Consider the following 138,762-nt stretch of genomic DNA (forward strand, 5'->3'; position numbering starts at 1 on the left):
TGGGAGGTTGAGGTGGCAGTATCACTTGAGCCCGGGAGTTCAAGGCTAAAGTGAGCTGATTGAGCCATTGCACTCCAGCCTGAGCGACAGAGAGATACGCTGTCTCAAAGGAAATACAAATTAAAAAACCAGCCGGGCATGCTGGCGTGTGCCTGTAGTCTCAGCTACTTGGGACACTGAAGTGGGAGGATCGCTTGAGCCCAGGAGTTCAAGGCTGCTGTGAACTATGATTGTGCCTCTGCAGTCCAGCCTGGGCGACAGAGAAAGACCCTGTCTCTTAAAAAAAAACAAAAAAAACTTAGATAAGAGGATGCTGTGCCTCCCTGGGGGTCTTCAGTCACCCATGGTCCTGGCAAGAGAGGAGGGCCAGGAGAGAGCTTCACCCACCTGCTGTCCTGCCCATGTGACATCCGCAGGTGCTGCCATGGCCACGACTGTTGTTACACTCGAGCTGAGGAGGCCGGCTGCAGCCCCAAGACAGAGCGCTACTCCTGGCAGTGCGTCAATCAGAGCGTCCTGTGCGGTGAGTCCCCAGCACCACTATGCCATCCACCCCGAGTATCCCCTGGGCATCCTGGCATAGCCAGATGACTTCCGTGCCCCTGTTGCAATAACCACTGCTTCCAACTCTCTATAGAACACCCCTTGGGTATATCTAATGTAAGTGATATTTATTTTATTTATTTTTTGAGTCAGAGTCTCGCTCTGTCACCCAGGCTAGAGTGTGCTGATGTGATCTTGGCTCACTACAACCTCTGCCTCCTGGGTTCAAGCGATTCTCATGCCTCAGCCTCCCAAGTGGCTGGGATACAGGCATGCACCATCACGCCCAGCTAATTTTTGTATGTTTTTCAGTAGAGGTGGGGTTTCACCAAGTTGGCCGGGCTGGTCTCAAACTCCCCACCTCAAGTGCTCTGCCCGCCTTGGCCTCCCAAAGTGCTGGGATTACAGGCATGAGTCGTGGTGTCTGGCCCTAATGTGAGTGATCTTTAACAATGAGGACTTGAAAAAGAAAACCCTGAAGAAACCTAATTCTTTGATGTCTGGATGACAAGGAAGAAGATAGAAATGGCATCAGATAATAAACAGTGTAAATGTTTATCAGAAAGAGGCTGGTGGTCGGGACCAGTAGGAGGATCGCTTGAGTCCAGGAGTGCATCTCTACAAAAAAGTTAAAGGATTTTTTAACATTGGCCAGGTGTGGTGGCACACATCTGTGATCCCAGCTACTTGGGAGGCTGAGGCAGGAGGATTGCTTGAAGCCCAGGAGGTTGAGGCTGCAGTGAGCTGTGATCGAGCCACTGCACTCCTGCCTGGGTGACAGAGCAAAACCCAGTCTCAAATAATAATAATAATAATAATAATAATATTTTACATAACCAACCACTTCTAAAGATTAAAAAAAAAAACCCACAATTAAAAACCTCAGGTCCCTCAGGCAATCATACCAGATATTGAAACAAAGCAATAACATAAGGACTGCAGTATTTATTTTATTTTTATATTATTTATTTATTCTTTGTTAGTTTGTATTTGGAGTGTGGGTTTTGTTTTATTTTTTGATTTTTTTCTTTTTTTCGACCCACGGATTTATTCTTATTGCCCAGGCTTGAGTGCAATGGCGTGTTCTCAGCTTACTCAACCTCCGCCTCTTGGGTTTGGGTAATCGTGTCTCGGCCTCCCTCTGCCTCTTGAGCTTGGGCGATTGTTCCACCTCATCCGCCCTCCGCCTCTTGGGTTTGGGTAATTGTGTCTCGGCCTCCCTCTGCCTCTTGGGCTTGGGCGATTGTTCCACCTCATCCGCCCTCCGCCTCTTGGGTTTTGGTGATTGTTCCACCTCATCCACCCTCCACCTCTTGGGTTTGGGTGGTTTTTCCGCCTCAGCCTCCTGAGTAGCTAAGGGAGGAGTCTTCAGATTATCATCCACTGAGGGTGGAAGAGGAGAGGGTGGAAGAGGAGCAAGGAGACACTCCTTCAGATTATCATCCACTGAGGGTGGAAGAGGAGCAAGGAGACACTCCTTCAGATTATCATCCACTGAGGGTGGAAGAGGAGAGGGTGGAAGAGGAGCAAGGAGACATTCCTTCAGATTATCATCCACTGAGGGTGGAAGACGAGCAAGGAGACACTCCTTCAGATTATCATCCACTGAGGGTGGAAGAGGAGAGGGTGGAAGAGGAGCAAGGAGACACTCCTTCAGATTATCATCCACTGAGGGTGGAAGAGGAGCAAGGAGACACTCCTTCAGATTATCATCCACTGAGGGTGGAAGAGGAGAGGGTGGAAGAGGAGCAAGGAGACACTCCTTCAGATTATCATCCACTGAGGGTGGAAGAGGAGAGGGTGGAAGAGGAGCAAGGAGACACTCCTTCAGATTATCATCCACTGAGGGTGGAAGAGGAGAGGGTGGAAGAGGGATAAGGAGACACTCCTTCAGATTATCATCCACTGAGGGTGGAAGAGGAGAGGGTGGAAGAGGGATAAGGAGACACTCGTTCAGATTATCATCCACTGAGGGTGGAAGAGGAGAGTGTGGAAGAGGAGCAAGAGGACACTCCTTGATATTATCATCCACTGAGGGTGGAAGGGGACGATGGAGACATTCGGGAGGTGTCTTGAGGCTCAGGGAGTTATCCGTTATAGAAGGTTGTTGAGTTGGAGGAGGTGGCTGGCGGCCCATCCTGTTTTTTAAAGTTTCAGCTGTGAGGTAGGGCCAGTAGGGCAATCCTGAAGAATGACGATGCTCCGCTGCCGCCATTCTGACCTGTAGGGCCGAAGAAGGGAATGTTTTCACACATATTCATTTGATGGACAAAATTACTGCCACCAACACGGTCTGCACCTTCTGTTGCTGGTGATAGATTTTTGCACCTTTCCATCCTCCAGGTTTCAAAATAGCAGTATCACTGTCATAATATCACCCTTCCACTGAGTACTGCTGACAGCTGGGGGGTAAAGAAAAGTCATTGGGACACACTGTTGTCTCCACATGCCACTGTGTCTGTCTGCAAATGTAGGCAGGCTGGGGTCCTGCCCCAGGGAAGACAGAGTCATAACAGAGTAATAAAGAAGCATGTTTGAGACACAGGAGTGTCTATGTCTATCCTCATTCCTCCCTCACAGCCATCACCAGAGCATGTTTCTTGCACCAGGTCAACAGACAGTAAGAGAGGCATGAAAAGCCCATTGTCCACACATGTTGCAGCTTCTTTTTGGAGAATGTTTTCCAGGCCTTTTATGTTCTGTCTCTGATTCTCAGAACTCTGCAAGGTCAGTGTGACCACCCTGCTCCAAATCTAAGAAAACAGAGGTTTCCAGAGGAAGGAGAAATTGTGTCCAGGGTCACACAGCTTGCAAGAGGCAGAGTGGAAGTTGATTCCAGCTCTGCCTGCAGGCCCCTCTCATTTCCCCTCTGTTTCCCTTCTTGACAAAGGATCTTCTTCACTCTGGAGGTGCCACCCATGAGAACAAAGAGCTCTGGAGAGATGTGGATTCCTGAAGAGCTGCAGGGGAACTGGGAGAGGGTTTTCTGACAGAACAATCTTACCTCAAGAAGTCAGTTAGGCATGGCTGTAATATTTCTTTTCACTCCCAGGTAATACCAAATTGTAAGTGCACTAGGACATAAAGAATACTTTTGTCCATGGAAAAATGAGGTGGGAATTCTAAACAAAGCAAGTTTTAAAACTGTGTTTCACTTCAAGTGTACAAGTCCCATCACGTGTAATCATAGGACTCGGCAGCTTTTGAAGGTACAGAGGCCACACAAGAACCAGCTTAGCTGAGCATCATTTAAGGCCTTCATTTGGAATTGTCCCTGTGGGTAATAAGTTACATTCACTCTTCACTAATTTACAGTCAGGGCCCATTTGCTATTACAAATATGGAACCTTTGACACTTTGAATATTAGATCAGGGGCCCCACTGGGTGGGGATGAAGGTGTTTTTGCACAACACGGTTACCAACAGGGATGGGACTGTGATGCTTGTAGGCAGCCTTTCTCTCTGCCATCTCCCTCTGCAGGGCTTGAGCACAGAGCTGTAGGGAGAAAAATGTATCCATGTCCTGACCTGGCAGACTATGTTCAAAAGCAAGGAAAACAAACAAACTTACCCGGTTGCAAAGAGGCTTTCTTGCAGGAGGGGGGATCTGAAAAAGCCAACACATGAGAAATTGAATGTTGAGAGAGTCTAAGAGCCGTGGCATCATCTGCATCAGCACTGAACTATCCTGCAACTGCGGGGAGGAAGCTCCTTACTTTGCATTTGTGGTAGTCCTCTGCCCGCCGCCGCAACTCTTGCGCACGTTGAAACATTTTCCTATGGATTACAATCACTTTCATCAGATAAAGCACCACTTTCAGGATGATTTTAAATAATCTGCCATGTTTCTGTTATCCTCACAACTGTACCCTTACACAATCTATCTCTACCTAGAAAACGTATTTCAGATGGCTATAAGAGTACAATCTGAGCCGGTCGCGGTGGCTGACGCCTGTAGTCCCAGCACTCTGGGAGGGCGAGGTGGATGGATCACGAGGTCAGGAGATTGAGACCATCCTGGCTAATAAGGTGAAACCCCATCTCTACTAAAAATACAAAAGATTAGCCGGGCGTGGTGGCAGGCACCTGTAATCCCAGCTACTCGGGAGGCTGAGGCAGGGGAATCACTTGAACCTGGGAGGCGGAGGTTGCAGTGAGCCAAGATCACGTCATTGCACTCCAGCCTGGGTGACACAGCGAGACTCCATCTCAGAAAAACAAAAACAAAAACAAAAACAAAAAAACTGTATGGTCTGATCCAAACTATTGCTATATTGATTCCTCCTCTTGCTTACTGCCTGCTGACTTCTGAGATGATAGTTTCCTTCCCCATTCTCAGTATATCCCTAATTCATCCTTCATTGAGCATCTTTTATCATAAAGCTGTATTCTCTTTGTATTAATATCCTTACCGTGTTTCACAGGGCAGAAACAGCTGGGCTTATAAACAGGCATAGTCCTTTTGAAGGATGTGGTTGATCCTACAACAACACACTTTCCTAAGGATGACAACAACTCACCCCACCCCTAGAATGGCTGGTATGAACCGAGTTTCCACACAGTCTAGCTGGCAATGGGGTCAGGAGACGTTTTGCTGCTTCACATCTTTTGGTCACTGGTAAATATTAAGGTACTTTGTTTTCTGTTTTGTGAACTCTCTCTCTCTCTCACGATATGTCTTCTGACCATTTGTTTCTATTTCTGCATTTACTGGGTCTAAGCATTGTACAGAGGTTAAAAACAACACTCCAATGGGCGTTTCCCAGGAGGGTGGGGTTCAGTTTCTGAACTCACTTCTAGGTGTGTATTTCTTTCATATCCAATTTCCCATTTTCCTCTGCCTCTGATACCTACCTCTCCTTTTCTGCATGCTCACATTCTTTCATGCTTAGTTTCCCCAGATTAGAAGGGAGAGAAATGCACACACATGATCCACCAGCCCGTGTGGGATTCCCTCTGCCCTTCTGGCATCTGAAGGCTGTGATTCAAAGATCCCCCCTGCAACCTTTCCACAAATGAACCAACTGATTCTCACAACCAAAGGGAGAATGGACACCTCCCATTGAGGGACAAAAAAAAGTCACACTCTGGCCTGCTGGCAAGTCACCTGTCATTTCCAGCTCATCTTCATAGTTCCATAGTTAGTCCTATTCTTTAGTAAATATAAAGACTATTAAAAGCTTCTATGAGGTGCACTATGTGTGTTTCTGGGGTCAGTCTTGTGCTTGACACAGCGAAAGCTCATTTTAGTTCAGTGTGAAAAACCAGACCTCACCAATTCATCACAACTAACTCCATCGGAAGCAGAGGATTGCTCCTCATCTGACTCCTCCTGTGTGAGACCTGATTCTCAGTCAGAGGCTGATGCCGGAACTGAGACCATCAGCCATAGAGAGATCGTTCCAGAATATGGTGTCATTAACCCCGCAGTTCACTACTGCACTTTGCCATGATTCAGGACTGGAACTCTTGTCATCGACTTTAAAGATCCTGGTTGACAGAAAAGGCAATCTGAATGCTGGGCGCATCTATTGAATTACACATGATCGGAATGGCTCCTAAGTCAGGGTGTTATGTCCTGAAAATAGGTGACAACGGCAAACCATCCACCCTGGTGTTGACTGACTTTAACAAGGTTAAGTTCACAGAGATTGAGGTCAGAAAAAGGAAACGGCCTAAAAAGGGTAAGTTTGCTGTGTTGCCCTCACACCACTTGATTCATGGTCCTGATCCTAAGGATCTCACCTGATACTTGGTTTTATAGGAAGGATGTGTAAAATTCCCAGAACGCTAGGAAACAGGGACGAAAACACTTCAAAGAGAAAGTTAATGAACTTGTTTCTGACCACAGGGCATCCTTCAGCACATGCTGTCTGGAGTGGCCTCAAACAAGGAGTGTGTGGTGAGGTGCTGAGAATGCAATGGGAGCAGGGTCCTGTCCCCACGCTACAGAAGCTCACAGTTTAATGCAAATGAGAAGCCAGTGAGGACATCACTACTCCTGCTGTGCACTTGGGAACTAGAAACACAAAACCTGACTCTGGAGGGAAGCTAAGGAAGCATTCTACTCTTGAGTTGACATAAGTGCATCTGAAGCTTCTGATCTCTGATGAGAACAATGGGGGACACCAAACAGAATATAAAACCCATGATTGAATACATCCAATTGCTAACATGGCAGTAAACAGACATGAGGTGAAGATGGAGGAGAAGGAAACCCAGGACAAAAGTCAGCCTCGCATTTGGAACCCATTTCCCTGAGTTTCACTGCTGAATTCCAGAAGGAACTACTGAGATGCAAAGAAGCACAGCAGCTTTTGCACACATGCGTGGGATTAGATGGAAAACAAGTGGATTGAGGGTCTGCCAATGAAAGCGACCCATACTGAAGTCCACTGGCTCTGGTTGAGACCCAGAAGAGTCATGCATCAGAATAGAGGTGGACAGGAAATACCCTGGCCTTTGTAGGGACTGAGCCTGCACCGACGACCTCAATTGCAGCCTGTATGGAGGACCCCTGACCATCCCCCAGAAGTAGACTCCCATCTCTTCTGCAGCAAGATAACATGCTACTAGGCCTCAATTCATTGCTAAATATTTTTTAACAAGTATCTCACATTTAACAAAAAAAGATCAGTCATATGGCAGCAAAATACAATGTAATATGACCAAAACATGAAAGACTGTGAAAATGAATCTGGAGGTGACCCAAGCATTGAATTCAACAATCCAGGCTGGGTGTGGTGGCTCACACTGGGAGGCTGAGGTAGGCAGATCACCTGAGGTCAGGAGTTCAAGACTAGCCTGGCCAACATGGTGAACCCCTGTCTCTACTAAAATTACAAAAATTGGGCTGGGCACGGTGGCTCATGCCTGTAATCCCAGCACATTGGGAGGCCGAGGTGTGCGGATCATGATGTCAGGAGTTCTAGACCAGCTTGGCCAATATGGTGAAACCCCGCCTCTACTAAAAATACAAAAATTATCCGGGCATGGTGGCATATGCCTGTAGTCCCAGCTACTCAAGAGGCTGAGGGATAAGAATCGCTTGAACCTTGGAGGTGGAGGTTGCAGCGAGCCAAGATCATGCCACTGCACTCTAGCCTGGGTGACAGAGTGAGACTCTGTCTCAAAAAAAAAAAAAAAAAAAAAAAATTTGGCCAAATGTGGTGGCACACACCTGTAATCCAAGCTACTCGGGAAGCTGAGGCAGAATTGCTTCAAACTGGGAGGCAGAGGTTGCAGTGAGCCAAGATTGCACCATAGCACTCCAGCCTGGGCGACAGAGCGAGACTCTATCTCAAAATTTAAAAAAAAAAAAAAGGCTGGCTGTGGTGGCTCATGCCTCTAATCCCAGAACTTTGGGAGGCTGAGGCAGGTAGATTACCTGAGGTCAGAAGTTCGAGACCAGCCTGGACAACATGGTGAAACCCCATCTCTAGGAAAAATACAAAAATTAGCTGGGCGTGGTGGTGGGCACCTGTAATCCCAGCTACTTGGGAGGCTGAGGCAGGAGAATCACTTGAACCCAAAAGGCAGTGAGCTGAGATTGTGCCATTGCACTACAGCCTGGGCAACAACAGCAAAGCTCCATCTCAGGAAAAAAAAAAAAAAAAAGAGAGAGAGAAAGGAAAACCAATGCCAGTACTAGCAACTCCTCTTCCCCCGAAAAAATGACAAACAAGAATGTAGGAAGGGAAAGGAATTATACAGCTTAAACTAATGAAGCAGAAAGGACAAACTCAATTTTGAACCCACTGAATGTGCCACAAATATTGTAGAAAATATTCTCAAGGACTTTACAGTTGTCTACTTTGATTGACACATGGTTCATACAACAGTATTTGTGTCAAGGCACATCTTACTGTTTTCTGGCGGTCTTCCTCTTTCCATTGATTTTGTCATGATGGTTGATTTTCGTTGTCACCTTCCTCTTATGGATTTTAGCTCTAAATTTTCTTTTCACATGTCTCCGTAGAGTAATGACGTCTTTCAGGCCAATTTTATTTCCTGGAAAGGAAGAAACTCTTTTCTTTGTGTGCATACAAATGGACCTCAGCCCTTGGTGAGAGTGAGGAGAGGAGAAGGTGAGAAACCTGAGGGCAAGAAGCTGTTCTTTCCCTTTCCAGGGCAAACTCATTTCCACACTATGGGGACTCCAAGAGAGCCATACCTTCCTGTCTACGTCGGTTGGACCTCCAGGCTCTCTGCTGTACATCCGTGGATCCATCATGTCCATTTTCAGACTGGAAGATAGTCTTCAGGAAAGACAACTAGGAAATAATAATATAAGAATGACGGCTGGGCACGGTGGCTCATGCGTATAATCCCAGTACTTTGGGAGGCCGAGGCAGGTGGATCACGGGGTCAGGAGTTCAACACCAGCCTGGCCAAGATGGTGAAACCCCGTCTCTACTAAAAATACAAAAATTAGCCGGGCATGGCAGCGGGCGCCTGTAATCCGAGCTACTCGGGAGGCTGAGGCAGAGAACCGTTTGAAGCTGGGAGGCGGAGGTTGCAGTGAGCCGAGATCACACCACTGCACTCCAGCCTGAGCGACAGAATGAGACTCTGTCACACACACACACAAAGAATGACATGAGGCTGGCACGGTGGCTCACTCCTGTAATCCCAGCACTTTGGGAGGCCGAGGCAGGCTGATCACCTGAGGTCGGGAGTTTGAGACCAGCCTCACCAACATGGAGAAACGCTGCCTCTGCTAAAAATACAAAATTAGCCAGGCATGGTGGTGCATGCCTGTAATCCCAGCTAGTCGGGAGGCTGAGGCAGGAGAATCACTTGAACCCAGCAGGAAAAGATTGTGGTGAGCTGAGATTGTGCCATTGCACTCCAACCTGGGCAACAAAATTGAAACGCTGTCTCAAAAAAAAAAAAAAAAAAATAGGCCAGGTGCAGTAGCACATGCCTGTAATCCCAGCACTTTGGGAGGCTGAGGCGGGTGAATCAGAAGGTCAAGAGATGGAGACCATCCTGGGCAACATGGTGAAACCCCGTCTCTACTAAAAATACAAAAATTAGCTGAGCATGGTGATGCACGCCTGTAGTCCCAGCTACTCGGGAGACTGAGGCAAGAGAACTGCTTGAACTCAGGAGGCAGAGGTTGCAGTGAGCCAAGATCCCACCACTGCACTCCAGCCTGGTGACAGAGTGAGACTCCATCTCAAAAAAAAAAAAAAAAAAAATGACATGTATATACTTCACACAACGGAACTGTACACTTCAACACGGTTAGATGGTAATTATCATCTTCTAAGTATTTTACCACAGGTTAACATGTTTCACAACTTGAAAAGGAAGTAATTACCTTCAGCTCTCTGAGTTCTAGAATTTGTAACATTTCACCCCCTGCTCCTTCCTGATCTGCACTGGAGCATCTTCCTTCTGTCCCTGCTCTACTCAGAGTTCACTTTCCCTTCCCTCACATCAGCTTCGTTGAGGCTGGTTTGAACTTAACGCAAAACATTCTCACTAATGACTGAATTCCCACCAAGATTTCCATATTATCACAGTATGCTTTTAATCTTCTAAGATATTAAATATTTGTTCTCATCATAGCGAAAATGCAATGCAAATCCCATCTCAGATGTGGGTCAGATACCTATGAATCTCCTGAGGTAGTCATTGAAATGACTTTTTTCTTGAGATGGAGTGTCACTCTCAACCATGCTGAAGTGCAGTGGCGCTACCTTGGCTCACGGCAACCTCCACCTCCCAGACTCAAGCGATTCTTGTGCCTCGGCCTCCCAAGTAGCTGGGATTACAGGTGCCTGCTACCATGCCTGGCTAATTTTTGTCTTTTCAGTAGAGATGGGGTTTCACCATGTTGGCCCATCTGGTCTTGAACTCCTGACCTCAAGTGATCCACCTGCCTCAGCCTCCCAAAGTGCTGGGATTACAGGCATGAGCCACCACACCTGGCCTGAAATAATATCTTTCAAATTCTTTGCAGAATTTGATTTTTCCTGGTTTCTGCACATAGGATAAAAAAAAAAAAATCATGTACTAGGATTTCGAGAGAAGCAATGGGTAATCTAAAAAGATGAAAAGAGAAACCACATCAATCCCACAACTACTGCTAGATTTCATAGGAAAGGTAGCTGGCCCAGTTTGGAGCTAGGAGAAATGTTAAACACATGAAGAAATGACAAGCAAAGAAATGCCATCACACATGAATGCTTCATGGCACCCATGATGTCCCTGCTTAGGAGGTAATGGTATAGATGACTAGATGACAAGGACAAAGATGAGAGGTGCGAAGTTGTCCAAGTCCAACAGCTCAACTGAACTTTCCTAAATGGAACTGTTAAAAAGTGGTAAATTTAACAACTTCCCCTGGCTCACGTGGTGGCTCACGCTTGTAATCCCAGCACTTTGGGAGGCTGAGGCGGGTGGATTATTTGAGGTCGGGTTTTGAGACTAGCCTGGCCAACATGGGAAAACCCCGACTCTACTAAAAATACAAAAATTTGCTGGGCATGGTGGTGGGCACCTGTAATCCCAGCTACTTGAGAGGCTGAGGCAGGGGAATCGCTTGAAGCCAGGAGGTGGAAGTTGCAGTGAGCCGAGATCACACCATTATACTCCAGCCTGGGCAACAGAGGGAGACTCGTCTCGGGGGTGAGAAAAAAAAAAAAAAAAAAGCTTCCTCCAATTTATACCGAAAATTCTCTGTTCAGGACTAAGTGGCATAGAGAATGTTAAATGTGCCTAGATATCTTCATAACTCATATATTTTCTGTTTTCTACATATCTTGAAAGGCAGTGCCAAATGATGTGTAATTATCTAGGTGGTTAAACTGAAACGTACTTCCTCTTCCCTTGAATATAAAAAAGCATTGTGGTATTAGTACTTTTATCTTGGATCATTGTTCAGAAGGAGTTTCAGCCCCCAGACAACCACATTTTTACTGTCATGAATGGCAAGACAAAATGTAGAGCTCAACTTCCCCAAAGGAAAAAAGGCTCAAAAGACAAATTATGGCACAACTCAGCAGCCAAATTCTTACCAAGTACAGACTTTTGACATACTGATCTCTCTCCAGTTGCAAGTGGGAACATGCACTTTGAATGATGTCATTCAAAATTACCCTGCCCAGACACACTTTTCATCGATTCTCTTGGAGGGCAGTTCTAAGAGATTCTCTGGGGCTTTCTCTGCATCATGAGACGCAGTGCAGTTCTGCCCTTCACCTTCCGGCAGTTTGTCACCTCGTCCCTATGACCTCAGAGGAACTTTGTCTCAGGCCAATTGTTTGTTCCTTGGCCTCTTTCATTTCCCCTAAAAATCATTTGCTGCCCCTCTAAATGGCCTACATCTCCATCTATCTCCCTCTCCCCTCACAAGAGGGTGCTCTTTAAGCATCAACCATCCGGCCCTTCTAGCAGTCTCATTTTTCAGCTGGTTCCCATGTTTATGCCTGTTCTATGTTTTTCTTTTCCTGTTAAGCTGTCTGTTGTCAGCTCATTTCTGCAGTGAATCTTCAGAGAGGAGATTGGAAGCTTTCCTTCCACCCATACGATAGAACTATAAAGCAGAAGAGTTTAGAAAGAATTTCCTATTTAAGTGATGAAACCTCATACTCCATTTGTGATAAATAGCACAAAGGTTAAAAAAACTTATTTTTGACCAAAAGCTCTGTTGACATTCTATTAAACAAACACCGACCTATTTAATTTTCATAATGTAAATGGCAGACATTTTCATAATTCTTATGCTAATAAATCATTTCCCTGATTGTTTGGGTAAAACCACATATTCATAATGAAGTCCAGAAATGTGAATTGTTTTATATAATTTATTCTTATTTGTGATTACAAGTATACCTCTACAGAAAGTTAGTATACTCACACAAAGGTAATTTGTGCAGAAGAGAATGGTAAATGTGTAAGGTCTCAGAAACTCAATAATGATAATTATCAAATTATCCAATTTTTGTGGAGATGGGGTTTTGCCATGTTGGCCAGGGTGGTCTCGAACTCCTCCACAAAAGTCAGTCTCACGATGACGATAGACAGCCAGAGTATTGATAACCTGGAATAATAATAGTTGAAATAATGAAAAGGTCAATGACACTGACAATATTTCACTCAGAAAGAATCATCCTTAGAAACCGTCAACCTCCTCCAAAAGGTAACCACATCCCTCAGATATCACCGTGGGATTCCACTGCTACAAAAAAGAACAGAAGTTACAAGTCTCATCTTTTTCAGATGGCTGGTAGTGTTTTTAGGCATTGCAAATGTGGGGTGCTGTCTTTCTTGGTATAAAGCAGGGATATCCAATCTTTTGACTTCCCTGCCAATATTAAAAGAAGCAAAGTTGTCTTGAGCCACACATAACATACACTACCACTAACAATAGCTGATGATCTAAAAAAAAAATTTTTTTTTTTTTTTTTGGAGACAGAGTTCCGCTCCACTCAGTCGCCCAGGCTGGAGTGCAGTGGTGCAATCTCGGCTCACTGCAACCTCCAGCTCCTGGGCTCAAGCCATTCTCCTCCCTCAGCCTCCCGAGTAGCTGAGATTACAGGTCTCTGCCACCATGCCCGACTAATTTTTGTATTTTTAGTACAGATGAGGTTTCACCATGTTGGCCAGTCTGGCCTTGAACTCCTGATAGGCGATCTGCCTGCCTCGGCCTCCCAAAGTGCTGGGATTACAGGTGTGAGCCACCGTGCCCAGCCATTTGTTTTTGTTTTTGCTTTTGTTTGGTGTTTTGTTTTTGAGATGGGATCTCACTCTGTCACCCAGGCTGGAGTGCAGTGGCGTGCTCTCGGCTCACTGCAACCTCTGCCTCTCAGGTTCAAGTGATTCTCCTGCCTCAGCCTCCTGAGTAGCTGGGAGTACAGGTGCCTGACAATGCACTCAGCAAATTTTTGTCTTTTTTGTGGAGATGGGGTTTTGCCATGTTGGCCAGGGTGGTCTCGAACTCCTGACCTCAGGTAATCTGCCCGCCTCAGCCTCCCAAAGTGCTGGGATTACCGGCATGAGCCACTGTACCTGGCCAAAATCTCCTAATGTTTTAAGAAAGTTTACAAATTTGTGTTGAACTGCATTCAAAACTGTCCTGGGCCACATGCAGCCCGTCACTCATGGCTAAGACAAGCTAAGTATAAAGTAATTATCTTTTCTTTTTGTTTGGAGACAAAGTCTTGCTCTGTCACCCAGGCTAGATTGCAGTGGCATGATCTCAGCTCACAGCAACCTCCGCCTCCCGGGTTCAAGCGATTCTCCTGCCTCAGCTACTGAGTAAGTGGGATTACAGGCGCCTGCCACCGCACTCGGCTAATTTTTGTATTTTTAGTAGAAACAGGGTTTCACCATCTTGCCCAGGCTGGTCTCCAACTCCTGACCTCATGATCCACCTGCCTCGGCCTCCCAAAGTGCTGGGAATACAGGTGTGAGCCACTGCACCTGGCCAGTAGTTATCTTTTCTTTAAAGTTATTTACTTGTTTTTTAAATTGATGTATAACATTGGATGCATTTATTATATATCACATGGTAAAAGAATCCCTCTAAATAATACTTCTCTCTTGGATTATATGAATCTTTGTCATTTAAAGCTCAGCATAAGTAAAAAAAAAAAAAAAAAAAAAAATACAATGAAGAGATTACTTCATTCACAAATAAGTATCAAATTTTAGTGCTTAAAAATTAACAAGGTGGGCCGGGCATGGTGGCTCACGCCTGCAATCCCAGCACTTTGGGAAGCCGAGGTGGGTGGACCATGAGATCAGGAGATTGAGACCATCCTAGCTAACACGGTGAAACCCATCTCTACTAAAATTACAAAAAATTAGCAGGGCATGGTGGCACGCGCCTATAGTTCCAGCTACTTGGGAGGCTGCGGCAGAAGAATCACTTGAACCCGGGAGGCAGGGGTTGCAGTGAGCCGAGATCGCACCACTGCACTTCAGCCTGGGTGACAGAGCGAGACTCTGTCTCAAAAAAAATTACCAAGGCGGAGATCATGAAAATGGCATGAATAGTGTGGGATTTCTCTAAGATTGTTGGTATTAATTCCATTAGACTCTTATGTGAGTGAAGACGAAGACTTCCCCTGAGTAAGTTCAGACAGCTTGTGATAACATTTCTACATCGATTCCTCAGGATTTAACTACATATTCTTGAAAACATCTCAATTTTAAATGTTTCTTTCAAGATGGTGAATTAAACAGAGATAGCCCTTCATCAGGTTGAACTCAGCATATGCTGAGTCTGAAATGGAAATGATGGAGTTAGAGAACCATACAACAATGGTAATGATTTCAGAAACATAGTGTTGAGCAGAACAAAGCAGACACAAAAGAGTACCTATGGCATGGCATGCATCTGTATACGCGAAATTCCAGAATAAGCAAGCTAACCTATGATAAAGAGACTGGCTGGGAAGAGTGAGAGTTCACTTTCTGGGGTGACATAATAGTGTAGATCTTGGCTGGGCACGGTGGTTCATGCCTGTAATCCCAACGCTTTGTGAGGCCGAGGCGGGCGGATCACCTGAGGTCGGGAGTTCAAAACCAGCCTGACCAACATGGAGAAACCCTATCTCTACTAAAAATACAAAATTAGCTGGGAGTGGTGGCACATATCTGTAATCCCAGCCACTCGGGAGGCTGAGGCAGGAGAATCGCTCGAACCTGGGAAGCAGAGGTTGTGGTGAGCTGATATTGCCCCATTTCACTCCAGCCTGGGCAACAAGGGAGAAACTGTCTCAAATAAATAAATTAATAAATAAAATAATGTAGATCTTGAAAGGGGGTTGGTTTATGCTGGTGTATGTACTTTCCAAAGTTAGTAAACTTACACTTAAGGTTATATATTTTGGCCAGGCGCGGTGGCTCACGCCTGTAATCCCAGCACTGGGAGGCCGAGGCAGGCAGATCACGAGGTCAAGAGATGGAGACCATCCTGGCGAACATGGTGAAACCCCGTCTCTACTAAAAATACAAAAATTAGCCAGGCGTGGTGGTCTACTAAAAATACAAAAATTAGCCAGGCGTTGTAATCTGAGCTACTCAGGAGGCTGAGGCAGGACAATTGCTTGAACCCCGGAAGCAGAGGTTGCAGTGAGCCGAGATCTTGCCACTGCACTCCAGCCTGGGCGACAGAGTGAGACTCTGTCTAAAAAAAAAAAAAAAAAAAAAAAAATCATCAAACCAGATGACACAAATCAAATGACATTTCACTTTGTTTTGGTCCATTTTGTTTGTTAGAGACAAGAGTGCAGCGGGGCCATCTCGGCTCACTGCAACGTCCAGCTCCTGGGCCCAAGCGATCCTCCCACCTCAGCCTCTCCAGTAACTGGGATAACAGGTACGCACCACCAGGCCCAACTAATCTTTTTTGGAATTTTTTGTAGAGATGGGGTTTCGCTATGATGCCCTGGCTACTCTTCAACTCCTGGACTCGAGTGATCTGCCCACCTCGGCCCCCTAAAGTGCTGGGATTACAGGCCTGAGCTGTGTAATTTCATGCCGCGTGACACAGCCCAGTAAAAAGGAAGAAACCCCGCGGGTCCAGCGTCTACTCACAGGGGTGGGATGATGGCTGATAAATCCCAGCAGGAGCCAAAAGAGGAGCCACCACCGCAGCCGCAGCCGCATGTCCTGGTCCTTTCAGGGCGCCCTGAGGCGGCCAGGACAGAGGTGGAGGTGGCTCAGGGCACGGGGGAAGGAAGGGGACGGGGACCGGGGCCGGATCTGAGTTGGGGAGGGGGAGGGGAGGGGGAGGGGAAGGGGAGGGGAAGGGGGGAAGTAAGGGAAGGGAAAGGAGAAGGGGGCTGTTGGGCACCTGGAGGAGGTGGAGGAGGAGGAGGAGAAGAAAGGGGTCTGGGAAAGGATCCGGGTCAAATTAAGTTCTCAAGCGCTGGTGGAAGGTTTAGCTACAGGTCACGGAGAAGATCAGGGAAGCAACAGGACACGCGGGGCAAGGGAGCGTGAGGCTTAGGAGCAATTAGAGGGAGACAAAAAGGTTCTGCTATCCACCAAACCTTCTTCGGTCTGGGCCCTCCCTTGGCAACCCTGGGGCTTTATACTCCCTCTCCACCAATCCCTGATGACCCCGGTGGTGCCTCACAATGGACAATGCCAAGTAGCGCCCGCATCATTCCAATGACCCCTCCCCCATCTCAGTCTCCCACACTCCTCGCAAGGACGGGTCCTCTCTGGAACCTTCACTAACCTGATTTCTGGTCCTCCCCAACCAGCTCCCTGTCCCTGCTTCTGGGCGCTCCTTCCTTCCTGAGCTCCCAGGGTTCCTCAAGGTCACTTTTGGCGACAAAACATAAAAAACAAATGATGGCAGGATGGCAGGAAGAACCTCATACCCAAGCAGGGTGCCAGGTTTTACAGCCTCCGCTCAGCCATTCATATCCTAAGCAACAAAACATCAGCAGGATGCGGAAGGTCCCGATAGTAAACCATCTCCATCACATCCATGTAGCCATCCGTCCATCAACCTGTATCTCAGGAACAAATGTAGATACATTCATTTTAAGCATGCATGGTACATTTACAAAAATTAACCTGACTTATTTTGTTCCAACAAATCTCAATATATTTGAGAGCAATCAAATCACACAGCATGTTTCTGATCATATAACTGTGCTAGAAGTCAATGATTAAAAGCTAATTCAAAATTATTATTTGCTTGGAAATTCAAAGTGCCCTTAGAAGACATAAACATATGAAAGAATCCAAAATGAAACAAGATTGCCTTTCAACTCAATGATAAGATCGTAACATGGCAATAAAATGTCTCCCTCTGGCCTGGGAATTCCTCTTTGTGCCACAAGGTTGTGTGATTGCAAATCACCCCTAACCCACCTAGACATTTTAACATCCGAAACCGAGTGATGATGTCCTTATCTATATCATCTTACTGCCTGTGTGTGTGGACTTTAAATTCTGAACCCAAATGAGGGGGAGAAAACCAAGTTGACTTTCATGATTGACCTCTCAGGGATGTCCAAGGAATTTGTGCATTTCAAGAAACAAAGTTCATCAGCTTCTCTCCTAAGGTATTTGCCCACAATACCCAGAGGGCTTGGCAGCATCATGTGTGATGGGTGGGGAGCTCCAAGCAGGTGGGCAGGACCCAGGGGCCTGGTGACCAGGACAGACCCCCACTGTCCATCACCTTTCCTGGCCCTGTCCTCTGCTAAACTTCCCACAGGCCTTCTGCCCGATCACACAGAGTGTGCCCAAACTCTCTCAGGCCTCTGGCAGCTGAAAACCACTGCTTTAAATCCCTTTACCATTTACTATGACATAAGGTTATTGTAAACAGGAAATATTCTATTGATGCTACAAATGGAAAGCCAATGCCTTTACCATAAATAGAAAAACAACCCTAAGAAGCAAGCAAAACAAAAACAAAACAGGGGCTGGGTGTGGTGGCTCACGCCTGTAATCCCAGCACTTTGGGAGGCTGAGGTGGGCGGATCACAAGGTCAGGAGTTCCAGACCAGCCTGGCCAATATGGTGAAACCCTGTCTCTAATAAAATACAAAAATTAGCCGGGTGCGGTGGTGGGCGCCTGTAGTCCCACCTACTTGGGAGGCTGAGGCAGGAGAATAGTTTGAACCCGGGAGGCAGAGTCTGCAGTGAGCCGAGATTCCACCACTGCACTCCAGCCTAGGCGACAGAGCGAGACTCTGTCTCAAAAACAGCAACAACTACAAACAAACAAAAAACAGGGTTAACGAAAGTATGGAATTCAATTCTTTTTATATGCTGCAGCCATGTTCCGGCCCTAGATTTGGCTGGGCATGGTGGCTCACGCCTGTAATGCCAGCACTTTGGGAGGCTGAGGCAGGCAGATCACGAGGTTAGGAGTTCGAGACCAGCCTGACCAACATGGTGAAACCCCGTCTCTACTAAAAATACAAAAATTAACCAGGCATGGTGGCACACGCCTGTAATCCCAGCTACTCAGGAGGCTGAGGCAGGACAATCCCTTGGACCCGGGAGGCGGAGGTTGCAGTGAGCCGAGATCGTACCATTGCACTCCAGCCTGGGTGACAGAATGGAATGAGAGTCTGTCTCAAAAAAAAAAAAAAAAAAAAAAAAAAAGCCCTAGATTTCGGTTGTGTTGGTTGTAAAAGGAGAGACCAAGTAAGTGGGGGTTGAAGTCAGATTAGAGCAAAAGTGAATGGCAGAGAGTAGTATAATGTCCATGAAGGGCTGCTAGAGTCACCGTGATCATAGCCCAAGCAGAGACAGGGAAAGGAAGATGTGAGCAGAGTTTGGGGTCTCGAACAATGGAGGTTATTCATGCAGCCCAGGAAAGGCTCCCCAAAGCCAGGATCAACCTCCCTTGCAGGCGGTCCCTCATGGAGGCATGGCCAGGCACCTTAGATTTGAGACCAGCTATTTTGCTGCTGACCAGCTGTGTGACCCTGGGCTGGTTTCCTTCCATACAATGGGAGTGCCAATGGCTGCAAGCATGCAAAGACCGTCTGAGGATAGGAGGAAGCAATCTGTTGAGCACCCGTGTACCTGAGTGTCATCACCTCCCAAGGGCATCCTTCGTTCCAGAGCTGGCACCTTGGAAGGCCCTTGGTCACTGAAGGCAGTGATGATGGTAACAGCAGTAAATCATCATTTACGGCTGATGAGGGAAGGCCAGGGGTAGGGCTCCTAGGTCCTGGATAACAATGAGGGTCTGGGCACTCCTGGGGACAGCTGAGTGGTAGGCCTCCTGGGTCCCCAGGGGGCAGGTCCATCTTCAGTGGCATTGGGCCTAGGCTGGGATGCTGAGTTATCCACTGGAGCATCAGCAGTACAGGCAGGCACAGACGCAGTGGATCCATCGGAGGTGGCAGGTGTAGGATCATCTGGTGAGCAAGTAGAGTCACCAAGCCTGGCTGACCACTACCCCCACTATCCCCACAGACGATGCCCTGTCCCTTGCCTCATGCTCCGGCAGGGTACAGGCTCGCACATGGGGCCTCATGGAGCATCTCTCTAAGACCTCTGTGTCCTGGTCATTGAATGGGCACTTGAGTCACCCAGGGCCATTGGAACAAAGAGGAAGAATCAGGCCCCACCATGTTTTGGGAGAGTGTTTAGCACAGGAAAATGCACAGAATACATGCACGACACGGGGGCACTGTCAGTGTGGGAGCAATAGTTTACAACCTCCAGCCCTAATCTGAGCACTCTCACCTGTGCAATCTGAAAGGAACAGGAGACTTGCAGGAAAAATAGTGCCTGGATTTAACTTAAAGGAACTAAAATGTTGGAATTTTTACTCTTGATATCCTTCCAAACCAACTCTCTCAATGTTCCCATCCTCAAAACTATCACATGGGGTAACTGAGGCAGTCAGAGATTTACTGACTCAATGTCACTCAGTTGATTCTCAGTTCACTGCTGATTACATCTGACCAAACTGCTTTTTCTGAAGTCTACTCCGTTTCATCATGCTGGTGATGATTTTGTGCAGCTCTGGGACAAACTCCACCTGGCTGAGGATAAAGCAAATCTGCGGTGACTTAGTCCTCCTGTCATTTCCCATCAGTTCCCCACTCTCCTCCTCTGCCCCTCCACAGTCTCCCATGCAGGCTGACACCATATGACGGCCTTAATGGAGTCCACCGAGTATTTCAGGTTCTCTCCTGGGCCACTTGAAAGTGGATGTACACATGGGATTTGCTTTGACCCAAGAGATGTGAGTGGAAGTGAAGCGTGTCACCTCGAGGCAAAAGAGTTGGGAGCCATTGAGACTGGCCACCCTCTCCTTCATCTCTTAGAGCAGCTGACAGCTCCCATATGGAGGCTGCTCCTTTATTCTCGTGGCAGGATGAGGGCATGTGGGGCACAGGGCACAGGAGAGCCATGGAGGATGTGCAGCATGGGCAGGAAAAGAGCCTTCAGTGGTGTACATTTCCATCGTTTGGGGCTGTTTCTTACCTACAGTGATACCTAGCCCATCCTAGCAGGCATGCACCATCTACCCCACGCTCTGTGATGCAGACTAGCCTGCCGTCAGAACATGAACTGGTGGTCAGACACACGTAGGTTTCAGTTCCAGCTCTGCCTCTTATTGACTGTAACCTCAGGCTTAACTTTCAGTCTCTGAGCCTCAGTTTCAACTCTGTAAAATGAGGTGGCTATACCATCTCAGGTTGCAGAGAGAATTAAATGAAATATAAGTGCATGTAGAGCATTGAACCCAGGGCCTGGCACACACAGTGAGTACTCAATGTTAGCCATGTAGCTTCATGATGCATACTGATTGTCAATATTCAGACAATCCAGTAAAGTATTACCAAAAATAAAAGTAAACTTATTTGCATATGTATTCTTTCAAGCTTTATTTTTAAACAGGGTAAAACTATGCATATTCTTTCATAGCCAGTGTTTTTCTCTTCATAGTATATTGTTAAAATAATTTTATCTTGGACCGGGTGCAGTGGCTCACACCTATAGTCCCAGCACTTTGGGAGGCCACGGTGGGCAGATTACGAGGTCAGGAGTTGACACGAGCCTGGCCAATATGGTGAAACCCCATCTCTACTAAGAATACAAAAATTAGCTGGGCATGATGGTGCACACCTGTAGTCCCAGCTACTCAGAGGCTGAGGCAGAGGAATTGCTTGAACCCGGGAGACGGAGGTTGCAGTGAGCCAAGATTGTGCCACTGCACTCCAGCCTGGGCAACAGAGTGAAACTCTGTCTCTCTCTCTCTCTCTATGTGTGTGTGTGTGTGTGTGTGTGTGTGTGTGTGTGTGTGTGTATCTATATAAATCTCAAAAATAAAAGATCATTTTTGAGATTATCATTTTAAAAGACAAGATAATGTTCAACTTAATGACTAATTTAATTATTACTATTGGACTTTTTGTAGACTGCACAGAGCATTCAAAACAAATGAAGGAGAATAAAAAATATGTATTACAAGTTGTAAAATAAATGTGATGTGGTTAATTCTTTTATTCAAAATTATAGAACATATATATGTACTATAGAATGTATTTCTTATTATGAGTCATGTTAAAAAGTAGTTTAGAAGCTGTTGATTTGAATTTCCTTTTCAAATTTTGCAGGATAATTTTTTTTTTTTTTTTTTTGACAGAGTCTCGCTCTTTCGCACAGTCTGGAGTGCAATGGCGTGATCTCGGCCCACTAAAACCTCCACCTCCTGAATCTAAGCAATTCTCCTGTCTCAGCCTCCTGAGTAGCTGGGACTACAGGCTCACACCATCATGCCCGGCTAATTTTTGTATTTTTAGTAGGGACGAGGTTTTGCCATATTGGTCAGGCTGGTCTTGAAGTCCTGGCCTCAGGTGATCCACCAGCCTCAGCCTCCCAAAATGCTGGGATTACAGGCATGAGTCACCATGCCCAGCCTAAACTTGGCAAGATAATAAATAACCTTTTTAAGTGTCGTTGGGCCCTTGTCTGGTTGTTTTTCTTTAGGTTACCATGCCAGCAATGATTCCTTTTGAGTTTCTGACAGAAGATAGTGGTTTTCATCCAAATAAGTCAACTACTCTACCCCATCCCTAAGCCACTTGTATGGAAAGAAAAAGAGGAAGAAGCCAGTACTGTGACTGCGTAAGCCTCCCCCAGCATCACCCGCTATGAGATGTGTGGCAGCTGAGACCCGGGAACTGCTCAAGGGCACCAGGCCCCATCTGTGTGCACTCACTCACCTTCCTCAGGTACTCGCATGGGCATGTCACTGACTTTACGTGCTGCTGCAGCTCCTTGGTGAGCTGGCCCTGCTCATGGAACAGGAACTGTGGGGTCAGGACAATAGAGAGCTTCACCATTTGCAGAATGAGAACAGGGGCTCATGATGATTGCCAACCTATTAGATAATTTTTTAAAAAAGTGTTGAATGAGTGGAAAAACAAGGTGATGTTTGAGTCTATAGTGGTCAAGGGCTTCAGAAAAGGACAGAACCAAGTTCAAATTCCTGTACTTTGAATTTCTACTTCATGCCATGCAAAATTACTTTACCCCTTTTAACCTCAGTTTTCTTCTGTGTGAAACAGGAACAATAGTTTCATTCGTCATTCACTTTCTCTCAAGGTTTCACGAGATCATACCTATAAAACATCCAAGTCATTTAAATGTATCATCATTTCTGTCATAATTAGTGGGATCCATTTCACTATTATTGGATATACAGTTCTGTGCCTGAAACCTACAAAAAAAGAAAATGTTAAGTCTAAAAAGCATTAGTGATTTCTCATTTTTATATTATTAATTATAACCCTATTTAATCACACAAGGCCTTGTCCGTGGCAGGTGCTCAATAAACACTTGTTGAATCAATGCATGTGGGCTCCGGAGCCACACTGTTTAGATTCTATTCTGCCTCCACCACTTATCAGCTGTGTGATCTGGGTAAGATAATTCACCTCTTTATGTCTGCACTTCCCTCTCCATAAACTATATATAATGAGAATCCTTAGCTCATTCAGTTGTGGTGAGGGGTGAATGATTTGGCACACAATCCCAGCTACTCGGGAGGCTGAGGCATGAGAATCGCTTGAACCTGGGAGGCAGAGGTTGCAGTGAGCCAAAATTGTGCCACTGCACTCCAGCCTGGGCGACAGACTGAGACTGTGTCTCAGAAATAAAAATAAAAATAAACAAAAATCAATGAACTAAAAACCAATTTCTAGTGGTTTCTAATAAGGAAAAAATGGTTCAAAAAACTGCTAAGCGAGATCAAGCAAAACAAAAAAATCTATTAAGATAATGTTTTTATAACTCGTATTTAAAACATTGTTGATTCATTCTTTATTTTTATTTTTATTTTGAGACGGAGTCTCACTCTGTCACCCAGGCCGGAGTGCAGTGGCAGGATCTCCGCTCAGTTCAAGCGATTCTCCTGCCTCACCCTCCTGAGTAGCTGGGATTACAGGCGCCCGCCACCACGCCCAGCTAGTTTTTGTATTTGTAGCAGAGACCGGGGTTTCACCATGTTGGCCAGGCTGGTCTCCAACTCTCGATTTCAGGTGATCACCCCCTGCCTGGGCCTCCCAAAGTGCTGGGATTACAGGCTTTAGCCGCCGCGCCCGGCCCTTGTTTTGTTTTCTAGATTGAAGAAAGGTTTTTCTCAGAAGTCATCTAGAATTTATACCGATTTGGTAAAGCACACTTTTGTGAACAAAGGTGGGTGGAAGCGTTTGTTTTTCCTCCCTATTTGATCCTTCTAAAGTTTGGAAACTATTCATAAATATTCTTATTTTCATGTACATATGTTCTCTTTATAAGCAGGTTACAATCAGAAAGATTGGTTATATTATCAAGGCTTTGACTGAAACATCCTATTTAAGAATATGCAGAAAATTTCTGGCTTCGAGTCTGTAGCCTTACGTTACAGTCAGGGGGAAACTGTCACTCCCCGCAGGCCTGAGAACCTTAGAGCTTTTCGGGGAGCAACTTGGCAAGGGGGGTCCCAGCAGCTGCTCGCGGGCAGGAACCATGGGGCACAGCCCCGGGCGACCCTCGGGACAGCGGGAGCTTCCGCTTCCTGGCGTCTTTCTTCCCCGCCCCGCCGGCTGCTGGGGAAGCGGCGGGCGCCCAGTGCCTGGAGGTCGCTCCCTCCCCTCCTCTGGCTGCGGGAAAGGAGAGGCGGCGGCGGCCGGAGCAGGGTGGGCGGCCTGAGCCGAGAGCCCGGCCGGCCCCCGCGAGGAATATGGCGACCTGCAGCGACCAGAGCAGCAGCGGCGTCAGTTGCTGCACCGCCGACTTCTCGGAGCAGCGAAAGCGACTCGCGAGAAGACGCCGCCAAGTGGAACCTGGGCCCTGCGGCCCTGGGAGGGGGCAGCAGCGACACAGCCATGAAGCCCCGGGCGGGGCGCTGGGCGCCAACGAGCGCCACGGCAACCTCCAGACGGCGCCACAGCAACCTCTAGGCAGTGCCCACACCAGCCTACAGGTGGCGCCCCTCGCACTGCACCTGCCGCGGCCGCCCCGGGGCGTGAACTGCGCTGTCAGCAGGGTCGCGCTGACCCGGGCGGCCCAGGCCCGCAGCAGCCGAGGAGCCCAGGGGCACTGCCCGGGGTGACGAGAAGGAGAAGACGGTGCCCCAGAAAAAGGCAAGAGCTCAGAGTTCGGGTCCCCGTGCCAGGAATGGCCAGGAGCAGAAGATAGAGAGGTGGAGATGGAGATGGAGAAGCAGCAGGTGGGAAGGAGCGGCGCTCCACCGGTGGGGTCAACATGCGCTGGCTGAGCTTAGAGTATGAAGAGGATGAAGCAAGGCAGAAAGAGCGGAAATGAGAAGGTGCAATGACACAACGGAGCACAATGCAGAATCCAGCCCTAGGACTCCAATAAAGGCTGCGTTTAATTCCAACTCACACCCTCCCACCCCTAATCAGAGAGGATCACGGGAGAGAGAGGACCCAAGGAACACTGGAACCTGAAGGACAGGAATCTGAGGCCAAGACTGATTGCTGGAAATTGTGGGAATCAGGAAAGGAGAAACTGAGGCAGAATGGGGGGATGGAGGGTGGTGGTGGGGGGCAGTGAGCTGGGTTAGGAAGGATTAGAAATCAGAACCTTAGGAAGGATCCAGAAAGGAACTGTCCTTAAGAAGGTGCATGCTGTGGCTGGGTACTGTGGCTCACGCCTGTAATCCCAGCACCTTGGGAGGCCGAGGCGGGCAGATCACCTGAGGTCAGGAGTTCGAGACCAGCCTGGCCAACATGGCGAAACCCCATCTCTACTAAAAATACAAAAATTAGCCAGGAGTGGTGGTGTGCACCCGTAATCCCAGCTACTTGGGAGGCTGAGGCAGGGAGAATTGCTTGAACCTGGGAGGTGGGAGTTGCAGTGAGCTGAGATCGTGCCACTCCATTGCAGCCTGGGCAACAAGAATGAGATTCTGTTTCAAAAAAAAAAGAAGGTGCATGCTGGGGATGATGGAATGGGTTCTAAGACTCAGGGAGTGAGGGAAGGGGAGGGACAGGGGTTGGGGGTGCAGTGGGGTGCTAATGCAGCACCCAAACAGAAGAAGACTGGAGGAAAGCAGGGCCCTTCTCCTCCAACTCCAGCTGCTCCTCTGAGTCCCAGGCCACCTGCTCCTGTGTCTGCCGACCTACTGGCCTGTCTCTGAATCCTGCTGGAATGCCATTCCTCCTGATGTCTGCCCTGCCTCAGACCTTTCACTAACACCACCACCCCTACTGCCCAGGGCCCACCACCCCCACTGCCCCCGACCATAGCCTGCCCCTATCCCAGAAGCCCCTGCTTCCAGCCACATGCCCTAGGTGACCTAAAGGGGACCTGGACATGCAGGGGAAGAGGGTGCTCTTCTGGTTCCTCCTGCTTAGGTATCCCAGTCTCGCAATCATGAGTGTAAATGTTGGATATGACACAGATTCTATTTCTCAAGCTGTTTCACACTGTGGTTTACCTAACAGTGTTTTGTGGGGTCATCGATGGGGATTTGGTTCTCCCTGCAGACCAAGGACCTCAGCGCAGATTTCTTGAGCAGCCTAGAGAGGCTCTGGCCTCACCTGGCCACATCAAGTTCTGGGTCCTGCCTGCCCTGCTTGGCCCAAACACAGCAAGGGTGACAGGAGGGAAACGGGAAAATGGTGACTTTATAATATTGGAAAGGAAGGATTTCATGGCCCAGTGGAACACAACAGAGAACCCAGAAATAAATCCATGCATTTACAGCCAGCTCATTTTGCACCGAGGCACCAAAAACATACCATGGGGAAACAGATGGTGTCTTCAATAAGTGGTGCTGAGAAAATGAGATATATCTATGTGTGAAGAATAAAACTAGACACCTGTGCTTCACCACATATAAAAATCAAATCAAAATTAATTAAAAACTTATATGTAAGAAACTACAGGCTGGGCACTGTGGCTCACACCTATAATCCCAGCCCAGGCCCAGGCGGGAGGATTGCCCGAGCTCAGGCGTTCGAGACCAGCCTGGCCAACATGGCGAAACCCCGTCTCTACTAAAAATACAAAAATTAGCCAGGCGTGGTAGCGCACACCTGTAATCCCAGCTACTAGGGAGGGAGGCGGAAGAATTGCTTGAACCCAAGGGGTGGAGGTTGCAGTGAGCTGAGATTGCACCACTGCACTCCAGCCTGGGTGACAGAGTGAGACTCCATCTCAAAAAAAAAAAAAAAGAAAAGAAAAGAAAAGAAAAGAAACTACGAAAATATTAGTAGAAAACATTGGGGAAATGCTTTATAACACTTGTCTAGGCAAAGATTTCTTGAGTAAGACTTCAAAAACACAGACAACCAAAGCAAAAATTGATAAATAGAATTACATCCAGCTAAAAAGCTTCTGCACATAAAAAAAATTTGTTTAATGAAAATTAAAAATAAAGTAGACCAGGCACGGTAGCTCATGCCTGTAATCCCAGCACTTTGGGAGGCCAAGGCGGGCAGATCACTTGAAGTCAGGAGTTCTAGACCAGCCTGGCCAACATAGTGAAACCCTGTCTCTACTAAAATACAAATAATTAGCTGGGGATGGTGGTGGGTGCCTGTAATCCCCAGCTACTAGGGAGGCTGAGGCAGGAGAACTGCTTGAACCCGGGAAGCGAAGGTTGCAGTGAGCCGAGATTGTGCCACTGCACTCCAACCTGGGCCACAGAGTGAGACTCCGTCTAAAATAAATAAAAAAACAAAGTGAAGAGACAACCCACAGAATGGGAGAAAATTTTTGCAAACTATTCATCCATCAAAGGATTAATACCCAGAACATATAAGAACTCAAAAACAAAAATCCCAAATAATCCCATTAAAAAATGGACAACAGCCACGGCGGGCCGGGCCAGCAGGTCCATGCCTCGCCTGGGGCCCAGGCCCGCTGCCCCGAGCGCGGCGCCCAGCCCGGACCGCATGGACTCGGCCTCGCCCGGTGCCGCCCGCGGCTTGGACCCACAGGACTCTCCGCGCTCGCGCTTCTCGTCCAACTTGTGACCCTCACCAACCGCCCTGCGGGGCCCAGGCTGGCCCGGGGCGGGGTGTCATCCAGACCAAAGCGCTGTCATTGCGCTGCCCCGGCCGCCAGCCCCTCAAGAAGCTATAGACGAGACGTAGGTAGCCGTAGTCGGACTGACTACACTGGCCGGGGAGCAGTCCCCTCCGAGTCCCCGGCCGTCCCCCCTCATCGCCCTGCGCCCACCCCCATCGCCCCTGCCCCCGGCGGCGGCCTCGCGTGCGAGGGGGCTCCCTTCACCTCGGTGCCTCAGTTTCCCCAGCTGTAAGATAGGGACAGGGCGACCCAGTGGCGGAGAGGAGCCGGCTGTGGAGCCCTGCCCACCCCCTGCCCTCTAGGTAGCCCGCCGTCTGATGAGGATTGTTATTCTAAGTGCAATACTTGGCCCTCCGGCTTCCCGCTGCTCCCACCGCGCTCACGCAATAACCTGCCCAGCCGCCGTCCACGCGTGTCCCGCGGTGACCTCCCGGAGCAGTGCCCCGGCTCCCTCCAGCACCTGCGCCGAGGGGCGGGCCGTCCTGGCTGCGCAGGGCGCGTGGGTGAGGCTGCAAAGGCTGGAGTCCCGCCGCCGTGATTAATGTACTGACGAACCGAGGCAGCAGTGCCCCCATCACGACCCCCACGCCCCACTAACCCCCACGCCCCCACTCCGCACAATAAACGACAGCATTGGCAAAAAAAAAAAAAAAAAAAAAAAGGCAAAAGATCTCAATGGCTATTTTCCAACAGAAGACATACAAGTGGCCAACGGGTATATGCAAACTTAACATCACTAATCATCACAGAAGTGCACATCAAAACCCAGTAAAATTTCATCTAACCTCAACTAAAATGGCGACTATCAAAAAGTCAGAAAACAACAAATGCTGACAAGGACGCAGAGAAACAGGAGCACTCAAACACTTGGTGGGAATGTTTTTTGTTTGTTTGTTTTGAGACAGAGTCTCTCTCTCTGTCGCCCAGGCTGGAGTACTGCAACGGCACGGATCTCGGCTCACTGCAACCTCCGCCTCCCGGGTTCCAGCATTCTCCTGCCTCAGCCTCCCGAGTAGCTGGGACTACAGGCGTTTGCCACCATGCCCAGCTGTTTTTTGTGCTTTTAGTAGAGATGGGGTTTCACCATTTTGGCCAGGATGTTTTTGATATCTTGACCTCGTTATTCTCCCGCCTCAGCCTCCCAAAGAGCTGGGATTACCAGCGTGAGCCACCACGCCTGGCCGGTGGGAATGTAAAATAGCTTATCCACTACGGAAAACTGCATGGAGGGTCCTCAATAAGCTAAAAATAGAACTACCGTATAATTCGGCAATCACACTGCTGGGTATAAGTCCACAAGACAGAAACTCAGTATCTCAAAGACACATCTGCACTCCTATGTTTATTGCAGCACTATTCAAAACAGCCAAAATACAAAATCAACCTAAGTATCCATCAACAGATGAATGGACAAAGAAAATGTGGTACATACACACAAAAAGAAAGGATTTGTGAATATACTAAAAGCCATTGAATTGTATGCCTTAAATGGGGACGTTGTATGCTACGTGAATTCTATTGCAATAAAGTTGTTTTTAAAAAACGTAAGGGGTCAGACACAATGGCTCATGCCTGTAATCACAGCACTTTGAGAGGCCTAGGCGGGTGGATTACGAGGTCAGGAGTTCAAGACCAGCCTGGCCAAGATGATGAAACCCCGTCTCTACTAAAAATGCAAAAATTAGCCAGCGTAGTGGCGGACGCCTGTAATTCCAGCTACTCGGGAGGCCGAGACAGAGAATTGCTTGAACCCAGGAGGCGAAGGTTTCAGTGAGCTGAGATCGTGCCACTACAATCCAGCCTGGGTGACAGAGCAAAACTCAAAAAAATAAATAAATAAAATAAGGGGCCGGGCACCATGGCTCATGCCTATAATCCCAGCAATTTGGGAAGCTGTAGTAGGTGGATCTTCTGAGGTCAGGAGTTCGAGACCAGCCTGAGCAACAGGGTGAAAGCCTGTCTCTACTAAAAAGACAAAAAATAAGGCAGGCATGGTGGTGCACACCTGTAATCCCAGCTACTCGTGAGGCTGAGGCAGGAGAAGCACTTGAACCTGGGAGGCGGAGGTTGCAGTGAGCTGAGATCGCACCATTGCACTTCAGCCTGGGCAACAAGAACGATCACTTTGGGACTGTGATTTTTGAGATTTTAGATGTGAGGGATTTTGATCTTTCAGGATTTAACCTATTTTACAGTTGAGCAGACTGAGCCACAGAGAGGGGATGTGAACTGCCCAAGGTCTCACAGGTGGTAAGTGTTTGTAGCTGGAACCTGAACTAAGGAAGGAGACCACTACTACTCCGGCTGCCCTCCTCCCACCATCTTGCCTAGTTCACAAGACAGGAGGAAAGAGAGAAAGCAAAAATTTAGAAACAAAAGTAAGATAAGTAGCCAGACACCTTGGCACCACCACCTGCCACAGGAGTTAAAAATAATAATAATGATGATGATATCAACCCCTGACCTAAACTACTTGTGTTATCTGTAAATTCCAGACATTGTATGAAAAAGCATTGCAAAACTTTCTGTTCTGTTAGCTGATGCATGTAGCCCCCACTCACCTTCCCCATGCTTGCTCGATTTATCACGACACTTTCACGTGGACCCTTTAAAGTTGTAAGCCTTTAAAAAGGCCAAGAATTTCTTTTTCGGGGAGCTCGGGTCTTAAGACACAAATCTGCTGACGCTCCTGGCCAAATAAACCTTTTCCTTCTTTAATCCGGTGTCTGAGGAGATTTGTCTGCGGCTCGTCCTGCTACAGAACCAGGGTCTACCTTGGCAAGGGATTCCACACTGAGTCTCCTCCTGAGAAGCCTGCTCTCAGGGGTTTTGAGGAAATTCATGGTCAGTAAACTGTGTCTCAGGAAATTGTTCCTCTCATGCCATTAGTACCTCTAATGCATCAGTCAGCATAAACAAGATTATGATGCAGTCACAGGCAACCTCCATTCTCTCTCCCTTTGTTTTGCTTTGTTTCGTTTTATGGAGATAAGAATCTCGCTCTGTTGCCCAGGCAGGAGGGCAGTGGCGTGACCTTGGCTCACTACAACCTCCACCTCCTGGTTCAAGCAATTTTCCTGCCTCAGCCTCCTGAGTAGCTGGCATTACAGGCATGCCCCACCACACCTGGCTAATTTTTGTATTTTTAGTAGAGACGGGGTTTCACTGTGTTAGCCAGGCTGGTCTTGAACTCCTGGCCTGAAGTGATCCACCAGCCTTGGGCTCCCAAAGTGCTGGAATTACAGGCATGAGTCATCCTGCCTGGTGCACCCCCCATTCTCCATAGAGAAATCGACAAAGTCGATTTCTCTCCCACAGGACACATCCACAGCAGCCTTGGATTAGTCTGCATTGGAAACATCCAGAGTCCTGTGGCACAAAAAAAAGAGACATGCCTGGCCACTTACTGACTCTGAAAGTTTCTGCTAAAAAATGACAGGGGTTCAGGCCGGGCGTGGTGGCTCACGCCTGTAATCCCAGCACTTTGGGAGGCCGAGGCGGGCGGATCACAAGGTCAGGAGATCAAGATCATCCTGGCTAACACAGTGAAACCCCGTCTCTACTAAAAACACAAAAATTAGCCAGGCGTTGTGGCGGGCGCCTGTAGTCCCAGCTACTCAGGAGGCTGAGGCAGGAGAATGGTGAGAATCCAGGAGGCGGAGCTTGCAGTGAGCCAAGATTGCGCCACAGCTGGAAGTTTTTGTTTCCTTTTGCTTTCCTTCTTTTTCCTACCAAGATTCACGCTCTACCTTTCTTCCTTCTTTCAACAACCCATGGTTTCACTTTCTTTACTATAAGAAAATGATGGCCGGGTGCAGTGGCTCAGGCCTGTAATCCTAACACTTTGGGAGGCCGAGGTGAGTGGATCACTTGAGGTCAAGAGTTCAAGACCAGCCTGACCAACATGGTGGAACCCCATCTCTAGTTAAAAAAAAAAAAAAACCAAACAAAATTAGCCAGGTGTGGTGGGGCATGCCTGTAATCCTAGCTACTTGGGAGGCTGAGGCAGGAGAATTGCTTGAAGCCAGGAGGCGGACGTTGCAGTGAGCTGAGATCACGCCATTGCACTCCAGCCTGGGCAACAAGAGCGAAACTGCATCTCAAAAAAAAGGGGGGCCGGGTGTGGTGGCTCATGCTTGTAATCCCAACACTTTGGGAGGCCAATGCAGGCAGATCATGAGGTCAAGAGATGGAGACCATCCTGGCCAACATGGTGAAACCGTGTCTCTACTAAAAGTACAAAAATTAAGCCGGGCACAGTGGCTCAAGCCTGTAACCCCAGCAGTTTGGGAGGCCAAGGTGGGTGGATCACGAGGTCAGGAGATCGAGACCATGGTGAAACCCCATCTGTACTAAAAATACAAAAAATTAGCCAGGCGTGGTGGCTCATGCCTGTAATCCCAGCTACTCGGGAGGCTGAGGCAGGAGAGTCGCTTGAACCCAGGAGGCAGAGGTTGCGGTAAGCCGAGATAGCACCATTGCACTCCAACCTGGGCAACAAGAATGAAACTCTGTCTAAAAACAAAAAATAAAAGGCTCTGCATTCCATGACTCATCATGGAAAAGATAAAATGATCCAAATTAAATATGTATTTCTATGCTGACTTATAAATTGCTAAAATAGTTCATAACCAATGTTTCGTTTGTCAAATCCATGTTCCTGGGAAGACAATCAAAGCTTCAGGTGCATTTGGCTACCTCATGGGCAATTTGAACATTTCAATTGTCAATTGTCATTTTCAATGCATGTTTTCTGGTTGCCTTCCCATGCAAGAGGGCTGACATTATAACAGTAGATCTATGGTACGGTGTATTTTCACCAGATACTGAAAGCTTTTTATGGCTCACTGACTGGGGACAATCAATTCCTTCACAATCTAGAACCTGAAGATTGGATCTTCTGAGAACATCAGAGAAAGAATGTCCTTGCCATCCACACTACAGCAAAACTTCAGGACCTTGAACTTTGGGTTCATAATCTCACAAGAGGGAAGTTTTTCGCTGGAAGAAGATGGCATCCTTGATGTGAACAGCTTTTCCCAAGATCACAGATCAAGACTTCTGGTTTTTATTGTTTTTTTTTTTTGAGACAGAGACTTTTTTTTTTTTTTTTTTTTTTTTGATATGGAGTCTCGGTCTTCTCGCTCCAGCTGGAGTGGAATAGCGCAATCTTGGATCACTGCAACCTTCACCTCCCAAATTCAAGCAATTCTTGTACCTCAGCCTCCTGAGCCGCTGAGACTACAGGCACATGCCACCATGCCTGGTTAATTTTGTGTGTGTGTGTGTGTGTGTGTGTGTGTGTCTGTGTGTGTGTCTGTGTGTGTGTGACAGGGTTTTACTCTTGTTGCCCAGGCTGGAGTGCAGTGGTGCGATCTTGGCTCACTGCAATTTCTGCCTCCTAGGTTCAAGTGATTCTCCTGCCTCAGCCTCCTGAGTAGTTGGGTTTATAGGCGCCCAACACCATACCCAGGGAATTTTTTGTATTTTTAGTAGAGACAGGGTTTCATCATGTTGGCCAGGCTGGTCTCAAACTCCTGACCTCAGGTGATCCACCCGCCTCAGTGTCCCAAAGTGCTGGGATTACAGGCGTGAGCCCTGTGCCCATCCTCTGTCCCCCCCAACCCCTCTCTCGACTGAGAGAGACTGACTGGGGACAATCAACTCTGTCTAGACTGACAGAGAGAGAGAGAGAGAGGGAGGGAGAGAAAGAGACGGAGTCTGGCTCTCACCCAGGCTGGAGTGCAGTGGAGTGATCTTGGTTCACTGCAACCTCCACCTTCCGTGTTCAAGTGATTCCTGTGCCTCAGCCTCCCAAGTAGCTGGGATTGTAGGTCCGCACCACCACGCCCTGCTAATTTTTGTGTTTTTAGTAGAGACGGCTTCGCCATGTTGGCCAGGCTGGTTTTGAACTCCTGACCTCAGGTGATCCACCAGCCTCGGCCTTCCAAAGTGCTGGGATTACAGGCGTGAGCCACCTCGCGCCCGGCCAAATGAAATAAAATGTTAAAGTAAATTCAGGACTACCCCTCCTCCAAGTCTTCTGTCCCCTTTGGGCGCCCAGGTGAGCGGGGGAGGGGCTGGGGGAATAATAACATCAAAAGAGCGCCTTTTCCTCCCTTATTCCGAGGAGACTTTCCTGGGCCTGACTCCCAGTCCTGTCCCCAGCACCCCGCGGCCTCTCGAGCCCCTTCAGTGACCAAGATGCAGAGATCAGGATGCCTTTGCGCCGCCCCAGGTGCCCACCCCTAGCTGGTTCCGCCTGGGCCCCGAGGGAAGGTGAGGTCGAGGGCCAGGCCGAGGCGTGGCAGCCAGGGTGTGTGTCCGCTGGGCTTGCTGCCTCCGGCGGCCCGGCAGCACCGTCCCACCTCTGCCACCCTCCGATGGGGCCGCTACCTGTGCGCCTGCCAATCATGCTGCTCCTGCGGCTCCCGTAGCTGCTGCTGCTGCTGCTGCTTGGACCTGGCCCCGGGTCCGGCGAGGGTAAGTGAGAAAGGGGCTTTCCCGGAACTCAGGCGTTCCAGGATTCCTCCAGCCCTTCCTAGGGACCCAGCAGCCCTGCCTCCCATCCCTCTTCAAGTTCCTAGTTGCCCTAGAGCCCCCAGCTCGCTCTTCTAATGCTCACCCACACTCTGGGTCCCAGCCCTCTGCAGGGCCCCCCACTTACTCCTCTCAGGGACCCAGAACTAGCCCAGCCCTTCCCCGGGGCCACAGAGTCCTCTCCTGGCTCCCTCCCCTAACCGGCTGTGACCCTCTCCAGCAGCCTGGAAGCTTCCCGCTTGTCCTGATCTGGGGTCCGTGAACTTATCCTTCATTCCACCTGTCCCTGAGATGTGAGACACCAGAGGGTGGGAGGAGCAGGGGCAGAAAGGGCCCGGCTTGGGGGTGGGAGAAGAATATATTGTGCCCCTGTACAACAAACCCCTGTGACCAAAAAAAAATATATAGATCATACTGTCCCTATCTCACTATCCATCATTTGGGGTCACTGTAGAGAGGTCTCCTGGGTGACTGCCCATTTCTGGGGTGCACAGATACATGTAGCCACAGAATACTATGCAGACACTGCCAGCACACAGATACGCAGGCACAGGACCAGCCCCAGACTCACCTGGCCCTCAGGTGTGCAGCTCACGGTGTGCAGCTCCCACAGGCAAAAATACTGATATACCGCTAGGGGGACACATGCACACACAGCTCAAGGATACCCGAGACAGCACTCAGGACAATTCAGATGCGCCGTGTACACACACACACACACACACACACACACACACACACACACACAGAGCAGCACAGACACACATATGTGCACATAGACCCTGGGGCTCACAGGATGCACAGACAACTCTGGCCCTCCCCGAGGAAGCTGCAGTGGGCAGACAGGGCAAACAGACCCCAGCGTGACCTGCCCCACCTATGTTGGCACAGAGGGAGTGTTTTGCTTGGTTATAAGCACAGTGCTCATGCCTGCCCCATGCCTAGAACCCTCCCTCTATAGGGCTGTTGCTAGGGCTCTGAGATACCAGAGAGTGGTCAGGGAGTGTGGCAGGGGAAACTTTGGGGACAGCTTCAGGGTACTGTATTGGGACTGGGACATTGTCAGGGTGCTCAGAGTGGGCGTGTTCCCTGGGTCTTGGTGGATTTAGAGGTCGAGGGACCATTTCTGGAAGCTCACTGTGTGCCAGGGGAGCTTATATCAGAGATTTTTTTTTTTTTTTTTAAGACAGAGTCTCACTGTTGCCCAGGCTGGAGTGCAGTGGCACCATTTCAGCTCACTGCAACCTCCACCTCCCAGGTCCAAGAGATTCTCCTGCCTCAGCCTCCTGAGTAGCTGGGACTACAGGCGTGCACCACCACACCTGGCTAATTTTTGTATTTTTAGTAGAGACGGGGTTTCACCATGTTAGCAAGGCTGGTCTCGAACTCCTGACCTCAGGTGATCCACCTGCCTTGGCCTCTGAAAGTGCTGAGATTACAGGCATGAGCCACTGCGCTAGGCCAGAGATCTGCTCTGGAAGACCCCCTAGGCCGGAGGGCACTGCCACAAGCAGACAGTATGGCGAGGGTCCCTATGGCCACCTGGCAGGCAGGGTGGATTCTGGAGGGAGGTGGCCTGGGAGCAGGCTGAGGATGGGGTGAGGGCATTTGAGCAGCAGAGTGTCTGCGTGACCAGGCATAACTGGAGGGACAGTAAACAACTCTTGTGTGAGAGGATGAGGGAGGGGTGAGAGGGGCTGACTACCCCCAGGACTTGGGGTGCGTTGAGACTCCTTAGCTTTATCCAGACTCTTGGGAGCCATGGAGGTTTGAGGCAGAGGCGTGGACTGCTGGGAGAGTGAGGACTCACCATCCAGAGAGGAAGGCGAAGCTTTCAACTCTAAATGCCGTTTTATTTTCGTGTGTTTTTTTTGTTTGTTTTTTTGTTTTGAGATGGAGTTTCACTCTTGTTGCCCAGGCTGGAGTGCAATAGCACGATCTCAGCTCACTGCAACCTCTGCCTCCTGGGTTCAAGCGATTCTCCTGCTTCACCCTCCCAAGTAGCTGGGATTACAGGCATGTGCCACCATGCCTTGCTGATTTTGTATATTTATTAGAAACAGGCTCTCCCTCTCCCTCTCCCTCCCCCTCCCCACAGTCTCCCTCTCCCTCTCTTTCCACAGTCTCCCTCTGATGCCGAGCCGAAGCTGGACTGTACTGCTGCCATCTCGGCTCACTGCAACCTCCCTGCCTCATTCTCCTGCCTCAGGCTGCTGAGTGCCTGCGATTGCAGGCGCGCGCCGCCACGCCTGACTAGTTTTCGTATTTTTTTGGTGGAGACGGGGTTTCGCTGTGTTGGCCGGGCCGGTCTCCAGCTCCTAACCGCTAGTGATCCGCCAGCCTCGGCCTCCCGAGGTGCTGGGATTGCAGACGGAGTCTCGTTCACTCAGTGCTCAATGGTGCCCAGGCTGGAGTGCAGTGCCGTGATCTCGGCTCGCTACAACCTCCACCTCCCAACCGCCTGCCTTGGCCTCCCAAAGTGCCGAGATTGCAGCCTCTGCCCGGCCGCCACCCCGTCTGGGAAGTGAGGAGCGTCTCTGCCTGGCCGCCCATAATCTGGGATGTGAGGAGCCCCTCTGCCTGGCTGCCCAGTCTGGAAAGTGAGGAGCGTCTCTGCCCGGCCGCCATCCCATCTGGGAGGTGAGGAGCATCTCTGCCAGGCCGCCCATCGTCTGAGATGTGGGGAGTGCCTCTGCCCGGCCGCGACCCCGTCTGGGAGGTGAGGAGCGTCTCTGCCCGGCCGCCCCGTCTGAGAAGTGACGAGACCCTCTGCCTGGCGACCGCCCCGTCTGAGAAGTGAGGAGCCCCTCCGCCCAGCAGCCACCCCGTCCGGGAGGGAGGTGGGGGTCAGCCCCCTCCAGGCCAGCCGCCCCGTCCGAGAGGGAGGTGGGGGGGTCAGCCCCCCCGCCCGGCCAGCCGCCCTGTCCGGGAGAGAGGTGGGGGCAGCCTCCGCCCGGCCAGCCGCCCCGTCCGGGAGGGAGGTGGGGGGCAGCCCCCGCCCGGCCAGCCGCCCCGTCTGGGAGGGAGGTGGGGGGCAGCCCCCCACCCAGCCGCCACCCTGTCCGGGAGGTGGGCACCTCTGCCCGGCCGCCCCATCTGGGAGGTGAGGAGCCCCTCTGCCCGGCCGCCACCCCATCTGGGAGGTGTACCCAACAGCTCATTGAGAATGGGCCATGATGACGATGGCGCTTTTGTCAAATAGAAAAGGGGGAAATGTGGGGAAAAGAGAGAGAGAGATCAGATTGTTACTGTGCGTGTGTAGAAAGAAGTAGACATAGGAGACTCCATTTTGTTCTGTACTAAGAAAAATTCTTCTGCCTTGGGATGCTGTTAATCTATAACCTTACCCCCAACCCCGTGCTCTCTGAAACATATGCTGTGTCCACTCAGGGTTAAAAGGATTAAGGGCGGTGCAAGATGTGCTTTGTTAAACAGATGCTTGAAGGCAGCGTGCTCGTTAACAGTCATCACCACTCCCTAATCTCAAGTACCCAGGGATACAAACGCTGCGGAAGGCCGCAGGGCCCTCTGCCTAGGAAAACCAGAGACCCTTGTTCACGCTTATCTGCTGACCTTCCCTCCACTATTGTCCTATGACCCTGCCAAATCCCCCTCTCCGATAAACACCCAAGAATGATCAATAAATACTAAAAAAAAAAAAAAAAAAAAAAAATTTTTTGTGCCCTGCTACTGGCCTCAAGTGATCGTCCCGCCTCGGCCTCCCACAGTGCTCGGATTTCAGGTGTGAGCCACTGCGCCCAGCCCCAGCTGTGAATTTGTTTATAAAAACCCAGAGCATTGAAAGTTTTAAGAGACGGCCCGGGTAAGTCTCCAGTGCATCTCCTGCACATGCTCCACACGTGCGTTACACTAATCATGCCACTATCTCACTTCTCCAACCCTTTGAGCTTGCACTTTTTCCCTCTGCCTACATCAGTGCTTCTCAAATGTGGTAAAGGATCATTTAAAAAAAATTTCCAATCTAGACCAGGCATGGTGATGCATACCTGTAGTCCCAGTTACTTAGAAGGCTGAGGTGGGAGGATTGCTTGAGTCCAGGAGTTCAAGACCAGCCTGGGCAACACAGCAAGATCCCATGTCTTAAAAAAAAAAATCCAATCTGCTGTGGACCCATACTTATGTAAAACACAATAAGGCCGGGCGCGGTGGCTCACGCCTGTAATCCCAGCACTTTGGGAGGTGGAGGCGGGTGGATCACGAGGTCAGGAGATGGAGACCATCCTGGCTAACATGGCAAAACCCCGTCTCTACTAAAAAAAAAAAAAAATACAAAAATTTAGCCAGGCGTGGTGTTGGGTGCCTGTAGTCCCAGCTCCTTGGGAGGCTGAGGCAGGAGAACGGTGTGAACCCGGGAGGCGGAGCTTGCAGTGAGCTGAGATCGTGCCACTGCACTCCAGCCTGGGCGACAGAGTGAGACTCTGTCTCAAAAACAAACAAACAAAAAGCAAGCAAACAAAAAACACAATAAACTTAAATGATCAGAAAACAACCACATGCTTAGATATCAGAGCAAAGGCCCAGTCTCTCAATGCACCCTCTTACTGATGGCACCTGTCTTGTTATGAACAGGTAACAGTGCATCCACGCTGGTCTAGACCAGCTCTCCCTTCTCCCTGCCTGGTGAACCCTCAGGGTCCAACTGTCACTACTGTCTCCACTATGTCTTCCTGATGTTCCACCCCCGGTCACATCCTCAATACATCTGTGACTTTCTTTTTGAGATGGCGTCTCGCTTTGTTGCCCAGGCTGGAGAGCAGTGGTGTGATCTTGGCTCACTGCAACCTCCACCTCATGGGTTCAAGCGATTCTCCTGCCTCAGCCTCCCAAGCGGCTGGGACTACAGGCATGTGCCTCCATGCCCGGCTAATTTTTGTATTTTTAGTAGAGAGGGGGGTTCACTATGTTGGCCAGGCTGGTCTGAAACTCCCAACCTTGTGATCTGCCCACCCGGGCCTCCTAAAGTGCTGGGATTACAGGCGTGAGCCACTGCGACTGGCCTTTTAAAACACCCATTATAACTTATGTTACTATAATTTTCTGTTAAATGTCAAAAAGCAGCAGGCTCTTTGAGGTCAGGAACGTGTTCAATTCACCTCTTCATCTGAGCCTTGTGTCTGTCATGTGGTAGCAGCTCAGAAATATAATCAGCAAATGAATGGGCTCAACACACCTTTGTGGCAACAAGCAATCAACCAGAACAACTTTAAACAGACCTTTAGTGACTGAGGTGTGGTTTAGGACTTCAAGGTTGGATGGTCTAGGCGGGAAACAGAGTGGAGAGCTCAGTAGGCCGTCTGAGACTGCTGCTGGCGGTAGCCACCGCGGCGCATGTAGCCCTCGTTTTTGCGGTAGCCGTCCTTCTGGTCTGTAGGAGAGAGATGGGAAGGAAGGGGAGGGAATGCCAGGTGAGAGGCGGTGAGGGCACCAGGAGCTGGGCAAGGAGAGGAGCCGAAGTACTCACCTCGGAAGTAGCCCCCGTAGGTGCCCTGCTTGTGGTCAAACACCCGTTCGTTGTTCTCCACCAGGCTGCCCAGCTTCTCGGCCAGCTGCAGAGCCAGGTTCTGCTGGGCAGTGGGCTCAGTGCGGTGCATCACCACTGTCTGTGTTGGCTGGTCCAGGGAGGCCTGACAGGCGCCAAGGCAGAGGAGGGGACACGACACAGATCAGGCCCCTCTGCTCCAATCCCTCCATGGCTCCACCTGCCCGCTTCCCACCCCGGCCCCTACCATCAGCTCCTCATTAATGATCATTTTGCTGATGATGGAGTGCACAGTGGGCAGATCCAGCTCAAACATGTCTGACAGCGTCTCCATGCTGGGAAGAAAGAAGGCAGAGGGCAGGGGCAATCAGGACACTTGCCCACAAGGCTGGGGCCCTTCTGTGTCCCCAGGGCCCCGCCTACCTGATGGAGTCATAGACACTGCTGTAGGTGAAGAGGTAGGTCCTCAGTGACTCTTCCTGGATCTTCCTGTGGGAAGAGGGGACAGAAGACACAACAGGGCCTCAGGGAAGGGGACCAACCAGTCTCTTCTTCCCCGACCCATCATGGCCTCTCTGTCTGCTCACCTAACCAGCATGGTGCGGACTTTGTCAGCCTCGGGGAAAAGGTCCCACACTTTCCCATTCATCTTCTCATTGATGATAAAACTGTGACAGGTCTTCCAGTCACCCATCTTCATGGCCTTGGAGGCAGCGACCACATGTTCCCGCATGGACTCAGGGGGACCTGAAAGGGTGGGAATGAGGCAGGGCCTAGGGAACTTGGGACAAGTTCCATTAGCACTCTTTAAGGAGGAACAGAGGCTGGAGGAGCAAACCATACTAGAGACTCTCCCCGCCTCTCCACCAAACAGCCACGTAGTCGCCCAAGCCACTCCATCTGCACAAATGTTTGAACTCAATCAGTCCATAGATGCACTTCAGGGGACTGCCGAAACCCTCAAAAATGTTGACAAATTGTGCACATGTCCTCATGTACATTCTTCCTAGGAAAAAGGCCCACGGCTTTCATCAGATTCTCGTCAGCTTCCTTGACCTAAAAACACCTCTTCCAGCCAGGCGTGGTGGCTCACACCTGTAATAATCCCAGCACTTTGGGAGGCGGATCATCTGAGGTCAGGAGTTGGAGACCAGCCTGGCCAGCATGGCAAAACCTCGTCTCTACTAAAAATACAAAAATTAGCCAGGCATAGTGGCACACGCCTGTAATCCCAACTACGCGGGAGGCTGAGGCAGGAAAATTGCTTGAACCCGGGAGGCAGAATTTGCAGTGAGCTGAGATCTTGCCACTGCACTCCAGCCTGGGCTACAGAGCGAGACTCTGTCTCAAAAAACAAAACAAAACAAAACAAAACCACCTCTTCCAGCTCAACTGGAATGGAATTTACCAACCCTTCCTCACTCACATCACCTTCATGAATGGTGCCATTCCCATGCATCAATTACACTGTTGCCAGCTTATTATTCTTCCAAGCAGCTCACTTCTTTTCCTTAAAAAACTTAGCCCCGGTCAAAATTATCTCTAAAATCACAAGTTTATATATTAATTATGAACTCAGGCCCCCAAATACAATCCTAAGACAAGCCAGGAAGGTAAGACATGGTACGCCATAGTAACTGGAATTCAGGGTAGACAAAGTGCAAAAGTTCTATGGCTAGAAATGGGTGGCAGACAGTGAAACACAAACACGCAGACTCCACAGCAAGAATGGCAAGCTCAATGCGAACGAGGATCAGGTCCAAATGGAACCATAGGAGCAGGGCTAAGTGTAAGAGTGTAAGGAGAGGCACACAGCCCTCCTGGATGAACCTCCATTTTAACCATATTAACACTTGCAAAAGGCAAGGTTGGTCTGGGCGCGGTGGCTCACACCTGTAATCCCAGCACTTTGGGAAGCCGAGGTGGGCGGGCCACCTGAGGTCAGGAATTCGAGACCAGCCTGGCCAACATGAAGAAACCCCATCTCTACTAAAAATACAAAAAATTAGCTGGACATGGTGGCGGGGGCCTGTAGTCTCAGCTACTCGAGAGGCTGAGGCAGCAGAATCACTTGAACCCAGGAGGTGGAGATTGCGGTGAGCTGAGACTGCACCACTGCACTCCAGTCTGGGCAACAGTGAGGCTCCGTCTCGGAAAAAGAAAAAAAAAAAAAAAAAAAAGAAAGAAAAAGGCAAGTTTAGGGGCTCAAAGAATATTTCTCTATAGGCCGAACAACAGTGCAGGGCTGATGGAAACTGGCTTTTGGAACCACTGTAGGGAGAAATTGAGAGGCAGGGACTGTGGAGAAGCAGACAGCCCTTTCCCATCGCTGCTACTTCAGCTCCAGCCAAGGCTAGCTCTGCAGGAAGGCAGGGCCAGGAGCGACAGATTGCCAATATTCTAAGACATGAAAATTCCGATTTTCATGGGAAATTTCCCCACAAAGTAAATCTCACTACATAAGCCAAACAAAATGTGCCTAAGGGAACTTGCCCTTTAGCCCAAACATACACATGACCAGGAGAGGACAAATCTGTAGGGGGATGTGGCTGTGGACACTGGGCTCAGCTCACTCGTCAAGCCCTCCTGTGGGCCAATGTCACAGGAAGGGCGCAGCTCAATTCCTTTCCAGTGAGTCACCACTCACTGCAACCCTGCAGGATCTGTCTTTCAAAAGGGGCCAAAGGAATCAACGTTAGCCTCTTGAACGATATGGCTCTACGATAGTTGGTTTGGCTGGAATATAATGTACATGAAGGGAAGAAAAGGGAAAGAAAGATCAGAGGTACACATGAGCTGCATTAAACTCGGGCAAGTCACTTAACTTCTCTGTGCCTCAGTTTCTCCACTGGGAAAAAGGGTATTACTAGTACCTACCGGCATAGGGTTATTACTAATGCAGATTAAATAATTATTTGTAAAACACTTAGCACAGTGCCAGGCAGAGGAGGTGTCATTAAATCAGATGAGTCGAGTGGTGGGAGAGTTACTCCCTTCACTTCTCTTAATCCTTATGTGTAATCAGGGAGCGAGGCAGCCTGCTGAACCCTGGAGCTCCACACTCACCCAGCAGGGGCTGTCGCTCGCCCACGCGCAGCTGGTGGTGGAACTGCTTGCTGATCATGCGTCGGCGGGCATCGCTCTCATGGGCGGCCATGTAGGGGATCTCCAGGAGCATGGCAGACACCAGGTAGACACACTCCAGCAGCTCCAGGTTGATGTGCAGGTGGAAGGGGACCTGACGGCGCCGCTCCACCTTCTCCTGCTCCTGGTTGCGCTCCTGCAGGCTGCGCAGCAGCAGGCCCTGGCCCAGAAGCTCCTTGGCTCGGCCACTCGACTGGATGTCCAGCAGGGCGTTGTGTGCGTCCTTGGTCAGGCCTTGGCGGAAGGCACAGATGCCCAGCTGCACCATGGTGCGGTTGTAAAGGATCTGGGGGCAAAGGGTCATAATGCACTCAGAGATGACAGCTGCAAGACAAGTCTTCATTTATTCCATAACTAAGCCGGGTAGCAGTGGCTCACACCTGTAATCCCAGCACTTTGGGAGGCTAAGGTGGGAGGATCACTTGAGCCCAGGGGTTCAAGATGGGCCTGAGCAACATGGAGATACCCCATCGCTAAAGATAAAAAACAAAAACAAAACTAAACAAATCTACTTCAAGTGCCTACTATGTGCTGAGCACTAGGCTGGGGAGGGAGAGCAAAATAGACAAGTCCCCAGTCTGCATGGAGCTTATGTCTAGGGGTGGGGTGTGGTGGGCAAGAGAGCTGCACTACGAGGATGGTGACTCATGCTGAGAAGAAAAATAAAGCAGAGGACGGAGCCAGGAAGGCAGTCTGCGCAGTGGTGGAGGCTCAAATGTTCATATAACTACAGAAGGCCTCATTGGGAAAGAATGTTTGAATAAAGACCTAAAGAGAGAGCAAGTCATGCAGGCATCTGGGGAAAGAATATCCTATAAAAAGGAAAAATAAACGCAGTGATCCTGTGGAAGAACCGGGCCAGGCATATTCAAGAAACAAGGGGCGTGACACAGCTAGGGCTGGGAAAAGATGCCACCACAAGCTGGGGGATGGGCGAGCACCAGCCCTGTATGAGTTTTTTGTTTTTTGTTTTTTTTTTTTTGGAGACGGAGTCTCACTCTGTCACCCAGGCTGGAGTGCAGCGGCGTGATCTTGGCTCATTGCAAGCTCCGCCTCCCGGGATCACGCCATTCTCCTGCCTCAGCCTCTCCGAGTAGCTGGGGCTACAGGCGCCCACCACCACGCCCGGCTAATTTTTTGTATTTTTAGTAGAGACAGGGTTTCACCGTGTTAGCCAGGATGGTCTCGACCTCTTGACCTTGTGATCCACCCGCCTCGGCCTCCCGAAGTGCTGGGATTACAAGTGTGAGCCGCCGTGCCTGGCCTTGTTATGAGTTTTAAGACAAGAAACCATGGGAAGGTTTTGAGCAAACAGGTAATATGATCTGACATAACTGAACAGGGTTAATCTGTATTATGAACAGAACAAAGGGACTGAAGGGACACAAAGGCAGATGATGGTGGCTTAGAGCAGAGGGTACAAGCAGAAGTGACAGAAGTGTTCTCATAATGGACTGTGAACAGGAATGGCTGGGGAATCAGATACAGTATATGAGGGAAAAGTTCGAATCAAGAATGACTCCAAGGTTTCTGGTCTAAGCAACTGGGAAGAGGGACTTGGCACTAATTAAGACAGGGGAGACGGTAAGTGGTACAAATCTTGGGGGAAAAGGCTAAGTGTAGTCATAACAACAAAAATGTGGAGATCAATACCAGTCATAAGCGTACATGCAAAAAGCCTTAAAAATGTTAGCGACAGAATCCAGCAATATATAATATAAAAGAGACAATATACATGACCAAACTGGATATACTTCAGGAATAAAAGGTTGGTATAAAAATGTAATGAACTCGGCTGGGCGTGGTGGCTCATGCCTGTAATCCCAGCACTTTGGGAGGCCGAGGTGGGTGGATCGTGGGGTCAGGAGTTCAAGAGCAGCCTGCCCAACATGGTGAAACCCCGTCTCTACTAAAAATACAAAAGTTAGCCGGGTAGTGGTGATGTGCACCTGTAATCCCAGCTACTCGAGAGGCTGAGGCAGGAGAATTGCTTGAGCCTGGGAGGCAGAGATTGCAGTGAGCCGAGATCGCGCCACTGCACTCCAGCTTGGGTGACAGAGTGACACCCTTTTTCAAAAAACAAAAAACACACAATAATGAACTCATAGTTATTCATTATATGAATAGAATGAAGGAGAAGTAACCGGGTATTTCTTTTCTTTTTGAGACAGTCTTGCTCTGTTGCCCAGGCTAGAGTGCAGTGGTGTGATCGTGGCTCCTGCAGCCTCGACTTCCTGAGCTCAAGCAATCCTCCTACCTCAGCCTCCTGAGTAGGTGGGACTACAGGCGTGCACCACTATGCCTGACTCGTTTCTGTATTTTTTGTAGAGACAGGGTTTTGCTATGTTGCACAGCAATGAAGATAGTATGGGACTTGCATAAGGACAGACAAAAAGGTAAATGAATGGGACAGAGGGAATGACCTGAAAAACACCTACTCTTATAGGTAATGTGGTTTTTCATATTGTTTTCCACAAAGACACCAAAGCAATACAATAGGGGAAAGGAAGTCTTTTCTACAAATGATGCTAGAACAACTAGGTATCCATATGGAGGAAAAAGAAACCCTGATCCCAACCTCACCAGATGCAAAAATCAAACCAAGACCAACTATAAGACTAAATGTAAAAGCTAACACCCATAGCAACTTACAAAAAAAAAAAAGAGAGAAATTTAAAAAGTCTTCATGAATTTCAGTTAGGCAAAGGTTTTTCAGACAGGATCCAGAAAATAATTACTATAAAAGAAAAAACTGGGCCGGGCGCAGTGGCTCATGCCTGTAATCCCTGCACTTTGGGAGGGTGAGGCAGGTGGATCATGAGGTCAAGAGATCGAGACCATCCTGGCCAACACGGATACTAAAAAATAAAAAAAATTAGCTGGGCATGGTGGTGGGCGCCTGTAGTCCCAGCTACTCGGGAGGCTGAGGCAGGAGAATTGCCTGAACCTGGGAAGCAGAGGTTGTAGTGAGTCGTCAAGATCGCGCCACTGCACTCCAGCCTGCCGACAGAGCGAGACTCCGTCTCCAAAAAAAAAAAAAAAAAAATTCTGACACAGGACTAGCTATCCAGGATAGATAAGGCACTCCTACAACTCAATAAAGTGAACAATCCAATTGTTTTAAATGGGCAAGAACTGACTAGATATTTATTATTTCATGAAAGATAAATGGCCAATAAACATAAAAAAGTAAAAAAGTAGCCAATAGTCACCAGGGAAATGCAAAGTAACACCACAATGAGATACCATTAGACAACCAGCTAAAATTTAAAAGACCTTTGAGTGGCCGGTTGCGGTGGCTCACACCTGTAATCCCAGCACTTTGGGAGGCTGAGGTGGCTGGGTCACCTGAGGTTCAAGACCAGCCTGGCCAACATAGTGAAATCTTGTCTCTATTAAATATACAAAAATTAGCCTGGTGTGGTGGCACGTGCCTATAATCCCAGCTACATGGGATGGTGAGGGAGGAGAATGGCTTGAACCTGGGAGATGGAGGTTGTAGTGAGCCAAGATTGCACCACTGCACTCCAGCCTGGGCAACAGAGCGAGACTCTGTCTCAAAACACACACACATACACACCCCCTAAAAGATACACACACACACACCCCCTAAAAGATACACACACACCCCATAAAAGATACACACACACCCCATAAAAGAGACACACACACACACACCCCTAAAAGATCTTTGAGACCAACCTGGGCAACATAGTGAGACCCTGTCTCTACAAAAAATAAAAAACTAGCCAGGCATGGTGGCACATGCCTGTAGTCCCAGCTATGGTGGCAGATGCCTGTAGTCCCAGCTACTATGGAGGCTGAGGTGGGAGGATCACTTGAACCTGGGAATTTGAGGCTACTGCGGGCCATGATCATGCCACTACACTCAGTCTAGGTGACAGTGCAAGACCCTGCCTCAAAAAAAAAACACAAAAAAAAGTTTAAAAGACCAATACCACCGCCGGCATGATGGCTCACTCCTGTAATCTCAGCACTTTGGGAGGCTGAGGCAGGCAGATCACTTGAGGTCAGGAGTTTGAGACCAGCCTGGCCAACATGGTGAAACCCTATCTCTACTAAATTACAAAAATTAGTCGGAAGTGGTGGCGGGCACCTGTAATCCCAGCTACTCGGGAGGCTGAGGTAGAATCGCTTGATCCTGGGAGGTGGCAGTTGCAGTGAGCCAAGATTGCACCACTGCACTCCAGCCTTGGCAACAGAGCGAGACTCCCTCTCAAAAAAAGACCAACACCACCAAAAGTTGACAAGGAACTCCCAAACACTAGCAGGAGTGTAAAATGGTATAACCACTTTTGAGTTTCTTACAAGAATGTTCACAGCAGCTTCATACATTAGAGCCAAAAACTGGAAATAAACTGGGTGTCCGCCAAGAGGAAAACAGACACAGTGATATGTTCATACCATAGAATAAAAACACAAACAGGAGGGCTGTTTAAAAACCAGCATTACCCCCAGACAGGTTCACCAGGTGCTCTACACATAAACATTTCCTAGTTGCCTCAAATATACTTTTACATGATCTACACTTCCAGACACAGCTTTTTTTTTTTTTTTTTGAACAGTCTTGCTCCATTACCCAGGCTGGAGTGCAGTGGCACAACCTCGGCTCACTGGAACCTCTGCCTCTTGGGCTCAAGCACTACCAAGCCTGGATAATTTTTTTTTTGACACGAAATTATGTGTTTACATGCAGGAGGACTGCAGGATGCTGGCAACTGGGAAAGACCAAGTGTCTACTTAAATTTGCACCGGCCAGACAGGTGGCTGTTCTGGTTAAGCCAGTTTGCCAAGAGGCCAGGGGCCTGGCAACTCCTTCACCTCCAAGGCCTCCCCATCCTACCTGCACTGGCGGGTCTGCATGCTGAATGTTGTCCTGCAAGTGGCTCATGAGCATGAGGTCGCGGGCCTGGTACCAGCGGGAGTGCAGAGCATGGTGGTAGATGTGGCAGAGGATGGCGCATGTGCGGATCCGGTCTGTGCGGTCCTTGGCGTAGATGTACTTGCACAGTCTCTCCATCAACACAGCCGAGTCCTCGCCCTCATTTTCTGCCTGGTCTTGCTCAGACTGGGGAGGAAGGGAGGTTATTTGCAAAGGAGATCCAGCTTTAAAAGGCACAGGCTCTAGCAACTAAAGATGAGACTCTATCCAGTCTCATTCTAATACCTCAGTTTCCCTCCCTGCTCCACCTGCGGAAGTCTAGAGAGTAACAGATTTGCTGTCAAGTCCTGACAGAAGTGGAGGACAGGTGGACACACCCATTCCCCTCTGCCATGACTGCCACGTGCTCACCTTTGAGGAGCCCTCAGGCGGGGTCAGCTGCCGCTGATGGGCCTTGTAATCAAACTTGTAGTAGGTGTGCAGGATGCGCAGCAGGTAGATGCGGCAGACCTCCTCGGTAGTGCCCTTCTCCTCCAGGTAGCGCTGCACACGCTCGATGATGGCACACACCTGGGCCTCATCCTTCAAGTGCTCCACGTACTCTGGCAGGGAGAGCACCCACCCTTGTCTCAGCTGGGCAGCCAGGCTTTCCCATCTGTCCCCACTCATTCCAATCAACCCGTCCCTCTTCTGCACCCGTCAGAAAAGTCTAGTCAGTGTGCCCCAGAAAGGCCATCTCCCACTCCCAGGACCCAGAACCTTCCAGTCCCACAGCTTAGGAAAAAAATCCCAACTGCCAACCTCTGCCAATAAGGGTCTGCCAGGCCTGGCCCTTGCCTGGTCTCCCACGATTCTCCCTCTGGCCTCCTGTGCTGGAGTCCCACTGGCCTTTTTACTCCTGGAACATCAAGCTCGCTCTCTGCTCCTCCTGTCAGGCGCTGTCTTCAGCTGATTCTTCCCCTAACTCCTCCTCATTGGATCTCACCTCAGGTGGTCCCTACTTAAGGGTGCTTTCTCCAGCTGTTAGCTACAGCAGCCACCCCTCCAGCCACTTCTTACCACAGGGCCCTAGTTTAACTCTGAACTTTATATCATCTAGAATTTATTATTATTTTTTGAGATGGAGTTTCACTCTTTCGCCCAGGCTGGAGTGCAGTGGTGTGATCTCAGCTCATTGCAACCTCTGGCCCGCTGGGCTCAAGGGATTCTCCTGCCTCAGCCTCCCACATAGCTGGGATTTACAGGCACCTGCCACCATGCCTGGCTAATTTTTGTATTTGAGTAGAGCCAGGGTTTTGCCATGTTGGCCAGGCTGGTCTCAAACTCCTGACCTCACGTGATTCACCCACCTCGGCCTCCCAAAGTGCTAGGATTACAGGCGTGAGCCACTGCACCTGGCCCAGAATTATCTTAATATCATACTATTTTTTTTTTTTTTTTTTTTTTGAGATGGAGTCTTGCTCTGTCGCCCAGGCTGGAGTGCAGGGGTGTGATCTTGGCTCACTGCAAGTTCCGCCTCCTGGGTTCATGCCATTCTCCTGCCTCAGCCTCCCGAGTAGCTGGGACTATAGGCGCCCAGCACCACGCCTAATTTTGTGTGTGTGTGTGTGTGTGTGTGTGTGTGTATTTTTAGTAGAGATGGGGTTTCACCGTGTTAGCCAGGATGGTCTCGATCTCCTGACCTCGGGATCTGCCTGCTTCGGCCTCCCAAAGAGCTGGAATTACAAACGTGAGCCACCACACCCGGCCATATCTTACTACTATTATTTTTCAAACTGCCTTTCTCCATCCAGCACAAAAGGTAAGCTTTTGGCTGCCTTGTTAATCACTACACCCTTGACTTGATGGGCACATTCACACTTTTACTGAGTCAACTATGCTGCACTTTCACACCCCAATGCCTCTCATCCAAGCTAAACAAGAGAAGTGAATAGATGCCTTACCCCAAAGGTTCTCAAAGTATAGCCCTGAGACCAGCAACCTGGGAGCAGGCTAGAGGTGCAGGTTCTCAGGCCCCACTCAGACCTATGGAATCAGAAACGATGGGACTGGGAGCCAGCATCTCATCAGGCCCTTCCGTGTGAACGCTAGGTAGGTAAGTTGAAAGGCTGGCTTTTCAAGCACTCTGACTTAGTATAATCCTCACAAAGCTCTAAACCTAGTAATATTCCCCACAATTTTCCTCTCAGCAAAGCCCACGCTTGCTCAGGCTCACCTTGGGAGTGAGGGTCAGTATTTTGCATTATTTTGGTAAATTCTTCATCCATTCGTTCCACCAGAGTTAGGATGCAGCCACGGACACGCAGTGGCTGAAAAGGAAGGCAAAGGAGGAGTCAACAAATTAGCCCAGATCTCAGTCTCAAACCTCAACCCTCGGGTCCCACTGAGCCTTCCCAAAGCATAAAATACACACCTCCAGTTATCCTGCCAACTCCTCCCTTTACCTGGTCAGCGTTGTGCAGGTTCTCACTCTCTTCCAGAATATTCTCTCCAACAAAAATGTTGGGATTTGCAAACAGGATATCCATCAGCTCATTGATGCAGTCCAGGCACTTCCCCCACATCTCTGGCTGCCAAGATTTCAGGCCACATCAGAGTCAGAGGTGTGAAGGTAGAGTAAGCGGATGCCTCCCCCTTCAGCAGGAATCATGGAGCCTTCCACCACCAAGACTGCCTCCATAGCCCCTGAGTCTTAAGATGCTAGGTACCTTCTTCCCCCAACCCACCAGCGATGCCCTGAGATGAGCCTCTTCACTGCTCTCACCTTCATGTAGGTTGCCAGGTTGGGGTTGTAGTCATAGAGAGAGGCGATGATATTGAACTTGATCTTGACAATGACGCCCTCTCCCAGGTTGTTTTCCGCTGCAATCTGAACCAGCAGTTGCAGCAGCTCAATCTGGGCAGCACTAGAGGGCCAGAGAGCTGGGTGAGGCTTTGGAGACAAATCACAAAGTCTCTCCCAGCATGCCCTCTTCAGATAACACGCCCTCCTCATCACCCATATCCCTGCTTCTCCTTTATAAATTCCAAACAGAAGCAACAATAATCCCAACCATCCTGGAATGCTGTGAAATGCTTCACACCTACCACCATCCTCTGTTACCTAATAACTAAAGAAGGTAAACACTCTTACTTTTTTAATCTTAAAAAAAAAAAAGCCACGTGTGGTAGCTCATGCCTGTAATCCCAGCACTTTGGGAGGCTGAGGCAGGCGGATCACTTGAAGTCAGGAGTTCGAGACATGGTGAAACCCCATCTCTACTAAAAGTACAAAATCAGCCAGGGATGGTGGCGGGTTCCTGTAATCCCAGCTACTCAGGAGGCTGAGGCAGGAGAATCGGTTGAACCCAGAAGGCAAAAAGGTTGCAGTGAGCCGAGATCGTGCCAGTGCACTCCAGCCTGGGCAACAACGAGACTCCATCTCAAACAAAAAAAAAAAAAAGAGGAGAACATTATCTCATTGTATAGATGGGAAAACAGACCCAAAACGTTAAGTGATTGGTTTTAAGTCACAAGAAGAGTAAACAGCAGATAATGGACGGGGATGCCCCAAGCATACAATTCCCTCTACTACAGCCACACACAGACCCTCCCAACAATCCCTTCCCCCAACCTCCACCCTCTGCCACCCTGCAATCCCACTGCCCAGGCCCACGAATCTTACCGATCAGTTCCCTTCTTGCCTCGTGCCTGTAGGATCTCATTCAGTTTCTTGATAACAACAGCATGGGTGATCTCAGTTCCCTTGGCAAACATTTTTGGCTTCTCCTGTATCAGTACATATCCCGTCATGTGCATGCCAGCGGGAAACTGTCCTTGCCTTTTCCCCACAAGGGGACCTTTATGTCCTCCCAAACTGTTCCCCAATTCATTTTACCTCTGAAACCCTCACCTTAACCAACGGCACTCCGCCCCGGACCCTTTCCCACTCCCCGCCTTCATTGTCCTCCTCCTCCTCATCCAGGCGCTTGGATTTCCTGTCGTGCTTCTTCTTAGCTTTGTCCTCCCGTTTCTTCTCGGCTGCCTTCTTGTCCTCATCTGTGGTGGGTGCCCTGCCGACAGACATGGGAGAAGATGACAGATCAGCCCCTCCCCACCTCTAAGGCTTCTTCCTCCCATCAACTTCCTCTTTTCCTCCAGCAGCTCCTGGGTCCAAGTTATGCTCTACAACAATGACCTAGAGGGCACAGTGAACCATAACCATAGCCATCTCTAATAAGGCAGAGTACTAACCAGACCACTGTAGACATATTAATAGAAACAACCTGTCAGCTAGGCGTGGTAGATCACTTGACGTCAGGAATCCAAGACCAGCCTGGGCAACATGGTGGAACCCCGTCTCTACTAAAAGTACAAAAATTAGCCAGGCATGGTGGTGCACGCCTGTAGTCCCAGCTACTTAGGAGGCTGAGGCACGAGAATCACTTGAACTTGGGAGGCAGAGAAGGCTGCAGTGAGCCACAATCATGCCACTGCACTTAAGCCGGGGTGACAGAGCAAGACTCAGTCTCCAAAAAAACAAAACAAAATAAAACAAAACAAAAAAAAAACCAACCTGTCATTTTGCTCCAAAGCTAACATCTACAGTTTTCCAAAGAATCCACAAACAACTTATTTTCTTTAATACCAGCTGCTTTCTCCAGACTGACCAACTAATCAATGAATCAGTTCCCCCAAATATATAAAAACATTTTTTTCTTTTTTACTATTCCTAAACTGTTTTATCCCTTTCTCTCCTCTCTTGACAACCGATTAATCTAAATTCTGAATTTTAAAAAAATGTTCATTACAAAAAAGGTCCTGACAAAACAGAAAAAGATCACCAGCTACCTTGAAATGGTCTTAGGCTACTGGATGTTGCCTGAAACCATCTCCAGACTTGAGTATGTATTTATGTAACAAAATACAAACCAAATGGCAAAGACAAATTACTTCAAACTTTGCACAGATACTGAAGAATAAATCTTTCCAGAAAGACTCAACATTTTTGAAAACTCATATGTAATTACCATAATCTACCATTTCAACATTTATAAATAAATTTCATTTTCACTGCTTAAAAGGTTTGAATATGTTTTTGGAATAGTCTATAAGTTTACCAGTTAAATTAAGTCTTCCCTTGCCAGAAGACCAATGCCATAACTCTCAACAGAAGTGTATGGACTGGCCAAGCACGGTGGCTAAAGCCTGTAATCCCAGCACTTTGGGAGGCCGAGGTGGGCGTATTGCTCGAGCCCAGGAGTTTGAGACCAGTCTGGGTGACAAGGTAAAAAGCCCGTCTCTATTAAAAACAACAACAACAACAACAACAACAAAAGCTTATGGATCTTTCCCCCGTACCACTGCAAGACTCTAATGATGACTCACTTTATAGGTAAAATCCTTTGCAAATATGCAAAGCATGTTCATTAAACTAAAACCTCTTGGTCCAAACCATCTGTATAGCTCTGAGATCAGAAGAACTAAAGCTATTTTTAAAAATGAATGCTTCAAAAGAACTTAAACTTCCTTGGCTAAACTATTACTTCTAGCACTAAAGATAGTATGATACACACCTCAAAAGGGAAATGTACTATTGTATGAAATTCTAACGGAAAGACCTAAGACTTGGCTTGACCTCTCCTATGACAGATTATACTCTGGTATATTCATATCTTGTTAGAAATTATCAGATAACAAATGTTTATATCCTCAGCTATATAATCAACAGATAAAAGCAACATTTCTAAACGAGTATTACCTCTACTTAATACATAGTTAAGAGACTAAAAACTCATTATTGAGAGACACCAACGGAAGTCAGGCCTAACTACACTGCAGAGGACCACACCATTTTCCCATGCCTTCCCAACCACAACTACTGATGGAAAGCCCTAGATGTATACCCTTGCTTAGGATCCTAACTCGGACATTCAGTCTCACTAGAGATCCTGGGGTTCACTTAAAAAACAAAAACAAAAACAAAAAAACGCCTCCAGAATCAGGTAACTCTTAGAAGTAGACAGCAGCTCTGTAAGAGTTCACAGGTCGCTGGGCGCAGTGGCTCACGCCTGTAATCCCAGCACTTTGGGAAGCCGAGGCAGGCAATCACGAGATAAGGAGATCGAGACCATCCTGGCTAACATGGCGAAACCCCGTCTCTACTAAAAATACAAAAAATTAGCCAGGCGTGGTGGCACGTGCCTGTAATCCCAGCTACTTGGGAGGCTGAGGAGAACTGCTTGAACCAGGGAGGCGGAGGTTGCAGTGAGCTGAGATTGCACCACTGCACTCCAGCCTGGGCAACAGAGCAAGACTCCATCTAAAAAAAAAAAAAAAGAAAAAAAGAAAAAGAGTTCACAGGTCAATCATGACATCAGGTATAGATGAACTTCCCCCTAATACTTTCAGATCACCATAAGACAACAGATGGCCTTATCCCACATCAAAGAGGCTGAAGCTCATCAGAATAAACCCACTCCTTTACAAGCTTGTTTTGACCAAAAGATGAAGGCTGAGAAATGCTGATGACGGAAAGGGTATATTTAGACTGGCTGAATCTGGAGTTGCTGAAAACCCTTACTGGCAGAGGGCCTATCGTGTTTTCTAGAGCATCCACCAACCCTGGGTGGCATACTCAAGGAGAGTTAATATCAGAGTTTACACAGAAAAACAGGCAAACAGAATCCACTGTTCTGTGGTTTTGCCCTCTCTCCTTGTTCCTCTTTCTCCTATATAAATCCTGCTTTTGCTCGGTTGGAAATTAATCTGAAAATGTCTCCCTTGTTATACAAGTGAAATAGTGTCTGTGAATTATTCTTCTACACTACAAAGCCACAAACTCTCAATGTCAAAAAGATTCTGACACTTGAAATTCTAACTTTATTTTCTCAAGGGTTTTCCTCAGAACATTGATTCAACTAATTTTAAATTTTTCTGATTAGGTATACAAGTTAGTTTACAGGTTAACAAAAAAAAATTTGGCTGGGTGCGGTGGTTCACGCCTGTAATTCCAGCACTTTGGGAGGCTGAGGTGGGCAGATCACGAGGTCAGGAGATCGAGACCATCCTGGCTAACACAGTGAAACCCCGTCTCTACTAAAAATACAAAAAAATTTAGCTGGGCATGGTGGCAGGTGCCTGTAGTCCCAGCTACTCAGGAGGCTGAGGCAGGAGAATGGTGTGAACCCGGGAGGCGGAGCTTGCAGTGAGCCGAGATCGCGCCACTGCACTCTAGCCTCGGCAACAGGCTAGTGTCTCAAAAAAAAAAAAAAAAAAAAAAAAAGAAAAAAAATTCAAGGATAACCTCTAAAAGCATAGCATGTCTAACTCCCAAACCAGCAGAGAAAAACAAAATGAATAATAAGAAAATATATATAACTAGAAACGGGGGAAAAAAAAGAGGATGAGAAAATACATGTAGGCTAGGTGTGGTGGCTCATGCCTGTAATCCCAGTACTCTGGGAGGCTGAGGCGAGCGAATCATCTAAGGTCAGGAGTTCAAGACCAGCCTGGCCAACATGCTGAAACCTCATCTCTACTAAAAATATAAAAATTAGCTGGGCGCGGTGGTGCTCACGTGTAGTCCCAGCTACCCAGGAGGCTGAGGCCTGAGAATCACTTGAACCCAGGAGGCAGAGGTTGCAGTGGGCCAGGATTGCACCACTGCATTCCACCCGGGGCAACACAGTGAGACTCCTTCTCAAAAACAAAAACAAAAAACACACAAATAAAAGAAAAATAAAATACAGGCTGAATATCCCTTATCTGAAATGCTTAGAACCAGAAGTGTTTCAAATTTCAAATAATTGCATATATATAATGAGGTATCTTGGGAAGGGCTCCAAGTCTAACTATGAAATTTGTGTGTTTCATCTACACCTTATACAAACAGCCTGATGGCAATTTTACATAGTATTTTAAATAACTTTGTGCATGAAACAAAGTTTTGACTGCAACCTGTCACATGAGGTCAGATGTGGAATTGTCCACTTATGGTGCTCCAGAAGTTTCAGACTTTGGAATTAGAGATGCCCAATCTTTAGAAGACAGAATGAATTTCAAAATAATTATGATGAAAGAAACTACCCCCTCCAAATTATATACCGTTGATTCCATTTACATAAAATTCTAGAAAATGCTAACTTACCTAGTGACAGAAAGCAAATTAGTGGTTGCCCAGGGATAGGGTGAGGAAACTGAGGCAGGGAGAAGTATTACAAAGGGGAAGGTGGAAATGTTTAGGTGTGAAATTTTTAGGATATTATGTTTTGATTGTGGTGAGTTCTATGGGTGTAAACATATGTCACAACTTATTAAATGTAACTTTAAGGCCAGGTGCGGTGGCTCATGCCTGTAATCCCAGCACTTAGTGGAAGGCCGAGGCGGGTGGATCACGAGGTCAGGAGATCGAGACCATCCTGGCTAACATGGTGAAACCCTGTCTCTACTAAAAGTACAAAAAATTAGCCAGGCGTGGTGGCGGGTGGCTGTAGTCCCAGCTACTCAGGAGGCTGAGGCAGGAGAATGGTGTGAACCCGGGAGGTGGAGCTTGCAGTGAGCCGAGACTGCGCCACTGCACTCCAGCCTGGGCGACAGTGCAAGACTCTGTCTCAAAAAAAAAAAAAAAAAAAAACTTTAAACAAGTGCAGTTATTGTATGTCATTTACACCTCAATAAAGCTATTACAAAATTTAAAATAAAGAGGATAAACAGAAAGTATAAGATATCATAAAACGGTAAGAATAAATACACTGATAACCACAATAGGCTGGGCGCAGTGGCTCACGCCTGTAATCCCAGCACTTTAGGAGGCCCAGGCAGAAGGGTTACTCGAGCCCAGGAGTTCGAGACCATCCTGGGCAACAGGGCAAGACCCCATCTTGATAAAAACTAATTATGTAGACACATATATAAATAACCATCATATACATGTAAATAACTATAATAAACGTAAATGAACTAAATTGCCAGAGAAGCAGAGATCAAGTTCTGGCGGTCATTGCACAATGTGAACGTACTAAATGCCACTGATTTGTATACCTGAAAATGGTTAAAATGGGAAATGTTATGTATCACAATAAAAGAAAAAAAAAGCAGAGATTTTATGAGATTAAAAAAAAAACAAACCAAAAACCTAGCTGTGCTTAAGAGACACTCTTTTTTTTTTTTTTTTTTTTCCTGAGACGGAGTCTTGCTCTGTTGCCCAGAGCTGAAGTGCAATGGTGCGATCTCGGCACACTGCAACCTCCGCCTCCCGGGTTCAAGCAATTCTCCTGCCTTAGCCTCATGAGTAGCTGGGACTACAGGCACAGGCCACCACACTGGGCTAATTTTTTTGTATTTTTAGTAGAGATGGGGTTTCACCATGTTGGCCAGGCTGGTCTCGAACTCCTGACCTTGTGATTTGCCTGCCTCCACCTCCCAAAGTGCTGGGATTACAGGCGTGAGCCACCACGCCCAGCCAAAAAACACTCTTAATCATACAGCATGGCAGAGTTAAAAATAAAAGGACAGGAAACGTCCTTTTCATAAACATCCTTTATCAGGTAGAGGGAAGCTCCCTTCTATTCCTAGCTTCAGTCTTTTATCATGAAAGAATATTAGGATTTTTTTCAAATGCTTTTTTTTGCATCTGCTGAGATGACTCTACGGCTTTTGTCTGTTATTCTATTGATATAGTATATTAGTTGATTTTCATATTAAAACATCCTTCTATTATTGGGATAAATCCTACTTGGTTATTAAATTTTTTTTTTAAACTTTTCTGGGAGATGAGCCCACCCATCCTCCATCCCCCTACAGGCAAGGAGGGGGTGCTCCCATATAATCCTTATTGTATGTTGCTGTGTTTGGTTTTCTACTATGTTGTTAAGAACTTTTGAGTCTGTATTTATAAAAGTATAGCTTTATAGTCTTACAGTTTTTTTGGTTTTGTTTCGTTTTCTGAGACAGAGTCTTGCTCTGTCGCCCAGGCTGGAGTGCAGTGGCACGATCTCGGCTCACTGCAACCTCTGCCTCCCAGTTCAAGCGATTCTCCCGCCTTAGCTTTCCGAGTAGCTGGGACTACAGGCACCTGCCACCATGTCTGGCTAATTTTTTGTCTTTTTAGTAGAGACTGGGTTTCACTGTGTTAGCCAGGATGGTCTCGATCTCCTGACTTCGTGATCCGCCCGCCTCGGCCTCCCAAAGTGCTGGGATTACAGGCGTAAGCCACCGTGCCCAGCCTTGATGTCTTAAGTTTAATTTTAGGCCCATTTGCTCCCTCAGACAGGAGCCTTTGTGTAACACACATGTGCAGTGCACATCACACACCAGAGTCCACACAATGGGAGACTTCAATACACAATTATTCAAAGACAAAAACACAAAGTACAGTAGATATAAAAGACCTGAACCAATAGTAACGCTGATAGTTCTGTAAGATGTCAACAGGTTAAAAAAACGAGTTTCATGATCAAGCAAGTTTTTGAGATGGTTAATAAAACAAAGTTAGGTATATTTATTCTCATGGAACTTTCCAGAGGTGGTTGTAAACCCTCCAAGAAGGGGTGTGATAGACAATGTGGCCCAGACCTTGACCAGTGTTCCCTGAAGCACTGGACAAAAAAGGCCTTCTCAACAAAATGCCCACCAAGTAAGTTGTTCAGCCTCTCTAGACCTCTAGAGGGCTGGAAACTCACTACCTCCCTAAAGCAGCACGACCACAACTTTTAAACACAGGAAAGCAACCTTGAGAGCAATAATCTTCCCATTAAAGGGGTACTATTTGTCTGGGTGCAGTGGCTCACGCCTATAACCCCAGCACTTTGGGAGGCTGAGGCGGGAGGATCGCTTAAGCCCAGGAGTTCAAGATCAGCATGGGTAACATGGTGAAATCTTGTCTGTATTAAAAACACAAGAATTAGCCGGATGTACTGGAGTGTACCTGTAGTCCCAGCTACCCAGGAGCCTGAGGTGGGAAGATCACCTGAGCCCAAGAGGTTGTGGTTGCAGTGAGCCAAGATTGCATCACTACACTCCAGCCTGGGAAGAGCGAGACCCTGTCTCAAAAAAAGCACTTTTTATCTGTAGTTTGCGCAAACTGGCTAAGAAAAAATAAATAAAAGCGCTATTTTTAGTGAGCTTGAGATTTCACTCCCATGGGATACAAAAGAGCAGGTATCACTTTTATTTCAAAGGGAGAAACTAAGACTTAAGGTCAAGTAACTTATACAATGTCGTACAGCTGATAAAGGCTGGGAGACAGAATCCACACTGGGATCCTCCCCTATTCTGACTGTCCCAGTAAAGGTCATGAACAACACTTGCGGCAGTCTGTATGCTGTATGTGTACTAAGAAGTTATCAGGAAGGGTAACACAGTAGCAACGCACACTGAGGGCTCACCACACGTCAGTCCTAGATGAACTACTTTCTTACATCACACCTCCCTGTATTCCTGCAGCTATTCTGGAAGGGAGGGTTCCCTGCCTTATTTTACAGATGAGAAAACTGAAGATTAGACAGGCTAAGTAGTTTGTCCAATGTCACACAGGTATCGGGTGCCAAAGTGAGATTTGCACCCAATCCACACGCAGTGAGTAAGGCTGTGGGTAAATATTTGGACTCTGGAGCCTTCAATTCTCATCTTTAGGACACATTAGCTTCGTGACTTTAGCCAACTAATGTACTTGACTCTCTGATCCTACTGTAAAATGCTAACAGTTGGCTGCTCCAACCTAAAAGGACTCCATGGAAGAATCAATAACCTTCCAGACAATTAGGAGCTTTCCACCAGTTCCAGTGTAACCCTAGGTCCCACTACTTTCCTTACTTTTTAAGAAATCTTGAGGCCAGCGCGGTTTGTTTCCCTTCTTCCTCCTCTGAGTCTGAATCGGAAGATGTGGAACCTGTGTCCCAGTCTTCATCATCTTCGGAATCTTCTGAGTCCTCATCTTCATCCTTAGAGGGAAGAAAAGAGGATCAGCAAGAAGATAGGGAGATTGACTGGTGTCTCCTCCTTACTAACGCATGTTCGAGATTTATTTTCATGAGTAGAACAAGAGCAGCTACTCATGGAATCAAGATACCAAGGGCTGGGACTCACCATCAAGTCCCAGAGTGATGCTGCAATTTGGCCGCAGGAACACACACAGCTTCCCCTGGCAGAGCTGGGCCCAGATCCCTGTTTGCCCACTGCTCTGATGTAAGAGGAAGCTTGTTCTCAACTCCACTAAATTCCACCCCTCCCAATCCTAGGGGTTTGAGTCTTGTCTTTCTCCCCCAGGGACTCAGGAACTACCTCTGGCAGGAAATCATCCATCTAACCCTGGCTCTTACATCCATCTTTTTGAGAAACTTGCGACTCTCCCCAGAAGGAGCTTCTGATTTCTTCTTCAAGAAAGTTGCAGCACTGACTCCGTCCTCATCCTCATCCTCATCTGAAGAGCCTAGTGGTAATGGAGGGAGAAAAAGATCCTGAATGTTGAAAAGCCAGACTAGAGGGCAGCCAAGAAACCAGGCCAAGGGCAGCACTAACTCTGGACTTCCTATTTGCAACAAAGGTTCTTTTGCTCACCTTCTGAATCCTCCTCATTTTTCTCAGCATCTTCATCCGCAGACTGCTCGGGGTTCTGGACAGAGAGGGAAGTGAGAGAACAATCATGGATGCTCTCCAGCCATCAGCCCACCCCACCCCTCCACCCCAGACAGTTCTGTCATCTTCCTGCTCCAATCACACCTCCCACTAGCAATTCCATCTTTGGGCCTCAGTCACGGGGTCACTGTTCCCAGTTCAGTAAGTGTGCCTCTAGCCTCCCCACCTGCTTGTAGCTTGTGATATGGGACTCGAAATCACGGTTGTATTTTCGGATCTTCTGACGCAAGGTGCTCAGAGCCTTGGCATTGTTCTTGTTCATCTTCTTCTTCCCTTCCTTATCTTCCCAAAGCTAAAGGGAAGAAGAGGAAAGAAACAGAGAACAGTGATTTGAAACTAAGTAACATTTCCTAAACTCCAGGCTTCTTCTCCACTTTTGAGTCTTGCTATTGGAACACCACTGGTACTACTTATTAACTACATCTGTTAGCTTATTTTTAAAAGATCCTATACGTCCCACCACTAAAAGTACAAAACCATGAATAAGTGGTGGTAATAAATATAGGCATCACACCTCATTAAGATAGTCCTCTAGGTCAGCCAGGATGCGGATATAGAACCGGGGGACACCTTCTTTGTCCACAATGCTTTTGGCCTTCCCATATGCTTTTCCCAGGAGCTCAAACTCTTCCAGGCACTTGGTGACATCACGAATCTTCATGGCATTACGGATGGTCCGGATAAGGTTGGTCAGCTCCTCAAACCTGGGTTGGGAGCCCGATACCACATTGAATGTGCCCACCGAGGGAAAACTCACCACTGCTCCCAGAGACTCCTATCACCCAGCCTCCCCACAGCTTCATTGCTCCCAGAGACTCCCATCACCCAGCCTCGCCATGGCTTTACCTCTTGTCCTTGGCACTGCGGACAACTCTCTTGGTATCTTCTTCATCCTCGCTCAGCAACAATGGCCTGTTTGGAAGGAACAGAGGCCATTAACCTCCTTTCCCAGTCTTTCCAAGAGATCCGTATTTCCCTACTCAGGACAGGTAGAACTAAGTAATCCAGGCCATCCACACCACACCCATCCTCTTTTTGACTCCTCCTCAGGGCCACTTCATATACAACTCAATCTTTTAAGTGTACACTAAGTAAGGCCTTTTGCTCAGTGTTGTAGCAACACAAAGATGACATTCACTATCCTCTCAAAAACAAATGAAAGTGCTAATTTACTGTGTAACTAATGACATAGAGACACAAGTCACCACAGAAGTAATGAATAAAAAAAGAGGTAGAGAAAAATGACACTTGAGCTATAATGAACAGAAAAGGCTTTAGGGAGATGGTACCTAAACTAGATCTTAGCAACATTTCCCAAAGTATGAGAGGCCAACAGCAAGGAGAAAGTCTCAATGGTATTAACACCTCCACTGCTAGTATTTTTCTATGATAATAAGACCAGACCACAGGCTCACAGTCAGCAACAGTATCTCTACTCTTTTGGTTTGTTAAGAGATAAGGTCTCACTATGTTGCCCAGGCAGCCTCCAACTCCTGAGTTTCAAGGGATCCTCCCACCTCAGCCTCCAGAGTAGTTGGGACTACAGGCATGCACCATCTTGCCTGCCTCTTTTCCCTTTTTATTATTTTTTGGATTATTTTAGCGGTGTTTTTTGAGGTGGAGTTTTGCTTTTATCGCCCAGGCTGGAGTGCAGTGGCGCAATCTCGGCTCACTGCAACCTCCGCCTCCAAGGTTCAAGAGATTCTCCTGCCTCAGCCTCCTAAGTTGCTGGGGTTACAGGCATGTGCCACCACAACCGGCTAATTTTTGTATTTTTAGTAGAGACGGGGTTTCACCTTATTGGCCATGCTGGTCTCAAACTCTTGACCTCAAGTAATCAGCCTCCCAAAGTGCTGGGATTACAGGCTTGAGCCACCTGCCCAGCTTGGATTATTTGGTATTTTATGGCAAATGACACTGGTTTCCACCTGTGGAAGTGATACGAAACCATATGCATATTGGCATATACATGTGCAATACATACTTTTAAAACAGTAGCACAAACGTGGCAGATGTTTAAGAAACACCATTCCAGTGGGGCACAGTGGCTTATTCCTGTAACCCCAACACTTTAGAATGCTGGGCGGGAGGTTCACTTGAGCCCAGGAGTTCAGAACCAGTCTAAGCAACACAGTGAGACACCTTCTCTACAAAAAATTAAAAACAATTAGCCTGCTGCGATGGCGTGCACCTGTAGTCCCATCTACTTGAGAGGCTGAGGTGGGAGGATCGCTTGAGATCTGAAGGTCGAGGCAGCAGTGAGCTATGACCCCTCAAAAAAAGAAAAAAAAAAGGACAAAGAAAAACCATTCTATTGTTCCAAAGGGTAAAAAAAAAAAAAAAATTAATGTACAGAAATGGCGGACGGGTATTTACGTAGAGGTGAACAGGCATATAAAATGTTTAAGCACCTGCGTACACAGCAGGTGACCAGACTTCAGAGTCGCATCAGGGGGCTCCCAGATACCAATCAAGCATTTTGCATTTCCTTCTGTGAGCAGTGAGAAGCCACTAAGGACTTCTCGGCGGTAAAATGAGAGGAGACAGGTAGAGGCTGTAGACTTAAGGCCAGTTAAGAAGCTGATGCAACAGATCTGGCTTGGGAAACCTCTGTGATTCTATCCCTTGTGCCTGGTGGGTGGCTACCGGCTATCACAGCCCTCTAAGGCTGTCTCTCTCCAACACCGCTCCGATCCTGCAAACTCTGGTCATTGTCCAAACCCACTCTCCCCGCCCTCACCTCCATCCCTCCCATGTGCACTGCGTTCCACAGCCTGCCTAACCCCGCACTCCCAGAATGGTCACAGCCACAGCCCCCGCAACTCACTGTTTGCCATAGTTGCCTCCGACAGGTTTGGTGACGAGCTCCTCCCCGGACAGGGACGACTCGGACTCGCTGTCCGAACCGGTGGTGAAAAACCGCGACATGGCGACGGCGCGGAGGTGCTACGGCCGGACCTGCGGGGGAGCCAAGGCGTCACCGGCCACGCGAAGAGGCCCGAGCCAACACCTCCCGACGCCCAACCCCTCACCGGCCCCACCCGGACCTTGACCTGGGTCTCCCACCACGAAGCACGAGGCCCAAAAAATACCAACCAGCTGAGCCCGCGAGTCACACCGCAGGGCCCTGACAGCGGAAACGCCGAGAGAGAAGGCGGGTCCTCGCGTCACTTCCGGGAAGCGCCGACTAACTACACTGGGAGACTACAACTCCCAGTGGCCTTCGCGCCATAAGGGGGCGGGGACAAGCCTGAGGGAACCGGGCGCTGAGACCTTGGCTGCAGGCGTCGCGAATCCTACCGCGCGTTGGTGTCGGGATTTAAAACACGAAGATCGGCGGGGCGCAGTGGCTCACGCGTGTAATTACAGCATTAATAGGCATTAATAGTATAGAAGTAGATAATCCTGCCGGGTGCGGTGGCTCACTCACGCCTGTAATCCTAGCACTTTGGGAGACCGAGGCAGGCGGATTACCCGAGGTCGGGAGTTCGAGACCAGCCTGACCAATATGGAGAAACCCCATCTCTACTAAAAATACAAAATTAGCCAGGCGTGGTGGTGCATGCCTGTAAGCCAAGCTACTCGGGAGGCTGAGGCAGGAGAATCGCTTGAACCCGGGAGGCGGAGGTTGTGGTGAGCCGAGATCGAGCCATTGGACTCCAGCCTGGACAACAAAAGCGAAACTCCATCTCAAAAAAAAAAAAAAAAAGTAGACAATGCTAGCCAGGCACAGTGGCTCACTCCTGTAATTCCAACACTCTGGGAGGCTAAGGTGGGTGGATCACCTGAGGTCAGGAGTTCGAGACCAGCCTGGCCAATATGGCAAAACCCTGTGTCTACTAAAAAATACGAAAATTAGCCTGGCACAGTGTCACCTGCCTGTAATCCCAGCTACGTGGGAGGCTGAGGCTGGAGAATCACTTGAACCCAGGAGGAAGAGATTGCAGTGAGCAGAGATCACACCACTGCATTCCAGCCTGGGTGACAGAGCAAGACTCTGTCTCAAAAAAAAAAAAAAAAAAAAGTAGACGATGCTAGATCTTGCAGGTCTTTATAGGCCTGTGGTTTGGAGCCGCCATCGGCAGAGGTTTTAGTGCAAGGGACTGTGTTACATTTTTCAAGGTGGTTTTGATATGGGAGCGGGACAGGGAAGTGCTGGGAAGGGAAGAGCATGCTCTTCCAAAGTGCTGGGATTATAGGCATGAGCTACCACACCTGACCGTTTTATTTTTTATTGTGAAATATTTCAACAGACAAGAATAAAGACTATTCCAATGGACATCTATGTACTCACAACCCACCCAGCACCGTCAAAACTTAACATGAGGCTGGGCATGGTGGTTCATGCCTGTAATCCCAACACTTTGGGAAGCAGAGGTGGGCAGACCACTTGAGGTCAGGAATTTGAGACCAGCCTGGCCAACATGGTGAAACCCCATCTCTACTAAAAATACAAAAATTCGCCTGGCATGGTGGCAGATGCCTGTAATTCCAGCTACTCAGGAGGCTGAGGCAGGAGAATTGCTTGAACCCTGAAGGTGGAGGTTGTAGTGAGCCAAGATCGTGCCACTGCACTCCAGCCTGAGCGACAGAGCAAGACTCTGTCTCCAAAAAAAAAGTTAAAAAAAAAAAACAAGGTTCATTGTACATCTGTAAATCCATAAATATCTTTTTTTTTTTTTTTTTTTTGAGATGGAGTTTTGCTCTTGTTGCCCAGGCTGGAGTGCAATGGTATGATCTTGGCTCACTTCAACCTCCGCCTCCCAGTTTCAAGCAATTCTCCTACCTCAGCCTCCCAAGTAGCTGGGATTTACAGACGTGCACCACCACATCCAGCTAATTTTTGTATTTGTAATAGAGAAGGGGGTTTCACCATGTTGTCCAAGCTGGTCTCGAACTCCTGACCTCAGGTGATCCACCCGCCTCGGCCTCCCAAAATGCTAGGATTACAGGCGTGAGCCAACACGCCCAGCTCTCTTTATTTTTAAATAATATGTGTACATTTTTACAAAATGAAAATGGTACAACAGAATACACAGGAAGAAAAAATAGACAGGAAAAAATGTTTCCTTCCTGCCCTGACCTCATGTTCATCAGCTTTTCTCTCTAGAAGCAAACACAATTGTCAGTTTATAGCGTTATCTTCCAGATGTCACTTTGTGCCGTCTCTCTCCGTATCTCTCTTTGTGTATACACACACACACACACACACACACACACACAGATTTGACTCTTGAACAATGTGTAGGTCTACGTATATGTGGATTTTATTCAATAAAGACAGTCAATCCTCCATACAGGTGGGTTCCACATCTGGAACGAAATGTCAATCAAAAATAACAGTATTCACTGGATTTGAAACCCATGTATACCAACGGCCCACATTTTGTAACCACAGGTTCCACAGGGGCAACTGCGGGACTTGAGTATGTACAGGTTTTGGTATCTCCCAGGAATCCTAGAACTAATCCCCTGAGGATACCAAGAAATGACTAGATAGAGACAGAAAGGATATAGATAGATGTATTGTATGTGTGTATGTATATATATATGTGTGTGTATATATATATATATTCAATATATATATATGAATTATATAGATCAGGGTATGTGTGTGTGTGTGTGTGTGTGTGTGTGTGTGTGCGTCTACCTGGAACATATCTGTCTCTACCATTGTTTCCTGCATCTTATTTCATTATTCATATATCTTGCAGCTCATTCTGTATCAGTGCATATGGCTCTGTCTCATTCTCTTTTTTTTGGTTTTTGAGACAGAGTCTTGCTCTGTCGCCTAGGCTGGACATAATCTTGGCTCACTGCAACCTCCGCCTCCTAGGTTCAAGCGATACTTCTGCCTCAGCCTCCTGAGTAGCTGGGATCACAGGTGCCTGCCACCACACCTAATTTTTGTACTTTTAGTAGAGATGAGATCTCACCATGTTGGCCAGGCTGGCCTTGAACTCCTGACCTCAAGTGGTCCGCCTGCCTTTGCTTCCCAAAGTGCTGGGATTAAAGGCACGAGCCACCACACCCAGCCTGATTGCCTTTTAAAAGTATTCATAATAGGCTGGGTGTGGTGGCTCACGCCTGTAATTCCAGCACACTGGGAGGCTGAGGTGGGTGGATCACCTGAGGTCAGGAGTTCGAGACCAGCTCGACCAACAATGGTGAAACCCCATCTCTGCTAAAAATACAAAATTAGCTGGGTGTGGTGGCACATGCCTGTAATCCCAACTACTTGGGAGGCTGAGGCAGGATAATTGCTTGAACCCAGGAGGTGGAGGTTGCAGTGAGCCGAGATCATGCCATTGCACTCCAGCCTGGGCAACAAGAGTAAAACTCCATCTCAAAAAAAAAAAAAAAGCATAATAACCCCAGAAGGCAGGCCACACTGTTCCACTTTAGAGAGGAGGATGTTGATGTCCTAAAAGGTCAAGTGACCTGTCTAAGGTCAAATCGATAGTTTGCATTCCAACCCAAACATTATTCCACAGCTATCTAAACTGTTGAGAGATGTGTTGTTTTAGAGCCAGACTCCAACAATTTTTGAGTGAATTCAACTTAGTCTTTTTTTTTTCTTTTCGAGACGGAGTCTTGCTCCATCACCTAGGCTGGAGTGCAGTGGCGCGATCTTGGCTCACTGCAAGCTCCACCTCCCGGGTTCATGCCATTCTCCTGCCTCAGCCTCCCGAGTAGCTGGGACTACAGGCAACTGCCACCACGCCCGGCTAATTTTTTGTATTTTTAGTAGAGATGGGGTTTCACCGTGTTAGCCAGGATGGTCTTGATCTCCTGACCTCGTGATCCGCCCACCTCAGCCTCCCAAAGTGCTGGGATTACAGGTGTGAGCCACCGCGCCCGGCCTTTTTTTTTTTCTTTTTTTTTTTTTTTTTTGCAATTTCTGCTGCCCAGGCTGAAGTGCAGTGGTGTGATTACGGCTCACTGCAGCCTCAAACTCCTGGCCTCAAGCGATCCTCCCACTTCAGCCTCCTGAGTAGCTGAGACAACAGGCACACGCCACTACACCCAATTAATATTTTTACTTTTTGTAGAGATGGAGTCTCACTATATTGCCCAGGCTGATCTTGAACTCCTGGCCTCAAGCAATTCTCTAGCATTGGCCTCCCAAAGCTCTGAGATTACAAGACTAAGCCACTGTGCTTGGCCTCAACTTCGTCTTGTAAATAGGAAAAATGGGAATGAAGGCAGCTGACTTAAAGAAATCCTAGGTCGGGCATGGTGACTCACACCTGTAATCCCAGCACTTTGGGAGGCCGAGGCGGGTGGATCACCTGAGATCAGGAGCTCGAGACCAGCCTGGTTGACACAGTGAAACCCCACCTCTACTAAAAATGCAAAAATTAGCCGGGCATGGTGGTGCACGCCTGTAATCCCAGCTACTTGGGAGGCTGAGGCAGGGGAATCGCTTGAACCCGGGAGGCAGAGGTTGCAGTGAGCCAAGATCTTGCCACTGCACTCCAGCCTGGGCGACAGAGCAAGACCTTGTCGCCAAAAAAAAAAAAAAAAAAAAAAAAAAAAAAAGGGAAAGAAAACCTAGTAATTTACCTAATAATTTCTTCCTTTATGAGTGTAGTAGGCTCTGTGACTGGAGACAAACGTAACATGGGTGTATTTAATAGGTGAATTTTGTTAATACCCAGATTCTGATGGGGTCCTTAATGGTCCCAGAGTGGGAACCACACCCTGAAAGAGCTTTGATCAGTCTGGTGTCTCCAGTTCATGTGGGCGTACGTATTTCTCACAGCAGATTGACTCTCTTCATGTGTCTGTAATAACACAGCCAGCAAGCAGGAAGATGATAACCATAATTGGCATTTGAATAACAATTTCAAATGCATAGAGGTGCTTGAAACTCATGAAAACTTATAGGTGGGCAGGAAAAGCAGCTATTACTAACCTCATTTTACAAATGAGAATAGCAGGACTCTGCAGTGCGGGGGAGGGCTCTGTTGTGACAGCATGAGATTCTGAAACCAGGTCCTCTAACTCGCAGGTCACAGAAGATGCTTCCAAGTATATTATTTTATTGCGGAAGGGGAATGAACTGAGCGGAAGGAGAGGACAGAGCGTGGGAAAAGGGGAGGGAGTGCCACGGGAACCCCTCTGTGGGACAAAATGCTGGGTACCACACTCCCCCTCACTCACGCAACTCCAGCTACTGATATCCCCCCTTTTTCTTTTATTTTTTCCTTTTCTTTCTTTTTTTAATCTTAAAAATTATTATTATTACTATTTGAGAGAGGGTGTCACTCTGTCACCCAGACTGGAGTGCAGTGGTGTGATCATAGGTCACTGCAGCATCAAACTCCTGAGCTCAAGTGATCCTCCCATATCAGCCTCCCGAGCTGGGACTACAGGTGCATGCCACCACGTTGGACTGTTATTTATGTATTTATTTTGAGACAGGGTCTTGCTCTTTCACCCAGGCTGGAGTGCAGTGATACAATCATTGTCCTGGAACTACAGGCGCCCGTCACCACACGAGACTTATTTATTTTTATTTTTTATTTTTTGAGATAGAGTTTTGCTCTGTTGCCCAGGCTGGAGTGCAGTGGTGTGATCTCGGCTCACTGCACCCTCCAACTCCTGGGTTCAAACGATTCTCCTGCCTCAGCCTTGTGAGTAGCTGGAATTACAGGCATGCACCACCACATCCAACTAATTTTTGCATTTTTAGTAGAGACAGAGTTTCACCATGTTGGTCAGGCTGGTCTTGAACTCCTGACCTCAAGTGATCCACCCACCTTGGCCTCCCAAAGTGCTGGGATTACAGGCGTGAGCCACCGTGCCTGGCTGAGATTCATTTTTAAAATTTTTTTAGAGATGGATTCTCGCTATGTTGTCCAGGCTGGTCTCAAACTCCTGGGCTCAAGTGATCCTCCTGCCTTGGCCTCCCAAAATGTTGGAATTACAGGTGTGAGCCAATGTGCCTGGCTTCAATATCCCCTTTCTAAAATAAATGTCTCAAAAGACTATGAAATTCAGGCTGGGCATAGTGGCTCATGCCTGTAATCCCAGCACTTTGGGAGGCCGAGGTGGGAGGATCACAAGGTCAAGAGATAGAGACCATCCTGGCCAACATGGTGAAACCCCAACTCTACTAAAAATACAAAAATTAGCTGGGAATGGTAGCGCGTGCCTGTAGTCTCAGCTACTCGGGAGGCTGAGGCAGGAGAATCGCTTGAACCTGGGAGGCGGAGGTTGCAGTGAGCCGAGATCACGCCACTACACTCCAGCCTGGCGACAGAGCGAGACTCCATCTCAAAAAAAAAAAAAAAGAAAAGAAAAGAAAAGACAAGACTATGAAATTCACAGATAATATAACTTTCTGATACACACAATTTTATCGTATTTTGCTTTGTTTAATTTTCTCAAATAGACCTCAAGTACCTTGAAGACAGGAATGTCTTAGTATCCCCTCAGTGCATTTCACATAGTACATGTTCAATGATATGTTTTTATTATTATTATAAATTTTTCGTTTGGAAACAGAGCCTTGCTGTGTCGCCCAGGTGTGAGTGCAGTGGCACGATTTCTGCTCACTGCAACCTCCGCCTCCAAGGCTCAAGCAATTTTCCTGTCTCAGCCACTGGAGTAGCTGGGATTACAGGCATGCACCACCACACCCAACTAATTTTTATATTTTTAGTAGAGACAGGGTTTCACCATGTTGGCCACGCTGGTCTCAAACCCCTAGCCTCAAGTGATCTGCCTGCCTCGGCCTCCCAGGATGCTGGGATTACAGGCATAAGCCACCACACTCTGCCTATTATTGTAATTATTAAAAGACAACATACATATAGCTAAATGAATCAGCTGCACTAATCAATCACTGGTTTGGTGTCTATCATCATCTATTAGTTTTGCCTGTTTTTTGATTTTTTTTTTTACTAGAGACAAGATCTCACTCTCTTGCCCAGGCTGGTGTGCAATTGCAAGATCCCAGCTCACTGCAGCAGCCTTGAACTCCTGGGTTTAAGGGATCCTCCTGTCTCAGCCTCCCAAGTAGCCGGGACCACAGGTGTACACCACTAAGTTCAGCTAATGTTTTTTGTGGGGTTTTTGTTTTTTGTAGAGATGGGGGGCCTCACTATGTTCCCAGGCTGGTCTCGAACTCCTGGCCTCAAGCAATCATCCTGCCTCAGCCTCCCAAAGCATGGGATTACAAGCGTGAGCCACCACGCCTGGCCAGTTTTGCCGGTTCTTGAGCTTCATATAAATAGAATCATAAGGCATATCCTCTTTTGTACCTGACTTCTATTGTTGACCATAATACGTATGAGATTCATCCGTGTTAAGTGCACCAGTATGGTAGGACATTCTTTTTTGTTTGTTTGTTTGTTTGTTTTTTGAGATGGAGTTTTGCTTTTGTTGTCCAGGCTGGAGTGCAATGGTGCAATCTTGGCTCACCGCAACCTCTGCCTCCCGGGTTTAAGCGATTCTCCTGCCTCAGCCTCATGAGTAGCTGGGATTACAGGCATGCACCACCACACCTAGCTAATTTTACAATTTTAGTAGAGACTGGTTTTCTCCATGTTGGTCAGGTTGGTCTCGAAGTACTGACCTCCGGTGATCTGCCCACCTTGGCCTCCCAAAGTGCTGGAATTACAGGCGTAAGTCACCGCGCCCAGCCCAGTCATTCTTTTTAAATTCCTAAATGGTTTTCAATTGAATGACGATCGATACCACAATGTATTCATTCTCCTGTAGATTTTTTTTTTTTGATGGAGTCGCACTGTGTCCTCCATGATGAAGTGCAGTGGCATGATCTTGGCTCACTGCAACCTCCACCTCCCAGGTTCAAGAGGTTCTCGTGCCTCAGCCTCCCAATTAGCTTAGATTACAGGCATGCATTATCACACCTGGCTAATTTTTGTATTTTTAGTAGAGATGGGGTTTCACCATGTTTAGTAGAGACCAGGCCAGGCTGGTCTGGAAATCCTGACCTCAGGTGATCCTCCCACCTTGGCCTCCCAAAGTGCTAGGATTACAGGTGTGAGCCACCATACCTGGCCATATTATAAATAAAGCTTGTATCAACATTTTTTTCAATATTTATATCATATGTTTTAAATTTTTATTATTAGGTACAGAGTAGTTTTTGTTATACATCCCTGTTAAATTGAATATTTTATTTTATTTTTTATTTATTTTTTGAGATGGAGTCTCACTCTGTCACCCAGGCTGGAGTGCACTGCCACAATCTCAGCTCACTGTAACCTCCACCTCCAAGGTTCAAGCGATTCTCCTGCCTCAGCCTTCCAAGTAGCTTGGATTACAGGAACGTGGCAACACACCCAGCTAATTTTTGTATTTTTTAGTAGAGACAGGGTTTCACCATGTTGGCCAGGCTGGGACTATTTTATTATTATGAGATGACACTCTTTATCTGCAGTAATACTTTTTGTGAGTCTATTTTTTCTGATACTAATATAGCTTTCCAACTTCATTTTAGTTGGTTTTGGCCTGATGTTTTTTTTATTAATTGCTTTTCAATATTTCTGTATAATAATGATATTTATATACATCTTGAAATAGCATATAGCTAGCAGTTAGTTTTTTTTTTTTTTTTTTTTTTGAGATGGAGTTTCACTCTTGTTGCCCAGGCTGGAGTGCAATGGTGCAGCTCGCTGCAACCTTTGCCTCCCAGGTTCAAGCGATTCTCCTGCCTCAGCCTCCAAAGTAGCTGGGATTACAGGCACACACCATCATGCTAAGCTAATTTTTGTATCTTTAGTAGAGACAGGGTTTCACCATGTTGGCCAGGCTGGAATCGAACTCCTGAGCTCAAGTGATCTGAGTGCCTCAGCCTCCCAAAGTGGTGAAATTACAGGCGTGAGATACTGTACCTGGCCTATACTTAGCATTTTTATACTTAGAATCATGGTGACTGAGGCACTGCAGTGCAGCTGGTAAGCAATGGATTTTAATGTGTGTGTTGCCTTCAGTAAAGGAATTGTCCAAGTACAGCTCTTGGTAAAGATCCCAACGAAGCAAAATACATCTTCCTTCAATGACCTGAGATTTTAGTCAGCTCAGGCTGCTATAACAAAATACCATAAACAGGGTGGCTTAAAAAACAATATTTATTTTTCACAGTTCTGGAGGCTGGGAAGTCCAAGATTAAGGTGCTGGCCAAACCGATTTGGTGTCTGGTGAGGGCTCTGTTTCTGGTTTGCTCACAGCTGCCTTCTTGCTGTATCCCCACTTGGTGGAGAAAGAGATTGCTTGTCTCGTTCTCTTTCTGCGAGGGCATTAATACCATCATGAAGTCTCCCACCCTCATGACGTAATCTAGCCCCAATTACCTTCCAAGGGCCTCACCTTCTCACCTTCAAATGCTATGACATTGGGGATTAGGGCTTCAACATATGCATTTGGCAGGAGAACACAAACATTTAGTTCATACTAATACACGATAGTCGAATTCTTGAAAAATTCAGTGTATATTAAAACCAAGCAAGAAATACTTTGGGTTTAGGCTGGGCGCAGTGGCTCATGCCTGTAATCCCAGCACTTTGGGAGGCTGAGGCGGGCAGATTACCTGAGGTCAGGAGTTCGAGACCAGCCTGGCCAACATGGCGAAACCCTGTCTCTACTAAAAATACAAAAATTAGCTAGGTTTGGTGGTGCATGCCTGTAATCCCAGCTATTCAAGAGGCAGAGGCAGGAGAATCGCTTGAACCTGGGAGGCGGAGGTTGCAGTGAGCTGAGATCGCGCCACTGCACTCCAGCTTGAGTGACCAAGCAAGACTCTATATCTAAAACAAAACAAAACAAGCAACTTTGGGTTCATATGTAAAATGAAGTTAGATTCTTAGCACATATTGTTGGATGTCTGGCGGGGATATTAAAAAAACCACTCAAACGTAGAAGAATCTCTCTTCATCCAGGACCATACTGTGCATGGCAGGATGGCTTTGCTCTCTCCCTCTAAGGACATTGTCACATTCACAGTGAGATCAAAGCACCCACAAACAAGCTTCCAAAATGGCCCTAGGGGGCAGTACTACCTCACTGAGAACCACTGTTCAGGGAGTTAGCTGGGTCGCAGAGGCAAAATGTTGGACTACAGCGTGTGGGGCCACACTGAGCGATGATGAAGAGGAGAGGCATCCCAACACCCACTGGGCTAACCTCTTCCGCTGGCAGCACCAAGCCCGGGTGGAGCTCATGGAGCAGTTCCAGAAGGAGAAGGAGGAACTGGACAGGGGCTTCTGGGAGTACAAGTGCAAGATGGCCGAGTGCCAGAGGAAGCTGAAGGAGCTGGAGGTGTCAGAGGGTGCCAGGGTGGAGGTGGAGTGGCTACATGACGAGCTGAGCTGGGAGCAGAAGCTGGAGGAGATGCCCAAGAAGAAGAGCATGACCTGGAACGTGGACACGCTCAGCAAAAGCAGTTTCAGGCTGGGTGCGGTGGCTCGCACCTGTAATCCCAGCACTTTGGGAGGCTGATGCGGGGCGATCACTTGAGGTCAGGAGTTTGAGACCAGCCTGACCAACATGGCGAAACCTCGTCTCTACAAAAATACAAAAAGTAGCTGAGCGTGGTGGTGGGCGCCTGTAATCCCAGCTGCTCGGGAGGCTGAGGCAGGAGAATCGCTTGAACCCGGGAGGCGGAGGCTGCAGTGAGCCAAGATCATGCCATTGCACACCAGCCTGGGCGACAGAGCAAGACTCCGTCTCAAAAAAAAAAAAAAGAAAAGACGGCTTTAGCAGGAGCATGGTGAACACCAAGCCTGATGAGAAGATGGTCAACTACCTGGTCATCTGGTGTGCTGATCTAGAGGTGCAGGAGAAATGTGCCCTCACGGAGCAGGTGGTCCACTAGGCAATTGTCACGCAGTTCAACCTGGTGTTGGTCAGGAGCCGGAAGGGGTCCCCCGGGCCTGCTTCTGGCAGTTCTTCACTGAGATTCAGACGGCTGACTGCTAGTGCATGGAGAGCTTCAAGGACGAGCTGGAAGCCTCCACGGAGCCTGTGCGGGGCTGCGCCAAGCTGCGCATCTAGAAAGCAGGTGGTGCAGGAGTACTAGGAGGAGGAGCTCAAGAAGCAGCTTGGCCCTGGTGGCCTGGAACCCGTGGAGGTGACGAGTCCCCCCCTGAGGAACTCCAAAAGGGCTTCAATGCGAAGGACGCGCAAATGCAGCAAGATGGACCCCACCAAGGCCAAGTTCCCCATGCAGCAGTGTATCGACGCCGGCCTCCGGGTCCCCAACTCTGAGGTCAGCGAGGCCAAGGAGGGAGAGGAGGAGTGTTCAGGGACCGGCTGCTGGAAGCTGTTCCCAAGACAGGCGGGGATGTCAGTGCGTGACCCACCCCAGCTGCAGCTGCCACCTGCGTGCAAGCCCCTAGGCGCCCCTTTTCAGAAAGCAAAAATAGACACCATCTCCCCAGCTCCTGGCTTCCTCCACTTCCACTGCTCCCCCTAGCCCTGGGGGCCTGCCAGGCCTTCCCTGCCCTCTCCCCCTCCCCGCCCTCTCCACTGTCCCCACTCTCCAGCACCCATTCAAGTCTCTGCTTTGAGTCAAGGGACTTCACTGCCCACAGCGCCCCATCAGCATCATGCCAAAGGCCCAGGGGCCCGGGGAGGGGCAGAGGTCGCCAGGCTGGTCCACCAGGTAGAGGGGAGGGTCCCCAGCCACTAGGTGGCTCAGGTCACCGAGTTCTGTTTCCACTGTTCATCTGCTGTCTGTGTCTTCTATTTGGCAAACAGCAATGATGTTCTAAAAAGGATTTTAGATATTAAAAGAAAAAAAAAAGAGGCTGGATGAGATGGCTCACACCCGTAATCCCAGCACGCTGGGAGGCTGAGGAGGGTGGATCACTTGAGGTCAGAAGTTGAAGACCAGCCTGGCCAACATGGTGAAACCCCATCTCTACTAAAAATACAAAAATTAGCCGGGCATGGTGGCACCTGCCTGTAGTCCCAGATACTTGGTAGGCTGAGGCAGGAGAATCACTTGAACCTGGAAGATGGAGTTTGCAGTGAGCTGAGATAGTGCCACTGCACTCCAGTCTGAGCAACAGAGCGAGACTCCGTCTCCAAAAAAAAAAGTTGGAGGATTCACATTTCCTATTTTCAAAAGCTCACTACAAAGCTATAGTAATTAAGACAGTGTTGTATTGGTGTAAGAATAAACCTGGGTCTGGTGCAGTGGCCCACGCCTGTAATCCCAGTATCTCTGGAGGTCAAGGTGGGCAGATCATTTGAGCTGAGGAGTTTGAGACCAGACTGGGCAACATAGTGAGACACCGTCTCTACCAAAAAAATGTACAAAAGGTAGCTGGGTGTGGTGGCTAATTGGGAGGCTGAGGCAGAGGAGCCCAGGAGTTCAAGGTTACGGTGAGCTATGATCACGCCACTTCACTCCATCCTGGGTGACAAAAACCCTGTCTCCAAACAAAATAAAAAATAAAAGTAAAAATAAAGTTAGCAGTTAGGGTCTACTATGTTAACTTTTTTCTGCACAGACTGCTGTATCACACCACCTGCAAAAAAGTTAATTCAAAATGAAAACAAGATCTAAATGTAAGAGCTAAAACTATAAAACTCTTAGAAGAAAATGTAGGAGGCTGGGCGCGCTGGTTCACGCCTGTAATCCCAGCACTTTGGGAGGCCGAGGTGGGCGGATCACTTGAGGTCAGGAGTTTGAGACCAGCCTGGCCAACACAGTGAAACCCCGCCTCTATTAAAAATATAAAAAATTAGCTGGGTGTGGTGGCACACCCTTGTAATCCCCGCTACTCAGGAGGCTGAGGCAGGAGAATCGCTTGAACCCGGGAGTCTGGGCAAAAAGAATGAAACTCTGTTTCAAAAAAAAAAAAAAAAGAGATGGGGTTTCACCGTGTTAGCCAGGATGGTCTCGATCTCCTGACCTCGTGATCTGCCCGCCTCACCCTCCCAAAGTGCTGGGATTACAGGCGTGAGCCACTGCACCCTGCCCCTCTTTGTTTGTTTTTTAAGAGATAGGGTCTTGCTCTGTGCCCACATTGGGGTGCAGTGGTATGATCATAGCTCACTGCAGCCTCGAATTCCTAGGCTCAAGTGATCCTCCCACTTCAGCCTCCAGAGTAGCTGGGAGTACAGGCACGCAGCACTACACCTGGCTTATTTTATTTTTATTTTTTGAGACAGGGTTTCATTCCTGTCACCCAGGCTGGAGTGCAATGGTTCAATCTCAGCTCACTACAACCTCCACCTCTCGGGCTCAAGCAATTCTCCCGCCTCAGCCTCCCAAGTAGCTGGGACTACAGGCATACCTTGCCAGGATAATTATTTTTTCTTTTTTCTTTTTTTGCCATGATGCCCAGACTGGTCTTGAACTCCTGGCCCAAGTTGTCCTCCTGCCTCCCAGAATGCTGGGATTATAGGCATGAGCCACCACGCCTGGCCTCCTTTTATCATTATTTTAATTTTTTATAGAGATAGAACCTTGCAATGTTGCTCATGCTGGTCTTGAACTCCTGGTCTCAAGCAAACCTCCCGCCTTGGCCTCCCAAAGTGCTGGGATTACAGGCATGAGCCACTGCACCTGGCTCCCACTTAGATATGTTACCAGAAGCACAAGCAACCAAACAAAAAATAGATAAATTGGACTTCATCAAAATAAGTGTCTTTCCGTACCAAAAGACAATATCAAAAAAGTAAAAAGACAACACAGAATGGGAGAAAATATTTGCAAATCATGTATCTTATAAGGGACTTCTGTCTAGAATATATGAAGAAATCTTACAACTCAAAAAGACTTCAGATCTCTGGCTCTTTAATAAAAAAAGACAATCCCATTTAAAAATGGGCAAAGGATCTGAGAAGACATTTCTCAAAGAACTATATGTACGGTCAATAAGGACATGAAAAGATGCTCAGCATCATTAGTCACCAGGGACATGCAAATCAAAACCACAATGAGATACCACTTCACACTCACTAGAAAGGCTATAATAAAAACCAAACCAGACAACCAAAGGGGAAAAAAAAAAAAAAAAAACGGAAAAGAGGCTGGGCACGGTGGCTCATGCCTGTAATCCCAGCACTCTGGGAGGCCAAGGCCGGTGGATCACCTGAGTTTAGAAGTTGGAGACCAGCCTGGCCAACATGGCGAAACCTCGTCTCCATAACAAATACAAAAATTAGCCAGGTGTGGTGGTGGGTGCCTGTAATCCCAGCTACTTGGGAGGCTGAGGCAGAAGAATAGCTTGAACCCAGGAAGCGGAGGCTGCAGTGAGCAGAGACTGCGTCACTGCACTCCAGCCTGGTGACAGAGCAGGACTCCATCTGAAAAAACAAAACAAAACAAAACAAAAACAAAAAACAACAACAAAAAAGAATTAGCCAGGTGTAGTGGCGCATGCCTGTAATCCCAGCTACTTGGGAGGCTGAGGTGGGAGAATCACTTGAACTCAGGAGACTGAGATTGCAGTGAGCCGAGATAGCACCACTGCACTCCATCCTGGGCAACAGAGCGAGACTGTCTCAAAAATAAAAAAAAAAAGAGGGAGGCTGAGGCAGGGGAATCACTTGAACCGGGGAGACGGAGGTTGCGGTGGAAAAAGAATGGAAAAGAGCAAGTATTGGTGGGGACGTGGAGTCCTCGTACACTGCCAGTGGAATGTAAAATTGCAGCCACTTTGGGAAACAGTCGGGTAGTTCCTCAAAGGATCAAACAAAATTACCATCAACCCAGCAATTCCACTCCTTGATATTATCCAAGAGAAATGGAAAACATGTGTCCACACAAAAACTTTACTCAAACATTTATAGCAGCATGATTCATAGTTATGTCAAAAAATTGAAACCCCAATATCCATCAACTAACAAATGGATAAATAAAATATTGTGGCTAGGTGTGGTGGCTCATGGGTAATAATCCCAGCCCTTTGGGAGGCTGAAGCAGGTGGATCACTTGAGGCCAGGAGTTCCAGTCCAGCCTGAGCAACAAAGCAAGACCTCGTCTCTACAGAAAAAAAATAAAAATTAGCCAGGCAGGGCCAGGTGCAGTGGCTCACACTTGTGATCCTGGCACTTTGGGAGGCCAAGGTGGGTGGATCACTTGAGCTCTGGAGTACAAGACTATCCTGGACAACATGGTGAAACCCCATCTCTACCAAAAATATAAAAATTAGCCAGGTATGGTGGTGCGTGCCTGCAGTCTTAGATACTCAGGAGGCTGAGGCAGGAGGACCCCTTGAGCCCAGGAGGTTGAGACTGCAGTGAGCTATGATCATGCCACTGTACTCCAGCCTGGGTGACAGGGCAAGACTCTTGGTCTCCAAGAAAACAAAAACAAAAAACAAGGCCTCCAGTACACACTAAGATTTGAGAAACACGGGTATAATGCAATGCAAAGGTGAGAGGCAGGAGTCATATCATAGCATGATCAGAGCTGATGTTTATTGAGTGTTGACATGATCTCATGTAGTTTCCAAAAGCAACTTATGAAATGCTGGTGCTATTATTATCCCATTGGACAGATCAGGAAACTGAGGTGCAGAGAGGTGAAGTGACTTGCCCAAGGTAATAGAGCTAGTGAATGGCAGGGTTGGCACCTGAAAGTCAGTTCCTTCTGCCCCCAAAGCCCATGCTGTTAACCAGTGGGTCAGCATTTCCTAGATCTGGGTCCACAAACATCACTGGTCGTAATGGAGTAGTCTCAGGGGGAACTTGCATGTTCATTTTAAACTCCAATAGTTACATAACTATTTAAAGTAAAGTAGAAAATACATATATATCACCTCAAACTCATGATTTTAATAATGTTTCCCTTTAAAATAACTGAATGTATATTAAAGGTTAGTTGCTTTAATGAAAAATATTAAGTAAATAAAAGTACTGTTAGGTTCAGATATGGCAAATATAGTAGAAAGGGTAACAATGAAGTATGAGAAACACTAAGTCAGACTCAGTTTTTTTTTTTTTTTTGAGACAGAGTCTTGCTCTGTTGCCCAGGCTGGAGTGCAGTGGTGCAATTTCAGCTCACCACAACCTCCGCCTCCTGGGTTCAAGCAATTCTTGCGCCTCAGCCTTCCAAGTAGCTGGGACTACAGGTGCAAGCCACCACACCTGGCTAATTTTTTATATTTTTCGTAGAGACAGGGTTTTGTCACGTTGTGCAGGCTGGTCTCAAACTCCTGACCTCAGGTGATCTGCCCGCCTCAGCCTCCCAAAGTGCTGGGATTACAGGTGTGAGCCACAGTGCCTGGCCCAGACTCAGTTTACTGTAAAAATATGTAACAATTTATACATTTTACTGTGTATACAAACTGTACCTAAATAACAGGAGGCCAGGAGCAGTGGCTCATGCTTGTAATCTCAGTACTTTGGGAGGCCGAGGCAGGACTGCTTGAGCTCAAGAGTTCAAGACCAGCCTGGGTAACATAGGAAGATCGCGTCTCTACAAAAAAAAAAAAAAATGAGCTGGGCTTGGTGGCATGCACTTGCAGTCCCAGCTGCTTGGGAGGCCAAGGTGTGAGGATTGTTTGAGTCTAGGAGGTCAAGGCTACAGTGAGCCATGACTGTGCCACTGCACTTCAGCCTGGGTGACAGAGTGCAACCCTGTCTCTAAAAATAAAAAATAATAATAAAATAAAATGCCTCAGGTGCCAACCCTGCCATTCATTAGCTCTATCTACTCACTGATGGAACAGTGAATACATAGATTTGATGGGGGCTGGACCACATGATAAAGCAACTGTAACAAAATGTTAACATAGAACAGGGTGGCGCATACTCAGAATGATTCACTGCACAATTCTTTCCACTTCTCTGAAAACTTGCATGCTGGAAAGAATGTCCAACATGATTGTTTACAGATTGTCCCAAACAATGAATGCATGAATGAATGAGTACGTAAGGCCTCAAAGACGGCAGAGGCCAGGTACAGTGGCTCACACCTGTAATCTCAGCACTTTGGGAGGCCAAGGTGTGCGGATCACCTGAGGTCATGAGTTTGAGACCAGCCTGGCCAACATGGCAAAATGCCGTCTGTACTAAAAATATAAAAATTAGCCAGACATGGTAGTGCCCACCTGTAATCCCAGCTACTCGGGAGGCTGAGGCAGGAGAATTGCTTGAACCGGGAAGTGGAGGTTGCAGTGAGCCAAGATCACGCCATTGCACTCCAGCCTAGGTGACAGAGCGAGACTCTGTCAAAACAAACAAACAAACAAACAAAAAAGGGAGAAATCTGCTGACATACCTTCTTTATGCTGTCTATATATAGGAAAGTGGGCATGTATTACTTTCATAATAAAACTTTCTTTTTAGAGACAAAAACGATATAAGAAGTCCATGGATAAAATCGGCATTTATTCAGAAGGCATGATGCCAGGAAGAAACTCCCCAAGTGGGAGACAATGGCTGGCCCCCCTGCAAGGGAAACAAGGCTTCAGCCCTTCCCTACTCCCAGACCTGCCGGGAAGGCTGGGAGCACAGTTCATGGAGGGTCTCTGGGGTGGGCCTGGGTGTCTGACCTGTCCCTCTGCCCACAGGTGAATGTGACCTGCGTCCTGAGGATCCCGAGTATCAGGAGAGCTGGCAGAGGAAGTCATGCAGAGGCAAAGCCAGGAGCCCCGACAGGGAGATCCCCAGTGTGTCAGAGATGCAGGTGGCCGCCATTGCAAACTCCCGGTGCTCATCACTGGTCTGGGAGGGCAGAGAGCAGGGGTGAGGCTTCAGTCCCAGACATCCCTGCCCTGGGTGTCCCTGGACAGGCCACCCCCAGCCCTTGCCCGGCCAATGCTGACCTCCAGGGCGATGTTGTGGAAGGTGTTCACGTAGGCTGCGCCTCCCAGGAGCCCCTCATACAGAATGATCAGGAAGACGAGGTAGATGCTTGGCAGAAAGCCGAACCACACGTCTGCCAGCAGGAACACCAGGTTGAGGCACTGTGAACAGAGGGAGAGGCTAAGCCTGGGACCAGGGCGGGGCAGGGAAGGAGAGGTGGCCTCCCCTCCAGGGGCCCCTGGTTTTAGGAGTTACTGGTGAAGGAGAGGGCTGCCAGGTCTAGATAAAATCTCAACACCAGCCCGGTGCGGTGGCTCACACCTGTAATCCCAGCACTTTGGGAGGCTGAGGTGGGCAGATCACCTGAGGTCAGGATTTCGAGACCAGCCTGGCCTGGTCTCTACTAAACATGGTAAAACCCCATCTCAACTAAAAATACAAAAATTATCTGGGTGTAGTGGTCCTGTAGTCCCAGCTACTTGGAAGGCTGAGGCAGGAGAATCACTTGAACCTGGGAGGCAGAGGCTGCAGTAAGCCAAGATCGCAGCACTGCACTCCAGCCTGGGCAACAGAGAGAGACTCCATCCCAAAAAAAAAAAAAAAAAAAAAAAAATTCTCAACCTCAGCCTGGTGCAGTGGCTCATGCAGGTAATACCAGCACATTGGGAGACCAAGGTGGGATGATCACTTGAGGCCAGGAGTTCGAGACCAGCCTGGGCAACATAACAAAACTCCGTCTCTACAAAAAATTTAAAAATTAGTTGAGCATGGTGGCACGCACCTGCAGTCCCAGCTACTCGGGAGTCTGAGCCAGGAGGATTGCTTGAACCCAGGAGGTGGAGGCTGCAGTAAGCTATGATTGTGCCACTGCACTCCAGCCTGGGTGACAGAGCAAGATCCTGTCTCATAAAAATAAAAATAAAAATAAAAATAAAAATAAATAAAAAAAAAATGGAGGCTTCTTAAAGGAAGTGGGACCATTGAAACCAGGATTTCTCAATTGCAGCACTCTTGGCATTTGGTGCTGGTTGTTCTGCATGGTGAGGGCTGTCCTGTATATGGCAGTGCATTTAGCAGGATCCCTGGCCTCTGCCCGCTAGATGCCCATAGCATCCCTCAGTTGTGACAACCAAAGCATGCCTGCAGACGTTGCCAAACATCCTCTGGGCAGCAAAATTGCCCCTGTTTGAAAAACCGTTGGTTCACGATGGTAAAACAAGGTGGGAGTAGCCGGGCATCCTATTCAGCTGGGCTCGAACTCCTGGTCTCAAGCAGTCGCTGCCCCCCTGCCTCAGCCTCCCAAAGTGCTGGGATTATAGGCAGGAGCCACCGCACCTGGCCAGGAAGCCTCTTTGATCCCCACCCCAGGGTGTAGGTCCCACCTCTGTGCCCCAGTCTCTCAAGGAGGTGCCATCCTCCCAGCCCTGACCACACCACATTGCCTCTTGTGCAGTGTGTAGGCCTCCTCCTGGCGGTTCATACTTTTCGTATATGTAAGAATCGCCTGGGGATCTAGGTACAAATGCCCCAAGCGGGGCTTACCCTAGAGGTCCTAATTCATTAAATCTGAGGTGGACTTAAAGATGAGCATTAAAAAGGACACACCTCTAGCCAGGTGTGGTGGCTCACACCTGTAATCCCAGCACTTTGGAAGGCCAAGGCGGGTGGATCACCTGAGGTCAGGAGTTCAAGACCAGCCTGGCCAACATGGCGAAACCCCATCTCTACTAAAAAATACAAAAATTAGCCAGGTGTGGTGGCACGTGCCTGTAATCCCAGCTACGCAGGAGGCTGAGGCAGAAGAATCGCCTGAACCTGGGAGGCGGAGGTTGCAGTGAGCCAAGATCACGCCATTGTACTCTAGCCTGAGCTACAAGAGCGAAACTCTGTCTCTAAAAAACAAAACAAAACAAAACAAAACAAAAAATTTGCTGGGCTTGGTGGCGCGCACCTGTAATCCCAGCTACTCGGAAGGCTGAGGCTTGAGAATCGCTTGAATCTGGGAGGCAGGGGTTGCAGTGAGCCAAGATTGCACTGCTACATTCCAGCCTGGGCAACAGAGCGAGACTCCATCTCAAAAAACAAAACAAAACAAAAAACATTATAGCTAAAAACATGTAGCTTAAAACCATAAGCTACATGTTTCAGTGGTATCTACAAGCACCCTGAGTTATAAATTTGGGGTTTTGTGGGTACAAACCCTGGGCTTGCAGCACTGCTCAGATAAATAAGGAAGGAGGCTGGAGGATATTTACATGCTTTTGCCATAATACGAAAGTGTAATCTTTTTTTTTGAGATAGGGTCTCACCCAGGCTGGGGTACAGTGGCATGATTATGGCTCACTGCAGCCTGGAACTCCTGGGCTAAAGCAATCCTCCTGCCTCAGCCTCCCGAGTAGCTGGGATTACAGGTGAATGTCACCACACCCTGTTGTTGTTTTTTGTAGAGATGAGGTCTCCTGATGTTACCCAGGCTGCTCTCTCAAACTTCTGGGCTCAAGCAATTCTCCCACCTGGCTTATTTTTTTTTTAAATATTTTGTAGAGGTGGGGGGTCTCACTATGTTGCCCAGTCTGGTCTCAAGCTCCTGGCTTCAAGTGATCCTCCCACCCTAGCCTCCAAAAGCATTGGGATTACAGGTGTGAACCACAACACCTAGCCTAAAGTATAATCTCTATTTCTGTATTTTGCTATCACAGAATTGAGTTCCTAAGTCTTTTTTTTTTGGAGATGGAGTCTCGCTCTGTGGCCCAGGCTGGAGTACAGTACTGCAATCTCGGCTCACTGCAACCTCCATATCCGGGGTTCAAGCAATTCTCCTGCCTCAGCCTAGCGAGTAGCTGAGATGACAGGCAGGTGCCACCACGCCCAACTAATTTTTGTATTTTTAGTAGAGACGGGGTTTCACTGTGTTGGCCAGACTGGTCTCAAACTCCTGATCCTGACCTCAGGTGATTCACCTGCCTTGGCCTCCCAAAGTGCTGGGATTACAGGTGTGAGCCACCAGGACTGGCCAAGTTCCTAAATTTCAAAGGCAGAGGACTTTCCTGTCACAGTTGACAGTTTATTGTAACAGTTACCTGCAGGGGCTGTGGATTTGTAACCTTGAAACAATGAATGCTGGTTATATGAAACTCCTTTTATTAGACTGTTGTAAGGAAGGGTGTTTGCGCCCTTAAAGCTGTAAACTACTGTTTGCCAAGGGCAGTTGAATTTGCTCACCACCCTCAAGATAAATAACCCACTGACTTCAAAGTCACCAATTCTATTATAATTAACTATCTAGAATAAAAGAACTGTATATTTTCTTATAGTTAGAAACATTATTTGAAAGCCTGTCTCTTTGCCTGAGGTAAATGACCTATGATCATGCCACTGTACTCCAGCCTAGGCGACAGAGGAAGGTTCCGACTTTTCCTTTCTTTTTTCTTTTTCTGGGAGACAGGGTCTCGCTCTATTGCCTAGGCTGGAGTGCAGTGGCATGACCTTGGTTACTGCAGCCTTGACCTCATGGGTTCAAGTGATCCTCCCACCTCAGCTTCCCAGTAGCTAAGACTACAGGTGTGCGCCACTGCACCTGGCTAATTTTTGTAGAGATGTGATTGCGCCATGTTGCCCAGGCTGGACTTGAACTACCAAGCTCAAATGATCCACCTGCCTCAGCCTCCCATAGTGCTGGGATTACAGGCATGAGCCACCTGGCCCGGCCCAATCCCAATGCTTAAAACACACACACACACACACACACACACACACACACACACACACACACTACAAAATCTTGTTCTTCGATTCTTTCTCTCATCTCTATTTCTTACAACTACCCTGAAAAATAGGTATTGGCCACACCCAATTTATACATGAGGAAATTGAGGCTCAGAGAGGTTCTGAGACCTGCCCTAAGTCACACAGTGGCTGAGTACTGAAGCTCAGTTTTGCTTGGCTCCTGAGACTATACATTTTACATGGAGCTCTGCTGGACTTTGGTTCCCTGTGCTAAGAAATGATAGTGTACAATTTACACTTCCCTGTAATCCCAGCACTTTGGGAGGCTGAGGCCGGCAGATCACCTGAGGTCAGGAGTTCAAGACCAGCCAATATGGCAAAATCCCACCTCTACTAAAAATACAAAAATTAGCCAGGTATGGTGGTGGGCGCCTGTAATCCCAGCTACTCAGGAGACTGAGGCAGGAGAGTCACTTGAACCCGGGAGGCAGAGGTTGCAGTAAGCCAAGATTGCGCTACTGCACTCCAGCCTGGACGACAGAGCGAGACTCTGTCTCAAAAAAAAAAAAAAAATTTACACTTCCCACTGATAGTGGGAAGCAGGGGGTTTGGGGAAGCTGGGAGCCAAGCTGGGAGCCAAGGTGGGAGTGAAGTGAGGGGCAGGGGTTTGGTACCTGCAGCAGGGCCAGGGCCCAGGTGAAACGGATGCGACAGCAGCGGAGAGAAGAGCGGGAGGCAAAGACGCCAGCCTGGTACAGCATCTGGTACCTGAGGTTAGGGTAGGGGGTAGGAGAGGAGGCTCCTCCAGGGACCATCCCGCTCCCCCCGGTGCCTACTGGGCAGGGCAGCTGCATCACCACGGCGCCCTCCCAGCCCACTGCCCTCGCTCCTCTTACCAGCGGTATTGCTGAGCGTGACTCAGGGAAGTGTTCCGGAAAAAGAGGAGTTCAAACTGCAACAAATACCAGACAGGGGAGATGGACGGGGCCGTGTGGGTCCCGGCCCCAATCGCCACCTCCACACCCCTCCTAGCACCCCTCACTTACAAGTCCCTGGTTAATGAAATACTTGGCAAAGTAAACTACGACCAAGGGAACAATGTACCACAGCAGACCCTGGAAAAGGCAGAAGATATAAGCGGGGGGCCTGGAGGTGAGCAAGCCCCACAGGGACATACCCCAGCCATCATCCGAACCTTGAACACTGTCCACCTTTCCCGAAGGGAGAGGCTGGAGCTGGAGCCTGCAGGGGAACAGAGAGAGAAGGGCAGATGAAGTTTTCACACTGAAGACTCGGCAAAGAGGCACCGGTATGACAGAATTAACCAGACCACGCAACAGTGGGAACTCACTTACGTGCCACTGGATTGGACACTTAAAAATGGTTAAAATGGCTGGGCGCAGTGGCTCATGCTTGTAATCCCAGCACCTTGGGAGACTGAGGTGGGCGGATCACCTGAGGTCAGGAGTTCAAGACCACCCTGGCCAACATGGAGAAACCCCATCTCTACTAAAAATACAAAAATTAGCCATGTGTGGTGGCAGGTGCCTGTAGTCCCAGCTACTCGGGTGGCTGAGGCAGGAGAATCACTTGAACCCGGGAGGCAGAGGTTGTAGTGAGCTGAGATTGCGCCATTGCACTCCAGCCTGGGCAACAAGAGCGAAACTCCGCCTCAAAAAAATAAAGTAAGATAAAAAATAATAAAATGGTAAACTTCGAGTAATATACATACTTTATCATGATGAAAATAAAAGCTAACCAGGTGAGACCTCTTCACGTCTCTTTGATTTTTAATTTTTTTTTATTTTTTGAGACAGAGTCTCACTCAGTTGCCCAGGCTGCAGTGCAGTGGTGCAATCTCAGCTCACTGCAGCCTCTGCCTCCTGGGTTCAAGTGATTCTCGTGCCTCAGCTTCCCAAGTGGCTGGGACTACAGGCATGCACCACCACACCTGGCTAATTTTTTTATTTTTAGTAGAGACGGGGTTTTACCATGTTGGCCAGACTGGTCTCAAACTCTTGATCTCAGATGATCCATCTGCCTCAGCCTCCCAAAGTGCTGGGATTACAGGTGTGAACCACCACGCCCGGCCAATGTCTCTTGTACAGTTCCACAGATGGCCATTGGCCCACCCTGCCCAGTCTCACTGGCCATTCTCTGGTTCTAGAACATCCCAGCTTATCCCCACCGCAGGGCCTCAGCACTTGTGATTGGAATGCCTGGTACATGGTAAGTACTCAATTAATATCCCTCCTTCTCTCCCTCCCTTCCTTCCTTTCTTTTCTTTTCTTTTCTTTTTTTTTTTTTGCGACAAGGTCTTGCTCTGTTGCCCAGGCTGGACTCAGACTTCTGAGCTCAAGCGGTCCTCCTGCCTCAGCCTCCCAAAGTGCTGGGATATACAGGCGTGAGCCACTGTGCTCGTCCTCAACAAGTATTTCTCAAATAGACAAAGGCTTTTCCAATAACCAGTACACTCACTCTCTTTCCCCTCTTAACTTTGCCTATTGCAGAGAGGAAAAGGCCAAACCCAGAGAGAAAGAAAGTGACCTCTCTGAGGGTCTGTGTCTCCTACCTGGCTTCGACTCCGGGGCCTCGGTTCTTATGAGGGGCTGCCGGGCTGCGCTCTCTGCCTCTTCTTCCCCTCCAGGGTCCTGGGCCTCAGGAGATGTGAGCAACAAGAAATAGCTAGGAGTAGGATGAAGGCAGGGTCAGAAAACCCTACTGGCTGGGAAGGTCCCCAGGGACCATCTAGGCCACTTTTCCCAGGGAACACCTCTACCTTTGAACACTTCCAAAGATGGGTAGCTCACTGCCTCTAAGGCTTCTACGCTGTGCGGGAGAGCTCCAATTGTGGACAAAGGCTTCCTTCTTTGGAGCTGAATTTATCTCCTTGTTCCTATTCATGGGCCTTCATTTTGTTTTGATTTTTTTCAGAGACAGGGTCTTTCTCCAGCATCCAGGCTGGAATGCAGTGGTGCAATCATAGCTCACTGCAGCCGCGACCTCCCAGGCTCAAGCAATCCTCCCGCCTCAGCCTCCCAAGTAGCGGGGACTACAGGCATGTGCCACCAAGCCCGCCTCATATTTTCCATTTTTTGTATAAATGGAGTCTCGCTATGTTGCCCAGGCTGGTCTCAAATTTCTAGCCTCTAGTGGTCCTCCAGCCTCAGCCTCCTAAAGCACTGGGATTACAGCTGTGAGCCACTGTGCTCAGCAGGCCCTTGTTCGGACTGCTGGCTCATACCTAGCGAGTCAGTTCTGTTTTCTGGCCATTATTATTCTAATGGTTGCTCTAGCTCCCATTAATTATACGTTCACTCTGTGCTAGGCCAGAACTTCCTCGATTTTAGTCACTTAGGTTCTGGCTTCATGTTATTTGCCATATCCATATTCCTCCTGTATATATATATTTTTACTTAATATTTTTCTTTAAATGGACTCACTTTTTCTACTTAGACTTGTCCTAAGCACTAATCTTGTGAAGGGCCAGGTGTGTCTGGCTAGTTCAAAGTGTGTGTTTTTTTTTTTTTTTAGACGGAGTCTCGCTCTGTTGCCCAGCCTGGAGTGCAGTGGCACAATCACGGCTCACTGCAACCTCTGCCTCCTGGGTTCAAGCGATTCTTCTCCTCAGCCTCCCAAGTAGCTGGGACTACAGGCAAGCGCCACCAAGCCTGGCTAATTTTTGTATTTTTAGTAGAGACGGGGTTTCACCATATTGGCCAGGCTGGTCTCAAACTCCTGACCTCGTGGTGCGCCCGCCTCGGCCTCCCAAAGTGCTGGGATTACAGGTGTGAGCCACCATGCCCGGCCAAAGTGTTTTGTAATATGCATGAAAATACACAGAACTAATCAGGCCGGGCACGGTGGCTCACGCCTGTATTCCTGGCATTATGGGAGGCCAAGGCAGGTGGATCACTTGAGGTCAGGAGTTTGAGACCAGCCTGGCCAACACAGTGAAACCCCGTCTCTACTAAAAATATAAAAAATTAGCCAGGCATGGTGGCATGGGCCTGTAGTCCCAGCTACTCAGGAGGCTGAGGCAGGAGAATCACTAGAGCCCGGGAGGCCGAGGCTGCAGTGAGCTGAGATCACACCAGTCACTGCACTCCAGCCTGAGTGACACAATGAGACTCCGTCTCAAAAAAAAAGGGAGTCACCATGGTTCAGGCCGGTTGCCCTGGCACTCAGGCAGGCAAGGCTACACATTCAAGGCCAACCTGGTCAACACTGATTAAAAAAAAAAAAAAAAAAGGAACTAATCAAATAAAGTCCACCCTCATCCTACTTCTAATCACCTTGGGAACCACACTGTGCTGAATGCATTACCCTCATCACCTCCAAGGAAAGCAAGAACAACTGCCATTTGAGATATGGGGAAACTGAGGGTTCAGAGAGGTGGAGTAACTTGTTCAACGCTACAAAGCTAAAAAGTGGCAGCTCCAGGACTCACACCTGGGGCTATCAGAATCCAGATTCCGCCTCCCTTCACAGCAAGGTAGGGACTTGAAGATTGCAATCATAATCAAGTTTTCTTTTCTTTCTTTTTTTTTTTTTTCTTCCTGAGACAGAGTCTCACTCTGTCGCCCGGGCTGGAGTGCAATGGCACGATCTCGGCTCACTGCCACCACTGCCTCCGGGGTTCAAGCGATTCTCCTGCCTCAGCCTCCTGAGTAGTTGGGACTACAGGCACCCGCCACCACACCTGGCTAATTGTTCTATTTTTAGTAGAGACGGGGTTTCACCATGTTGGCCAGGCTGGTTTCCTGACCTTAGGCGATCCGCCCTCCTTGGCCTCCCAAAGTGCTGGGATTACAGGCGTGAGCCACCACACCCAGCCATGGCCAAGTTTTCTCTCCTTGGACCCCTCTCCCTCCCGGCTCAGGGTAGCTCACCTGGCCAGCAGCAGGGCAGGGATACCCAGCATGGACAGCAGGGTCTGCTGAGGGGAGAGGCCGGCCTGGGTGAGGCCCAGGTAGGACAGGGCCCCCAGCAGCCCAGCTCCCCCAGTCCCTGAGGACCACCAGGAGATCACGGCCCTGGGAAGGAGAACACAGGAACATTCAGGAGGACCTAGGCTGACCATGGGACAGCCTCTCCCCACACTCCCTGCTCCACCTGCTTACCTGGGGTAGAAGGCAGTGAGGGAGAGGAAGGTGACCTCCCCAAGGCCTGATGAGATGCTAGTGAAGACCACACCTGGGGGGAGGACAAGCACTGGGATGGTCACACCTCACCTTGCCACACTGCCCAGGCCTCTAATGTGTCTGGCCATGGCCTCCTCAGTATCAGCTCATAGAGGCTCCAATAGATCCCATGCATAGGCCAGGTTCCAGGTCTGAAGCAGAGCCCCACTCCCCTGCGTGTCCCTTCATGGAGAGTGGCACCTCCATCCACCCAGTTATCAGACCAGGGGCAGACATGCACCCTTGATGTCTCTGCCCCTTCATCCGTCTTTTTCTTTTCTTTTCTTTTTGGAGACGGAGTCTCGCCCTGTCACCCAGGCTGGAGTACAGTGGCGTGATCTCTGCTCACTGCCACCTCTGCCTCTCAGGTTCAAGAGATTCTCCTGCCTCAGCCTCCCGAGTAGCTGGGATTACAGGCTCCTGCCACCACACCCAGCTAATTTTTGTATTTTTGGTAGAGACGGGGTTTCTCCATGTTGGCCAGGCTGGTTTCGAACTCCTGACCTCAGGTGATCTGCCTGCCTTGGCTTTCCAAAGTGCTGGGATTATAGGCATGAGTCACTGTGCCTGGTCCATCACAGAGTCTTGACTTTGTTCACCTCAATCTCCATCTAATTCATCCATTTTCTCCCATCTCCTCCACTGCCTACCCCTCCAAATTGTCCCAGTCTCCCATCTCCTACTGCTGATAGCCCTAGCAGGCTTCTAAGGGTGACAGAATGAATCCCTTTCCTCTGGGAGGCTGGGGAGACTCTTCCCACAAATGCTCTGATGCGGTTCCTCGGGGCTCCCCATCTGACACAGAACCACACACTCACCACACAGGCTGGTCCCCACAGAATGAGAAAAGGCAACCAGGACGAAGCTTCCAGCAGCACAAATCCCACTGACGAGAACCCGGGGGCTGAGGGGGTGAGAAGGGAAGGGAGGGGGAAGGTCGGTCCCTACTCTCAGCATCTCAGCCATCCCGGCCTCCCCTTTCTCAGCTCCTGCCCACCCTGCCTCCCACTACCCTCACCCAGACCTGTAGGGCAGCAGGTGAAGGCCAAGAGGAGCCAACAGTTTGATGACGAGTGTGGGGAGGATGTCCGCCAGGAGCACAGCCTGGGACAGGAGAATAGAGTGAGACCGCAGAGCTTCCAGGGGACAACCCTCCCAACCACGTGGCCAAGGAGAGGCAGGAGCTGGCCAAACAGGCCTGCTACAAACACAGGCTCTGGAGTCAGGCACGCCTGGGTTCAAGTCTCAGCTCTGCCACTCCTTAGTTGTGTGTCAAGAGTTTATACTCTCTGAGCTTCAGTTTCCTCATCTGGAAAATGGGAATATCATAGCGCCTAGCTCACAGGACTGCTGTGTGGCTTAAATGAGCTAATATATGCTACAGACAGAAAGGACTCAGAAACTATATATATATATATATATATATATATATATATATATATATTTTGAGAGTGAGTCTCATTCTGCCACCCAGGCTGGAGTGTAGTGGCTCGATCTTGGCTCACTACAACCTCCACCTCCTGGGTTCAAGTGATTCTCCTGCCTCAGCCTCCCGAGTAGCTGGGATTACAGGCATGCACCACCATGCCTGGCTAATTTTTGTATTTTTAGTACAGATGGGGTTTCACCATGTTGGCCAGGCTGGTCTTGAACTCCTGGTCTCAAGTGATCCATCTGCCTCAGCCTCAGAAATTATATTAAGGTCTCAATTATTATATATATATATATATATATATTAATTTTTTTCCTTAAGATGGGGGTCTCACTATACTGCCCAGGCTGGTCTCAAACTCCTAGGCTCAAGTGATTCTCCCAAAGTGCTGGGATTACAAGTGTGAGCCAGTGCGCCCAGCCCAGGTCTCAACTGTTTTAATCATGACAGTCCCAGCTGGGTAGTGAAGGGCTGGGAGTGGGGTCTATAGACCCAGGGGCCCTGGGTCAGGCAAGGACCAGGTGAGATGAGTACGCGCAGCCGTAGAGACAGAGTTGCAGTCAAATCGTGATGAGCTGTTGTGGGGCATCAGCGTTGGGCCTGGGTCCACCTAATGGGAGAAAAGCATGTCTTTCACCCTGGAGGCAGAGGGATAGACACACAGAGCCTGGCTCCCGTCCCAGCTCTGCCTTCACTTGAAGGATGGCTTTGGGTCAGCAGTGACTGACTTCTCAGGACCTCAGCGTCTCTGCATGCACAATGAAGAGGGGGTTTCCATATGAGTCTCACACTACTAGACCACAGGCCACAGATGGCCCTGTAAATGGACTTTGTTTAGATAACACATTCAAGAGCTTTCTTTTTTTTGAGATGGAGTCTCACTCTGTTGCCCAAGCTAGAGTGCAGTGGTGTGATCTTGGCTCATTGCAACTTCCACCTCCTGGCTTCAAGCAATTCTCCTGCCTCAGCCTCCTGAATAGCTCAGACTACAGGTTTGTGCCACCACACCCAGCTAGTTTTTGTATTTTTAGTAGAGTCGGAGTTTCACCATGTTGGCCAGGCTGGTCTCGAACTCCTGACTTCAAGTGATCCGCCCGCCTCAGCCTCCCAAACTGCTGGGATTACAGGTGTGAGCCACTGCGCCCAGCCAGAGACTGGAAACTTTACCCCACCTTGTCCCACCCCCTCATCTTCCCACAGGGACTAACCATGGTGGTGGTGGTAGAGAGTCACTTACATGGCTCTGGTTTCCCGATGTCCTCTTGTGGCTAAGGATGTCGTGGGCGGCACTCAGCATCACCACATAAGAGAAGTTGTTGCAAAGGCCCAGCAGCCTGGAAGGAGCAGGACAGGTCTCAACTCCCTCCTCATCCTGCAGCCATCTGTAGCCTTTGTGCCAAACCTTCCCTTACCTGTGCCCTTCAATCAGCCCCCTCTTTTTTTTCCCTCCATCACCAGATCCCATCCTCATTCAATGTTGGGGTCAAAAATACAGGCTTTGGTGCTTGGGCAAGATAGTGAGACCCCCATCTCTACAAAAAATTTAAAAATTAGCCAGGTGTGGTGGCTTGCACTATAGTCCCAGCTACTTGGGAGGCTGAGGTGGGAGGATTGCTTGAGTCCAGGAGTCAGAGGCTGCAGTGAACTGTGATCATGCCACTGCACTCTAGCCTGGGTGACAGAGCAAGACCCTGTCACAAAACTAAAAAATAAAAAGGAAGAGGCCGAGTGCAGTGGCTCACACCTGTAATTCCAGCACTTTGAGGGGCCGAGGCAGGCGGATCGCCTGAGGTCAGGAGTTCGAGACCAGCCTGACCAATATGGAGAAACCCCATCTCTACTAAAAAATACAAAATTAGCTGGGCGAAGTTGCACATGCCTGTAATCCTAGCTACTCAGGAGGCTGAGGCAGGAGAACCACTTGAACCCGAAAGGCAGAGGTTGCAGTAAGCCGAGATTGTGCCATTGCACTCCAGCCTGGGCTACAAGAGCGAGACTCTATCTCAAAAAAAAAAAAAAAGGAGAGTGGTCACAGAGAGTTTCTGGGAGAGGCCTTGGAGGCTGGAAGTGAATCCAAGTCTGTGATCCCAAAGCTCTCTGAACAGAGTGCAGAGGTGCGATCTCAGCTCACTGCAATCTCCGCCTCCTGGGTTCAAGTGATTCTCCTGCCTCAGCCTCCTGAGTAGCTTGGACTATAGGCACGTGCCACTATACCGGCTAATTTTTGTATTTTTAGTAGAGACGGGGTTTCTCCATGTTGGTCAGGCTGGTCTCGAACTCTTGGCCTTAAGTGATCCACCCACCTCAGCCTCCCAAAGCCCAAAGTGCTGGGATTACAGCCCAGGCTGGAGTGTAATGGTGTGATCTTGGCTCACTGCAACTTCTGCCTCTTGGCTTTAAGCGATTCTCCTGCCTCAGCCTCCTGAGTAGCTTGGATTACAGGTGCCTGCCACCATGCCTGGCTAATTTTTTATATTTTTAGTAGAGACGGTGGCGGGTCGTGGGGGTGGGGGGGTTCTCTATGTTGGCCAGGCTGGTCTTGAACTCCTGACCTCCTGATCCACCCGCCTCGGCCTCCCAAAGTGCTGGGATTACAGGCGTGAGCCACCTTGCCCGGCCCCCACGTGGGTGTTAAAATGCCAATCGTAGGGGATTCCTGCATTCCCATAGGCTGCTTGACTTCACCGTCCCCACTGCCCCCACCACTGTGGCTTTGATTTTCCTCCTTATTCTGGAACCAAGAAGATTCTGTCTTCCCTTTGAGCTTAGCTACCTATTAAAAAAAAAAAAAAAAAAGCAGCACTCCTCATTATATTTTGCTTAGTGTATGCATGCATTTGGAATACAAACCTCTAGTACTTCTTTATGCTTGCATCTTGAACACAAGTCTCTGAGACTCCAAAAAAAATCCAGATCATCGGGTGCAGCATTTGTCTGCTCCCCACCAGCTGTTCGCATTGCCATAATCCCCTACCTTAAGCTTCAGCTAAAATAAGCTCTCACATGGCTGTAATCCTTGCCGTTCCCTATTACCTTTTTCCCAGCCTGCCTCATTCATCTTGGTTTCCTGCCTGTCTGAAGCACCTGAGCCTGTGACTCCTGGTGAAAATATCCTGCTGGCCAGGCTTGGTGGCTCACACCTGTGATCCCAGCACTTTAGGAGGCCGAAGCGGGTGGATCATGAGGTCAGGAGTTCGAGATCAGCCTGGCCAACATGGTGAAACCCTGTCTCTACTAAAAATACAAAAATTAGCCAGGCATGGTGGCTTGTGCCTGTAGTCTCAGCTACTTGGGAGGCTGAGGCATGACAATTGCTCGAACCCAGGAGGCGGAGGTTGCAGTGAGCCAAGATCGCGCCATTGCACTCTAGCTTGGGTGACAGAGCAAGATTCTGTCTCAAAAAATAGAAAACAAAAAGAACACATCCTGTCTTGCTGGGATCGGATCCATGTCCAAGTCATCTCTGTGCCCCTGCTCCCCAGCTGGGGGATGAGAAGGGTCAAGGAATGAGTGGGGAAGGAGGAGGAAGAGTGAATGAAGGGCTGTGGGAAGTGCTGTGATGGGTACTTTATGCATTCGGGGTGCAGAGGAAGGAGACACCCTTGTGGGCTCTGCCACTTTGGGGAGTCTCCCAGGAAGTTGAGGTTGGGACAGAGGTGTGCTGCCTCCCACCAAGTGCCCTGGAATCAGACTAGCTGTTTGTTTGTTTGTTTGTTTGTTTGTTTTGATGGAGTCTGGTTCTGTCACCCAGGTTGGAGTGCAGTGGTGCAATCTTGGCTCACTGCAACCTCCACTTCCCAGGTTCAAGCAATTCTCCTGCCTCAGCCTCTTGAGTAGCTGGGACTACAGGCACACACCACCAAACCCAGCTAGATTTTTTTTTTTGTTTGTATTTTTAGTAGAGACAGGGTTTCATCATGTTGGCCAGGCTGGTCTTGAACACCTGACCTCAGATGATCCGCCTGCCTCAGCCTCCCAAAGTGGTCGGTTTACAGGCATGAGCCACTGTGCCTGGCCCAGACTAGCTGGGTTTATGTGAATCCTGGCTCCACCCCTTTCCAGCTACATGACTTAAGCTCTCTGAACTGCAATTTCCTGGTCTGTAAAATAGACCATGAAATAGTAATTCAGAAAATGAGGACATTATCAATGAGTCTTAAATGACACGTAAAGCATACAACAGTGGCTTAGCAAGGACTCAAGCATGAGCTCTTATTATTTGACATCTTATTTATTTATTTATTTGTTTTGAGACAGGGTCTCACTAGGCTAGGCTAGGCCAGGTTAGAGGGTAATGGCACAATCATAGCCCACCGTAACTTTGAACTCCTGGATTTGAGTAGTTCTCTCACCTCAGCCTCCCTAGTAGCTGGGACTATAGGCGTGCACCACCACACCTGGCTGGCTAACTTCTGTATTTTTTGGTAGAGGAGGGGTTTTGCCATGTTGCCCAGGCTAGACTCGAGCTCCTGGCCTCAAGTGATCCTCCCACCTCGGCCTCCCAAAGGGCTAGGATTACAGTCGTGAGCCACTGCGCCTGGCCAAAAAATAATTTTTTTTTTTTTTTAAGAGATGAGGTCTTGGCTGGGCACGGTGGCTCACACCTGTAATCTCAGCACTTCTGGAGGCTGAGGCGGGTGGATCACTAGGTCAAGAGATTGAGACCATCCTGGCCAACATGATGAAACCCCGCCTCTACTAGAAATACAAAAATTAGCTGGGCCTGGTGGCACACGCCTGTAGTCCCAGCTACTTGAGAGGCTGAGCAGGAGAATCGCTTGAACCCAGGAGGCGGAGGTTGCAGTGAGCCGAGATCACGCCACTGCACTCCAGCCTGGCAACAGAGCGAGACTCCGTCTCAAACAAAAACAAAAACAAAAAACAGAGATGAGGTCTCGCTATGTTTGCCCAGGCTAGCCTTGAGCTCCTGGACTCAAGCAATCTTCCCATCTCAAGCATTCCTAGTAGCTGGGACTTACAGGTGCACTTTCAGCTCTTGAGCAAGGTTTGGGGAAAGGAGACTTGAAAATTTTAGACTCTCAGGGCCACCTCCTGCTTGCGGTTTGCAGTGGCTTCCCGGGAGCGCCCAAGGCTGGCCTGCCGCCTGGCTACACAGAGAGGCTGAAGGCCTCCTGGGGCTGGGAAGTCGGTGGAGTCCAGGAGCCTCCGTTTCCTGGAAAACAGCTCCACCTGCTGGCTGTTGTGCGCCTGCAGTCCTGACCTTGGCCGAGTCTGCACGGGGAAGGGAAATGCATGCTGGTCCAGCGGGGGGCGCCTGCAGGGGACATCGGTGCCGCGGTTGGGATGGAGGCGTATGGGATGAGACTAGGGCAGAGGTGGACATGCCGTTCTGCGTGGATGTATGAGGCGCGAGTTTTGTGAGCACCGTGGGTGTGTGAGCAGCATGTGGTATTGGGTGTGTGCCGTGTGGGTATCCTGCGCGACGTGTGGCGTGGGACGTAAGTGTGAGGCGGCAGGGGGTTATACGGTTGGAGGCAAAGTGGGAAGAGTGAAGTGTTGAAGGGGCGTGTTTGTGTTGTGTTGGGATATATGTTGTGCAGGAGTTGCCAACGCTGTGGATGTGTGGAGGGCATGTAGTCTCTGAGGTGCACAATATTGTTGGTAGGAGGTGTTGGCGAGTGTGTTTGGGAAATATAATTAAGAAACAAAATATCTAAACCCAACAAACTTCTCCACAAAGGTAGTAGAGACAGAAAACAGTTTTATTATTATTTTTGGTTAAAAAGTTGTAAAATGGGCCCGGCGTGATGGCTCACGCCTGTAATCCCAGCACTTTGGGTGGCTGAGGCGGGCGGATCACCTGAGGTTGGGAGTTCGAGACCAGCCTGACCAACATGGTGAAACCCCATCTCTACTAAAAGTACAAAAAATTAGCCAGGTCTGGTGGCGCATGTCTGTAATCCCAGCTACTCAGGAGGCTGAGGCAGGAGAATCGCTTGAACCCGGGAGGTGGAGGTTGCAGTGATCCAAGATTGTGCCACTGCACTCCAGCCTGGGCAACAAGAGTGGAACTCCATCTCAAAAAAAAAAAAAGTTTTAAAATGTATTATTATTTTTCGTAGAGTTGGGGGTTTTACTATATTGCCCAGGCGGGTCTTAACGCTCAGCCTGAAGTGATCCTCCCACCTTGGCCTCCCAAAGTGCTGGGATTACAGACGTGAACCACTGTTCCTGGCCTTAAATTGTATGTATTTATTTATTTTTAGAGAGAGGGTCTTGCTCTGTTGCCCAGGCTCGAGTGCAGCGGTGAGATCATAGCTCACTGCAGCCTTGAACTCCTGGGCTCAATCAGCCTCCCAAGTAGCTAGGACTACAGGTGTGCATCACCACACCCACTAATTATTATTACTTTTTGTAGAGACAGGATCTTGCTATATTGCCCAGGCTGGCCTTGAACCCTAGACCTCAAGTGATCCTCCCACCTCAGGCTCCCAGTGCTGGGATTACAGGCATAAGCCAACGTGCCCGGGCTGGTTTTATTATTGAATAAGCATAATTTTTCTTTCTTTTTTGACATGGAATTTCACTCTTGTTGCCCATGCTGGAGTGCAATGGCACAATCTCAGCTCACTGGAACCTCTGCCTCCCGGGTTCAAGTGATCCTCCTGCCTCAGGCTCCGGAGTAGTTGGGATTACAGGTGCCCACCACAATGCCTGGCTAATTTTTTGTATTTTTAGTAGAAAAATACACCACCATATTGGCCAGGCTGGTCTCGAACTCCTGACCTCAGGCAATCCAACCACCTCAGCCTCCCAAAGTACTGGGATTAGAGGCGTGAGCCACTGCACCCGGCTTGAATAAGCATTAAGTTAGAATGTGATGCACATCACTGGAAATCTGGTAAAAGATTGCAAAGGCAAAAAGAAATATCTCATCCTTCGTTACAGCCAAGCAGGTGTAAACCATTATCCTGTTTTCAAGATAAAATTTCAAATTCCATATTGTTACAGGAGCTGCAGGTTCATATGCCCACTGTGCAGTCACAGCTCTGTGACTCTGAGACAGTGGGGACGCAGCAGAGAGAGTTTAATGATCGCAGGGTGCCGAGCGAGGTGATGGGAGGAGACCCTCAAATCTCTCTCCAGGGAGTTCTGGGCTGGGCTTTTAAGGGGTTTGTGGGGAGTGATGGGCTGGAAAATTGGGGTCATTGATTGGTTGGGAATGGGGATGAAATTGTCAGGGTGTAGAAGCTGCATTTTGCGGGGAGTCAGCTCCTTGTGGGGTCCTTCAGGTCAGCTGAGTCAGTAGTTCCATCAAGACCTGAAGGAATATCTCAAAGGGAACACCTAATGTAATGTCCAAGCTGTGATTCAAGAGCAGTTAGGGGGAACTATAATCTTCTGACAGGGGCTATGTGACTGTGGGGCAACAGGCACCAGATGGCTTTGGGGAAGCAGGTCAGGGAGCAGCTGCCCTGAGATCAATGCTGAGTGCACCGCAAGTTTGGTTTCTTTTCATTTCTCCCTCTCCCTTCTTCTCAAGTTTATAGGGGTGGTTGCAATACCATGTTTTCAAGATAAACAATGACTAGTCCTCACGTAAGAGGACGTGACAACACCTTTAGTCAAACATAGTTCAGCCTTTTTTTTTTTTTTTTTTTTTGAGACGGAGTCTCGCTCTGTCGCCCAGGCTGGAGTGCAGTGGTGCAATCTCGGCTCACTGCAACCTGCGCCTCCTGGGTTCATGCCATTCTCCTGCCTCAGCCTCCCGAGTAGCTGGGACTACAGGCGCCCGCCACCACGCCCAGCTAATTTTTTGTATTTTTTAGTAGAGACGGGGTTTCACTGTGTTAGCCAGGATGGTCTCAATCTCTGGACCTTGTCATCCGCCTGCCTTGGCCTCCCAAAGTGCTGGGATTACAGGTGTGGGCCATCGCGCCTGGCTTTTTTTTTTTTTTTCTTTTGCAACAGAGTCTGGCTCTGTCTCCCAGGCTGGAGGGCAATGGCTCGATCTCGGGTCACTGCAACCTCCACCTCCTGGGTTCAAGTGATCCTCCTGCCTCAGCCTCCCAAGTAGCTAGGAATACAGGCGCGCACCACCATGCCCAGCTAATTTTTTTTTGTATTTTAGTAGAGATGGGGTTTCACCATGTTGGCCAGGCTGGTCTCGAACTCCTGACCTCAAGTGATCCACCCGCCTCGGCCTCCCAAAGTGCTGGGATTACAGGGGTGAGCCACCACGCCTGGCCCCAGTCTAACTTTATGATGGTAAGTGGGGTGACCACCTGTGTTATCGAATTGGCTTGTATGGTAGGGGTGAGTAGACACAAACTTTTCATATCTTTAGGACAGGAGGTAGCCTGCATCTTGGAGCAAGACTGAAGCCAAGCTTTTCCCTCCTAGGGGAAATGGGAGACAGGAGAGCTAACTGCCTTGACGACGGCATTTCGTCAGGGCTCCCAGGTCCTTGAATTCCTGAATTTGGAGACTGGCAAGTGGCTTATGTAGCCATCATGAAGATTTACATATGCCAGGCTGGGTGCTGTGGCTCACACCTGTAATCCCTGCACTTTGGGAGGCCGAGCCAGGTGGATCACTTGAGGTCAGGAGTTCAAGACCGGCCTGGGAAACATGGTGAAACCCCGTCTCTACTAAAAATACAAAAATTAGCTGGGCAAGGTGGCAGGCAACAGTAATCCCAGCTACTCAGGAAGCTGAGGCAAGAGAATCCTTTGAACCCTGAAGGTGGAGGTTGCAATGAGCTGAGATCGCACCATTGCACTCCAGCCTGGGCAACAGAGCGAAACTCCGAATCAAGAAAAAGAAAAAAATAAAATAAATAGTCGGGCGCAGTGGCTCACGCCTGTAATCCCAGCACTTTGGGAGGCCAAGGCGGGGGCGGAGGGGGGGGGTGGATCACCCGAGGTCAGGAGTTCAAGACCAGCCTGACCAACATGGTGAGACCCCATCTCCACTAAAAATACAAAATTAGCTGGGCATGGTAGTGCACGCCTGTAATTAATCCCAGCTACTTGGAGACTGAGGCACGAGAATTGCTTGAATCTGGGAGGCAGAGGTTGCAGTGAACCGAGATCGAGCCATTGCACTCCAGCCTGGGCAATAAGAGCGAAACTCCATCTCAAAATAAATAAATAAATAAAATTAAATAAATGAATAAAATAAAATTTAAAAATAAATAAATACATAAGATTTTTTTTTGAGATGGAGTCTCACTCTGTTGCCCAGGCTGGAGTGCAGTGGTACAATCTTGGCTCAGTGCAACCTCTGCCTCCTGGGTTCCAGCGATTCTCCTGCCTCAACCTCCCGAGTAGCTGAGATTATAGGTGCCTGCCACTACGCCCGTCTAATTTTTGTATTTTAGTAGAGACAGGGTTTTACCATGTTGGTCAGGCTGGTCTCGAACTCCTGACCTCAGGTGATCCGCCCACCTCGGCCTCCCAAAGTGCTGGATTATAGGCGTGAGCCACCACGCTCAGCCTTATTATTTCTATCTTTCTTTCTTTCTTTTTTTGAGAGACAGTCTCGCTCTGTCGGCTAGGCTGGAGTGCAGCGGCAGGATCTGGCTCACTGTAACCTCTGCCTCCCGGGCTCAAGCAATTCTCCTGCCTCAGCCTCCTGAGTAGCTGGGATTACAGGCGCACGCCACCACGCCCGCCTAATTTTTGTATTTTTAGTAGAGACGGGGTTTCACCATGTTGGCCAGGCTGGTCTTGAACTTCTGACCTCGTGATTCGCCTGCCTTGGCCTCCCAAAGTGCTGGGATTACAGGCGTGAGCCACCGCGCGCGGCCAGCCTTATTATTTCTTTAAAGCATTTTTGAGACAGGGTCTCGCCCTGTCACCCAGGCTGGGGTGCAGTGGTGCGATCTCCGCCTCCCGGGCTCCAGCGAAACTCCCACCTCAGCCTCCTGAGTAGTTGGGACCACAGAGGGGTGCCACCACGCCCGGGTAATTTTTGCATTCTTAGTAGAGACGCGGTTTCGCCACATTGGCCAGGCTGGTCTCAAACTCCTGAGCTCAACCAATCTGCCCCCCTCAGCCTTTCAAAGTGCCAGGATTACGGGCGTGAGGCACCGCGCCTGGTTAAATCCGCGGTTTCCACAGGGAATTCCAGGCCCGCCCTCCTTCTCCCGGAAAGCTTACCGCTCGAGGACTACATTTCCCAGGATGCCCTGCGACTAACCAAGCCGGAAGACGGTTGTCTTGGTTGGGCGGGTCCGGGAGAGGCTCGTCTGTGGAGAGGTGGCCCAGCCAATGGGTGAGGCCGACTGAATCGAAAGCTACGGTGATTGTGCCGAGGTGATTGGAATCTTTGGCGCCTTCGTTTCAGAGGTGGGCGCATGATGAGGGGGTACAGAGACCAATGAAAAGGCGGGAAGGCGGATCCCGCGCGTGGGGCGCGAAGAGGTGCTGACGAGCAGGCTGTTTGTCCAATGCAAGGCGAAAGTCGCTGAAGGGGGCGGGGCGGGGCGAGAGGAGGCGGGCGTGTGTTGTGGAGGAAAGTGTGCCATGGCGGAGCCTGTGGGGAAGCGGGGCCGCTGGTCTGGAGGTAGCGGTGCCGGCCGAGGGGGTCGGGGCGGCTGGGGCGGTCGGGGCCGGCGTCCTCGGGCCCAGCGGTCTCCATCCCGGGGCACGCTGGACGTGGTGTCTGTGGACTTGGTCACCGACAGCGATGAGGAAATTCTGGAGGTCGCCACCGCTCGCGGTGCCGCGGACGAGGTTGAGGTTGCGCCCCCGGAGCCCCCGGGGCCGGTCGCGTCCCGGGATAACAGCGACAGTGACAGCGAAGGGGAGAACGGGCGGCCCGCAGGACCCCCGCGGGAGCCGGTCAGGCGGCGGCGGCGGCTGGTGCTGGATCCGGGGGAGGCGCCGCTGGTTCCGGTGTACTCGGGGAAGGTGCGCCCGGTCCCGGGGAGGGGACCGGCGGAAGGGCCAAGGGCTTGGCCTCCAGGGAGGGGCCGGCGTTCGGGGAGGGTAGGGCTATAGGGGTGTTGAGGCTGGGGTTCTGGGGCTGGTCCTCGGGCGCTAGGGTGTTGGAGGCAGGGAGAGGCAGGGCTCCGCGACTTTCTGCAGACTGGGGTGGTGAAGGAGGGTGGGATGCGTTGGAAGTTTAGGATTCCTAGGAGCTGGAGTCTTGGGGGCACAGGGAGGCTGAAGAGCTGGGATTCCTGAGATTTTGGAGAGGGACTGGGAGGACCTGGGGCCGTTGGATTTTGAGGTTGGGGCCCGTGGCAAATGAAGCCAGGGAGCTGCAGTATTGGGGGTTGGGGTCCATGCGGGTTCAGAGAGGACTGGGCGGCTCCAGGAGGCTGGGGTCCCCCGATGGTCGTGTGAGCAATGGGCTGAGAGTCCCTAAGAGTCAGGGGTAGAGGGGCGGCTAGTAACCTAGTTAAAAAGGATAAGGAAGCATACATTTCAGAGTGTCTTAGGCAGATGGAGGAAAAGGGTGAAGGGTACTTCCATTCTGAATCCTGGGGAAGCTGGACTTCTAGGTTGCCAGGAGAGGGCCAAGGTGTCCACGATCTTAGGGAGGATTTGGGAGCTGGGTGTCAGGGAAGAATTACCCCCAATTTTTTCTTTCGGTAGGGGAAGGACTTGGGCCTGACCCCTCTCCCTTCTTGTCTTTGCAGGTTAAAAGCAGCCTTCGCCTTATCCCAGATGATCTATCCCTCCTGAAACTCTACCCTCCAGGGGATGAGGAAGGTAAGGGAGGGCCTCCAGGGAGAGGCACGCAGCCGCTGGCTTCTCTTAAGAGACTTCCTGGGGTTTATATTCCTGCAGTCAGTTGTCTCCTGAGGCTCAAGGGAAGAGCGTGGGAGAGGGGACTCCTGCATCCTAGCCACAGGAGCTGGATTGTTAACAAGCATAGAATGTATTAATGTATACATTTCTGGTGCCACCTGAAGAGATGCTGATTCTGTAGTCCTGGGCGGGGCAGGAGGCGGTAAGGTGTTGAGAATCTGTGACATCTTGTTACATCTGCAGCAAGTTCTTTGGGAACACTGGAGCCAGCAGGGTGTTCTCTGAATCTTATCAGGGATGCCCTGTCTTTGTCCTCCCCCACTGATGCATTTTTTGCAAACAACTCAAGGGCGGGGAATAGGAATCTAGTCTAATAAGGAAATAATCCAGTGGGCAAATGGAGACCTTGGACCAAGACTCTTGTACCATGAGGGAGTACGGTGGGGTGATTAAAAGCAAACAGGAGCCATCTGGCCTGGGTTTGAATCTCAGTTCTCTTTCTTTTTTTTTTTTTTAGACAGAGTTTCGCTCTTGTTGCCCAAGCTGGAGTGCAATGGCGCGATCTCGGCTCGCTGCAACCTCCACCTCCTGGGTTCAAGCGATTCTCCTGCCTCAGCCTTCCCAGTAGCTGACTAATTCCCACCACGCCTGGCTAATTTTTTGTATTTTTAATAGAGATGGGGTTTCACCATGTTGGCCTGGCTGGTCTTGAACTCCTGACCTCAGGTGATCCGCCCATTTTAGCTTCCCAAATTGAAGGGATTACAGGCGTGAGCCACTGTGCCCGGCCTCAGCTCTATCTCTTAATAGCCGTGTGATCTTAGGCGAGTTTCTTTTTTCTTGTTTTGAGACAGAGTCTCACTCTGTCACCCAGGGTGGAGTGTAGTGGCGCAATCTTAGCTCACTGCAACCTCCATCTCCCAGGTTCAAGCCATTCTCCTGCCTCAGCCTCCCGAGTAGCAGGGATTACAGGCGCCCGCCACCATGTCTGGCTTTTTTGTATTTTTAGTAGAGATGGGGTTTCATCATGTTGGCCAGGCTGATCTCGAACTCCTGACCTTAGGTGATCTGTCTGCCTTGGCCTCCCAAAGTGCTGGGATTACAGGCATGAGCTACCACGCCCAGCCTGGGCAAGTTTCTTAATTTCTCAGTGCTTCAATTTCCTCATTATCAAAGTGGGGATAATAGTAGACCCCATTTTGGTGCAGATTTTGGTGAGAATTAATGAAAGGGAATATAGAGAGAGCTGCCTCTTGGCTAGATATATGCTTTAGGACAGTACCTAGGACATAGAAGTGCTACGTAAAAGGTATCTCTATCCCTGATACTCAAAACGTGGGCCCAGCCATATATAGCATCCGTTGGAAGCTTGCTAGAAATGCAGGATCGGCTGGGCACAGTGGCTCAAAGTGCTGTAATCCCAGCACTTTGGGAGGCTGAGATGGGAGGATTGCTTGATCCCAGGAGTTTGAGACCAGCCTGTGCAACATGATGAGACCCTGTTTCTACAGAAAAATAAAAAATTAACCAGGCATGGTGATGTGTACTTGTAGTCCTAGCTACTCAGGAGGCTGAGGTGGGAGAAACACCTGAGCCCAGGAAGTCGAGGCTGCAGCGAGCCATGATCATGCCACTGCACTCCAACCTGGGTGACACAGTAGGACCCGGTCTCAAAAAAAAAAAGAAAAACGAAATGCAGAATCATAGGCCTCTCGCAGCTGCCATAGTTAGTTAGGACAGGATTTCATGACTTCAGCATTACTGGCATTTTTTGGACTGGAAAATTCTTTGGTGTTGGAAACTGTCCTGTGCATTGTAGAAAGTTTAGCGGCATCCTGACTTCCATCCCTGGGAAGTATTATACCTCAGCCCCCTCGCCCTCCACATTTTGATAACCAATATTGTCTCTAAACATTGCTATATGTCCCCGCAGAGGCAAAATTGTCCCTGGTTCAGAGCCACTGATCTAGGGTTTCTTATCATTTTTTAATTTTCACAGTATTTATTTTTGTGGTTTGTGATGATCTTTTATTGACAGCAGGCAAATAGAAATTTCTGTATTATAGAAAATAATACCTGGTTTCCTTTCATGAGAAATTTGAGTTAATTTTAAGTTAATATGAGCTATCTTTATACTAAATAGCAGTCTCATCCCCTGCCCCCTTTCCCAATATTATCATGTGGCCCTGTGTGTGCCAGGGGCTCCGTGGTCTCCTCCTTTCCTAGGACCTTCTTGAAGCCTCTGACTTGTTTCTTCTTGGCCTTGCTGGCCTCCCTTGGATAACCCCCTTCTACCTTCTCTTCCTCTGCCCCCAGAGGCAGAGCTGGCAGATTCGAGTGGTCTCTACCATGAGGGCTCCCCATCACCAGGCTCTCCCTGGAAGACAAAGCTGAGGACTAAGGATAAAGAAGAGAAGAAAAAGACAGAGTTTCTGTGAGTGAGGCCAGGGCCCTTGGGCCCTGGGAGCAGGAAGTGAGTTGGAGGGGTAAGCGGAGGCAGGCAGGACTCTTGGGTGGCTCCTGAAAGGTTAAGAAGAAGGGATAGAAGGACTGTTGAGGTTCATGTGGGGAATGAATCGCTTGGGAAAAGAGGTGGCTTACCCCGGGGGGTGACAGTGAACCCTTCAGGATCACCCTTGGGAGTGGATTCTGAGACCCTAGTAATGTGAGCTTAAGGTATGGTTCCAGTCCAGCTTCCCTGTCCTCTCTGTGCTTCTCTTTCTTCATCTATAAAACCCCGTTTTATAGCCTGGGAAACATAGAGAGACCCTGTCTCTACAAAAAATAAAAAAAAAAGTAGCCTGGCGTGGTGGCGCATGCCTGTGATCCCAGCTGCTCGGGAGGCTGAGATGGGAAAATCGCTTGATCCCAGGAGTTAGAGGCTGCAGTAAGCCATGATCGTGCCACTATACTCCAGCCTGGGTGACAGAGTGAGACCCTGTCTCTAAAAAGCAAACAAACAGACAGACAAAAAATCCCCCCAAACCTGGGGATAATAGTGGCATTTGTGTCAATGAATTGCTGAGTCAATCAAGAGTTAACACTTGGCTAGGCACAATGGCTCTTGCCTGTAATCCCAGCACTTTGGGAGGCCAAGGGGAGTGAATCACTTGAGCCCAGGAGTTCAAGACCAGCCTGGGCAACACTGGACATATGGTAAGTGCTTGCCGTCTGTCGGATATTATTGGACATTTTCCTGGGAAGTGACAGTCTCAAAAATGAGGCATTTTCTTCCCTAATATTCAGGTCATGTAAATATAAAAATGATGCCTCAGGCTTTCCCTCTCCCCTACCCCTGCCTTCCAGTGAAATGGGGGTTATTGGAAGCTGCTTCCTCTTTATTTTTACATTTTTAGAGATAGGGCCTCACTCCATTGCCCAGGCTGGAGTGCAGTGGCGTGATCATAGCTTACTGCAGCCTCAAATTCCTGGGTTCAAGCGACCCTCCCACCTCAGCCTCCTGAGTAGCTGGGACTACAGCTGTGTTCTACTATGCCTGGCTAATTATGTAGAAATAGGGTCTCCCCATCTTGCCCAGCCTGGTCTTGGACTCCTGGGCTCGAGCAATCCTCCTGGCTCAGCCTCCAAAAGTGCTGGGATTACAGGTGTGAGCCATTGCGTCCAACTATGCTTGATTGTCCAAGGATCTGATTTCTAGGATTTGTGGGGCCAGTCTCTCTCCATTGCCTCCGTCCTGCTGTCTCTTGCTTCTACAGGGATCTGGACAACTCTCCTCTGTCCCCACCTTCACCAAGGACCAAAAGCAGAACGCATACTCGGGCACTCAAGAAGTTAAGGTGCCAAGTGCAGGGGCTCTGGCTGGGATGGAAGAGGGCAATCCGGGAGGGTGGCTGACTCCAGTTGACCCAGAGTCCTGTCTGCACTGCAGTGAGGTGAACAAGCGCCTCCAGGATCTCCGTTCCTGTCTGAGCCCCAAGCCACCTCAGGGTCAAGAGCAACAGGGCCAAGAGGATGAAGTGGTCTTGGTGGAAGGGCCCACCCTCCCAGAGACCCTCCGACTCTTCCCACTCAAAATCCGTTGCCGGGCTGACCTGGTCAGATTGCCCCTCAGGATGGTGAGTGCCTGAGGCCCATGGGAGAAGGACCCAGGAGCTGCTTCTGGAGAGATGGTGGTGTCCAGCAGGGGTGTCCTGGCAGAAGGGACTGTCATCCTTTTCCCATCCTGCTCTCTAGAGCTGCCCATCATTCTTTTCAGTCTGTCCTGCCTTCACACTTTTTGTTTCCTCTGTCTGCATTTTCCCAACGCTCCCCTCTCTTTCTGGCAAACTTTCTACCCATTCTTCAAGGCTCCTCATAAGCATCCTGTGTCTTTTTTTTTCCTTCAAAAAGTGGTCTTACTGTGTCCAGGCTGGTTCCGAACTCCTGGGCTCAAGTGATCGTCCCTCATTGACCTCCCAAAGTGCTGGGATTCCAGGTGTGAAGCATCCTGTCTTCTAAGAAGCTTTTTTTTGGTAGTCTCTCTTGCTTTCCTCCCTAGGAACCTGGGCTTCCCTCCTGGGCTTGCTCTCACTGCCCTGGACACAGCAGATGTCACTCAGTCACCCTGAGCTCCACCAGCTTCCTGGCGAAGCCTGATATTTTTGTAGGGATGACCCTGTTTCAACACCAGGAATGACAACAGACATTACCGTTACTGATGCACAGTGCATCAGTCAAGCAACTAAGGCAGAGGCTGCAAACTGGCAGCCCATGGCTTTTCCAACAGTGTGTCTGCTTTCTTTGTAGACTTATTTTATTTTATTATTTTTTATTATTTTTATTTTTTGAGACGGAGTCTTACTCTGTCGCCTAGGCTGGAGTGCAGTGGCACGATCTCTGCTAACTGAAACCTCCGCCTCCCAGGTTCAGGCGATTCTCCCACCTCAGCCTCCCGAGTAGCTTGGACTACAGGTGCCCGCCACCATGCCCGACTAATTTTTGTATTTTTAGTGGAGGCAGGGCTTCACTATATTGGCCAGGCTGGTCTTGAACTCCTGATCTCAAGTGATCCCCTGTCTCAGCTTCCCAAAGTGTTGGGATTACAGGCATGAGCCACAGTGCCTGGCCTATTTTATTTTTTAAACATAGAGATGGGGGCCAGGCATGGTGGCTCATTCCTGTAATCCCAGCACTTTGGGAGGCCAAGGTGAGAGGATCACTTGAGGCCAGGAGTTCGAGACCAGCCTGGGCAAAATAGTGAGACCTTGTCTCTACTAAAAATAAAAAAATTAACCAGGCATGGTGGCACATACCTGTAGTCCCAGCGACTTGGGAGGCTGATGCAAGAGGATCTTCTGAGTCCAGGAGTTGGGGGCTGCAGTCAGCTGTGATCGTGCCACTGCACTGCAGCCTGGGTGAGAGAGCAAGACCCTGTCTCTTAAAAAAAAAAAAAAAAAAATGGAGATGGGATCTTGCTTTGTTGCTCAGGCTGATCTTGAACTCCTGACCTCAAGCAAACCTCCCGCCTCGGCCTCTCAAAATGCTGGGATTATAGGTGTGAGCCATCATGCCTGACCAAGTGCTTTAAAAATATACGAGTTTGTTGTCACCTTTGTGATGGGTGATTTCATACAAAGGTCCAGATTTCTGGCCGGGTGCAGTGCCTCACGCCTGTAATCCCAGCACTTTTGGGAGGTGAAGGCAGGCAGATCACCTGAGGTCAGGAGTTCGAGACCAGCCTAGCCAACATGGTGAAACCCCATCTCTACTAAAAATACAAAAATTAGCTGGGCATGGTGCCACTGCCTTCCAGCCTGGGTGAAAGAGCGAGACTCTGCCTCAGATCTCACTTGAGATCAGGAGTTCAAGACCAGCCTGGCCAATATGGTGAAGCCCACCTCTACTAAAAATAGAAAGAAAAAAAAAAGGTCCAGATTTCTGGCTTCTCTTAAAAAATAGGAAGATGTGGCCAGGTGCAGTGGCTCACACCTGTAATCCCTGTAGTTTGGGAGGCCGAGGCAGGTGGATCACCCGAATTCAAGAGTTCGAGACCAGCCGGGTAGGAGAATCACTTGAACTGGGGAGGCGGAGGTTGCAGTGAGCTGAGATTGCGCCACTACACTCCAGCCTGGTTAACAAGAGCGAAACTCCGTCTCAAAAAAAAAAAAAAGAAAAATATAGGAAGATGTCATACTGGCCCACGTTCCCAAACAGTGCCAATCAGCTGGAGCTGCGTAACAGCCAGCCTGTCTAGGTGGCATGTGAATTCCAGTTTGCTGCAATCCCCACCACCCCTTTCTTTGTTCTAACCCATGGCTGCTATATTTCTTTGTGCTCCTCGCCTGTACCCCTTGCTGACACGATTTTATTCTATACCTTGCCAGGTAAATATGATGAAACTCACAGCTGAGGAGCTTAGCAAGTAGCTAAGGCCAGAGCTTGTGTTTGGGTGGTGTGTCTGGGGGCATGGATTTCAAGGCAGGAAGACCTCTTTTGCTTGTTGTCCCCATCCCTAGTCGGAGCCCCTGCAGAGTGTGGTGGACCACATGGCCACCCACCTTGGGGTGTCCCCAAGCAGGATCCTTTTGCTTTTTGGAGAGACAGAGCTATCACCTACTGCCACTCCCAGGACCCTAAAGCTCGGAGTGGCTGACATCATTGGTGAGAGGAAGGCAGGGAGGTGGGGCCTTGAGGCATTTGCCAGGGGAAGGGGATATGGGGAGAGGTTCAGCACGGGCCCTGCTTCCAAGCCCCCACTTAGCCCTGGCTTCTTGATTCTGCCTCCCACAGACTGTGTGGTACTAGCAAGTTCTCCAGAGGCCACAGAGAAGTCCCAACAGCTCCAGCTTCGGGTGCAGGGAAAGGAGAAACACCAGACACTGGAAGTCTCACTGTCTCGAGTGAGTGGGAGAGATGGCTCTCCACGCCCCTCACCCTGTCCTCTGCTGCCTCTTGTCTCTCTTGTCAGTTAATGGAGGATGGATTCCCCTAATCTTGACTTGCAGGAGACACTGCCCTCCATGTTCTTGGGTTCCCAGCCATCCTAGGTAGTGGGAAAACCCATCGTTCAACTTCCCTCCCTGCTTCTACTGGTACCCTTTGCCGTATTCTGGGTGCTCCCTCGGTCTCCTGACTCCTTCTGATTAAAACAGAAAGGACCCTTAGACGGTAATCAATAAAACCCATCAAAATAACAATGAAGGCCACATGGCTAAGTGCTAGTCCCCGTGCTGAGGATAATTTCCTCACATTCAGGATCTTATTTAATTTCCCAACAATCTGATGTGGGCCACAAAGCACTGTCGTTATCCTCATTTGGCAATAAGAAGATTGAGTTCTAGAGAGGTGGAATAAGCAACTTGGTGCAGTTTTTTTTTTTTTTTTTTTTTTTTTGAGATAGAGTCTCGCCCTGTCGCCCAGGCTGAAGTCTGGCATGATCTTGGTTCACTGCAGCCTCTGCCTCCCGAGTTTCAAGTGATTCTCCTTCCTCAGCCTCCCGTGTAGCTGGGATTACAGGTGCACGTGCTGGGCTAATTTTTGTATTTTTAGTAGAGACAGGGTTTCACCATGTTGGCCAGGCTGGTCTCAAACTCCTGACCTCAAGTGAGCCACCCACCTTGGCCTCCCAAAGTGTTGGGATTACAGGTGTGAGCCACCGCGCCTGGCCTGCTGCATTCATTTCTTAAGTCTACTGTTAACGAAATACACAAATTGGGTGGCTTAAAACAATAGAAACCTATTCCTGTACACTTCTGGAGCCTAGAAGTCTGAATTGAAGGTGTTGGCAGGGCCTGGTTCCGTCTGAGAATCTGAGTGGAAACCTTCCTTACCTCTTTCTAGCTTCTGCTGGTGGCCAGAGTTCCTTGGCTTGCAGCTGTGTCACTCCAGTCTCTCCCTCTGTGATCACACGGTGTTCTCCATGTGTCTCTGTCTGTGTTCGTCTCTCTTCTTGGAAAGACATAGGTCATGTTGGGCTAGCCCCACCCTAACCAAGCACAACCTCATCTCAACTTGATTATATCTGCAAAGTCCCTACTTTCAAATAAGGTTACATTCACATTTACTAGGGGTTAGGACCACAAAGTGCCTTTTCAGGGGAATACAGTTCAACCCTTAACACACTGTTCTCTAGCCCCCACCAAATTCATGGCCTTCCCATCTGCAAAATATATACATCCCATTCCAATATCCCTACAAGTCTTAACCCATCCCAGCATCAACTCTTAAGCCCAAAATCTCATTTAAATATAATCAACTCAAGAAGTCCCAATCTTATTTTCTAAATCATTAAATCAGTTTTGGATGAGACTTGGTATCGTCCATTCTGGGACAAAATTCCTCTCTCTCTCTCTCTCTGCGGACCCGTGAAATCTAGAAAATAAGTTATTTGCTTCTAAAATACAGTGATGGGACAGACATAGGATAGACATTCCCATTTCAAAAGTGAGAAATTGGGCCAGGTGCAGTGGCTCACACCTGTAATCCCAGCACCTGTAATCCTAGCTCCCCAGGCGGCTGAGGCAGGAGGATTGCTTGAGCCTGGGAGATCAAGGTTGTAGTGAGCCATGATTGCGCCACCTTTATTGGAAACTTTTATTCCAGTTACCAATAACACATTCCTCATTTCCTCCAGAGACCTCACCAGAAACACCTTTAATATTCATGTTTCTAGCAGCCTTCTGTTCATAACAATATATGCATCCTCTTAAGATGATAGGAGATTTCTCTGCACCTCTCCTCTTTGTGAGCCTGCAGGGACATTCCCTTTAATGTCCATATTTCTACCAGCAGTCTCTTCAAGGCAGTCTAGGTTTTTCCTAACATACACCTCAAAATTCTTGCAGCTTTGGCCAGGCACAGTGCCTCACATCTGTAATTCTAACACTTTGAGAGGCCAACACGGACAGATTGCTTGAGCTCAGGAGTTCAAGACCAGCCCGGGCAACATAGTGAAACCCTGCCTCTACAAAAAATACAAAAATTAGCCCAGCATGCTGGCGCAGGCCTATAGTTCCAGCTACCCAGGAGGCTGAGGTGTGAGGATCGCTTGTGCCTAGGAGATTGAGGCTGCAGTGAGCTGAGATTGGGCCACTGCACTCCAGCCTGGGAGACAGCAAGACCCTATCTGAAAAAAAAAAAAAAATTCTTCCAGCCCTGATCCAATTTCAAAGCCACTGTTACATTTAACCATTTATTCCAGCAGCACCCCACTTTTGTATTTTGGCTGTTGTAACAAAGTACCACAAATTGGGTGGCTTAAAACAACATAAATTTATTCTCTCATTGTTCTGGAGGGTAGAAGTCTGAAATCAAGGTGTTAGCAGAGCCAGGGTCTCTGAAGATATGGGGGAAGAAAACAAACTCAGGATTTTTTTCTTTTCTTTTGAAAAAAACAAAAAAGAGACAGGGCCAGACGTGGTGGCTCACGCCTGTAATCCCAGCACTTTGGGAGGCTGAGGTGGGCGGATCACGAGGTCAGGAGTTCAAGACCAGTCTGATCAACATGGTGAAACCCTGTCTCTACTAAAAATACAAAAAATTAGCTGGGCATGGTGGCATGCGCCTGTAGTCCCAGCTACTCAGGAGGCTGAGGCAGAAGAATCGCTTGAACCTGGGAGGCGGAGGTTGCAGTGAGCCAAGATCAAGCCACTGCACTCCAGCCTGGGCGACAGAGCTAGACTTCGTCTCAAAAAAAAAAAAAAAAAAAAAGACAGGGTCTTGCTCTGTTGCCTGGGCTGGAGTGCAGTGGTGCGATCTTGGCTTACCACAGCCTCAAACTCCTGGGCTCAAGCGATCCTTCTACCTCAGCCTCCTGAGTAGCTGGGACTACAGGTGTGTGCCACTACCCTTGGCTAATTTTTTAATTTTTTGTGTGTAGACGGGGTCTCACTATGTTGCCCAGGCTGGACTCAAACTCCTGGGCTCAACTGATCCTCCCACCTCTGCCTCCCAGAGTGTTGGGATTACAGGCATGAGCCACTGCACCTGGCCCCCTCCTTGGGTTTAATTTTTTAGAGCAGCTTACAGAACTCAGGGAGACACTTACTTTCATTTACTGGTTTATTATAAAGGATGTTACAAAGGATACAGATGAAGAGATGTGTAGGGCACAGCATGGGAAAAGGGCGCAGAGCTTCCATACCTTCCCTGGGCACCATTCTCCAGGAATCACCACATGTTCAACTATTGGGAAGTTCTCCAAACCCTGTCCTCTGGATTTTTATGGAAGCTTTGTTATATAGGCATGACTGATTAAACCATGGGCTATTGGTGGTGACTCAACCTTCACTCTCTCCCTCCTTCTTGGAGGTTGAGGGGTGGGGAAAAAGTCCCAACTGTCTTATCCTACCTTGGTCTTTCTAGTGACCAGCACCATTCCTGAAGCTCTCTAGGGGCTGCCAGCCACCAGTCAACTCATTAGCATGCAAAAAGATACTTAACTCTTTCCCAAGGATTTTAGGAATTTTATACCAGGAAACATACAAAGACCAAATATATATTTGACAACATCACGCAGTCCCTCAGGGTCTCTTCGTGGAATTTGCCCTGTCTCCTGGCTCCTGCTGGCGGCCCACAGTCCTTGGCATTCTTGGCTTGCAGGTGCACTCCATTCTGCCTCTGTCATCACGTGTGCTCTCCCCTCATGTCTGTTTCTGTGTCTGTTCCATAAGCATACCAGTCCCAGGCTGGGTGCGGGGGCTCACGCCTGTCATCCCAGCACTTTGGGAGGCCAAAGTGGGTGGCTTATCTGAACTCAGGAAATTTGAGACCAGCTTGGGCAACAGAGAAACTGTCTCTACCAAAAATACAAAAACTTAGCTGGGTGTGGTGGTCTGTGCCTGTAGTTGCAGCTACTCAGGAGGCTGAGGCAGGAGAATTGCTTGAACCCAGGAGGCAGAGGTTGCAGTGAGTTGTCTACCAGTCCCACGGCATTAGCACTCGTCCTAATCCAGTACAACCTCAACTTGATTGCATCTGCAAAGGCCCCGTCTCCAAATCACATCACATTCACACTTAACAGGGGTTAAGACCACAAGGTGTCTTCTCTGGGGAACATAACCTGTAACATTTTTCTAAGGTCACATATCTAATAGGTGGGAGAGCCTGGCCTCCAGCTCGGCTCATCCTCACTCTAGAATCTGGGCTCTCTTAGTCACTGGTACACACTTCCGTTTCATAGGGAAGGAGGCTGAGGCTAGGAGGACTTGCCTGACTTAGAGCCTATACCCCTAAGCCTTGGGCTCGTGGCCCCCGTCCTCTACCTGAGCAACTTGGAGCCCAGAGGGATGACAGGATTCGTCCCAGCTCCCAGAGAGGAGCCTGGCTGGGCTGGCTTCTTTGTCCTCTCTCCTTTCCCCGCATGGGGCCCTGACTTTATTGTTTCCGCCCCTGCCGCCATCCTCCCTGTCCCAAGTTCCTTGTCTATCCCTGCGGGATCCCCGCCCCCTTTCATGTTCTGACGTCCATTTTCTTTTCTCTCCATCCAGGATTCCCCTCTAAAGACCCTCATGTCCCACTATGAGGAGGCCATGGGACTGTCGGGACGGAAGCTCTCCTTCTTCTTTGATGGGACAAAGCTTTCAGGCAGGGAGCTGCCAGCTGACCTGGGCATGGAATCTGGGGACCTCATTGAGGTCTGGGGCTGACACCCCACTCCCTGTTTGACGGCCCAGCCTGGACTTGGGGAGAATAACTTTCCCTTTTTTGCCCCATAAGGGCTAGCATAAGCTGAGGTAGAACTTATCTTTAAGCTGCAGCAAAATCAAGGAGTGACTTTTGTCCCCTCTCCTGTTGACCCTGGTTTAGAGCCGTTAACCACTTGGTGAGTTATGTGGGTGTTGTTGCCCTGGGTGGCCTGTGGCTCTGTCCACAAGTCATGCTGAGTTTTGCAGCCTCTGTGACTTGGGGATGTCCCTTCACCCCTCCCCTTTCACCACCATCCTCTTTTCCTCATGGAAATGTCTGCTTTATGAAACTATGCACATATTGAAAGTGAGTTGAAACAAATGAGGGTTGGGTAGGAGCTTCCAGGCCTGGGATTTACACCACGCCTAGCCCAGCAGAGGCCTTAGTCCCATTTGGGGCTTGGGAGTGACATTTGCTTGAGGCTTATACACTGGTGTGGTTGCCTGGCTTGCAGGAAATGACCAAGCTCACACATGCTGGCTGAAGCGTAAGCAGACAACTGAGGTACTCTTTTGAAGGATGAAGGTGGTGGATTCTCAGCCCTGGGGCTCTTCCTCACCTGAGGACCCTTCAGAGCCACCTTTCTAGTTTACATTTCCTGGTGCACACATTTAAGGCATAACAGCACATTCATCCCTTTGGTTTGGGATCTCAGGAATATAGTCCCATGCAAAGATTCTCTGGTTTTATGGCTTTTTTTCCCTTTCTTTACACCATCCTCTCCCATAAGCACCCATGTCTTTGAATATGAATGTATTTGTAAAATACCACGTTTCATGTGTGAATATGTGCTTTTACTGTATATAGTGCTATTGTGCAATAGGTCTTATGCTGTTTTCACTCAATGTGTGCTAAGATCTAGCCCCATTGACTCTTCTAGAAATGCAGTATTGCTTTGACCTGCCGGTGGCACTCCACAATGTCAATTGCAGTTTACACACATTGCCTAAAGTGGGGGACACCTGGGTGCCCCTGACCCCTTGGCACCGGATACAGGCCACGATAAACATCCTTTCGTGTGTTCCCTTCTGTGCTTGTGTGGCATGTGTACCCAGGATGGGCCTATAGGTCACAGAGGTCAGTTTCTCTATGGTTTTCCAAATTTTCTTTAGAACGGTGACTGACCCTCCTACTTGAGGCCGCCCTTTTCTCCTTATCCTTGTCAGCACTTGTATTGCCAGACTACCTAATTTTTGCCAGTCTCATGGGTAGATAGTGGTGCGGTGCTTTAACATACATTCATCTGATCAGCATTAATTTGGGGAATTTTTTCACTTAGCCTTTCTGGTTTCCCTTCCCGTGCATTGCCCATTTTCTCATGGAGTTTCTTATCTTTTTTGGTTTATTCTCAGGAGTTGCTTGTACATTCTTGGGCAATTGCAAATAATTCCAAGAGTGCATATTTGGGCTGGGTATGGAGGTTCACTGGTAATCCCAGCACTTTGGGAGGCCCAGGCAGAAGGATCGCTGCAGCCCAGGAGTTCGAGACCAGCCTGGGCAACATAGCGAGACCTCGTCTCTACAAAAAAAATTAAAAAGGGGGCTTTGGGAGGCCAAGGCGGGCGGATCATGAGGGCAGGAGATTGAGACCCTCCTGGCCAACATGGTGAAACCCCGTCTCTACTAAAATACAAAAAATTAGCTGGGCATGGTGGCGCACACCTGTAGTCCCAGCTACTCTGGAGGCTGAGGCAGGGGAATCGCTTAAACCCAGGAGGCGGAGATTGCAGTGAGCCAAGGTTCCACCACTGCACTCCAGCCTGGCGACAGAGCAAGGCTCCACTCAAAAAAAAAATTTAAAGGGGAAAAAATTGAAATTTTCTTTGTATCTAGGGGTATCCGTCACTGAACAGAAATTCTTAATTTTGGCTAGGCGTGATGGCTCAGGTCTCTAATCCCAGCACTTTCGGTGGCCGGGGTGGGTGGATCACTTGAGGCCAGGAGTTCAAGACCACCCTGACCAACTTGGTGAAATCCCATCTCTACTAAAAATACAAAAATTAGCTGGGTGCAGTGGCGCATGCTTGTAATCCCAGCTACTCGGGAGGCAGAGGCAGGAGAATCACTTGAACCCGGGAGGTGGAGGCTGTAGTGAACAGAGACAGTGCCACTGCACATCAACCTGAGTGACAGAGAGACTTTGTCTCAAAAAAAAAAAAAAGAAAATTTTAATTTTAATATAGACAGTATGAATTATCTTGTTCTGCAGTTGGTTGCTTTTTGATTGCTTATTTAATAGAGTTGTTAAGATATTTTACATCTTCTCCTGTTAGCTGTTCAGCTTTTCCTTTCATATTGAGAACACTACACAGTGCTGAAGTCCAGCTGGTACACACCGGGGTGACACCTTGGCTGCATCTGTTCTCAACAGTCAGACACTTCTTCTAATTGGTTGATGCTGGGCTGTACTGGTTGCTAAATATTGCACATCATTTTAAAACTATTTGAGATGCACTTTTGTACTCAGGAGGCCGAGGCGGGAGGATTGCTTGAGCCTAGGAGTTTGAGACCAGCCTGGGCAACACAGCGAGACCTTGTCTCTTAAAAAAAAAAAAAAAAAAAAAAATGAGAGAAATCGGCTGGGCATGGTTTCTCATGCCTGTAATCCCAGAACTTTGGGAGGCTGAGGCAGGTGGATCACCGGAGGTTAGGAATTCAAGACTGAAACCTTGTCTCTACTGAAAATACAGAAAAAAAAAAAAAAAGAAAAGAGCTAGGTGTGGTGGCAGGCGCCTGTAATCCCAGTTACTTCGGGAGGCTGAGGCAGGAGAATCGCTTGAACCCAGGAGGCAGAGGTTGCAGTGAGCCAAGATCGCGCCATTGCACTCCAGCCTGGGCGACAAGAGTGAAACTCTGTCTCAAAAAAAAAAAAAAAAAAAAAAAAAAAATTCAGTGAAATACACCTTTATATATGAGATCCAAGTTTCACTTTTTGTGATATAATGAGCCAGTTTTCTCAGTAATGTCTACTAAAAAAAAAGCCATTAACCTTTCTCTAATATTTGCATGATTCTAACAAAAGTATGTCAACTTCTTAAAATGTTTTATTGAAATGTGGCATTCCTTTGAATTTTATGACATTAAAATAATCCACGACATGGTACAGCTCTTCACTTTTTCAGCTTTTAAAATGTCCATTAATAAGTTTGAATACGTTAAAATTATATGTTTAACCTCAACAAAATAAATGGCAATATGTTCAACTTGTGTATACTGGAGGATTTTTGTCTTTGTGGCCCTCATGTGACCCCCACTAAGATCCTTGTGACAGAGACAGGAATAAGATCCTTATTCCTTCACATCCATTCTTCCTCCTTCTGTGGTACTAGAACCCATGGTTTTTAGCGAGGCACAGAGACACTCAGAATAAAAACAGTGGCCAGGCGTGGGGGCGCACACCTGGAATCTACCTAGCACCCTGGGAGGCTGACGTGGGAGGATCGCTTGAACCCAGGAGGTTGAGGTTGCAGTGAGCTATGATTGTGCCAACCCACTCCAGCCTGGGCAACAATCAAGACCCTGTCTCAAAAAAAAAAAAAAATTAAGACAGTACTTCCTGGCTTCCATTGTAGCTAGATGTAGCCAAGTGCCAATACAGGCTCCTGGGGTGTAAGTGGAATGGGATATCACTTCCCAGAAGTGTGCATAGCGGGCAGCTTGTCCCCTCTCTTTCACTTGCCTCCTGCCTGCTTACTGGAAGTGGAGCAGCCCTACTGACTTAAGGTGACCTCTGGAACAGAAACCACATGGGCCAGGATGGTGAGGGAAGGCACCTGGATCACAGCATCCATGTAGCACCTCATTGGCCTGGCAGTGCTGACCTCGGCTTTCACATGAAGGAGGGACTGCTGCCCCTCTTTAAATCACTTATTTTAGGGTTTCTACCACTTAAAACCAAACCCAGTTCAAATTCCAGGATGTTGCTATTGCAAGCAATGTAGTGTTCCCTTTGGGGTACCTGTGTGGGATTTTTCTCGGGGGCTTCCATCTGAGAGTGGAATCACTGGTCACTAATTCTTGAATACTGTTAGATTGCTAACCAAAGTGCCTGTACATTTTTACATGTCCCCTAGCAAGTGCTGGAAGGTTCTAGTTTCCTCATACCTTCCCCTGACTTAATCTGGGAAGGGTATGGGAAAGACTGCATTTCTTTATCTTTTATGATGAGATTGTTCATCCTTTCACATGTCTAAAAGAATATCTAGGGTGATCTTTTTCTTTTTCTTCTTTTTTTTTTTTATAGGGTCTTGTTCTATCACCCAGGCTGGAGTGCAGTGGTGTGATCTCGGCTCACTGCAACCTCTGCCGCCGGGGCTCAAGTGATCCTCCCACCTCAGCCTCCTGATTAGCTGGGACCACAGGTGCATGGCAGCATGCCCACATAATTTTTTTGTATCTTTTGTAGAGGTAGGATCTCACTATGTTGCCCAGGCTCATCTTGAACTGCTGAGCTCAAGCAGTCTGCCTGCCTCTGCCTCCCAAAGTGCTGGGATTATAGGTGTGAGCCATCGTTCCCAGCCTTGTTTTGTTTTCTTGAGATAGGGTCTTCTCTGTCACCCAGGCTGGAGTGTAGTGGTGCTATCATAGCTCACTGCAGCCTCGATCTTGTGGACTCAAGCAATCCTCCCGAGTCTCCTGAGTAGCTGGGACTACAGGTGAATGACAACACACCTGCTAATTGTTAAACTTTTGTGTAGAGATGGAATCTCCCTAGGTTTCCCAAGCTGGTCTGGAACTCCTGGCCTCAAGCAATTTTCCTGCCTTGGCCTCCCAAAGTGCTGGGATTACAGGTGTGAACCACTGCAGCTGGCTCTGGATAATCTTCCTCAAACTCTCATGATTAGAGACCCTTGAAACTTTAATGCACCTTTACTCAGTGCCACATACCAACCTTGGCTCTTTTCATAACCTTATTCATCCTCAGAGCAATCCTGTGAGGTAGGTGTTCTTATTCCCATTTTACAGAAGAAAAACAGAAGCTTAGGGCTGGGCACAGTGGCTCACACCTGTAATCCCAGCACTTTGGGAGGCCTAAACGGATGGATCATTTGAGGTCAGAAGTTCGAGACCACCCTGGCCAACATGGTGAGACCCTATCTCTACAAAAAGAAAAAAAAACCAGGTATGGTGATGCACGCCTGTAGTCCCAGCTACTTGGGAGGCTGAGGCAGGATAATTGCTTGGACCTGGGAGGCAGAGGTTGCAGTAAGCTGAGATCGCACCACTGCACTCCAGCCTGGGCGAGAGAGTGAGACGCTGTCTCAAAAAAAAAAAAAAAGAAAAAAAGAAAGAAAGACAGAAGCTTAGAAAGATGAATGAACGTGCTCTAGACCACAGGGCCTCCCATTGCACAGCCCGGTGTAGATGCAGGTGGGTCTGATGTATGGCTCAAAATTCTCAAGGAGACCAGAGACTCTCGTCAGTGTGCACACAGGTTGTCTGGGGACCTTGTTAGTGTGCAGATGCTGGATCAGCAGCTCAGGTGGGGCGTGAGATGCTGCATTTCCAGCAAGGTCCCAAGTGATGGCAATGCAGCTGATCACACTTGAAGTAGCAACATACCATTTTGCCTTTTTTTCTCTATGCCTTCACTGTCTCCCACCTCCCTACCCCTGTCACCCCCTCCAACTCAGGGTCAGTTCTTCCATAAGGCTCCTCGTAGGACTGGTCACATTGTCTTTTGTGTGTCCCACCTCTGCTTGGAGTCTGGCTTGGTACACCCATCCACGCATCCAGGTTTTGCTTCCCTATGGGACTGTAAGTTCCTTGAAAATAAACTTTTCTTAAAAATCTCTTGGCTGGGCCGCAGTGGCTCATGCCTGTAATCCCAGCACTTCAGGGGGCTGAGGTGGGAGGATCACTTGAGGCCAGGAGTTCCAGACCAGCCTGGGCAATCTAGTGAGACCCCATCTCTACAAACATAAAAAAAATTAGCCAAGTGTGTGGTGCATGCCTGTAGTCCCAGCTACTCAGGAAGGAGGCTGAGGTGGGAGGATTGCTTGAGCCCAGGAGTTCGAGACTGTAGTGAGCTGTGATTGTGCCACTGCACACCAGCCTGGGCAACAGAGCAAGACCCCATCTCAAAAAAGTCTCTTGCTTGGTGTCTGACACCTTGACACAGTAGTATCCTAACAAATGTTTGTTGAATGATTAAACTCCTGTCTCAAAGAATCCCAGCATCATCCATCTCTGCATGAGCCAGAAAAGCTTCACTCTTGATCTCTTTTCATCCCCCACACCCACTGCATCACCCGTTCAACTTAATAGCCCCAGCTCCCTCCCAAATCAGCTCCCTCTGCCCCTCTCCATGCTGTCCTAGGCCAAGCCACCACTGCCTGCAGCCTAGGCTAGTGCCACAGCCGCTTCATGGGTGGCTGTTTCCCCTCTGGCCTCTCAAATCCATCTTCCATGCTGCAGCCAGAATTATATTTTCTTTGGTTTTTTTTTTTTTTTTTTTTTTTGAGACGGAGTCTCAGTCTGTTGTCCAGGCTGGAGTGCAGTGGCGCGATCTTGGCTCACTGCAACCTCTGCAGTGAGGTTCAAGCGATTCTCCTGCCTCAGCCTCCCAAGTAGTTAGGATTACAGGTGTTCACCACCACGCCTGGCTAATCTTTGTATTTTTAGTAGAGACAGGGTTTCCCCATGTTGGCCAGGCTGGTCTCAAACTCCTGAACTCAAGTGATCTTCCTGCCAAAGTGCTGGGATTACAGGCGTGAACCACCACTCCCGACCTATTGTAGTTTAATTAATATGCCTAAACATTGACTCATTTTAAGCATACAGTTAAGTGAATTTTTTCAAAAAATTATTTATGTAGAGACAGGGTCTTGCTCTGTCACCCAGGCTGGAGTGCAGTGGCGCAATCATAGTTCACTGCAGCCTCAAACTCCTGGCCTCAAACATCTTCCCATTTCAGCCTCCCTAAGTGCTGGAATTACAGGCATGAGCCACCATGCCTGGCCTTCAGTGAGTTTTGGTAGATGTACACGGTTGTGCAAAAGTTTCCTTCTCTTGCCCATGACCCCAGGCAACCACTAATCTGCTTTCTGTCATCTTACTTTTGCCTTCTCTGGGTGTTCATATAAATGGAATAACACAGTATGCAGTGTTTTGTGTCTGGCTTCTTTTACTTAACACAATGTTTCTGAGTTTGTATCAGTAGTTCTGTTACAGGACAGGGGTCCCGATCCAGACCCCAAGTGAAGGTTCTTGGATCTCGTGCAAGAAAGAATTCAGGGTGAGTCCACAGTGTGAAGTAAAAACAAGTTTATTAAGAAAGTAAACTGGGCCGGGCGCAGTGGTTCACACCTGTAATCCTAGCACTTTGGGAGGCCGAGGTGGGCGGATCACCTGAGGTCAGGAGTTCAAGACCAGCCTGGCCAGCATGGCGAAACCCTATCTTTACTAAAAATACAAAAATTAGCTGGGCGAGGTGGTTGGGACCTATAATGTCAGCTACTCAGGAGGCTGAGGCAGGAGACTCACTTGAACCTGGGAGGCAGAGGTTACAGTGAGCTGAGATCATGCCATTGCACTCCAGCCTGGGCTACAGAGTGAGACTCCGTCTCAAAAAAAAAAAAGTAAACTGGTGAAAGTACAGCTACTCCATAGACAGAGTAGGACATTCCTGAAAGTAAGAAGGGGAAGGCATCCACCTTATGTACAAGACTCATATATATGGGGAGATGTGCTCTGCTACAAGGGTTTGTGATAAAGGATTTTTTTTTTTTTTTTTGAGATGGAGTCTCGCTCTGTTGCCCAGGCTGGAGTGCTGTGGCACGATCTTGGCTCACTGCAACCTCCGCCTCCTGGGTCCCGATTTAAGCAATTCTCCTGCCTCAGCTTCCTGAGTAGCTGGGATTACAGGAACACGCCACTATGCCCAGCTAATTTTTGTATTTTTAGTAGAGATGGGGTTTCACCATGTTGGCCAGGCTGGCCTTGAACTCCTGACCTCGTGATCCGCCTGCCTTGACCTCCCAAAGTGCTGGGATTACAGGCATAAGCCACTGCGCCCGGCTAATTTTCTTAATTACTATATTTAGCAAGAATCAATATTGTTATCTTTAAAGCAAAATTAGGAATGCTTTGTTCTCCATATATTGGGATATCTGGACACTCCCAAGTCTGGGTCTGTTTAGTAAACATTATATTATTATTATTTGAGATGGAGTTTTGCTCTTGTTGCCCGAGTGGGAGTGCAGTGGTGCTCTCTCAACTCACTGCAGCCTCTGCCTCCCAGGTTCAAGTGATTCTTCTGCCTCAGCCTCCTGAGTAGTTGGGATTAAAGGTGTGTGCTACCATGCCCGGCTAATTTTTTTTTTTTTTTTTTTTTGAGACGGTGTCTCACACGGTTGCCCAGGCTGGAGTGCGGTGGCACAATCTCAGCTCACTGCAGCCTCTGCCCCCTGGGTTCAAGCAGTTCTTTGCCTCAACCTCCCGAGTAGCTGGGATTACAGACACCCACCACCATGTCTGGCTAATTTTTTGTGTGTTTTTAGTAGAGATGGGTTTTCACCATCTTGGCCAGGCTGGTCTTGAACTCCTGACCTTGTGATCCACCCACCTCGCCCTCCCAAAGTGTTGGGATTACAGGCGTGAGCCACTGCGCCCGGCCTAGTAAACGTTATTGTTTCCTTAACCATAAACATGTCGAGTCTAGGAATGCCTTACTTCCTGTAATTCAGTCCAGCAAGTCCCAGCCTTATTTTCCTAGCCCTCACTCAAGATGGAGTCACTCTGGTCCGAATGTCTCTGACAGTTCATTCCTTTTTCTTGTTAAGCTATTCCCATTGTGTGAATAGATTATGCCCCTGTTGATGGACATGTGGATTCTTTTCATTTTTGGGCTATTATGAATAATGCATTTATGAACATTCATATACAGGTTTTTGTTTGGACACGTTTTCATTTCTCATTGGTGGTTACCTAGGAGTGGAATTGCTGGGTCATATGGGAAGTGTATATTTAATTTTTATTTATTTAGTATTTTTGTAGAGATGAGTCTTGCTTTGTTGCCCAGGCTGATCTTGAACTCCTGGGCTGAAGTGATCCTCCCACCTCAGCTTCCCAAAGGGCTAGGATTACAGGCATGAGCCACTGTGCCTGGCCAAAAACACAATTTTTAAAATGGACAAAAGAGCTGGGTGCAGTGGCTCACACCTGTACTCCTAGCATTTTGGGAGGATGAGGTGGGAGGATTGCTTGAGTTCAGGAGTTCCAGACTAGCCTGGACAACATAGCGAGAACTCATCTCTACAAATATAAAAATTAAAATGACACTGGGCATGGTGGCTCACCCCTGTAATCCCAGCACGGTGGGAGGCTGAGGCGGGCAGATCACTTGAGGTCAGGAGTTCAAGACCAGCCTGGCCAACCTGCTGAAACCCCATCTCTACCAAAAATACAAAAAATTAGCCGGGCGTGGTGACACGTGCCTGTTATCCCAGCTACTTGGGAGGCTGAGGCACAAGAATCGCTTGGACCCCGGAAGTGGAGGTTGCAGTGAGCCGAGATCCCGCCACTACACTCCAGCTCCAGCCTGGGTGACAGAGCAAGCGTCTGTCTCCAAAAAAAGAAAGAAAGAAAAAGAGTTCTTTACATGGATACAAGTCCTTTGGCAGATAGATGCTTTGTAAATATTTTCATTCAACCTGTGGCTTGCCTTTTCACTTCAGAGGTGCAATTTACAATGCGTATCACTCTCTAGATAAGCTCCACGAGGGAAGGGAGTAAGTCTGCCTTTCCCTGAAACCTGGTAAAATGCCAGGCACATACATGTTCAATAATATCTTGTTGAGGGAATTAAATGGCTGCAACCTGAAGTTCCTGTCCGCCAGGGGAAACCAAGCTTAAGGTTCTGAAACACGAGGCACCTAATATGGGGGGGGGGGGGGTGGTCAAAGCCAATTATGGGTATTCGGACTCGAAATAGTTTCTAACAAGGCGTTTTGGGGTGGGGGGATGCTCTCCCCACGAGATTCCAGGATTTCAGTAGAGGGCCTTTAAGGGCTGGTTGAAAGATGGGTCTTGAAGCTGTATTTGCACAGAACTATACTAATTTTACTTAGAGTGCTTTATTAGATGTAGCTTGGAGATTATAGGGTGCCACTAAAGAACCACTCCAAGTTATCCCTTTGACCCCAGTCCTGCAGCTGGGAGTCTCCTTAGGCTAGGAGCCCCTGCCTGCCCTACAAAAGCCCACCGGAGGGCGCAAGGGCTCCAATCCCGATTGGAGTGAGGAAAAACATGCTCCAGGAGCGGCGGGTGGAGACGCTTCCTTTAATAGGTATTTAAGTGTCCACGGTGAAGGCTCAGGAGTTTACAAGGCTAGCAGGGTTGGGGAATCTCAACAAAGGGCGGGGCGTTGCTCAAGCTCCATCCGTCCGTCCGTCCATCCCTCCGTCCCTCCAATCCTCCATCCATCGCGCTGCTCAAGCTCCATCCATCCATTTATCCATCCATCCATTTATCCATCCATCCATCCATCCATCCTTTATTGAGAGTAAAAAGCCGCCAACCAGACCCGGGGAGGAAGACAGGATGGTTCCCGAGAACTAGGGCTGCTCCTTGGCTTTTAGAGGTATCTACTACTTCCAAAACCTTTTGAGACCCCATTATCCCGTTTGATGAAGATGGAGTCTGCCACGTGGGGGTTCCAGATAAGACAGCTGAGATTCGGAAGGGCAGGCGACTCCACCTAGTCACCGGGACGCCCTTTTTGACGCTCCAGGGACCGCAGGGTCTGGGAAAGTTCCTGGTTACTCCGGCGACCGGCCGTCCGTCACATGACGTGCGAGCCCGGGCGGAACGCCCAAGAGGCTTCCGTAGTCGGGTGGCAGGTCACGTGTCCAGGGCTTGCCCGCGGGGACCCCTTCCACCCTGGCTCCCGCGTCACATGACCGGCTTTAAGCAACATGGCGGCTGCCGTGGTGCAGCGCCCGGGCTGAGCGACAGCAAGTGCAGCGGGCTCCTACCCCGGGTGAGGGGTGGCCTCCGCGTGGGATCGTGCCCTCTTCAGCCCGCTCCTGTCCCCGACATCACGTGTATTCCGCACGTCCCCTCCGCGCTGTGTGTCTACTGAGACGGGGAGGCGTGACAGGGCCCGGGTCCCTTCTCAGTGGTGCTCTGTGCTTCAGGGCAAGCTCCCCGTCTCCGGGCGCACTTCCCTCGCCTGTGTTCGGTCCATCCTCCTTTCTCCAGCCTCCTCCCCTCGCAGGTGGGATCGTCGGTGGGACCGGAGCGCGGGCGGGCGCGGCCCCCCGGGACCATGGCCGGGTCCGACACCGCGCCCTTCCTCAGCCAGGCGGATGACCCGGACGACGGGCCAGTGCCTGGCACCCCGGGGTTGCCAGGGTCCACGGGGAACCCGAAGTCCGAGGAGCCCGAGGTCCCGGACCAGGAGGGGCTGCAGCGCATCACCGGCCTGTCTCCCGGCCGTTCGGCTCTCATAGTGGCGGTGCTGTGCTACATCAATCTCCTGAACTACATGGACCGCTTCACCGTGGCTGGTAGGGACTCACTTCTGGGAGGAAGATAGTTTAGGAGAGGGGAGCCAGGGTCCCGAGGGTGGCGCTGCTTTGCCGGACCATCCTGAATTTTCTCCTCAGGCGTCCTTCCCGACATCGAGCAGTTCTTCAACATCGGGGACAGTAGCTCTGGGCTCATCCAGACCGGTGAGTGGGGACCCCTCCTGGTCACACAGCCGCTTCTCCTTCTGTTCTGTCTCAACTGGGGCCACGCGCTGGCCTGTCTAGGGGCTCATTAATGGAGGTTTTGTGGCCAGTTAGGGGAGGTGATGGCCCTGATGTCGCTCGGGGGTCAGCGGGACACCACATTTAAAGAGGGAGTCAGTTTAGTATAACTAAGTATAACTTCACCCAGGTGAAGACAGACCTGGGTTTAAATCTCAGCTCTTCCACTTATTGTGTGATGGTAGGCAAGGCGCTCAACCTCTCTAAGCCTCATTTTCCTTGTCTATAAGATGGAACAAGTAATAACACGAATCATCTCTTAGGACTGATGTGAAGATTAACTAAAAGATTGTCAGTGAAGGGCCTAGTGCAGTGTTTGGCACATGGTAGACACCCAGTAAATAATGGCAGGAGGGTTGGGTGTGGTGACCCACGCCTGTAGTCCCAGCACTTTGGGAGGCCAAGATGAGTGGATCACTTGAAGTTAGGAGTTCAAGACCAGCCTGGTCAACATGACGAAACCCCATCTGTACTAAAAATACAAAAATTAGCCAGGCGTGGTAGCGGGCGCCTGTAATCCCAGGTACTTGGGAGGCTGAGGCATGAGAATTACTTGAACCCGGGAGGCAGAGGTTGCAGTGAGCCGAGATCACACCACTGCACTCCAGCCTGGGTGACAGAGTGAGACTCCATCTCATAAATAAATAAATAAGTAAAGGCAGGAGAGGGTGTCTGGAATGGGGAGAGGTGTGTTTTACTTGTTCACAACTTTGGGACTTGTGGGAGAGGCAAAGCTAGAGCCAAGCCCTTTTTCTTCCTTCCCTCCTTCATTCATTTCTCAACCATTTCTGAGTACTCATTGTGTGCCAGGCCTGGAGGAAGTGATGATTACACCTGTAGGACTTTGCTAAGAACTTTTATGCCCCTTGTCTTCTAATCCTTCTATCAGTCAAAAATAGGTGTTATTGTTCCTATTTTATAGAGGAAGTAGGTAGTGATATCTACAGCTTATAAAGAAACTGAGGCTTGGAGAAGAGTTAAGACTTGCCCAGGGTCACACCACCAGTTGGAGGCGGAACAGGAATTCGAAACCAGGTCTTGCAGTGTTCTTTTCTCTACTCCAGGCCAATGAGGAACTGGAGGTATTTGAGGTGAAGTCTGGAGCAATGAGAATGGGATCATAGGGCAAGGTCTTCAAACCTCTGAAGAGTTGTTGAGTTAGAGCAGCAGCTCTTTCTAGGCAGCCGGATTTATTCACTCTCTTCACATGCTTATTGAGCACCTGTTTTGCACTAGGCTGTGTGTTAAGTAAGTGAAAGAAACACAGTCATGGCCAATACAGGCAAGGACCTTGCCTTGGGAGCTGATAGTATGCTATGCATGAGGCAGCAACAGCCAGTAAAACGCTAAACCAAAGTGGGACAGTTTTCCCATAGGGATAAGTGTTATGTAACAGAAAACAGTCCAGGCGCTGTGGCTCACATCTGTAATCCCAGCACTTTGGGAGGCCGAGGCGGGTGGATCACGAGATCAGGAGATTGAAACCATCCTGGCTAACATGGTGAAACCCCATCTCTACTAAAAATACAAAAATTAGCTGGGCGTGGTGGCACGCCCCTGTAGTCCCAGCTGCTTGGGAGGCTGAGGCAGAATTGCTTGAACCTGGGAGGCGGAGGTTGCAGTGAGCTGAGATCGCGCCACAGCACTCCAACCTGACAACAGAGCGAGACTTCATCTAAAAAAAAAAAAAAAAAAAAAAGAGAAAATAGTAAATGTGAGAGTCAGGTACTGGATGTGTGCTCACCTGGGCAGCATGCTTGACCCTTGGCCCTGGGCAAGTATCTGAGCTGGAACCTGAAGGAACTATGCTCTGTGAAGTTTCAGGGGGAGAGGAGAGAATGTCCTTGATAGAGGAGACAGCAGGTGCCTAAACCCCTAGTGGTATTGGCCTTGACAATTGGGCCACTGGGATGCAGACAGAGGAAGGGAAAAAGGCTGGCCATGAGTGTGGAGAGGTAGGCAGGGCCTAGATTGGACAGGGGCATTGTGAGCCATGGTATGCATGGAGTTTGGAGCTTGTTTTGGCTAGGTGGAAGGAATTGACAAGTAGTGGGACCATCCATTATACAATGGGAAATCTGGAAAGGTGTTCAAGATGGAGCTGGACCATCCGCCTGACAGGAAGCTCTGATGGGCTTCAGGCTGGGATGTGGGGGTGTTGTGAATTCTGTGAGGAGAAGGCAGGCATCTCCTGTGCTTTAGTGGTTCCAGCTGGGGTGGGAGTGGGAGGTAGGGGTACCTGGGCTGAGCTGTGACTCTCTGCTTCCCCCTAGTGTTCATCTCCAGTTACATGGTGTTGGCACCTGTGTTTGGCTACCTGGGTGACAGGTACAATCGGAAGTATCTCATGTGCGGGGGCATTGCCTTCTGGTCCCTGGTGACACTGGGGTCATCCTTCATCCCCGGAGAGGTGAGGCCCCAAGCTGGCTCCCGTTTCTGCCCACACCCCCTCCCTGTCAGTCTCTGCTGCTGCTCCTTGGAGCCATGGCAGACTGGGCCTCAGGGACTCCTGCAGTTTCCCTGGTCCATGCCATTTTATACCCCTCCTTGCCTGAGTTAACCTGCCCCACCCCATCCTCCCCTTTTCTTCCAGAGCATTCTCTGTCCATTATCCCCTCTTCCCCTGACCACTGACTCCTTCTACTCCAACCCTAAACACTCCAAGCCCTACCTGGCCTGCCCTCTCTCCCTCCTCTCATTCCTGATCAGACTTCCTGAAGGGCCCCAAGAGCGTGGCGCCAGTGTGGGTAAAAGAGCAGCCGGGGAGATGCCGTCACTCTGCCTGCACTTCCTCACGCCTGCTCACCCCTCGAGCGCTGCCGCTGACTTCTGCTCCCACCACTCCACGGACCCTGCTCTTGCCAAAGTCAACAGTGGCCTCCTAGTTGCTAAACACAGCTCCAACTTCCTGGTCCTGTTCATGCTAGGAGCCTCTGGCACTGTTGACCCACTCTTCCTTCCTGAAACTCTCTCCTACCTTTGCGATGCCACACTCTTCTGGTTTTCCTCCTGCCTCCCTGACTGTTGCTTCTTTGTTCCTTTGAAGCCTCCTCTGTCTGTTCTCACTTCACCCCAGAACTCTGTCCTCAGCCCCAGGACCTGCGTACTTTCCCTGGGTGACTGTACCCGTCCTTAGCTTCAGGTGTCTTTGGTAGACACATAAACTCCCATCTAAGGTCATTTATTCATTAAAAAAAAAAATTAAAAAACTTTCCCCTACCAGGCAAGCAGGGGTTGTCTTATTTAGACCTTTTATTGTCTAGTCCTTGCAATAGCTCTGTGAAAAGTTGTTGTTATCCTCCTTTTGCAGATGAGGAAACTGAGGCTCAGAGAGGTTAAGTTATTTTCCCCAAATCGCAGCTAGTAAGTGGTGGAGCCAGGATGCAAGCTCAGGTCTGTGTGATTCTAAAACCCAGGCAACTCCCGCCATCCCTGCTGCCTCTTGGGAGCGGGCTGGTGAGATAGCCCGGAGGCTGGTTGCAGGCTGGGGTGCCACCTCTCCCCGGTCTCTCTCCCCAGCATTTCTGGCTGCTCCTCCTGACCCGGGGCCTGGTGGGGGTCGGGGAGGCCAGTTATTCCACCATCGCGCCCACTCTCATTGCCGACCTCTTTGTGGCCGACCAGCGGAGCCGGATGCTCAGCATCTTCTACTTTGCCATTCCGGTGGGCAGGTGAGTGGGCCTGGGGCCTGGGGGAAGGCAGAAGGGCCTGGTGTGGGGGACTGGACTGACTGGCTGTCCCCCCTTTTTCCCCTCTCTCCCTCCCACAGTGGTCTGGGCTACATTGCAGGCTCCAAAGTGAAGGATATGGCTGGAGACTGGCACTGGGCTCTGAGGGTGAGTCTGGTCTTGGCCTGGGGGTAGGTCAGCGACATTCTCACTGATCCCTGTTTCCTACCTTTGGACCCCTTCCCACCGCCCATTTTTCTTTTAAGAGACAGGGTCTTGTTGTGTCACCCAGGCTGCAGTGCAGTGGTGCAATCATAGCTCACTGTAGCCTCGAACGCCTGAGCTCAAGTGATCCTCCCACCTCAGCCTCCCAAGTAGCTGGGACTATAGGTGCCCGCCACCATGCCTGGCTAATTAAAAAAACTTTCTCTTTTTGTAGGCTGGGTGTGGTGCCTAACACCTGTATCCCAGCATTTTGGGAGGCTGAGGCAGGTGGATCACTTGAGGTCAGGAATTCAAGACCAGCCTGGCCAACACGGTGAAACCCTATCTCTACTAAAAATACAAAAATTAGCTGGGCGTGGTGGTGCATGCCTGTAATCCCAGCTACTTGGGGGGCTGAGGCAGGAGAATCACTTGAACCCAGGAGGCGGAGGTTGCAGCAAGCTGAGATTGTGCCACTGCACTCTAGCCTGGGCGACAGTGCGAGACTCCTTCTCAAAAAAAAAAAAAAATTTTGCCAGGCATGATGGCTCACGCCTATAATCCCAGCACTTTGGGAGGCTGAGGTGAGCGGATCACCTGAGGTCAGGAGTTCTAGGCCAGCTTGACCAACATGGTGAAACCCTGTCTCTACTAAAAATACATAATTAGCCAGGCATGGTGACGCATGCCTGTAATCCCAGCTACTCGGGAGGCTGAGGCAGGAGAATCGCTTGAACCCGGGAGGCAGAGGTTGCAGTGAGCAGAGATCGTGCCATTGCACAAAAAAAAAAAAAAAAAAAAAAAAAAAAATTTTTTTTTGTAGAGATGGGGTCTTTGTATGTTGCCCAGGTTGGTTTTGAACTCCTGGCCTCAAGCAATCCTCTTGCCTTGGCCTCCTAAAGTGCTGGGCTTACGGGTGTGAGCCATGCGCCTGGCTCCAAATACCCCTTTTTTGGGGCAGCACTCATTCTGCTGAGCCTGCAGGAGACTGGCTGCCCTCACCTGGAAGCCATGTGCTAGACAGAATTCTTGCGTGCAGGTGACAGAAGCCCATTGTAAAACTGTAAGCCCCCTAGAGGCCGGGTGCGGTGGCTTACACCTGTAATCCCAGCACTTTGGGAGGCCAAGGCGGGTGGATCACAAGGTCAGGAGATCGAGACCACCCTGGCTAACACGGTGAAATCCCGTCTCTACTAAAAATACAAAAAAAAACTAGCTGGGCGTGGTGGCAGGTGCCTATAGTCCCAGCTACTCAGGAGGCCGAGGCAGGAGAATGGCGTGAACCCGGTAGGCGGAGGTTGCAGTGAGCCGAGATCGCACCACTGCACTCCAGCCTGGGTGACAGAGTGAGACTCTGTCTCGAAAACAAACAAACAAACAAACCAACCAACCAACTGTAAGCCCCCTAAAGGGGCTGTCTTGGCTTTCTTCCTGAAAGTCCCAGGTGAGCTTCAGTCAGGTAAAGCTGGATCCAGGGCTCCCACACTGCCCTTCTCTTCTGAGCTTTACTTTCCTTTGTGTTAACATCATTCTTAAGGACGTGAGAACTCCAGATGATTATCTTTCCATTTAGCAACATTGGCACCTTGGACCCTGGGGCCGTGTTTCCAGGATAGTGTCTGACTAGATGAACATGCATCACGTGCCCTCTGCGGAATCCGTCACCGAGGCTGGGGTGGTTAACAGTCCTCTTCTTGGCCAAGCCTGGGATCCTATTTAAACCAAGTGGATTGAGAGAAGTAGGGGTACTGGTTTCCCAAAAGAAAATTACCAAAGAGGAGGCAAAGCTAGGCTTGCAAAAATAGGGTGGACCCTAGTGGCAGCCCCCTTCCCCCAAATTGCAGGTTCGGCTTCTTGGAGCAGGCACTTAACTGGGTATTTTAGGTCTCAGGCTGGAGTTATCTGTACCCAACACTCTCCTCCAGCCCAGGGCTTGAGTGTGTCTCTCCCTGTGCCTATCCTGAAGCCCTCTGTCTCCCAGGTGACACCGGGTCTAGGAGTGGTGGCCGTTCTGCTGCTGTTCCTGGTAGTGCGGGAGCCGCCAAGGGGAGCCGTGGAGCGCCACTCAGATTTGCCACCCCTGAACCCCACCTCGTGGTGGGCAGATCTGAGGGCTCTGGCAAGAAAGTGAGTTTATTCCCACCCTAGACCACCATCTGAGGCCCCCTGGCGTCTGGTTTGAGGTTTAAGTGGGGATGTTCCTGTTCCTGGCCACACCCCAAGGCCAGGAATTCGGTCGCTACTGCCCCCTTGTGGCAGCTGCTTGAATTACAGGCCCAGATCCTGGGAGCCAGAACCACCTCTGCACCTGGTGTTGTGACCTTACTAAAATAAGCCAGGAAGGGAGAAGAGAGGTCCCCTCCTGCCTCGACACCTCCGTGGGGTCTTACTCTCTCCCTCCCAACTATCTGCAGTCCTAGTTTCGTCCTGTCTTCCCTGGGCTTCACTGCTGTGGCCTTTGTCACGGGCTCCCTGGCTCTGTGGGCTCCGGCATTCCTGCTGCGTTCCCGCGTGGTCCTTGGGGAGACCCCACCCTGCCTTCCCGGAGACTCCTGCTCTTCCTCTGACAGGTGCCCAGATGGGGCTATGCTGGGGGGCCTGCGGGTGGCAGGGCTGGAGTGAAGAGCATCTGTGGCTCAGACCCAGGCAGGAAGTTTGACTCCTGACTTCACAAGCTGCCTGCTCTCCTGGAATCTCCGTTTCCTGGTCTGGGAATAAGTGATGGGATGATGTCTGCCACTCAGGGCTGTGCCAACCATGGGGTGCTGTGTCTGTAGGGACCTTGGTTGTGAGGGTGGCTAGGATGGACAGCGTAGGGGCCTTGGCAGGCACAGGGACAAACCCCCATTCCCTTCCCTCACCCCTAGTCTCATCTTTGGACTCATCACCTGCCTGACCGGAGTCCTGGGTGTGGGCCTGGGTGTGGAGATCAGCCGCCGGCTCCGCCACTCCAACCCCCGGGCTGATCCCCTGGTCTGTGCCACTGGCCTCCTGGGCTCTGCACCCTTCCTCTTCCTGTCCCTTGCCTGCGCCCGTGGTAGCATCGTGGCCACTTATGTGAGTAGCCAGCAGGTGTCAAGGGGGATGGCGTGGGTCCAGGGTGGAGGAGCAGTCAGCGTAATGGCCACTCGAGGTGGAATGCCTGGTTTTGAATCATAGCTCTGGCTCTTCCCAGCTGTGTGACATTGGACAAGTGACTTAACCTCTCTGTGCTCAGTTTCATCATGTGTAAAATGGGGATATTAGTAGCACCTGTCTCACTGGGGTGTGATGAGGATTAAATTAGTTAATAGATGAGCTGGGAACACGGTCAACTTTCCATGTGTTAGCCCTTACTGTCATGAACCCCGACCCTCTCTTCCCCCAGATTTTCATCTTCATTGGAGAGACCCTCCTGTCCATGAACTGGGCCATCGTGGCCGACATTCTGCTGGTGAGTTGCTGGGCAGCTCCAGGGTCAGTGCAGAGGCTGATGAGAGCAGAGTTGGGGTCAGGAGTGTTGCCTCTACCCCTCAAAGCCCAGCCTCAACCTACCTTCTACAATAAATAACATCTGTAGCAGACCCCCGGCCTGCCCTGTGACCTCAACCCCAGGCACACCTCTGACCCCGGCCTAGGCGGATCCTTGGTGGTCTCCTGGCCCCCTGCCTCCTGCCCTCTGGAGCCCGGAGCATCCACTGAGCTCCACCAACTCCTCCACAGTACGTGGTGATCCCTACCCGACGCTCCACCGCCGAGGCCTTCCAGATCGTGCTGTCCCACCTGCTGGGTGATGCTGGGAGCCCCTACCTCATTGGCCTGGTGAGCATTATTTCTTGGCTGGCACGGGGTGGCTGGTGTCCTGAGCCTGGGCTGGATCAGAAGGCCTGGCCCTAGTGAAGTGTCTCTGTCCTGCGTGCTGGGCACTTCTCACCTTCCACTGTCAACTGGAGGAGAAAGATTTTGTCTTTGAATATTTCTACCAGTAAGGCCAGGGACCTCACCCTGGTGGTCCAAACTCCTCCTTTCTTTTCTCTTTTCTTTTCTTCCTGAGACAAGACCTCACTCTGTTGCCCAGGCTGCAGTGTAGTGGCACGATCATGGCTCACTGAAGCCTCGACCTCCTGGGCTCAAGCGATCCTCCCACCTCAGCCTCCTGAGTAGCTGGGATGATAGGCATGAGCCACTGCATCTACCTCAAACCTCCTTCCCTTTCCTGGGCTCCACTTGTCTTTCTCCCTGGAGCTCAGGGGCGTGCCCTCCCTGGCTCATCTATGAGGCTGGCTCCCCTGGCTTTCCTGTCTCCTCTCCCTGCAGATCTCTGACCGCCTGCGCCGGAACTGGCCCGCCTCCTTCTTGTCCGAGTTCCGGGCTCTGCAGTTCTCGCTCATGCTCTGCGCGTTTGTTGGGGCATTGGGCGGCGCAGCCTTCCTGGGCACCGCCATCTTCATTGAGGCCGACCGCCGGCGGGCGCAGCTGCACGTGCAGGGTCAGTTAGGAGCTGTGCCCGGCCCAGCTTCTTGATCTGCCTGTCTGTCTGTCCATCTGTCTGCCCACTCCTGTGCACCTGGCAGCTCAGTCCACAGCCCTCTCCTTGTTTGGCCTCCAGTCTGTCTGCATCCACCCCTGGGGTGGCTCTGTGGCTGCCCCATCCATTTCCCGCTGCCTGTTTGCCCTTCTCTGGCTTTGTCTGTCTGTCCATCCAGCTCACCCTGGCTCTGACCCTCCCCCCTCAGGCCTGCTGCACGAAGCAGGGTCCACAGACGACCGGATTGTGGTGCCCCAGCGGGGCCGCTCCACCCGCGTGCCCGTGGCCAGTGTGCTCATCTGAGAGGCTGCCGCTCACCTACCTGCACATCTGCCACAGCTGGCCCTGGGCCCACCCCACGAAGGGCCTGGGCCTAACCCCTTGGCCTGGCCCAGCTTCCAGAGGGACCCTGGGCCGTGTGCCAGCCCCCAGACACTACATGGGTAGCTCAGGGGAGGAGGTGGGGGTCCAGGAGGGGGATCCCTCTCCACAGGGGCAGCCCCAAGGGCTCGGTGCTATTTGTAACAGAATAAAATTTGTAGCCAGACCCCAGGTGCCTGCTCTCGTCTTTCTCTGGGTGGCCTCTGATCTTGTACCCCGTCTTCACCCCAGGGCTCCTGAAGACTGTGGGTCATTCCTCGGGGCTCTGGGTGAGTCTCTGCCCTTCTGGGCTGGGCGACTGAGATGGGGGACTGCTCTTCTCCGAGTGAGCTGGCTGAGTGTGACCGTGAGTCACGCCCCTGCTTCCCTGGAGCCTGTCCCTTGCCTCACAGGCCTGGCTGAGGTGGGGGTGGGCACTGCCCTTTGTACCCCAGAATTCCCACTGTCAGGGCCTCCCTGCTCGCTGCCTCCCCGGGTCCTGGATATGGAGGCCACGGCTGCCAGCTGGCAGGTGGCTGTCCCCATCTGGGGGGCCAGCAGACCCTTGGTGAGTGCCTGGGGTGGCTCCCGGGCCTCCTCCTGCCCCCTCCCCACTGGCAGGGTGGGGTGGGAAGGGGGCGGGTGCAGCCGGCTGAGAGCTTGATGATTTCCTGCCCTCGCCCGGCGCTCACCACAGCTTCCTGCCGCAGGCGGGCGGGAGGGCAGGCACGGAGAGGCGGGCGCCGAGGAGGGGCAGGTAGGGCTGGGACGCAGGGGTAACTGGATCCCCCGACTTCAGCCCAGGCCCTGGTCTGACCACCCTGGGAGCAGGGACTTTCCACAGTCAGCTGGACGCACACTCAGCCCAGTAAAAGAGGGGACCCATCCCGGGAGCCCCGGGGAGGGCACAGCTGCCTCCTCCCGGGCTCCCCTGCCACCTGGTGCCTACCTGCCCCCTGCTCCCTGCCGGGTCCGGTCCTCACCTCATCTTCATCTGGCCTTGACTCTGCCCTTGAGGGGCCTAGGGGTGCAGCCGGCCTGCTCCGAGCTCCCCTGCAGATGGAGGAGGCCATCCTGGTCCCCTGCATGCTGGGGCTCCTGCTGCTGCCCATCCTGGCCATGTTGATGGCACTGTGTGTGCACTGCCACAGACTGCCAGGTGAGTGGGAAACTGGTGGGGGTACCCAGGGCCCAGGGACACCGACGGGATCCTCATCCACTCCCAGCCCCTGTGTCTGTCCTGGCTCTGTCCCTGCCTCCGTCCCTGCCTCCGTCCTGATCCCAGCGCCTCTGAGAGTCCCTGGATCCCAGCACCTTCTGCCCTAAGCACCCCCTGTTCCTGCCTCACCAGCCCTCTCTTTCCCAGGCTCCTACGACAGCACATCCTCAGATAGGTGAGTCCGCCCCAGCCACCCTGGGTCTCCCTCCACACCCCATGGCGGGGCAGGGCTGGGGCTTCCATCCTCCATCTTCCAGCCCCATCCCCAAGCTGTGTCTCCTTTACCAGTTTGTATCCAAGGGGCATCCAGTTCAAACGGCCTCGTGAGTACAAGGAGGGTCCCCTACCTTGGGTGCCAGGGAGAGGGTCCCCTGGTGTGGGAGTGAGCGTGAACCTTCAGACTTCCCCTGCCACCTTGGGGCTGCCCACATGGCCTTGACCTGAGCTGGGAGAGGGGAGATGGCTCCCCCAGGCCTGTCCAGGGTGTGGGGCTTTCAGGGGCTTAGTCTGTTCTTTGAGGCCTTGACGATGTCCGGAGTCCTTCTTTCAACTTGGTTCTGTGTCCTCAGACACGGTTGCCCCCTGGCCACCTGCCTACCCGCCTGTCACCTCCTACCCACCCCTGAGCCAGCCAGACCTGCTCCCCATCCCGTGAGTAGCTGCTCAGCCCCTGCCCCTCCAAAGCTCAGCCCCTGCCCCTCCAAACTCCACTCTCTACCCCTTCACTTTTTTGGATTGGGGGCCCCTTTCCCTTTTGCAACTGCTGTTGCCCCCTGAGCCCCACCTCAGGCATGACCCCTGACCTTTGACTCCCAGAAGATCCCCGCAGCCCCTTGGGGGCTCCCACCGGACGCCATCTTCCCGGCGGGATTCTGATGGTGGTAAGTGTGGGGAAGGGTTCAGGCGGCGGGGCCTGGGAAGAAGATAGGCCTGGCCTGAGCTGACTTAGTCTCCCTCTCACCCTCTCTTTGAAGCCAACAGTGTGGCGAGCTACGAGAACGAGGGTGCGTCTGGGATCCGAGGTGCCCAGGCTGGGTGGGGAGTCTGGGGTCCGTCCTGGACTAGGCTGACCCCTGTGTCGTTACCCCCAGAACCAGCCTGTGAGGATGCGGATGAGGATGAGGACGACTATCACAACCCGGGCTACCTGTGAGTGGCCAGGTGGGAGGTGGGAGGCGAGGGCTGAGGCTGTGCGTCCCCCCTCGCTCACCGGCCCTTTTCACTTCCTTTCAGGGTGGTGCTTCCTGACAGCACCCCGGCCACTAGCACTGCTGCCCCATCAGCTCCTGCACTCAGCACCCCTGGCATCCGAGACAGTGCCTTCTCCAGTGAGTCAGGCATTTGTTTTTATTTTTAAATTTTTTTAGGGATAGGCTGGAGTGCAGTGGTGCCATTGTAGCTCGCTGCAGCCTTGAACTCCTGGGCTCCAGTGATCCTCCCAAGTAGGCTACTTGGCCTCAGCCTCCCAAGTAGCTGAGACCACAGGCGCATGCTACCACACCTAGCTTATTTAAAAAAATTTTTTTGTAGAGATGGTCTCACTATGTTGCCCAGGCTGGCCTTAAACTCCTGGGCTCAAGTGATCCTCCCACCTCGGCCTCCCAAACTGCTTGGGATTATAGGCGTGAGCCACCATGCCCGGCCCTGTTCTTCTGATTTTCTCAGCTTTTTCTCTCTTCTTTCCTATCTCTGTGTCCTTTCCTTTATCATCTGGGAGATTTCCTTGTCTGTATTCTTCAACCCTTCCACTGCAATTTTGTTTCTCCTATCCAGAAGCTCTTTCTCGTTCTCTGGCTGTTCTTTTTTTATAGCCTCCTGTTCTTGTTTCATGGATGAAACATCTCTAAGGATGTTAATTAGAGGCTGTCTTGTGTGTCTGTGTGTGTCAGTTTTCTTCTGCTTCCTGCAGTGCCCTGTTTCCTTTGAGCTGCTTTTCTCCCTTCCTCATGGTCTCATCCTGCCTGGTCACATCCTCTGGGCTTTCCTCAATGTCCGGGATTCTTTAGTTTTCTGTTGCTTTGCTCTCTCTGTATATACTTGTCCTGGGCTATCACTTCTACACCCTGGCTTTGTTTGCCATCCAGATTCCCAGTTTGCTCTCTCCTGAGCTCCAGACTGTATCCAAGTACTTCTTTTCTTTCATTCATTCATTCATTCATTCAGCATTTACTATGTGCCTCTGCTGGGCTAATGCTGTGGATATAACAGTTAAGGAGGAACACTGTCCTGATAAAATAGCTGGCTGGGCATGGTGGCTCACTCCTGTAATCCTAGCACTTTGGGAGGCCAAGGCGGGAGGATTGCTTGAGCCCAGGAGTTCAAGACCAGCCTGAGCAACATGGCGAAACCTCATCTTTACAAAAAAAAAAAAA

General features: G+C 49.5%; 5 protein-coding genes and 1 pseudogene across 23 annotated transcripts in view; 3 read left to right on the forward strand and 3 right to left on the reverse strand.

Annotated features, from left to right (window-relative positions):
* Positions 1 to 1,487: 1,487 nt before the first annotated feature.
* Positions 1,488 to 12,551, reverse strand: LOC129137438 (nuclear pore complex-interacting protein family member B12-like). 2 transcript variants are annotated; one of them, XM_054669245.2, is made up of 6 exons: positions 12,413 to 12,545; positions 8,717 to 8,816; positions 8,409 to 8,553; positions 4,260 to 4,320; positions 4,115 to 4,150; positions 1,488 to 2,764 (listed from the first exon to the last, which is right to left on the reverse strand). In XM_054669245.2, exons 4-6 carry the CDS (start codon positions 4,314 to 4,316, stop codon positions 1,553 to 1,555), a joined length of 1,305 nt encoding a protein of 434 aa, XP_054525220.1. In that variant the 5' UTR covers positions 4,317 to 4,320; positions 8,409 to 8,553; positions 8,717 to 8,816; positions 12,413 to 12,545; the 3' UTR covers positions 1,488 to 1,552. The 2 variants fall into 2 exon arrangements, with proteins under 2 accessions (XP_054525220.1, XP_054525219.1); XM_054669244.2 differs by having other exon boundaries at positions 8,409 to 8,816; positions 12,413 to 12,551.
* On the reverse strand, positions 12,412 to 63,461 carry LOC129137434 (eukaryotic translation initiation factor 3 subunit C). Of its 6 annotated transcripts, none has more exons than XR_010152333.1 (24): positions 63,345 to 63,456; positions 63,076 to 63,206; positions 61,095 to 61,160; positions 60,763 to 60,952; positions 60,415 to 60,540; positions 60,171 to 60,225; positions 59,933 to 60,042; positions 59,427 to 59,554; positions 51,526 to 51,685; positions 51,298 to 51,401; positions 50,398 to 50,539; positions 50,078 to 50,203; positions 49,849 to 49,942; positions 48,045 to 48,235; positions 47,595 to 47,819; positions 42,653 to 43,016; positions 40,174 to 40,333; positions 40,010 to 40,075; positions 39,834 to 39,921; positions 39,569 to 39,731; positions 39,321 to 39,472; positions 22,547 to 22,625; positions 22,227 to 22,384; positions 16,760 to 17,024 (listed from the first exon to the last, which is right to left on the reverse strand). XR_010152333.1 is itself a non-coding variant. In XM_054669218.2 (21 exons), exons 2-21 carry the CDS (start codon positions 63,174 to 63,176, stop codon positions 39,390 to 39,392), a joined length of 2,742 nt encoding a protein of 913 aa, XP_054525193.1. In that variant the 5' UTR covers positions 63,177 to 63,206; positions 63,345 to 63,461; the 3' UTR covers positions 39,307 to 39,389. The 6 variants fall into 6 exon arrangements, 2 of the variants coding, with proteins under 2 accessions (XP_054525193.1, XP_054525194.1); XR_010152332.1 differs by having other exon boundaries at positions 22,537 to 22,723; XR_010152331.1 differs by lacking the exons at positions 16,760 to 17,024; positions 22,547 to 22,625 and adding an exon at positions 18,614 to 19,403.
* A 9,869-nt stretch (positions 63,462 to 73,330) lies between these two features.
* LOC129137440 (hsp90 co-chaperone Cdc37-like) lies at positions 73,331 to 74,579 on the forward strand (annotated as a pseudogene).
* Positions 74,580 to 80,552: 5,973 nt separating this feature from the next.
* Positions 80,553 to 101,652, reverse strand: LOC112208101 (battenin). 3 transcript variants are annotated; one of them, XM_054669253.2, is made up of 13 exons: positions 92,569 to 92,981; positions 91,870 to 91,941; positions 90,924 to 91,003; positions 90,718 to 90,803; positions 89,840 to 89,912; positions 89,609 to 89,752; positions 87,289 to 87,401; positions 85,912 to 85,958; positions 85,763 to 85,831; positions 85,613 to 85,668; positions 85,391 to 85,484; positions 81,011 to 81,151; positions 80,553 to 80,909 (listed from the first exon to the last, which is right to left on the reverse strand). In XM_054669253.2, the coding sequence occupies exons 1-13, from the start codon at positions 92,626 to 92,628 to the stop codon at positions 80,790 to 80,792; spliced, it is 1,155 nt and encodes a 384-aa protein (XP_054525228.1). In that variant the 5' UTR covers positions 92,629 to 92,981; the 3' UTR covers positions 80,553 to 80,789. The 3 variants fall into 3 exon arrangements, with proteins under 3 accessions (XP_054525228.1, XP_054525227.1, XP_054525225.1); XM_054669252.1 differs by lacking the exons at positions 89,609 to 89,752; positions 89,840 to 89,912 and adding an exon at positions 101,456 to 101,652 and having other exon boundaries at positions 91,866 to 91,941; positions 92,569 to 92,665; XM_054669250.2 differs by lacking the exons at positions 89,609 to 89,752; positions 89,840 to 89,912 and having other exon boundaries at positions 91,866 to 91,941; positions 92,569 to 92,986.
* An 89-nt stretch (positions 101,653 to 101,741) lies between these two features.
* Positions 101,742 to 117,882, forward strand: NFATC2IP (nuclear factor of activated T cells 2 interacting protein). 2 transcript variants are annotated; one of them, XM_001146533.8, is made up of 8 exons: positions 101,746 to 102,208; positions 102,943 to 103,015; positions 105,371 to 105,488; positions 106,771 to 106,851; positions 106,944 to 107,130; positions 109,510 to 109,654; positions 109,784 to 109,893; positions 114,481 to 115,446. In XM_001146533.8, the coding sequence occupies exons 1-8, from the start codon at positions 101,822 to 101,824 to the stop codon at positions 114,637 to 114,639; spliced, it is 1,260 nt and encodes a 419-aa protein (XP_001146533.1). In that variant the 5' UTR covers positions 101,746 to 101,821; the 3' UTR covers positions 114,640 to 115,446. The 2 variants fall into 2 exon arrangements, with proteins under 2 accessions (XP_054525224.1, XP_001146533.1); XM_054669249.2 differs by lacking the exons at positions 109,510 to 109,654; positions 109,784 to 109,893 and having other exon boundaries at positions 101,742 to 102,208; positions 114,481 to 117,882.
* Positions 117,883 to 125,512: 7,630 nt separating this feature from the next.
* The window catches only part of SPNS1 (SPNS lysolipid transporter 1, lysophospholipid), a 16,116-nt gene continuing 2,866 nt past the window's right edge, over positions 125,513 to 138,762 (forward strand). The window contains exons 1-20 of one of the 10 annotated variants that reach the window (XM_054669236.2): positions 125,513 to 125,660; positions 125,898 to 126,189; positions 126,289 to 126,354; positions 128,706 to 128,842; positions 129,952 to 130,103; positions 130,202 to 130,268; positions 132,286 to 132,431; positions 132,719 to 132,874; positions 133,172 to 133,361; positions 133,672 to 133,737; positions 134,007 to 134,105; positions 135,020 to 135,739; positions 136,189 to 136,330; positions 136,538 to 136,565; positions 136,679 to 136,713; positions 136,960 to 137,041; positions 137,207 to 137,271; positions 137,365 to 137,394; positions 137,482 to 137,539; positions 137,624 to 137,718. In XM_054669236.2, the coding sequence (XP_054525211.1) occupies positions 125,577 to 125,660; positions 125,898 to 126,189; positions 126,289 to 126,354; positions 128,706 to 128,842; positions 129,952 to 130,103; positions 130,202 to 130,268; positions 132,286 to 132,431; positions 132,719 to 132,874; positions 133,172 to 133,361; positions 133,672 to 133,737; positions 134,007 to 134,105; positions 135,020 to 135,739; positions 136,189 to 136,330; positions 136,538 to 136,565; positions 136,679 to 136,713; positions 136,960 to 137,041; positions 137,207 to 137,271; positions 137,365 to 137,394; positions 137,482 to 137,539; positions 137,624 to 137,718 (2,710 nt within the window). In that variant the 5' untranslated portion in view covers positions 125,513 to 125,576. Of the gene's footprint in view, positions 126,190 to 126,288; positions 126,355 to 128,705; positions 128,843 to 129,951; positions 130,104 to 130,201; positions 130,269 to 132,285; positions 132,432 to 132,718; positions 132,875 to 133,171; positions 133,362 to 133,671; positions 133,738 to 134,006; positions 134,106 to 134,600; positions 134,773 to 135,019; positions 136,331 to 136,537; positions 136,566 to 136,678; positions 136,714 to 136,959; positions 137,042 to 137,206; positions 137,272 to 137,364; positions 137,395 to 137,481; positions 137,540 to 137,623; positions 137,719 to 138,762 lie in introns of those variants that run through there. The other 9 variants (XM_024354070.3, XM_063797033.1, XM_063797030.1 and 6 more) reach the window with 9 other exon arrangements.

Source organism: Pan troglodytes, chromosome 18, assembly GCF_028858775.2.
Source record: "Pan troglodytes isolate AG18354 chromosome 18, NHGRI_mPanTro3-v2.0_pri, whole genome shotgun sequence".
In the NCBI taxonomy this organism is placed as follows: Eukaryota; Metazoa; Chordata; class Mammalia; order Primates; family Hominidae; genus Pan; species Pan troglodytes.

Bases quoted from the DNA above. Each gene is read 5' to 3' on its own strand.
- LOC129137438 (XM_054669244.2), bottom strand. From the start codon at position 8,782: ATGGACATGATGGATCCACGGATGTACAGCAGAGAGCCTGGAGGTCCA. The intron at 4,321-8,408 runs GTAAGATGTGCC...TGTAATCCATAG, and splicing joins AGGAAGACCGCCAGAAAACA to GAAAATGTTTCAACGTGCGC. The intron at 4,151-4,259 runs GTAAGGAGCTTC...TGGCTTTTTCAG, and splicing joins AGGACTACCACAAATGCAAA to ATCCCCCCTCCTGCAAGAAA.
- LOC129137434 (XM_054669218.2), bottom strand. From the start codon at position 63,176: ATGTCGCGGTTTTTCACCACCGGTTCGGACAGCGAGTCCGAGTCGTCC. The intron at 59,555-59,932 runs GTAAGAGCCAGG...CTTCCCTCTAAG, and splicing joins AGTTTCTCAAAAAGATGGAT to GATGAAGATGAGGACTCAGA. The intron at 39,473-39,568 runs GTGAGTACTTCG...TCTCTCCTACAG, and splicing joins CTACGGGGGCTACTTCCGAG to ACCAGAAGGACGGCTACCGC.
- LOC112208101 (XM_054669253.2), bottom strand. From the start codon at position 92,628: ATGCTGAGTGCCGCCCACGACATCCTTAGCCACAAGAGGACATCGGGA. The intron at 91,004-91,869 runs GCGCGTACTCAT...CTCCTGTCCCAG, and splicing joins GCAACTCTGTCTCTACGGCT to GCTGTGCTCCTGGCGGACAT. The intron at 80,910-81,010 runs GTCAGCATTGGC...CTGCCCTCCCAG, and splicing joins TCCACAACATCGCCCTGGAG to ACCAGTGATGAGCACCGGGA.
- NFATC2IP (XM_001146533.8), top strand. From the start codon at position 101,822: ATGGCGGAGCCTGTGGGGAAGCGGGGCCGCTGGTCTGGAGGTAGCGGT. The intron at 105,489-106,770 runs GTGAGTGAGGCC...TTGCTTCTACAG, and splicing joins AAGAAAAAGACAGAGTTTCT to GGATCTGGACAACTCTCCTC. The intron at 109,894-114,480 runs GTGAGTGGGAGA...CTCTCCATCCAG, and splicing joins TGGAAGTCTCACTGTCTCGA to GATTCCCCTCTAAAGACCCT.